The sequence below is a fragment of the Pseudonaja textilis genome, chromosome 1 (assembly GCF_049901715.1).
Source record: "Pseudonaja textilis isolate UNSWEBS1 chromosome 1, rPseTex1.2, whole genome shotgun sequence".
Lineage (NCBI taxonomy): Eukaryota > Metazoa > Chordata > Lepidosauria > Squamata > Elapidae > Pseudonaja > Pseudonaja textilis.
This window is the reverse complement of record NC_141990.1, coordinates 124080636-124224814: the sequence shown is the minus strand read 5'-3', so window position 1 is coordinate 124224814 and position 144179 is coordinate 124080636. Positions and strand designations below refer to the sequence as shown.

The following is a 144179-nucleotide window of genomic DNA, read 5'->3' as shown; positions in this document are numbered from 1 at the left end:
CTAAAATGTGTAGACTTCAACTCCCAAAATTCCCCAACCAGGTTGCTGGCTGGGAAATTCCAGGAATTGAAGTCTACACATCTTATGAGTTGCAAAAGATGAGAAAGGCTGGTAATCTATGACTGATTAAGTGTATCCTGGATTAAATTGAACCCCCTAGTGTTAGTAGACTAGTAGACTAAATCTATGCTGGTTTTATGGCATCTCAAGCCCACTTGTTGACACAGTTAAGAGGGTTACAGAAATAAGGCCTGTAAAGGAAGCAATATAAAATGAAGTCGATTTCTATACCATACCATTTGTGCTCCCAACCCTCTCACAGAGCTGACAATATGCAGAGAATATGCGGTCAGCAAGTGTTCTCTCTTTACCTCATCAGTATAAAAGTGGCAAAAAATGGCATCCAGTCAATGTCTACCCGCTGAGCCTCTCCTGATCCAAGAGCAACTAAAATCTCTAGACTTTCCTTTCCACATGCATGAGAAATAAAGGGCTAGTTTCCTGCCCCCTCTCCCCCCACCACTCCCCTCTAGGTTTTCAGTTCATTTTGTATGCATTTGTTTGGTGTTTTGCGCAAGGAAAGGGGGAAACAGAAATCTGGTCAATTGCTCTAAATGTAAGCAGACTACAAAGACCCTGCTGTTCTTCCTGCATTGACAAATATCTTGCAAGCTGTGCTGCTGAATGGATTGCAGAATAGCTGACATGCTACCAGCCACTTTTCCCAATAGCTGTAACCACGGTTGCATGTTTGGGCAGTAACTGGAGTGGGAGAAAGATGAACCTTAAAAATAATGTCTACCACAGGCATTAGGAACCGAGGGTGAGCTGAGCAGAGAAATCCATCTTTCTTCTGGTCTTTTTCTCATTAGCTTTCCTATTCTGCTCTTTCCTTGTTTTCTTCCTTCAGTTGCCCAGCAAATTTTCCCACTCCTGCAGAGAAACTCTCACAAAAGGACAGTAAAGTATGTCTAGTCTAACAAAGAAAGTGACAAGGGATGACATGACAGCAGTATTCCAATATATAGAGGGCTACCACGAAGAAGGACTCACTGGACAAGAGCATTATGCTGGGAAAGATTGAAGGCAAAAGAAGAACAGGACGTCAGAGAATAAGGTGGCTGCATGGAGTCCCTGAAGTAGTCGGAGTGAGCTTAAATGGACTCTAGGAAGATGGTAGAGGACAGGAAGGCCTGGAGGAACATGGTCCATGGGGTCGCAATGGGTCGGACATGACTTCACAACTAACAACAACATGAAGAAGAGGGAGTCAGCCTATTCTCCAAAGCACCTGAAGGCAGAGCAAGAAGCAACTGATGGAAACTAATCAAGGAGAGAACCAACCTAGAATTAAGGAGAAATTCCTTGACAATTAGATCAATGGATGGCTTGCCTTCAAAAGTTGTGCGTATTCCATTACTGATGGTTTTTAAAAAGAGATTGTCTGAAATGATATAGGATCACCTGCTTAAGCAGGGGGCTGCACTAGAAGACCTCCAAGGTTCCTTCCAACACTATTATTCCGAGGCCAGATTTGGCTCTCATTTTTGGCCATTTCCTTCCCTTCTTTGGCATTCCAAATCTGTCACCTAGCCCACCATTGCCTCCCTACTGTCCCCACCTGGACAGTGCCCTGGGGACCATGTTTGGCACGAAAAACCTTAGGTTATAAAGGGCCACTTTTTCCAGAAGAATTGCTGGGTTGGATTAATACAAATGGTGAGGTTTCTGCCACTGCCAGACTGCCTAGAACAGGGGTGTCAAACTCCCGTAGTCACAGCGGTGTCACGTGACATATCAGGACTTTTTCTCCCCTTTGCTAAACTGGGCGTGGGCGTGGCTAGCACATGATGCGTCCGGCCTGCGGACCACAAGTTTGACAGCCCTGGTCTAAAATATTGTCTGTTATCTAGGCCAGGGGTTCCCAATCTTGGCAACTTTAAGATATGGACTTCCAACTCCCAGAATTCCCCAGCCAGCGAGCCGGGTTTATGCTATGTGTCTGCACGACTATGTAGCATCCTGGCCTTCCTGAATAGTATATAAAGCACCTACAAAGTTTGTTGTCACTTGCAGAAAATTATTTTATTCCTGGCTGCAAGTTTGAGCTCACTATTGTTGTAGGCTCGGACAATGACTTGTGTTCATGAGTTTAAGAACCATGGTTTATGATTCTGCAGACTCTAGAAAATTTTGGCTTACCCAGTAATAAGGATGTTCATAACTATATAAAGTAGTTTAAACTTTTCAGAATAGGCTCTGATCTCCCTTGACCTTAGTTAAGACCAGTTTTTAAAAGTCATCAAACGATCACAGAGTAGCTCAGCCAAATGAAGATTTCACATCATCCCCTGTTCTGCTCCTTTTGCTCCATTTAGCTTTTACTTTTTTCAACTGCAGAAACATGGATTGAAAGACACCGTGGAATTAACACCCAGCCCCAGCCCATTCCTCATTGTATAACAATAGACATTAGTGCTTGTGTGTCACTCAATATTGGAAGAATCTGTCATAAATAAAATATTGATCCTTTAGCCATGCAACCCTGAAATTAAATACTTCATTTTAGGCAACGGCCTAATCAGATGAAAATCTAAGGCCATGATAATTGCGTTTTGACATTAAACAACATGAAACAGCTCTTCCCCGTTTAATAAATTGCTAGTCATTGCACTCTAAATGCAAATTAAGCAACATGAAACGTTGCTGCTCTTTGTTTCATGGTCTGTGTCAGCAAAGACAAGGCACCCCACTCCACCAATAACCACTGCTGGACAAATACTGATTAGCAACTTGGTCCTACTGGATCACATTTTGGGTTCGTGAAGCAGAACAACTAGTGTACAGCCAGCAGGCTCACAAATACTGAAGTCTTCAAGCTTGAGGTGAAAGCATTGGTTGAATACTCCAATAGTACCACTCAATTTCCTCTCTCTGTCCTTTATAAATATATACACTCAAATCCCATGTTTAGAGGCTAAAACTGCTGTTACAGTACTTGAAATTGGCTTGTTACACAAACTTCATCCATCCCCTTTCATGAAACAGAGAGGAATCCAAGGGGAGCTGTAGAGCTATATAAAGCCTAGCCCCATATTTTGTAATGCAGCCCCCATAATTTCCTACAGGATTGAGATGGGTGTGTGTGGGAATGTTAACATGTACCAGTATCAGTGCTTGGATTCTTCTATATGAAGTTTAAAAGAACATGCACATGAAATGCAAACGTGTGTGTATGTAAAATATCTTGACTGCTTTAGTATATAAATGTCCTTTAATTTCCCCAAAAGTAGATTCCATGATCATTTGCATTACAAATCCAATAAATCCCAACTAGAATTAGTTAGGAAAACTGTGATTTATTGTCCAACACAGATGCAGGACACCTATTTATAGAAGCTTACAATTTATAAACATAGCAAAAATAATTCATAGGCGATAAACTGTCACTCTTTGGTCTGGTTACAAGATGCTTAGCCCAATTAAACGTCCTCATCAGCCGCGCTAACTATAAATAAACATACTAAGAGAGATTAAAAATCACTATTCTGGAAATACCAAATTTTAAGCTATTTTCCTATTTTCATGATGTTATTTGTCCTTCTCGTTGGCCAGAAAGACAGCAATCAATTTGTGTTTGGAAAGTATGGTCTGTGCTATCAAGTGTTTGCAGTGATTCTATAAGAGTCTTGCTTTTGGGTATTCCAGTGGCTTGGAAGGAGAGGTAGAAATGATCAGATGGATCGCACGGCCTGAGAAAATGGACCAGAGTTGATGAGGAAGGTTAAGGTTGTGGAGAAGATATCAGGTATAACCATCAGAATAGGGATGATTTGAGGGAGATATAGTAGAAACCTGGGGGTGGGCTGTTCCTGGAATCATAGATTGAATTGTTAAGACCCATCCCTACCACCTCACCCTCAGTAGTCACCTCCAAGGCTTGGTCATCCCCTCCTTGGTGGCTGTCTTAAGCTGCTACAATTAAATGCCAGATCCATATGGAACAAATCTCAGGATGTGGATCTTCTTTGTTCTTCTTTGCATGTGACCTTTGGGACAGAATCCCCTCAAAGGTTCGTATAGCCTCCACTTTCAAACATTCTGTAAAAACCTAGCTCTTAGGTTAGAATGATTGGGTTGGCCCCTTCAAACTGGGAGAAGGTAGGGAAGGATAATTCTGTTCTTTTGGACAATTATTTGTATATGTGTTTATGTAATTATACCTTTACCTTTGTGAAACTACTCAAAATCATTTGGATTTGGGTAGTCTAGAAAGGTAATAAAAATAAATACAAGTAGTCCTCAACTTACAACCAATCATTTAGTGACCATTTGAAATTACAACAGCACTGAACGAAGTTTTTCACACTTACAACTGTTGCAGCATCTTCATGGTCACATAATCAAACTTCAGACCCTTGGCATATATTTAATGATGGTTCATGTCATCTTTTGCGACCTTATGACAAGCAAAGTCAATGGAGAAGCCAGATTCACTTTATAACTGTGTTAGTTACTTAACAGCTGCAGTGATTCCCTTAACGACTGTGGGAGAAAAGGTCGCAAAATGGGACTAAACTCATTTGACAACTATCTTGCTTAGCAACAGAAATTTTGAGCTCAGCTGTGCTCTTAAATCAAGGATTTATGTAAAATGCTAACCCCACCAATGACACATTAAGAATATTGAGGAAACAGGACCTCTGGATCGTGTAGGTTCTCTTCAATGTCTTCTAGATATTATCACCAGTGGATAGCACTTACAGCATTATTCACCTGTTAGGAGCATCTGAATCTAGTTTTTCCTTGTTTTCAAAGAACTAATGAACAGTGTAGAAATTAGCAGCAGCAATTGCCACTTTAGGAGGATACCTTGCAGAATGGAAACTACCCAGGTTGGTGTGTTTGTAATGACTTCAGTAACTAAGATTCTAGCCAACATTATTTGTTCAAAAAAGCTGACTTACTTTTTTTGTTGCTGTTAATTGTTTTTAAGCAATAATTGTTAGGCGGGCCTTCAAAACAAATATATTTGGAATTTAATCTCTATGATATTTGGGCAAAAAGGCAAATACATATTGCTTTCCATAGAGAGTGAATTGATGAGTTGCAGAAATACTGATGGCCACTTATGAATATTTTCTTCTGCGTATTTATTTTATTTATTTATATCCCTCCTTTATTATTTTTGTAAATAACTCAAAATGGGGAACATATATAATACTTCTTCCTCCTATTTTCCACACAACAACCCTGTGAAGTGAACTGGGCTGAGAGAGAGTAACTGGGCCAAAGTCAGCTAGCTGGCATTCATGACTGTGGTGGGACTAGAACTCACACTCTCTCAGTTTCTAGCCTGGTACCTTAACCACTAGATCAAACTGGTTCTCTATAATTCTTCTGAAGAAAGCCAAGATATAGTGTTCCTCACCCCAACCTCTTCCCATTGCAGAAGGAGGCTTGAAGAAGAGTTCTGCTTGCATTCATTTGAGTGCAAATAGGTTGCAGATAAAGCCGCACAGCACTGGCTTTCTGGGTTGGTTGTTTTCGACTAGTGTAGTGACAGGAAGGAGACAGTCATTAGTCCCCTATGCATTAACAACAGTGGTTAGAGCTCTGAAAGACATTTACACCAACGGAGCAATTAATAAAGAAACTGTGTCAGGAATTAGGGACAGCCAGCCAAATTGCCTATTAGCAGGCAGCCCTACCATTGCTTTATCATTGCTGTGTGCCCACAACTGGCTTTAAGAGACATAAGGATGTTATACTTCCCTAGTTAAACACAAGGATTTTTCCCCCTAGGAAACCAAATTGAAACTTGGGAACAAAAGTGTAAAAAGGAACAACTGTTGAAAACATGACTAGGAAGTTGGCAACTATATTAATAGTTAGTACAGTTCATATATTAACTGTGAGGGCACATCTGGAATACTAAGTTCAAATCCAGTCACCACAATACAAAAAAGATGCCGAGGCCTTAGAAAGAGTGCAAAGAAGAGCAGCAAGGATGATAAGGGGTCTGAAGGTTAAATCATATGATGAATGGTTAAGGGAACTATATATGCTTAGCTTCAGGAAGAAAAGACTGAGGGGATTCGTGATGGCTATCTTCCAATACTTGAAGGACTGTCACAGGGAAGATGAAGTTGATTTTCTATAACACCTAAGGGTAGAAGTAGCAGCAATGGATTGAACCTCGGCAGAAGGGTAGGTAGTAGTGTGGCAGTTCAGAGCCTGCATGGTGATGATAGGCTTGTCACAAATACTCCCTGTGTCACATATAAGCAAGTATAAGTCACAAGTTCTTTTTTTTTCTTCTCATTTTTAAGCAAAAGATTTATAAGCAACCAGCAGCTCATCTAGACAATGTATTTTCTCCAATGAAAGAAGTTAATCTACCCATTTCAGCAAAACCTTCACCTACCCTTCCCCTGTGGTGGTGGATAGTGCTGCTATGATTATATATTAAAATAATCTTCTATGGCTTTTTTTCTAACCGCCTGTCTATTAATCCTAACTGATTAGTTAAGTTGTACAATATTTTGCTTTCTTTGTAAATGCACTATTATTTGCAGAGCTTTTATAGATGGCTGCAGAGCCTGAAGTATTAAAAATGTAAATTTATGTAAGCATCATAAAGAATAAAATGGCTTCATATAATGTTATCTCATTGATCATGCTAATAGCTTGAAAATTATATACCCAATACAGAAAGGATGAATGGGGGGAGGGGGGTAGGACTTAAGATACTAACTCCAGTCACTTATTTTTCAAAATGCAGATTGTGAATATAGAGCTACATTAGGGGAAATATATAAAATAATTAGCAAGCAAATGTCTAAAATAAAACAGAACACACAAAGGAGGTGAGACAGTTCTGAGAAAGCAGAGTTAAAATAGATCATAAAATTCTGCCACCCTACATAATCAAACTTTCACCCACTGTTGCTTTACCTCTTTCTATTCAGGAATGAAAGCATCTCATTTTATGAGTCTCTCACTTTGGTTACCCTTGTATTCACTAAATAAGATCTTTATCTCTATTGGCCAGATAACCTACTTTAGGCAAAAGCAATATGCCTACACGGTAAGAAAAGGCGACTGGAAGATTGCTAGCTACGTTTCTTTTTAAGTTTCTAGTGACTTCCCAAATTCAATCTAGGCCAAGGGTGACATGATAGCGGTCTTCCAATATTCGAGGGGCTGCCACAGGGAGGAAGGGGTCAAGCTATTTTCTAAAGCACCTGTAGGCCAGACAAGGAATAATGGATGGAAACTGAACAAGGAGAGATTTAACCTGGAAACAAGGAGAAACTTTCTGACAGTGAGAACTATCAACCAATGGAACAGCTTGCCCTCGGAAGTTGTGGGAGCGCCATCACTTGAGACTTTCAAGAAGAGATTAGACCGCCATTTGTCAGAAATGGTGTAGGGTCTCCCGCTTGGGCGGGGGGTTAGACTAGATGAACTACAAGGTCCCTTCCAACTCTGATTATCTGTATCTGTATCTATCTGTACCTTGGCAACATTATGACTTGTGGACTTCAACTCTCATAATTCCCTGGCCCACATGAGTTGAAGTCCAGTTGCCAAGGTTGGACACTCTTGGTCTCGACCACTGGTTTCCAAAGTGGGCAGTACCGCCCCCTGGGGGGCGGTGGGATGCCTTAGGGGGGCACTGAGATGCAAGGGGGCCGGCAGGGGGGCTCTAAGAGGCAGCAGGGGGACACTGGAGGTGAGCGGCAGGGCACAATTCAGGGGTGAGAAAAAATGCCACTGCTGCCACGTTCATGGCAAGGCCCTGCAGGATCATCCCATTGACTTGCACACTCTGGTGCAAGAAGCTCCGCCCACAAATGCAGCATTGGGAAAAGAGAGCAAAGCCAGAGTGGCTTTGCTCTCCTTTTCAAATATCCCGCCGCCGTGTTCAGGAACGCAGCATTGGGAATAGGAGAGCAAAGCCAGAGTGGCTTTGCTCTCCTTTTCAATCATCCTCCAACCATCGTGTTCCACCCCATTGAGCCCCTTGCACCAGAGGCACCTGCCCAAGCAAGTCTGAACGGAGCGGTGCACGAAGTCAATGGGGTGAGCCTGAGAGAGGGAAACAGAGAGAAAAAAGAGAGAGAGAGAGAGAAAGAGAGAAGGAAGAAGAGAGAGAGAAAAGGGAAATAATGAAAAAGGGACAAAGAAAGAAGGGGGAAGGAAGGGACAGAAAGAAAAAGAAATAAAGAAAAGGGGACAAAGAAAGAAGGGGGATGGAAGGGACAGAAAGAAAAAGAAATAAAGAAATTTCCGGTTTGAGCTTCTTCAGCAACAGACCGAAACCTCGTCTCTACGAGGCTTCGATCCGTGCTCACCGCTGGAGCGCCCCGAGCCGGCTGGTTTCCGGGCTAAGCCACCCCGTAGAGGTGGTGAAGAGGGGGGAGGCTGCCTGCAGGGTTGAGGAGAGCCGCATCTCTCCTCCCCAGCTGGCCATTACTCCCTTTCCCGAAGGCAGTTGCAGTGGTGGTCAGAAATGGCCACCACAAAGAAGAACTCGACTGGAAAAGAATGTGCAGGAGGAAGATAAGAAAAGAAAGTTTTGGTTGACCAGGTCAAACAGCAAAAGCAACAAATAAGGTACCCTGGAATTGAAATTGTTAAAAAACAATAACATTGTTCCCTAAGAAGATTCTTAAGCTGAGAAGGAGAGAGAAAAGGGAAAAGGTTTGGTTTTCTCCTTTTCCTATACTGACAGCTAAGAGACTTAAGCAAGAAATTGGAAAAAAATCCACTTTGACATCAATAGGCATTTAATGCTGAAAATAAAAAGTCAAAGGGATAATAAAGATTTCTGGATAATTAAAAGCTTTTGAAAACAGGAAAGGAGAGAAAAAGAATAAAAGGGCAGGATCTGGAAGGGAGGATACTGCCTGGAATTAAAAAAAAAAACTTACAGCAAAATCGCAATAAGACTTCCAAAAGATACATTCTAACTGAAATATCGCAACAAAAACCCCAGGAAGAGAAAATCGAAAAAGAAATAAGAAGATATAACTTGGGACTATCTGGATTACTTGGTGATCTCTGGATTCTTGGCATTTGAATGACTAAAATCAATTGGGTGGGGGTTGTTTAAAATGGCTCCACTTTTAGAAGAACTGAAAATGGAACTTAAAAAGTACAAAGAAGATGCACAAGAAGGGAGAGGTTCTTTTGGCTTCATATTTCAGTTTTTAGAAATTGAGATTTGGAACTATGAGAAAGAACAAGAAATGCCTGCAGAACAAGAAGATTGCGACAAAGAAGAAGCCATCTTTAATGAACAAATAATCTTAGGGGGGGCAAGGAAAGGAGGAAAAGAGAATGGAAAGATTAAGATTGGGAAAAACAACTCCCCCCCCAAAAATAGAGTGAAAAATAAGTATAAAATCAGAAAACAACAGAAGAGGGAAATGCAGAAGAGAGAATTAGAACTAGAGAGACAAGGGGGTAAAAAGGGGAGGGAGAAGATGAGAGGGAAGAAAGAAAGGAAAAGAAGTTATAAAGGACAGAAGCAAAATATAGAGAAACAGGGCCTATTTAGAGACAATGGGTGAAAACTTAATGGAAAAAGGGATTCTGCAAAGGTACATAAGATAGTATGGTTATATTAGAAACAGAAATAATTTTAGAAAATATGAAACAATGTATGATTAAAATGTCTGACAAAATAGCTATCGTAATTCAGTGGAATGCTTGTCAATAAATAAATGTAAGAAAAGGTATATTTAATGATTTATAAAACATATGTGAAGAGAAATAAGGGAAAAATTAATTATGGAGATTATATGTGTTTTTAAGGAAGTATGATATTTAATTGAAAAGAAGTGTTAAAGATGTTAAGATTTGAATGATTATTAATGATAGAACTGAACTGGAATGGAATGAGGGTTTATAATTACATATATTTACAATCTTTCTTTTTTTTTTTAAGAATAGTGTGTATTATAAGAATGTACCAAGCAGAATTCGATTGGAAGTTATGTATTATGTATTATATTGAAGGTCATAAACTTAAGGTATATATTGAAGTTTAAATAAGAGTTGAATGGATATAGTTGAAAGATATAAAGGTGTCATACTCCAATTAGTAACTACAGGAGAAAATTTGTTTAATGAGAAAAGATCATATGAAATTGAAACAGAACAGACAAAAGTATAAATATAATGATTTGAATTGAGATGCGATAATCAAAATAAAATTGAGAAAATTAAAAGAGGGGAAAAACTATATAGAAAATGTAGAATAGTATAAGATATGGAATAGAATACAAAAAGGAGCATGAAATTGAGTTTTGTGTCTATATAAAGAACTTCAACCCAGGACCATGATATTTTCAAAAAAGATGTTTTACTTGTATTTTGTATGTGTGAAAACCCAAATAAAACTTTATTTTTTAAAAAAAGAAATAAAGAAAAGGGGACAAAGAAAGAGGGGGAATGGAAGGGACAGAAAGAAAAAGAAATAAAGAAAAGGGACAAAGAAAGAAAGGGGGATGGAAGGGACAGAAAGAAAAAGAAATAAAGAAAAAGGGACAAAGAAAGAAAGGGGGATGGAAGGGACAGAAAGAAAAAGAAATAAAGAAAAGGGGACAAGGAAAGAGGAGGGGGGGTGGAAGAAAGGGACAGAAAGAAAAAGAAATAAAGAAGGAGGGAGGGAGGAGAAAGATAATGAGATATCTATTCTAGTCCAATCACCTGCAGGATTAGAAGGGTGTGTGTGTGTGTGTGTGTGTGTGTGTGTGTGTGTGTGTGTGTTCTCCTTGTAATTTACCAGTACATTTTGATTTTGCCTTCTTCAGAATTGGCACTGTAATACATTGGGGAAAAGTAATTTTTAGGGTGGAGATCTGGTCTAATGGATCCTGTTTAAAGCCTCAACAAAATGTGAGTGCTTCCTGATAATCTTGGCCATGTTTCGTCCACAAAACCTTTAATTAATAGAAGCCAAAGATGTTTCAATGTGCTGGCAAAGATGTTTCAATGTGGAAAAGGGCCTATAAACTAGGCTTCATTTCAATCTGATGCATCAGGTCTCTCTCTCTCTCTCTGCCCCACCCCCCACCATCCCTTCATGCCTCCCTTTCTTTGACCCTTTTACTTTCTTTCCCTTTTCTCTTTCTTTTCTTCCTTCTCTCTTTTCTCTCTCTCTCTCTTTCCCTCTCCCAGGCTCACCCCATTGATTTGGTGCACCGCTCCGCTCAGACTTGCTTGGGCAGATCCCTCTAGTGCAGCGGGCTCAATGGGGTGGACCTGCGGGACTGGCACCTAGAACACGGCAGTGCTGGCACATTTGAAAAGTAGAGCAAAGCCAGAGGTCAGTAATTTTTGCTGCAAAGAATCACAAAAGCTTCTGGGTTGTGCACAAGAAAGGACACACATGTCAATACAATTCAGCAACATAAAATAAAGAAATACAAATAAAACAAATCAACAAGAATCAGCAAAGCATCTCTGATTAAGTTTTATTCACTACTAGAATCTAATGAGAGATGCTTTGCTGATTCTAGTCCAATGACCTGCTCCAGCAGGGTTGGAAGGGAGTAGTATGCGTATATGTATGTGCATGGCTGTCAAAACTCCAAAAACAGGTCAAGTAGTTCTGGGGAGCCCAGTCATAAATTAGAACACTTGCTAAGCAACCGGCCATTAAGCGAGGACCAGTTGTATTTGGTTTGCCAGTCACCAAACCACACTCACCCAGTCACGTGACCAGCAAGCCACACCACCAGTCACGTGACCAGCAAGCCACACTCACCCAATCACGTGACCAGTAAACCACACCCTCAAATTAGTCTATGCCCACAGAAATTTGAATCCCGCCCCTGGGTGGGGGGCATTGAGGATGAGTTTGTAGCACCAAGGGGGTGGTGGACTGAAGAAGTTTGGGAACCACTGGTCTAGACCCAAAAGCTATGGGAAAAAAAGTTGGGGTGAAAAATATAAGCAAAGGAAAAAAACTGTAGTTTCAAAAATTAAAAACAGTGCTCAGTTTTTGATGTACACATTGTTTGTGGGAAATTAGGGAGTAATTTCCTATTCAAATATGGCTACAAGGTATGCCTTGTGATTCAGATGATCTTCCCTTTACTTCTAGATGTTTAGATTCTGGCTTGATCAGAGCAATATATTCAAGGGGGAATTCATATGCCTCAGGCTGACCCCTGGTACTAATAATACTCTGACATACAGCTATTTAATGGGATCCAGATGAAGCTTTGAGCAAAAACCAAGAGAAGATCAGCTTATCAAGAGAAATCCCCAACTCATGCCAATTGGTTTGTCAACAATGGAGGCTGAATTCTCATGTTTGTCTTTATTATGTACAGATTTAGTTTTGTATAAGCAATTATTAATTGATATGGGAATTGATGTAACAGATCCTATTGTTGTTTAGGAAGATAACCAATTGGCAGTACAGATGGCTTCAAATATTGCTGTTAAAACAAGAACAAAACACCCAGATTTAAGATATTTAAATGTGAGACAATGTGTGCAAAGTAAGACGATTAAGCTAGAATACTGTATGTCAGAAAACAATATAGCAGATCATTTTACAAAGCATGAAGCATAAGGCATGCTGTGAAGATTATGGACTTAGAATGTAAGGTTGTATATATTGTCTTACCCAAAAGGGGAGAATGTTAGGAATATGAGTCACCTAACAGCTATTTGGGTTAGAAATATATAAACCAGGATAAACATTTTAAAACTGTATCTTTAAGAAAATGCAAAACTGTAATTAGGTGTGGTTTCTCAAACGGCCATAAGATGGAGCCAGAAACCTGGTTTGTCTTAGTCTGAGTCTCAGAAGAGAATGTATGTCTATTTCCTTCTGTTGGAAGTATTGCTGTTGCTCCATTTTTCCTAATTGACTGATATTACTGGATTGATGTAAGTCTGATACTGAACTGTTTTTTTGACACTGAACTTTACCTGTGAATGACTTTGGACTGCCTATTTTGGACTTTACTTAACGTCTCTGGAAGTAAAAACCGACATTTACTGTACAGTGTATTTGTGTTCTGTGTGTGTATTATTCAAACACTCCTCTCAGATACGTCTCCCTGTATGCACTCATTCTCCTAACGGGGAATTACCTCAACAGGTCTTCTCATTCTGCTCTGTGGATTCCGAACTATAGGGAACCTCACAAGCAGGGTTGGGTATCTATCCCAAAGGTGCTTTTTCAAAAGGCAACTGGACTTCTTCCTTGAAGACATTTCGCTTCTCATCCAAAAGAAGTCAAGTTGCCTTTTGAAAAAGCACCTTCAGGACAATCAAGACCTAGATGACTAAGAATCTCCATAGGCAGGGGTGAGCAACTAATTTTCCCAAGGGGCAACATTAAAAACTGGGATTGTTCTGGAGGGCCAAACCAATAGGGCTACGAAGGTGTGTAGGCATGCCCACACGTCTGTAAATTTTAAAAAGCAGTTATCTTCAAAATAAAAGCAATGCAGTTATAATGCATGCAATTTTGAGAAAAGATATGAACACATTAAGAAGCAACTGAGAAAAAATATAAGAACAGATTAGGGGCATTTAAACATGAGCATGAATTATGAAAGATAAAAAAGCATGCTTTATTCATGCTATATGATACTGCATGCACTTTTAACAAAATATGTCTCTGTGTTTCTTCAAATGTAGTCCTAGGACCTCCCCCACCCTCCATGGTCTCCCAAAACTGAATCAGGGATCCATTAGATCAAAAAATATTTTTCCCGATTGTGTTGAAAAATAATACAAAATTAAAACTGCCATCAAACAATTATGAGAAGTGAGAGCTGCAGCAAATACATCAATTTTAATTTTTAATATGGTAAATAATCTATAAATATCATCCAGGCAAAAAAAAAAAGCTCTTGTAAAGTCCTCCATAATTTTTAAAAGCAGGAAAGAGTCTTTGAGAGGAAAAAAGTTCAAGAAACACTGATCTATAAAATTAACTCTGCCTATGTCACTATAAGATCATCATAGCTAATGTTAAGATGATCAACTTTTTTACAATGTAAAGGAGGACACAAATAAATTGAATAAAAAAAATGAAGCCATTTGCGCGCAGCACACTCTTGCGCGTGGCACACTCTCTCAAAACAATTATCCTGTGTGTGGAGCGCATGCGTCTCATAATTGCGTCTCGCCGCACTGTACCAAGGCTTGATGAATCATCATGTCAAATACAAATACATCACATCACACACAACGGATCGGATTGGCATTGATCAAATATGGAGATTTACAGATTAGTCTTCAAATATCAAAAAGGAGGACATGTAAGAGGACACTTTTTGAGAGAGGACAGAACTTACAAAAGGAGGACTGTCCTGCCTAAAGGTCACCTTACTAATGTAAAACATCTCCAGACAGAAGATTTGCATCACTGGTATTTGTGGTGGATCCAATTGTTCTTACAATTTTGTGGAGCTGAAGCAATTTATTTCTGACTGATTTATTTCCAGTTTACTGGAAAATAAAGCAAAATCAGTTCTGAGCCTACGAAACTCAAATCAGCCAAGTTTCATCATATCCCCAACCCATGTTCCAACTTCCTGTTCCCTCTGCTTGTTTCTCAGCATAAGCATTATTTAGACTGGAGCTTTCTTCAGTCTCCCGCTCCCAAGATCTATTTCTCCTTCATCTATCCATAGGGATACTTTAAAAAAATCACACCTGTCAGTGCAAAATTGCTGACATATTCTTCTTCCATCTTTTCTTTTTCAATCCAATAGTGAATTGATGCCAAGAAAGCAAGATATTTTGGCAGATTTCAGTGGCTTTATCTATCTTTTTAAAATCTATCTTGCATAGCGTTTCCATTTAGCTATGTCTCAGGTTATTCTTTCACAAAATAGAAGAGAAATGTATACAAACATAAAAACATGAAGGGGGAAGCCTGGAGGGAAGGAAGTTGCATTAACTTACTGATCAGCCAAAGAGACACAAGATGTACGCTAACTGGCTATTCTCTGAAAACACTAGATTTGCAAGGTTACATACCTACAAAGACAACTCAAAGATGATTGCAGATACTGAGCAACTAAGAAATAGTAAGACCTCCTCCTGGTTGTAAAAAGTTTTGTTACAGCAGCAACATTAAAAATCTGAAGTCCTCTTTAATATTCATCATGTCATCATCAATCACAGTTCTACGTCCAATCTCTTTACTTACGAATAACCTCCATTAAATCTCAGTGACATCTCTGAGATGTGAAGGGACTGTTGCTTTATTTCTAAAATACAAGGTTTTTAAAAAGAAATGTGTATTTGCAGTTAATTATGAAATAAATATAAAATACTTATCTTGTTTTAGTATTTGATGGATATTCTCTAAAAAGTTTTTAAAAAATCTGTGAATGTTTTTACAGTGACTTTGGTAACAATCTGGCCCTTAAATTTGTTTATTGAAAGGTAGGAAATTCCATTAATTGGGTGAATAATGAAACTTAATCAAGTTGGGGCCTTTGGGGTATGTTGGGATACAATTGCTATCATTCCAATTGGTCATATTGAATGGGGTCAGCATAAGTTCAATGCATTCAGAAGGCAGTCCCATTCTCCACTGAGCTGCTCCAAGCATCCAGAGTGGGAAGTACTTAGTCTCTGTTTGCATAGGCTGGGCTTATTTGAATAGGACGCTGTTACTCCTCCCTGGCTCCTCCCTAGCGTCCCCCAGTTTTAGCTCAGCCTTTGATGTGATAGGCAGCTTATCTTTGGCCGGAGCAGGAACATTTCAGGTTTGATTAGTTAAACAGTATTCTAAATTCTTTGACCAACTTTCTCAATTCCGACCGCAAATTGGTAAAAAAAAAAGGCGGGGGGAAGCTGTTGAAACGAAGCAGATCGCTTTGGCGATCAGGCCAATTGCCGCCCACAGTGATTGTAATTTGCCGCTTGTTTTCAGCAGCCGCACTTTCCCCAGAGATCACGTTTGCCACTCTTTGAATGTTTTTCTGTCTTGCCATTGTGATTCGAAATTTAAGCCGCGTAATGCGCTCATTCAATTCCTAATTACTTTGTGCCAGCAGCGTTTCCTCCCCTACAATTTACAGGGGCAGGGGCAGTGGAGCCCTCCTGGTCCCCTCATCATTGTTTCAGTCATACAGTATTTGGTTTTTTTCGTGCCCTTTTTTAAATGACTGTACGACTAAGGTTGTAGCAGTGTTGGCACCAAAACAAAACAACCAGCCGGAGCCATTTAGAGTTGGGCAACAGTCATTTTGGCGCATAATTTACAGGACTTTGCCATCTTATCCACGTTGCATCATGTGGCCATATTCCTGAATTTTATTTTTCCTGCGAGAAGCTTTAATATCTTCAAAGCTTAACACACCTTATAAGGAGAATTAAAATTTGCAGCTCCCTTTACTCCGGTTTCGGGGAGGTATAAGTAAAGAATTGTTGGCTGCTCTCACAGTGAACAATCAAACGTGTGTGTGTGTGTGTGTGTGTGTGTGTATTTGTACTTAGCAGTACCAGGCCACATCAGCCTAATCAGTCAGCTGCTGAAGATCTGTGGTTGTTGTTTCTTTCTTGAATTGACCTGGCATTGAGAATTATCATATTAGACCATTTATAAATAATAATTTTTATTGACTTTTTTTGCAAAAAATAAAAACATTAAAAATTCATTAACATAAAATCAATTTTTTTAAAAAAGGGGGGGGGATTGAAAGTAGAGATAGGGTCTCATGCCCAAGTGGTGGTGCAGGACCCTGGACGTCCCAACCGTCCATATATAGATATACTCATATATATTTGTTTTCGTAGATTTTCATGGGTACAGGTATGTAGGTCTAGGTGTGTTTGGGTCTTTTCCCGTGTAAGATTAAGAGTATCTTAGCGATGTTTCAGCGACTCGCCATCCTCAGGCTGGTGCTTGGCTTCATGCCAGTGCAAGCAGCGCTGCTTGCACCAGCACGGGCAAAGCACCAGCCTGAGGATGGCGAGTGGGACCTCGCTGAAACGTCGTCAAGATACTCTTAATCTTACATGGGAAAACATATATATATATACATATACATATACATATACATATATATATATATATTTGTTTGTTTTCTGAGGTTCTCGTGGGTATTTGTATGTGGGTCTTTGGTTGTTTGGGTTTCTCCCGCGTAAGATTAGAAGTATCTAGGCAACGTTTGATGAAATCTCATTCATCATCTTCAGGCTTCTGTCTTCGGCTCTGTGCTTCTCAGAGTGCTTCTCTGAGAAGCACAGAGCAAGACAGAAGCCTGAAGATGATGAATGAGACTTCATCGAAACGTTGCCTAGATACTTCGAATCTACGCAGGAGAAACCCGAACAACCAAAGACCCATATATATATATATATATATAAACATTATACAGAAGCCTGATGATGGCAGATGAACATTATACAGAAGCCTGATGATGGCAGATGAGATTCTGCCGAAACGTTGCTACAACTTTAAAAGCACAACTACAATGACGTGGGAAAATACCAGAACAAAGCTGAATGCCATATATATATTCACATACACACCCACACACACATATATTTCAATATATTGTTATTATATATTGCAAGAGTAACCACAGAATTGCAATGGCAAACAGGCGGCGCTAAGACATGGGCCCTAGATAAGTCCAAGAAATCTAAGGGTCCTTCAAAGGCCGCAGAGAAAGATGCTATCCGACGCCAGAAGGCATGGGAAAAGCAAATTGAGAAACACTCTTAGGAGGCTGAAAGAACTTCCCAGCCTCCTCCCCCAGCTCCAATATTCCAGGCTCAACAGCCACCAGTAGCCTTAGATCTGTCCATGCCATACAGGCCGGCTAGCACCTTACAGACCTCACCAAACGTAAATATCCCGAGGCAAGCCCCCGAGGTGACCTTCACTCCAACAGCGGTGGCCTATGACAGGAGGAGTTCCTGTCAGATGAGGTACCAGAAACTATGAAGGCATGGATGGAGCTTGCAATCCGCAGAATTGCAGCCAGGGTCCAACAATCCTTGATGACCAGACAAATACCAATATTGGAATGTGACTCTCAGTCAGTAAGATAGCTATGCAGAACTGGCCTACATTATCCTCAGGTACCTCCTCAAGGGGCGTCTTCTTTCATTTCACATATGCATCCAGACATACAGGAGGACAGAGAAGGTGAGCCCCAAATGGAGCAATTAGATGCAGAATCAGTTCCAGATAGTGAAATCCCCTTGGAGGAGGAACCCCTAGAAAGAGGCATGTCCCAGGACAAGGATCTCAAGCCAGACCAACCCACCTTTATGGGTCTATTTCGTCCACAGCTTTTCAAATCTCTTCTTCTCAAGGCCAAAACCACAGCTCGCCTTGAAAAGTCTCCTTCCATTCTTCAACCAGAACCTCAGGAAGAATCGGCGGATTTGATTTTCTCACAACCCATTAACGAGGTTGAGGTTATTCTGGTTCTGCAAATACTTTCAGACCTGATCCAGAAACAGTGGACTTCAGCAGTGGTGTATCCAGCCCCTACTAGCTTTGATAAGAAATTCTTTAATTTAGCTTCTGGATTTTCCAATTCCATGAATACCTCTGAAGTAGATGAGCCAGTGGTGGCCTTAACATCCTCCTCCGCCATTCCCATAGAAGCAGAGGAGGCCCTCAAACTGGAGGAGAAGAAAGCCGAGATAGCACTATGAAAGGTGCATCAGTCTGATGCATGGGCCATAAGGGGAGCAACAGCCGCGTCCTTCTTCACCAGAACCTCACTCAGATGGCTACGTCACCTGTGGGACACCATACCAAATTCTAATGTTAGGGCACACCAGGACATCGCCAAATTAATTGCGGCTGCAGAGTTTTCTGCAGATGCTACATTCAATTCAGTCAAGTTTTCAGCTTGAGCCATGGCATCGCAGGTTACAGCCCGCCAATTGCTATGGCTTAGACATTGGTCTGATATCAAACACAAATGGAAACTCGCGTCTTCCCCAGTTTCAGGAGATAAATTTTTGGGCACTGTCCTGGATCTGCTTCTAATTGAAACCAGGAGCAAGAAGAAAATTCTTCCCTCCATTCTTCATCGTTCTGACAGCGGAGTTTTTTAGCCCTTTTGGAGAGGCTCCTTTCGTCCCTATTATCAAGGCCCATTCTCCCCCAGATTCCAGAGACCTCCGACATATAGGGGAGCCCAACAGTCAGATAGATCAGAATTCTCTGACAGACCTCACGGGGTAGACAAGCGAAGCGATTTTTCAGGGGAATTGGAAACAGAGGTTTTTGCCATTCAAGATAAATACAGGGATCTCGCTCCCATTGGAGGACGTTTAAGGCTCTTTGCAGACCGATGGGACTCTTCCACATTGGATTCCTGGGTTCGTGACACCATCAGATTTGGCCTGGCTCTAGAGTTCTCCTCCACACCCCCAAACTTTTTCATGAATAGTCCTATCTCCCAAGATCCAGTTAAAAGGAAACTGATGGAGATCAATCACTTACTAGAAATTAAGGCCATCCAACCAGTAACCCAGGATCAACATGGACAAGGATTCTATTCCCTTCTTTTTGTAATTCCCAAAAGTTCGGGGGGTGGATGGCAATCCTAGATTTAAAATGTCTCAACCATACTCTAGTCTACCGCAAATTCAAGATGACTACATTGCAATCCATTCTCCTTAGCATAAGAAAGGGTGATTTTTTAACTTCCATCAGTTTAACAGAGGCTTATCTTCACATACCAATTAGACCTTCTCATTCCAAATTTCTCAGATTCTGCTACAACAACCAACATTTCGAATACGTTGCCCTGCCCTTTGGGTTGTCATTGGCCCCTAGGACTTTTACATAGGTTCTGGCAGCTCTGGCCACACACCTTAGGAGCATTCCAGTTAGACTCCAGTGCTACTTGGATGACATTTTGATTTTGTCATCCTCATCTAAGCAAGCAGAATTGGATACCCAAATTACATTGTGAACTCTTCAACAACATGGGTTTTCCATTAATTGGGCAAAGAGCCATTTGTTTCCCTCAACCTGTTTATCTCACCTGGGCTCGATAATAGACACAGTAGAAGAAAGATTGTTTCTATCCCCTGAGAGACAGGAGAACATAAAAACCTTAGCTCAGTCTATCAGAACCCTCAAAGGGTTCCTCTAGCTGATTTGTCTGAACTACTGGGAAAAATGATCTCCTGTATTTCTATTGTTGCTTGGGCTTGATTCCACACTAGATCGCTCCTATGGTATCTGCTTCCATTCCAAAGATCGGGACTAAGCAATTCCAGGACCAGAGTGTTAGTTCCTACAAAAGTCCGGCTATCTGTACACTGGTGGACGGCTCCAGCCTTCAACAAGGGTTGCCCACTGAAAGAGTCCCAAAGACTCACCATAACCATGGATGCCAGCCTGTTCGGATGAGGGGGGTCATTTCCAGTCCCTCTCGGCTCAAGGACATTGGTCAGCTGCAGAGCAATTGAACAGCATAAATTGGTTGGAGCTCAGGGCAGTCTACCTGGCCCTTCACGGTTTCCTCCTACATATTCAAATGAGACACATAGTTATACTGACAGACATCACGACAAAAGCACATATCAACAGACAAGGGGGGACCCACTTAAAACATCTCATGTGGGAAGCAGAGAGACTGTGCCATTGGGAACTTAGCCTCTATCAGAGCGGAGCATATTTCCGGTCTGACAAACACACAGGCCGACTGGCTAAGCAGGGCCACAATCGACCAATCAGAGTGGCATCTGCATCCGGACCTGTTTCAAGAGGCGGTCTGCCAGTTATAGATCTGAATTCACAGCTCCTGAGATTCTTTTCAAGATACCCATCCCAGGGGGTGGAGAACGTCAATGCCCTCCGGAGGCAGTGGCCCCGAGGTCTCCTATATGCCTTCCCCCCTCTCCCATTAATACCCAAAGTAGTACAAAAACTACTGGACAAGAAAGTGGACCTGATTTTGGTGGCACCCTATTGGCCCAGGAGACCGTGGTTTGCGGATCTCAGGGGCCTACCACAGAAGAACAATGGAAAATTCCACCACACAAAATTCAGCTCACCCAAGGACCGATCCAGCACCTGGACCCTCAATGGATCCACCTAGCCATTTGGAGGTTGAGTGGTGACATCTAAGAAAGGAGAATTTTTCAACCAGAGTGATTAATACCATTCAAGCGGCTCGGCGCCCTTCTACAAGTCGCATATATAATGCCACATGGACTATCTTCTTCAAATGGTACACCAAATCCAGGGTGGACCCATTTCCCCGTCAATTGCACAAGTTTCTCCAAGATGGTCTCAACAGGGGCCTCTCTCTAAACACTTTAAGATGACAAGTGGCAGACATTACCTCAGTGGTGACTTGGGAAGTTCTACCATCCATCTCCCATCACCCACGGATAAAGAGTTTTCTTAGGGGCACCACAAATTTATGCCCGCCAGTGCTGCATCGTTACCTGACCTGGGACCTTAACAAGGTACTCATAGCACTCACGAAGGGTCCATTTGAACCTCTGAAAACCGTTAGCCTCCATTTTCTCACAAACAAGGTTGTTTTTCTTGTGGCTATAACATCAGCATGTCATGTATCAGAAATCGCAGTCCTATCTGCCCGAAAGGAACTCTGTATATTCCATGCTGCCAGAGTAGTGCTTCAACCAGACCCCACGTTCACACCTAAAGTCAATTCTGCCTTCCACAGGTCACAAGAACTAGTTCTCCCTAATTTTTGTCCCAGACCTTCTCAGGGCCTAGAGCATCAATGGCACCAACTGGATGTCCACAGAGCTCTCCGTACTTACTTACATAGAACGGCTCCTTTCAGAAAGACTGAAGCTCTTTTAATATCCTTTCAGCCAACCTCCCAGGGGCAGAAAGTTTCTCCTTCTAGGCGCATCACAGCCCATTCAACAAGGAGTGCAGCAACTTCAGCGGCCTGGGCCACACAAGCTCCTATTGCAGAAATATGTAGAGCAGCAACATGGGTCTCCCCATTGCCTTTCATTAGACATTACAAAATTGATGTATTTGCTTCTGCTGAAGCCTCCTTTGGTAGGAGGGTGTTATAACAAGTCCACTCAGACACTGGGGGAGCTCCAACCCAGGTGGAGTCCCTCCTGTAGGACAAGCCAAGCTTTGGTATGTCCCACTCTCTGGATGCTCAGAGCAGGTCAATGGAGAAGCGGCATTGGTACTTACCTGATACATCTGTTCTCAGTGAACTGCGACAAGCATCCAGCCCCACCCAATATCCATCTGGTGGGGTCCTGTTCCGGCCAACGACTAATCTGGATATAAGTTTTAAAAAAACATGCAAACAGACCAATATAGAGATGGGGGTTGCATCACCTCATCTTCGCCAAAACTGGGGGACACTAGGGAGGAGCCAGGGAGGAGTAACAGCATCCTATTCAAATAAGCCCAGCCTATCCAAGCAGAGACTAAGTACCTCCCACTCTCTGGATGCTCGTCGCAGCTCACCGAGAACGGGGATATCAGGTACCAACGCCCCATCTATTCCTGGAAAATGGTCTAGAATTATATTTTTCACTGCTAGAAAAGAGAACTGTAAATCATTAAATAATAATGTGAAGTCCAAGACAGCATTTGATTACATGTACAAGAGGCAGCTGTTGGACTATTACATTGAGTTCTTCTCTCAGTAAAAGCAGTGAAGAAAGGCAACCATTTTCATAGGGCAGGAGGAACTAAGTGGGAGGAAGTGTAAGAGGTAGCCAGGCTAAGCCCGAGGGAAGGGTCAAACATGCCATCAGTCTTGAGTCTCTTCGCACCCACAAGAGGTCTAAGTCCAGCCCACCTTGAATTCCACCTTGAATTTACTTATTGCCAATTTGCTTTGATGATTAGTAATTCAGATTCTTGTAGAGAACTTAAGCTTGCAATAACCCTTTTTATATTCATTTGAACTGCCTGGATTTCCTGATTTACCTGAGCAAGCAATTCTTGTACAGTTTGATTGGACCAAAGATGACATAAACATAATCCCTTAATTCACTCTGTAACAACAGTACACTTTTTCATGTTAAATATAGGTAGTCCTCGACTTGCAATTAACAACCATTCCAAATATGAAGCGTGATCTCCCAACAATCCTTGCACTTACAACTATCACATATCCCCACAGTAATTTGATCAGTAATTTGATCTTTGGCATCCAGCATGTATTTACAGCATTTACAGCATCCTGGGATAATGTGATCATCATTTGCAACTTTCCCAGGTGGCTTCCAGCAAACAGTCACTGAGGGAAGCCAATTTATCTTAATGACTGTATGATTCACTTAACAACCACAGCAAAAAGGGACATAAAATCAGATGTGACTCATTTAATAACCACTTCACTTAGCAATGGAAGTTTTGGTTTCAATTGTGGCCACAAATTGAGGACTACCTATATACATTTACTGACACAGAAAAGTGGCTGTTGTGTAATTAGTTTCTATTACACCTGGAATAGTGAAAAATTGTTTTAGCAAAATAGTTTCACTAGAGACTTAACTGCATCTTAACAAGATCACCGTGTGAAACAATTTGGATTAATTTGCAGCCTAGCAACACACACAAATGTCTCATACGTTAATCTGGTACATAGTCCTGCTTTTAACATTTATTGTGACATCCATTTCAGAAATATCAGAGCTCTCATAATGTTTTCCTCCCACTCCTCAACAACTGATCATTTTGACTCTTTACCCAATGCAGTGCCAAATGGGTGTATTTTTACAGTGTGACCTAATGGTGAAAATGCTATGACATGATCCTATTATCAGACTTCCAAATACTCAAAAATAAACCTGCAGCTGAGTCAAATGAAGAAGGGGCAATTTTTTAAATTATAGGACAGCAAGAGAGAACAGGAGGCTCTGAATCAGGAGAAGTATAAATATCATGTGTCCTGCTTTTTTCTGCAGCTACTGCCATAAAAAAAAAAAATCTGATTGTATAAGCACAGTCCAGCTGCAGTTTTACAAGTTAGAAATGCCCTAATTTAAAGTCCTTTTTATCTTTCCTTATTCCTTTAGGGTTCATTACATACTCTTCTGTAAAATTGTATTGGAATGATCAGGATGCAAAATATGTAACTGGCACAACTGAAGCAAGAGCATTCAAGCAGATTTATTTATCTTGTATAAAACTTATTTATAAAATTTATAGGCCGGCCTATAAAAGTAACTCTGGGCCGCTTGGAAGTTCTCTGGGAATAAAACTGTTTCCAGCTTTTTAAGATGAACTGTGCCCATTTGGGAAGGGCACATGCACTTCAAAAGTTCTTGTAATATCTTTTTGAGAACTCACTAAAATTGTGAAGTATTCTTTTACAACCTGTCTGTCCAACTGTATAGGAAAGGAAAGGCAAATGTCAGTCTTATATCTCAATTTTATTGCTTTACATGTTAAGACTTTAAAGGGAAGGAAATACTGCATTTATGGATATGTTACACATACATTCAGCTGCAAACTTGAAGGAAAAAAATATCTTTGAAAATGGATCTTACAGCCTTTTTAAGCTCAGAGTAAAATGTTCGTAAATAGATTGTGCCATAGTGCCATCTACTGTTACGGATACACATTTTAAAGTGACCAGAAATTATTCCTGCAATAAAGAAAAGCATTCCAAGAAGGAAAGGAAAGCAAGTGATGATGACACATTTTGCCAAGTCCCAGCATAAATAAAAAGAAAAATAATAGCTGCAAAATTCCATGCAATAGTTCACAATAACCAAGATAAACTACTACTGTATTTGTAACCAAAACAAGTCTAACACAACAACCATATGTGTAACTTTCAAAGAACGTCCTCTCATCCTGAAGAGTGTACACATCCCCATGAATTAATATACCGGATGCTAGCAATTTTGATGTCAGATTCAAATACTCAGGCTCCACATGAACCCACTAGTGAAATTAAAAGTTCCTTAGATCCCATTTAAAGACTCTCAGTTTTTCACAGAGGTGAAGGGAAGGAGGCAGCTGAATTCAGAATCCCAGAGCCAAGTCCCTGAAATCACAAAGCTAACTTTAGACTATTTTCCTGGATCAGGGAAAGAAAAATAAGAAATACAGAACAACCCAGATTGTATGGCAAAATAAGGGAAAACTGATATTGGGGGACTGTGATCAGAGAGCTGCAAACTTTAGCAGCAAGAGTTTGCATTGGGCTCCCATAGCTCAGAATGGGAACCAGTGCTCGGCAACATTATAAAACATGGGAATTGTTGTCCAGCAACTAAGTCATGTCCAACTTTGCAACCCCATGGACCATAGCACGCCAGCCCGCCCCCCCACCCCCCCAATTTGTCCAAATTCATGTTCATTGCATTGATAACACTATCTAAGCATCTCATCCTCTGCCATCCCCTTCTCCTTTTGCCTTCCATCTTTCCCAACATTAGGATTTTTTCCTCTTCTCATTTAGTGGCCAAAGTATTTGAGCTTCAGTTTCAAGTATCTGTCCTTCCAGTCAGGATTGATTTCCTTTAGGATTGACCAATTTGACCTCCTTGCAGTTCAAGGGACTTTGGAAAGTCTTCTCCAATACTTAACCCAGTAATTCTCCAATAATTAATCCAGGTAATTCAAATGAAACTATAAATGGGCACTCAAAACTTTGGTATAAAAGAATAAGCCACAATTAGAGGATCAGTTCAGGTTAGTCTGAAGGAATAGACTTGCAGCCTTCAAACACCTGTTTGTGTACTTGCAGGTGTGAAAAGTGTGTATGTATGTACACGTACACAGCTACTTCCATAGCTAAAATGAATGTAACTTTCACACCCAGATACATGAATGCATTGCTTTATTCGAACATGTATGAGGAAAATTACAGGTAGTCCTTGAGTTACAACCACAACTGAGCCCCATATTTATGTTGCTAAGTGAAACATGTTAATAGAGTTTTGCTCCATTTTACAAGTTTTCTAGCCACAGCTAAGTGAATTTTTGCATTTGTTGTTACGTTAGCAACATGGTTGTTAAGTGAATCTGGCTTCTCCATAGACATTTTGTCAGAAGGTTGCTAAAGGGAATCACATGACCCTAGGACACTGCAACCATTACAAACATGAACCAGTTGCCAAGCATCTTAATTTTGATTATATGACCATGGGGATGGCCTAACAAACTAAAAAATAACTTAAAAAAAACTTTAAAAACCATGTCACATTTTGCAGTGCTGCTGTAACTTTGAACGGTCACTAAATGAAGCGCTGCAAATCGAGGAGTAGCTGTATATGCCCCAAAGCAAACGATCCCATAATCAATTTGTAATAAAGGTACCAGGTAATCAGGCGTACCCTATCTGGATTGCAAAAACTGCGCCAAATCGGGACACCTGCTGGGGGGGGGGGAAATCTGCCACTCCAACTGTTTACAGCGCGCGCATGTGACTCCAACCACGAGAATTTGTAACTTATGCTTTAGCAGAATTAAACTCAATGGTGACGACCACGCCTCTTTCCACGCGCGGGATCACTTAGGCGGCCAATCCAGCAGAGGCGGCTGCGTTTCACCTCCCCCGCCCCCGCCCCCGCCGCCCGAACTCAATTCTTAAACGGAGCGCATGCGTATTGGGTGGAGCAACGTATCTCTCACTATAGAGCTAGGAAAAGTCTACATTTTGGGGTGGGGGTGGGGTTATTTCTATGGGTATTACCAAGCCATTGCAGAACCGGATTTGGGGGGGGAGCTTGGCTTTGCATTGCGCATGCGGTTATAGCGGAGGGACGTTTAAACGGTAGCGTGGAGTTCGTTTAAAACTGTTCGGTTAGAATGGACGTTAGCAACGGCCGGCCTGTTTTAGCAGGTACGGGCGCGGTCTCTGCAATTTTTCGGGGGGAGGAAAAGAAAGCGAGAAGGTGGGGGGATGGCGGGATATGGGAAGGAAAGACTATTTCTTTACACGTTAGCTGTGCGTGGTTGTAAAAATCATTGGGGGGCGGTATTGAAAAGGTAAAGGGGGGAGCCTAAAGTATGAAGAGAGTTTATGGGAAGTAGCGGTGCATATCTTCATCTTGCCTCAATCTCCCGGCACGGCTGTGGGCCACGTTGACTAGGAAGTCGCAGTTACAGAGGGGGGAAAAACTAATATGCAGGGTAAGGTCGAGCTTCTTAACCGCCCATCTCCCTCATAGAGGGGCTCTCTAGGCGTTGTACAATTTAATCAGTACAATAAAACATTAAAACCCGAATAATTTAGGATTAATTTTTTTTAACGTACATAAAAATGTACGATATACATACACAAAATTGCAACAAAAAAAATTCTCCTTCCTCTCCCCTGACCTAAAGTGGGTATGAAATAAGCTAGTGTGGTGCTAAGTAGGTTCTTTTTTACTGTCCCAACGGTGCTTTTTCAAGAGGCAACGACTTTCTGGTGTTTCTTCACATCCAAGAAGCTTCTTCAGAGTTCTCGAAACCTCTTCGAAGAAAAAACCAAAGTCCAGTTTCCTCTTGGAAAAGCACCCTTGGGATAACTCTTTATGTGCATGACTGCATTCCCACTCATGCTTAGTAATACTATTACTAAATTTGCAGATGGTACAGCAGTGGTGGGACTCATCTGGGAGTGGGGGGATGAATCTGCCTACCGGGATGAGGTGTAGCGATTGCTTTCATGGTGTGGAGACAATAACTTGGTCCTCAACACCAATAAGACCAAGGAGCTTATAGTGGATTATAGAAGGAACAGATCAGACATCCAGCCCTTGCTTATCAATGGAGACTGGGTGGAGCAAGTGGTCAGTTTTAAGTTTCTGGGTGTTACCCTAAAAGAGGACCTGACCTGTGGTGCCCACATTGCAGCCCTGGTCAAAAGGGCCCAGCAGAGATTATACTACCTGAGACTTCTCAGAAAACAATAACTGAATGAAAAACTGCTGGTGACCTTCTACCACTGCACCATAGAGAGTATTTAATCTTACTGCACCTCTGGTATGGTTTGCCAATTGTGCAGTGGCAGATAGGACAGCACTCTAGAGCAGGGGTGGGAAAACTTTTTGGCTCGGGGGCCGCATTGACTTTTAAAATTTGACAGACGGGCTGGGTCAGCACAAGATTTTTTGGGAAGCGTCCCCCCTTTCCCCCCCCTTCTTCTCCTCCTTCCCCTCCCCTTGGAGGCCCCCTGAGTCAGGAGTTGCTACCGCTGGCACGGATCCGCACGGCTCCAGTCCCGCGTTGCCTCGGGAAGGGAAAGGCAAAAAGGAAGAGCCGCGGCAGTGCTTTGCAACGGCAGAGCGGCACCGGAGGCTCAGGCTCGGTGGCTCCTGGTTTTGCCTTTCCCTTCCCAAGGCAACGCGGGACTGGAGCCGCACGGAGCTGCGCCGGCGGTAGCAACTCCTGACAGCCCCAGCCGGACACCTGAGTGGAGCCCAGGCAGAACTGCCTGTTGCTGCTGTGGGCGCTGCTGCAGGCGTCTGGCTGCCCAAGTAAAGAACTGCACCAGCTCAGGGCAACTGTGAGGAACAAGAGAGGAAGCCAAGGTGCTCATTTCATAGTAGTCAACTTCGCTCTCTTTTGCTCCAGTTAGGTGTTCCCGGCATGCACAAGGAGCATGAAGGAAGGCAAAAACCGCACGGATGCGTTTTAAAAGTCAGAGAACTTTGCCCAAAACTTCTCATGTATTCAGGGGATACACCTCTCCCAACGATGAGTTGGTGGCGATCTAACAAAACGTCTTCCCAGCTCTTAAAGATTGATTTTAAGAGCGCCCCAAGAAGCCAAGAACGAGAACAGACATAGAGGCGGGTCCCCTCCCAGGTGACAGCCAGGGCTTTGGCACCTACTTTTTTCCTGAGAGGTGCGGTGTCTGCCTCACTTCATACTCCTTGTGGAGGGACACACATGCCCCGTCACCCCTGCCGCCACTACGTTTGCTCGGCTTCTTCCATGGGGACACTCTTAAAGTTGACCTTTAAGTGGTCCCGGAACATCTGCCCACCTGCCCGGCACCCACCCTCCCGGAGCACGCTTTCTTCCTTCTGAAGAACGTGCTTCTTCCAGCCCGGCCTGCCCCGGCCAGCCAGCAGGTGACCACATGTACTGGGGCTTGTCGCGAGATGCCTGCAGCATGCTCTGTTCTATGTGTTAGGCCGAGCAAGTCCGAGCAGCCGGCGCATAGAACAACGTGGTGCCGGACCATTGGAGAAGCAGAGCAAAGCCGGAGATTAGTAGCTTCCCCTTTCGGCACAGAAAGTTTCCCCCAACCAGCCGGCTGGTCTCTTCCTCCTCGGCCATACAGAACAAACAGGCAGAGAAGGAGGAGAGCAACTGGCCAATTGGGAGGGGCTTCTTGTGCTGCGAAAGAGGTGGCTAATGATCTCCAGCTCCGCTCTGCTTCTCCAACATCCGGCGCCGCCCTGTTCTATGTGTCAGGCCCAGCAAGTCCGAGCAGCCGGCACATAGAACAGGGTGGTGCCGGACCATTGGAGAAGCGGAGCAAAGCTGGAGATTAGTAGCTGCCTCTTTCGGCGCAGAAAGCTTCCCCCAACCAGCTGGCTGGTCTCCTCCTTCTCTGCCTGTTTGTTCTGTATGGCCGAGGAGGAGGAGACCAGCCGAGAAGCGCGCTGCCAAGCGGGGGCCACGCGGCGCAGGGCAACATGCCACCGCCCAGCCCTGGCAAGGGAAAGCAGTGGGCGTTCCCCAGGCGGTGGCCTCAGCCCCGCCACCAGGGAAGCAGCTGCCCAGCTCCGTGTTGTGTGTGCAATTTTTTGGCGCGCAGCGCGGGGTCTCTTGGCCGGCCCTGATTTTTTTTTTTTTCAGAGTTGGGCCATATTAAAATGACCAACAGGCCGGATGTGGCCCCTGGGCCGTAGTTTGCCCACCCCTGCTCTAGAGGGTTAATGTCATTGCCCAGAAGATCATTGGTTGCCCTCTCCCCTCTTTGGAAGAGCTTTATAGCTTCTGCTGCCTTAAGAAATTTCAAAATATTCTCAAAGATCCATCTCATCCTGGGCACCCTTTTTTTTTTTTTTTTTTGAACTATTACCATCTGCAGATGGTACAGAATAATAAAAACAAGGACAGATAGGCTGAAAAATAGGCAGTAGCTCTGTTGAATTCTACTGTATAGTGCAGTGTTGGTGTGTTGTCGGGGGTTTTCGGTTCAATGTGTGGATTGTGAAGGATGTGTTTGTGTTTATTTTCATGGTCATGATGTACACTGAAAATCGTGTTTGATTTTGTTATATGAGGTACAATGACAATAAACTAACTATAGTAAAGTAAACTAACAAACCATGACCTGGATGACTGAGAATCCCCATAAACATTCTTTTTTACTGCTTTCCTAAATGCATGAGAGATCTTCCCCCTGAATAAGAAATGTACAATTGTAGACCTGCGCTATTATCTGAGATGCCTCCTTGCTTCTCTAGGGCCACAGATTAGTGAGGTTTCCTCTCTGGAGGAAAAATGTGTTTAGATTTTCTATAGGAGAAAAAAAAAGTGCACATACAGGTAAATGCATTTTTTAAAAATGTTCTTTATCCCTCAACTATTAATCATTTTAAAATTCTATGTGTTGTAAAATTACAAATTGGTGTGTAAATTATAGGCATTGTGTTTAAAAAATATGACAGCTTGTGTCCTTGGCTGCTATTAAAGCAATAATAATCTTTGATATTGGAGTTGGAGCAATGCTAATGTCCGCCAAATTCTATTATTTTTTCTTAACTTTAGGGCAGAATGACACTCCATGCCACCCAGACAGCCTCATCTGCAGGCAATCAATTTAAAATCCAAATACATGAGACCCTTCACCATTTGGATGTCAAAAATTTGCAGGCTGTTTCTTAAACATGATTTCAACAAATAAAAATGGGGTGCTTAACGAAAACTTCGAAAACAGTACATTATCATCGATCCAATTTAGTCTTTATAAAAACGATTTTGGAATAGCTGCATAATGTATAACAGAAGATAGGTCTGTAATCTATGTATTTGGGATAAAATTGCATTGACTTTAACAAGCCTCACCTTTGGCTTTGATGCTGATGAGAAAATGAAGTATGCCATTCAAATAATTAAAGATTTGATCCAAAAAATAGTAGTCCCAAGAAAATATTGATCTGTTAACATTTCCCTCATAATTGCTGTGTAGGTGTTGTAGCATATGTTGAAGTATGGTCATCCAGCAGAACGGAAAACTACTCAAAAGCCTTTACTCAACAGCTCCTTGATATGGGAGCAAAAGTAAGTAACTAAGCCAGTTGGTATACATCATATTAGTCCATAGTTTTGTTTAACCTTTTTTTAATAAAGCGCAACATGCATAAATATAAGGCATGATTCAGAAATCATTAGAGATTGAATTGAATACTCTAAACTTAATCCAATCAAATTATGTTGTAACTAAATGTGTGAGTGAATATGTCATTTCAATTCTATTGATATGAAGGATATAAATAGGCAGATACCAAAATGATTTCAGAATTCACCAGTGCCATCTCCAGTCTGTTGAGATGAAGGAGCCAAAATAGTTGCTAACCATCAGGCAAAATCTTTCAGTGGCTTTAGAGAAAATAGGCAATTTCTACATTAACAGAAATGGAGGTTGTTGTTTTTTAATGGAACCCAAATCAGGTAACTTTAAAAGTTGTAAAAAGTTTAAAAATGATGTTTCACTTCAGTAAACTTCAGGTAAACCTGCCTTTCAAAACTCCTTTGCAAAGCAACTCCATCACTTGTTTTACCTGCTTGCTTTTGTGGTGTTCCAACTCCTCCTAGATACTGGAGATACAAGAAAGCAAATAGTTTGCTTATTTTTGTTGTTGCTGATGTATAATATCTTGCTTGATAAAGAATTCTTAAAATTCTAAAGTTGCACACTATTCAAAGATTTGGCATAGCTTAATCTTTAATTTGATTTCACAATGTCTCCATGAAATCTTTTTCTCCAAACACCAGACTACAACTAAGGCTAAGTAATTTCACATTCCTTTTTTATGTATTGTCTGTTTCTTTTTAATTTCAACTGCTTTTTATATACTTTGCATAAGATATACTGTACATCCACCATGGCTATTTTTATTAGGTAAACTACAGCATGCGGATCTCAAAGGAATAAGTAGTAGTTAAAAAAAGTAGGAGATAATAGAAAATAAAAGCTAATTAAATTTAGCTCATATGACACCACTCATTACATCTGGAGTCCCCAACCACCTGGCTGCGACCTACTACAAAGGCAACTTTTTTCTCTTTATTAAATAGAGTACTGATGGAATTAATGTTACTTTTAAAATCTGCAAATTCCCTGTTTACCTACTAAAAGCATGAAATAATGTGTGACTTTTCAGTAGAAATGAAGAATCTTAACTATTTTCAGAAACCATTTATATAGATAACATTTTAAAATGCTTTATTCTTTTATGTTTTGTAGATTTCTAAGACTTTGAATAAACAAGTTACTCATGTGATCTTTAAAGATGGATTCCTGTCTACGTGGAATAGAGCTCAAAAAGCTGGAATTAAACTAGTGTCAGTACTTTGGGTAGAAAAGTAAGTTTTGATGCTTAGAAATATACCAGAGGAGAAAATATTACAAGAATAATACTAGTGCAATTGATGTGGATTTCAAATGTCCCCAGTTGCTGGCAGGGAATAAATAGGAAATGCTAATAATAATGCATGAAATAAAGCAATGGTCTGAATTAGTGTAGGAGCTTTGATAAATATATCTTGCTGTCAATTGAGAAGTTATAATAGAATTGAAGTTAACTACAAATATGTTTTAATATAACATTTAAACTTCTAATCTTCCAAGGAAATATTGGCTATTATAAGCATAGTTAAAAAGATGAATTTCTATAATATTTTATTAAAGTTCTTAAATTGCATTACAGTGATCCAGAAATTAGCTTAACTTTCCATCTTTGTTTGATTGATTAGAGCTCCTATACTAGTTATACAGTGCAGTGATTGCTTTTTTTGTGCATCACATACCTTATTGATGACGACATAATACCTAAACCAAGCTTAAGACAAAATACAAAGAAAAACCAATTCAGTTTAAAATTACCTCAAATGCTGTTTAGAATTATAATTTGAACCTTTATTATGCCTAAAATCCCGAGACTCATTTTTTGGCATGTAAGTTTCCACCTTAACTAGTAAAGTATGTCAAATTTCTTGTGTGGTATGGCATATTCTGTTTGCATCTGTAAGATCACTAGATGTCACTAAAATCCCATTGCTAGTTCTTTGAAAGTTTTCATTGAAGTTCATATTTTCATAGCCTTACAGGTAAGTCCTTACTTGCACGTAGTAATTGGGGCTGGAAACTCTGTTACTAAGCCACATGGTTGTAAGGCGTAGACACATGATTGCAGTCCCAGTTGCCATTATTAGGTGAATCCCACATGGTCACAGTGTCTTTGTAGTTGCGTGATCACCATATCCTGCTGGCTCCTGCCATATGATTTTGTTTATGAAGCCTAGAAGTGAAAATTGCAAATGGCAATCACAGGCTTGTCCCCATTGTGTTCGTAAGTTGAGAATTAACTATATTTTCTGTGAAAGAAAGAAGTCTACACCAGATCAAGAAATCACATATCAAAAATAGAAAAGAATATTACGACAGTAGACAAGACTTTGAATTTACATTCTGAGCCCTTTTTCATTTTTTAATTAGTGGTTTCAATCTCTTCTTGTTATAGCAGAGAATAACATTGTACATTTCTTTCTTTTACTGATGATTTTCTCTATTTCCAGTATTCACTCTTTGCCTCTCTGCTTCTCTTAAGTAGACAAAATGAGTGTTGCAATATTCATTAGAGTTGAGCAGCTTGTGGTAAATATTACAAACAAAACTAACAATTATTAATTAAAAATAAAAATGAGAAATACTGTAAAAGAAATTTATCTTTATAAATAACACTGAATCACTCAGTAGCACTCACACCAGCAGATTGGAGAGAGAGACTGGAGAAAAAGAGATTTAAAGAGAACAAACTGTTTCCTCTTCTGCACGTTGGAAGCAATGTAATCAGGTCAAAAGCAAAACACATTGAGAAAATGCATTTAATAAATAAATAAAAGCCTTACTTTCAAATATCTGTTCTTTATGGGGAGAAAAAAAAACAGGTCAAGGACAGGACTATGCATGCTTAATGGCATTCATATGACTGAGGGACATTGCAAAGGTTGTAAATGGTCCATAAAGTTATTTTTCAGCACTGTCATAGCTTCAAACAGTCACTGAAGGAATAGTCAGCAAGTGAGGAGTTGTATTGTTACAGATTTCTGGAATTGAGACATACAATTTTCTTGAAAAATACTGTTCTACAGTAAAAATACTTCAGCAAATATTCAGATGATATGTATATCCAGATGTGTCCTATAGAATTATTTTTAAGTGTCACTTTATGTTTGGAAGTTTTACACTTATATACTACATAGTCTGATTAGATGACCTATAAGTCACCCATCCATTATATTAAGTGCTATAAGCAGGCTATGGATCCTTGGGAAAGCAAAAAACAAAGGAAAGCATGGAAAGCAAAAAACAAACAAACATCTCTTTGGCAGTTATTTTGCCATGTTCTCTCTTACTGACTACAATGTTCAGATTTCAGATTTGTCCTAGCTGATTCTATTAGATCAAGCATGATTGGATTGGAACTTCTTGGCATGCTTACATATAAGAATTTACAGTTATGCCTGGTAGCAAGTGGTTGCTGTAGGTGACTGGTGATTTTCTGAATTAAGGTACTGAGCCAGAAAATTGTCAACTCAAGGAATGGTTTATTCTATGTTATCTGCAACTGAAATTTTGATACTTTCATGGGTGGGATCATAGAGAAGCAAAGGCTTTCATTTCTCAGAATGTAGAATCACTGACCTGATTGACATTTTAAGTCCTGCTATAAAGCCTTGGTCTTGGACTCCGTCTGCCAGCAAAACAGGAATGTGACCTCTGCATTTACATTTTCCCCCTATCTAGTGTGTAGCCTGCTAGCTCTTTTACAGTCATGTGCTCTATCTTCACCCATCTCAAAATGAATATAACATGGCATTTGTAATGTGATTTTTACAAGCAAACAAGTGGTCTATTTGTTGACCTGGATTTTCTGGGCAAGCTTTGCTTCTCTGGGATCTTGGTAAGATAAAAGTAAGGTTAAAAAAATAAATAGACGTATGAAATTGAGCATGATTTGTTAGAAATATAAAGGTTTCAATTACCTAGAAATAATAATAGTAAATCTGTCTAATACTAAATCAAATGTGTATTCTTAATGCTTTCTCAGATGCAGAGAAGTTGGAATGCATATTGATGAGTCATTATATCCTGCAATAAATACTAATGAAGGGTTACCTCAGTTTATTAAAAAGGTCTGTATATGCATAGTGAGTTCCTATTAGTTTAAGTGCCATCTTTAATTTTGTTTTACATTGCTCTTAATTAAAAGCCTTCGATGACTGAAGGATTAAAACTGGTTAAGTATGATCTCAGTTCCCAATGTATTGATGTAAAACATAAAGTTCAAAAAAGACTAAAATAATTTGTTGTATTAACCTGAGATGATTTTCTAGTAAACATTTAATTTGATAAAATATGCAAGGAGCTATTGCTTGCCATAATCCCACTCAACCTTTGTTTTAGCCCCAGATTTTTATTTGAAAATGTATTGCATCATGTGAACATATTTCAATACAAATATTGCAGTGATGCGTGAAAAGTACTTTTTATTTTTGTAGAATTGGTGTAGTAAGGATAAGTCTAGTGTTTCATATTAAAGTATTATTTCAAAACTTACATATCAGTATAATGACTCTTTTTATTTTGTAGCACAAATGCATGCAGCCCAAAGATTTATTTGGGAAAACTCCAGAGACAGATCGTAGATTACAAAAAAGAATGGAAACTATGGTTAAAGAATTAGAAATGCAAAGAGCAGCAACAGGCAAGTATATGATCCATTTGCACTGTTAAACCTCTTAGCCTTTGCACTGAAAAATAATGCTAATATATCATGACACTTGAGATAATTTTTATAATAGCTCTTTGAATTAATGTTAAAATGTTGAAGATCACTGTAAAATACGTAGAGAAATATAAAACATGGAAGGGGGTTGATATTTTGAGCATTCTTACCTCCATCTACTGAAATATTTTACAGGAAAGGCAAGAAAGATTGACACAAAGAAAGAGCACACTTCACCTTCTTTTCTCACCAGTTCTCAAGTCTCTCTTCTCATGAAAGATAGTCCTTGGCTTACAACTGCAGTTGGGGTTAGATTTATGGTTGTAAGGTGAGGTATCTATGTGACTGCCTGACTTTACAACATTATTTGCAGCAATTCACTGTGATCATTAAGCAAATTCACAGTCATTAATGCTGTGGTTGTAAGTACAAATCCATTCTTCTAAATAGGCATTGTTTGCCAGAAGCAAAAACTGTTGCAAATTATAGTGGAGAGATCAAGGGTCAGACCATGTGCGGACTCTTTCCATATTCCTTTGGGTAAGAAGCTGTTCAGTTGTACTTCGATACGGTAACAGCATTAATCTTTTATACTTTTTACAGACAGAAGAAAGGTTATACATAACTATCTAGATCATTAGCTTTGAATGGAGAAAGTGATGTTTAATACCATGTTTCTCATATAATAAGGCCGGGTCTTATTTTTTTTTGAGCCCCGAAAAAATGGCTAGGCCGTCTTTTCAGGGGTGACTTAATTCCCCCCCCCCTTTGCATCTTCGGGTGGGCGGGCGGCGATGGATGTTGACCTCGGCGTTGGTGGGGCACTTCGTATTGGGGTCAACACAGGCAGCACCATATCCGGGTATGCAACAAAAGTACTTCCTAACGGCAAGCCCCCCCCCCCCACCATTCTCCCCATTTCGCATGTTTTAAAATTAAGGCCTCTTAATTTGGGGGGAGGGGCTTAATTTTATTTCATGCCTATAAAACATGCTGGGACTTCCGACTGGGGGAGGCCATATTATTGGAGAAACAGGGTATATTCTCTAAATTTGCCCTGTGTGGTGGTCTCTCATGGAAAAAAGACACAACGCAAAGTTGTCCCGGGATGAGAGCCCAGAGCAAACTCCGAAACCCTCTTTTATTAGAAGCAATCTTTGTTAACGTAGCAATTTTTGTTAACGTCCTATCACAAACGCATTACATCACACAACATGCACTGATCATTCGCATAAAGCATACAAGGCTGCAAAGTTTAAGTTTGCTACAGTTCTGATTAAGAAATGGCAACAATTTGTCCTTACTCCGGCTCCGATGTGTTAGCACGTACACAAAGAACAAAGAATCATAGATCCCACAGCCCTGCAAATTTAAGAGGAACATACAGAGCCCACAATTTAGACACGAAACCTTTTCAACACATGGATTGCTGTAGTGCAGGGCTGTCAAACTCCTGGCCTGCAGGCCAGATACATCAAGCGCTGGCTATGCCCATGCCCGGTTTAGTAAAGGGGAGAAAAACCCCATATGTCGCTGTGATGATAGGAGTTTAACACCCTTGCTGTAGGGTATTGCAAATCAAATAACATATTTGAAATAATTTTTTCATTTCTTAGTTTTTTAAAGTTTTTTTAAGTGTTACGCTAATCTGAAAGCAGTCTACATATAAAGTAAGTTTCTATTCTGCAGGTAATGTGAATCAAATTAATATTTCCTCTGATTCCAAATGTTGGGCAATTGATGCCAATAATTAATATAATACACTTGCTTACTATGAAAAATAAAAAATAAGACTATGTTTGCAGAAGTACTAACCAGTTTTTTTAAATAACATTAGAACAATACTTTTGAAAAAAGAAGAGCATCTGGTTGTAGACTATTGTACTACAATAAATTAGATTTTTCCCTGTCCATGACAGGGAAAAAATAGATTATTCTGTCTAATGGTTAGAATTGACTAAAAACTTTCTTATTGGATGATCCCAATATGTTGCAGCATTTTAATATAGATCTCTTTTTTAGACTATTTTAAAATTTTCAGAATGTTACAATAATGTCCAAGTTCCAAATGTTACCCTTTCAAAATATTGTATATATTCTTTCTTCTTAAATGTAAAATTCTATTGATCATTTGCCATTTTTTAGAAACAGACATACCTGTTTTATTATTTGAAGATGATGGTTCACTGGTATACAGCCCGGCAAGTAAAATAAAGTATCAGCGCAGTGTAATGGAGAGAAGAATAAAGGACATGAAGGAGAAAAGAGAAAATGTTTCCCCTACTGGTATGATGATAAATGTTGCTTTCATTTGTAGGATGCAGAATTACATTTTCTTTTTATTGCTGGATTTTTATCAGTTATTGGTTCCATTTTGCCAATATGCCTCCTCCCCATTCTCACATCCTTGTTAGAGAATTGGCTGTTAAAATGAAATTTAATCTATATATATTTTAATGAAGAAATGCATTTCTTCCCCGCCCCCCCTTTATTTTGGTCACTTTTGCTTCCATCATTATTTGAACAATTATGAATAAAATCTCTGAAACAATAAAATAACCATATGCTGGAATGTGTTTTTTTCTTTAGACCTAAAAAATTAATGTTACTGATTTTTATAATCAAACATATATTTTAGACATAGGGTGGATGTAATTGTTTTATTGTTCACTGTCCAGAGTCATTGTTGAACTGCCTATATAGATTGATTAAATAAAGGTTCCTTCAGTTATGGCTGCCACTGCTCTAATGAAATGAAAAAAAGAACCAACAAATTCTCAACAGAAGAAATAAAAATTAGAAATAAAATTGTTGAAAAGCTCTGATATAAAACTAGTGGGGGAATGCTGGAATTCTATAAATTTTAGACAGTTAAATGGGAAGATACTGATATTTTGAAAAATGGAATTTAAAGGAATACTATAAATGTATTCAAGCAGGCATGAGAAAAAAAGTCATAAGTAATGCAAAAACATTAGAAAAGTGTAATGCTGTAGAAGAAAATAGGAAAATAGAGAAGTATAGATGTGATTTGTTCTTGGAGTAATTGTATTTTTTTAAAAAAAAACAGAAAGGCTAAATTTGGTATCTGACAATTAGAAGAATGTTGTTACTGCTCATTTATATAAGGCATGTAAGATTACTATAAATTGGGGAAAGTGGCTACACTTTTCATCTGTGAAAATGTCTGCAAAGGAAATGCAGTATATTGTGTTACATTAAAATACGTTCATATTGTTAATCTTAAGATTTTTGAAATAGGTTTGAAAATAGAAATGCTTTATTTCTGAGAAAGAATTTTTGTTTATTTCTGTGGTAATACAATACAATCTTTGGAATGAAAAAGCTTTTTTCAAGATTTTGAACATATTTAAATTTATTGGCCTGAAATTGGAATTTATCAAGCTAACAAATGAATGTAGCCATAAATAAATATTTTTAAAACCCTGACTTTGATTAGAGGAGACGTATCATTCAGAAGACATATTAAGTTGAAGACTTATTGTTTTATTTGTGTGGTAGTTTCCTAGCTATAGCATGCTGAGCTCTTACATGGCTTAGTATGATGGCTTAATACAACCCTCAGAATCTGTAGATTTTTAATACCAAAGAATCCAAAATATTAAAAGCACTGTAATGAAATATTGTCAGGAAATACATCTATTGAATATGCAACTACATATTAATATTGGCCTTAAAAGTCTTTAGGAATTGCTTACTCAACATAAATCTAATAACTAACATTTTAGCTTCACAGTTATCTCAGATGTCTGACATTGACCCTGCTGTTGTGTCTGCAACCTCAACTTCAGCATTGACTTCAGGTAAAAAGAAAAAAAAACTTTGGAAATAAAATTTAAATATTTGCATTCAAAAATACCCAGCAGTTATGTCTAATTGATAATACTGTAAATAAATATTTTGAATTACCCTGTAGTGCTCTCTTAACAGATAAGGAATCTGTGGAATATTTTATTGAAGAAAGATGCTACTGTAAACAGTTAGTGCTCCTAGTATGTTTTACTGTTTGTTATTAAAAAGAGCACTACTAATACAGTAATTATTAGAACATGGACATGTATTTTTAATTCTGTGTTTGAACTCTTGAGATCACCTTTTTATTGCTGATCTAGAATTGATGTCTTGACAATCACTTCCTGACTTAAATCTTGATATCATTTCGACATATAGGACAGAACACTCCTTATTTCTCTTCATGGTGCAGAATGATTGCACTCACATTATTCAGTGAACTAAAGCTTCCTGTTTTATCCAAACATGGAAACTGATTGCCCAGTTTGGAGGAACACCAAAAAAAGATGGACGACATTGACTGCAGGATTAGACAAAAGAGAGCAGTTCTCATGAACTGTCAAGGAGATTTATATGATATATATCTTATTTCTGCCCAATGAGTTTTGGAACTATGTTCCTTTCCTAGGGCAATCTGCAAATATATAAAAACATTTAAATATGCTATTTACAAACATTTAAAGATATTTTAAAACAGAATGATTTTAAAATATCAAAATACCAAGGAAAAAATCCAAATTTAATGAAAGAACAATTTGCAGCAGTGTAATAACTAAGCTGATATTCTTTTCTATACAATATGCATAGTTTAGTGATTGGCAAATACTTATTAGGTTTTTCAGGTTCCTTTTTTTCCTGTCTTCAAGGTTAAAGGAAGGAAAATTGAAGTTTCTGTTCTGAAGTCACCACTATTTGTATGCATGAACCTAAACAAATTAGTTATGGTATATGCATGAGCCAATTTCAAAGCCCTTAATAATTCTTTGTCTCATTAATACATTAACATGTAATCAGAGGCAATCACAACCCAAGATTACTTGAAAATGGAACTTTACTCTGATCCAGATAATGAATCTTAGTATTAGTAAATTTAGTATGGGGTCATGTAAACAAGAAAACAATTGGTGGAACTGTCCCATTTTTTATTTATAATTTGTTGTGGTTCTATTTTTATTTTATTCAAAAAAAATTAAATACAAAACTCCCCCCAAAATTAAAAAAAAACAAAGAAAAACACAAAGGACAGCATTTAGAAACTGTATAAAAAAACCTAACACATATACACATATTATCCCCTCTAATTGAATACTGATTAATATATTACAACATTAGTTTCCCACCTCTTGTGAAACAGACCACTTTTTTAAAACTGCTAAATCTATTTGCAGTTTATTAACCTATGATCTATATACTCTATTAATGACAAAATAGCTAACAAGAACAATAATAGAAAAGGGCAAGATTAAAGTTTCAAAACTTGTTAACAAACTGTTGTTGTAATCAACTTGTAGAAAATGAAATTGTTTTCCAGTGAAATGTGTCTCCAAACTCCAACTTCATAGGGAAAACCAATTTATCACTTCTCCACTCGGTCAAGTTTCTGCTAAAAATGCAGGCTTGAACTTCAGGGAGGCATGTGCAATTGACTCAATTGTTCTACCATGTTTCTCCAACAATACGGCCTCCCCCAATAGGAAGTCCCAGCATGTTTTATAGGCATAAAATGAAATTAAGCCCCTCCCCCCCCAAATTAAGGCCTATTTTAAAACATGCGAAATGGGAAGGGTGGGTGGCTTGCCGTTAGGAGCACCCCACGGGTAGCCATGCCTTGCCACCAACCTCCCTAACTGTTGCCAAGTACTTTTGCTGCACACCTGGGTATGGTGCTGCCTGCATTGACCTTGGCATTGGTAGGGCACTTTGTATCAGTAGACCTTCCGCCACTGTTGCTTTTCCTTCCACTGGGAGAGGCCGCCCAAGGCAGCGATAGTGCCCACCTGTCCATGGACAGGCGAGGTGACAGCCCGTGCCGTGTCCTCTGAGCTGAGCCCCGCTGAGTGAGCGACTATGCCTGTGCTGCTGCAGCGTTTGGAGCTGCCGGCGCGTTTGGACCTGCGTGGGGACGGGCTGGGCGAGGGGTGAAAAGGACGGGTGGCTTTGGGCTCTTTCCACCAGACCCGCCGGCCAGGGAAGCAGCGCTGCCGTCGCCTCGCCTCCCCGTCTGCAGACGGGTGAGTGCTATCACTACCTCAGGCGGCCTCTCCCAGTGGCCCCTTTGGGGTCGGGCTGGAGGGACTTGGGAAGCCAAGCTCAGGTCGGCCCGGTTCTTTCACTTGGCAGGCGGGCACACAGGTGCGGTTTGCTTTCTCGGCTCTTCCAGCCCGCCCAGCTCTGGCGCGGCCCTGGCAGGATGAGCGGAGGGCCTGGTGGGGAGGCGCTCGCTGCCTTGGCCAGAGCTCCGCCGCCGGGCAGGAGGGCTCGCCTGTCAGCTGCACTGGGCGCCCCAGGCGAAGCTCTTCATGCTCTGCCTGGCGCCAGGCAGGGATGGCAGCTGGGCACCTCTCCCAGGGTGGGCCAATCCTGCGCTGCGGCCCCAGGAGATTCGCCTCCCCACGTGGGGTTGGGCTTCCCTATTGAGCAGGGGAGGCTTTGTCATAGTAGGGCATCGTTTTTAAAAGAATGGGCTTTGCCTTTGAACGATGCCCGGGAAGGCGGCGACAGGAGCTCCTGAAGCCAAGTGTCTCCGCCAGGCTCCAGTTGCAGGGAGGAGCCCTGGCTGGCCCCACGTGGCTGCGCCAGATGCCACGGCGATGCTCCAAATGCCGCAGCGGCACAGGGAGAAGGGAAAGCAACGGTGGCGGAAGGTCTCCCGATACGAAGTGCCCCACCAACGCCAAGGTCAACATCCAAGCCGTCGCCACCCGCCCACCCGAAGATGCAAGGGGGGGAATTGTCACCCCCGAAAAGGCAGCCTAGCCGTTTTTTCGGTACTCAAAAAAAAAAAAAAGACCCGGCCTTATTATATGAGAAACACAGTAAGTCTGTAAAAACCATATTTCTTTCCACCAAAACAGCTGCTTTCAGATCACATTCCTTTTGTGAGTAATTTATCTAGAGCTACATGTATCTGAATATTTTTCACAGTCATTATCATTTCATCAAACTTTAAAAAAAAAATCAAATAGGGATTGCATGTTACCAAATGGTCTTTTTTCAGATGTTAGCCACATTTACTTATCTATAATCTGATACATTGTTGCTCTCTAATTTAACAACCATAGATAAGAGAGCACAAGCATTGAGTAATATTTCTTCAAAGTGAATAAATAGAAAAAGAAACAAAGAAGAAACCATGTAGTGAGAATCCAATGTAGATGTAAATCAAATAAAAGCAGTTTCACTACTCAGGAACACACCATGTTTTCCTTATGGAAACGCAAAAGCTATTCAACAACAAAGAGAAAAGGGAAGCAAAAGAACAAATGAAGTCCAACGGGATGAAAATGATTTGGCATTCAACCAGCTGGTCAAGTTTTTTTTTAAAAAGAAAGCAAAATTGAAACAAAAACTTCATAAAGTGGAGTTAAAACCCATCGAATCCAGGGAGCAGCACTGCCAAAGAACCGGCTTTGATAGTAAAATCAACAAATCGTTGGATGGAAAAAGAAAAGTTCCTACCATTCAGCAGGCATTTTGGGGAGGAGTTACAGCTGTCCCATTTTAAAAAAAAACAATTGCATAAATTATTGTAATATTGATACAATTACATAAATTGTTCAATTCATTATGCCTGAACTCCCTGGTATCATCCCTTGTCATTATCCCTTGTCTTTAGTTAAATATATATACATTTGATTTTCAAACAAAAATAATTCAAGCCTAATTAGGCTTATTTCAAAGAAAAATACACTGCTTTGGTTACATAGATATCTTATTTTTTTGTAGAAAAACAATGAACAATGAACATACAATAATGTAACATTCACCCACTAATGCTCCACAGAAATGAGTCCCTTAATTTCCACTTGAGATTATCCAAAGTATTATGGAAGAACAAATTTGGTGTTTGGACAAATAGCATCAAATGTGACATATTTTTACTGACAAAATATTTGCAAAAGGCATTCACAAAGTATGCTAGAGTGATTAAAGAATCCCTCTTTAAACCAGTGAAGCAATGGTATCTTTGGAAGCTGTAGAGGTGTTTCAGGGGATGTTCTGTCCACATGTACCTGTATGTAGGCATAGCCATTTCCCTTCTCTTTGCTGGTAATCCATTTCAAATGTTTTATCTTACTCTGTTTTATTTTTTTTAATTCATATTAACTTTCTTTAAAAATAAGATGTGCTTTTCAATAACAAACTGTTTCTGATTATAGATCTTGAGAGTAATCACCTTTTAAATTCAAGTTTTGCCAATTTGGTTGGAAGTCCCGAAACCAAGAACCTTGGAAAGAAATCAAGCAACTGTTTAGCTAGTACTGAAACTGTGATGGATGTTTCCAGAGCTGAATTATATACCTCTTCTGGTTCCCCAAGTGACTCGCAATACAAAGGCCTAAAGCAATTGAGTGGTAAAGATTTATACACTAATTCAATCCTACCTAACAAAGGATGTGATTTCGTTGTCAAAAAGTCACTAATTGATATGTCTACTACTCCAGAATGCAGAGATGGTATTGACTGGTTTTTAGGCATTGCTGATAATCCCCTTCCTCAAGTGAAAAATGTGGACCATACAGTTTCTGTTGAAAATATAGTCCATTGTGAACTTACTGAAAATAACAGTAGTTCTGGCAATGACTTTCCTTCAGTTGATCTAATCAATACTCCAGTAACAACTAAAGATTCTTCTCTTTGCAAACAACGAAAATATAGAAGGAAATCAAGCCTTAGACTGAAGGCATCTATATCACATGATAAAGAACCTCAGAATGATTTCTTACTTGCATTGCTTACTCCAATTAAGTCTACTAAAGATCAAGATTCTTCTTTTGAAGATTGTTTTTCATCTAACCTTATTAAAAATAAAATAAGAGCTAGCCTTACATGTCAGCAAAAGTTACAGAATGACAAGGAAATTAAGTATAATTCTCCCAGAAGCAAACTAGAAGGTATGTTGCAAAGTTCTAGTCCAGTAAGTACAAGTTACAACAGAAAGAGGAAAAGAGTGACTGAGATTACTGAGGATGCAGTAAATGAGCCCAGGCTATCTACATTTCTTCAAAGGAGAAACACAGGTGTAAATTGTACATCAAATACTGAAAATGGAAACGTAGAAACTTCAGACTGTTTTTTAAATTCCAACATTCAGGAACAGATCACAACCAGTTCTACAGCTGGTAAGTTGTTATTGAAAGATAATTGTCCAGCAAAATAACATCCAGAATTATTTTAAATGTCTGAAAACCTTCACTCTAAAATATAATTGAGCGCAGAGGTATTTTTAGAATCTCATTTAGAAAAAGGAAATAGTCTATGCATAAAAATATTTAAAGAAATATTCTATGTAAAGAATATTTTTCTAAATATGTTTTTAAAAAAATAAAGATAAAATTCAAATATACAGAAGGAAAAAGTAATGAAAAATTGTTATATGTGTCTGATGATAGAATATTATTGAATACTTCGTATTCCATCCATATAATTTCATGTTGGTTCCCTGTGTAGCCACAGTTTTTAGCAGTGTTAAGAATTTTGAATTGCCTATTCAAAATCAGTATAGCAAAATCATTTTACTGTAACCAGGAAGTTATTAAGCAGAAATTCCAAAAAATTATACAGTTTGAAAATTTACAGCTCTAAAGGAAGGACACTTTATATAAAGACTATATTTAAGTTTTGTGGACATTTTGCTGAACAAATAAAACTTAGAAATTCTAATTTTAAATCCTTAAAATCTTACCTAAGAATGTCTAAAAAGACTACACTGGACGTTTATGAAGATTGTTATTTCATTCCTGAAAATAATTGAAACAAAGACAGTATAGACTTAATATATCTATAGACTCTGAGGTTTTCATTACTGGAAAGCATATCTGATGATGTGATTTTGTACAATATTAATGCTGCTGTCTAGAAAACATACATTGTTCTCTAAAATACATATTTAAAAGGTTCATTGTATAAAATCTACTTATAAAATGCTAGAAAGAGGTTACGTACGAGAATTACAGATTTAATGTTTGAGTTTTTTTAACAGATGTTAAATGAATTATGAAAATAACTAATATTTGGCTTCCTAAATATAACTGAATGTCCTTTTGCTGATGCATCTGAAATAATGGTCTGTGAATACAGTGCCTTAATTTCAAGAAAGATGTGTATGTATAGATGTATAAAGCACAAAACATGGAGAAGCCTAATTTGATCTTCAGAAAGTGAAATAACTACGTTTTATATAGTTTTCAATAAAAAATATATGAAGGCTTTGTCTACTGAAAAGAATTACTGTATTCTTTTGATTCAGTTTTAAAATATAATTACATTTTGAGTGTTCTTGTTTTTCTGCAGGAATTAACTGGTAAAGTAGGTTCTCTGTTATAAAATGATAGCTTTATTCTATAGCATTCTGTTTTTTGAGAATTCATTACAGATACAACCTTTAAGAGATATGAAGCTTTTAATAATTAAATTTGCAACGTCAGCTTTCAGGCGGATTTTTGGAGTCTGGTGAAAATTCTGCTGAAATTGATATCATATACATCTACTTGGTAATATTCCTTTAAAAGAGAAAGCTCTTCACTGTGCATATGCACTTGATTGCTCAGTGTTCCATGGACTGTAAAATTTAGTGTACTATAATGTGTTTCCACATAACTAAACCAGGACAGTTTGTAATGTTATAGTCTAATTCTGTGCATGTTTATTCAATCAAAATTAAACTCAGGATCTTGACTTAGATCCAATAAGTACAGATTGGATTATATGAGTCTTCAGTTAGCTAGGTTGTAATTACATCTAAAATCAAGGGTCAGTCTGAATTAAAATCTGGTTTACATGTGGAAATTAAAACTTGGTTGTTTCATCTATTAACGGCAATCTAGTGCTATAAGGTACATTGACTGTAAGCTTCAGTTATGAAATTAATATGTTAATTCTGGTCAGCATACGAACCAATAATCATTGAAGATTGTAGTGTTTGTTTTAGGTGCATTTTCTTAGTTTAATGTAATAAACACTGACCTCAGGCTCTCCTCACATATCATTCTAGAAGAATTGTGGGCACCTAACATTTTATATTGGACTGTATACACAGAACCAGGAGTGGCAGGAGCTCCATTCTTTACATTTAATACTTGATCTAATATACAGATTATGACTGTACTGAATCTCTTTCGTATGTAAGATAGATTACTTCTGCTTATGTTTCAAACAAAATTAGGAAATTCAGACCTCTCACAAGTATAGTATATGTTTTCAGTTGTTAAAACAGCCACATCTTTTAGGCTACATGGAAATCGGAGCGGGGGAGATACTGTAGCTCTGTTATAAGTAGCGGACAGGTGCTGTCTTGTGCAAACTGTAAAACAATTCTTCTGAACTATTTTTTGCATAATGGTTAATACATGGGTTAATATTCAGCCTGACACAAAATATAAATTCTTTCCTTACCAGGAGCACCAATAACTCATTTATAAATTTCTTACAAATATTTATCTACTTGGATATAAAATGTGATTTATTTTCTATATAGTGTATTGCTACCTAGATATTTTGAATTAATAAAAGTATAGATGGGAAATGTCTTTATCTGAACTGTGCATTATTGTACTATAAGAGTATATACATGGTGTCTTTTCTACCAAATCCAGGGCAATGAGTGATATAATCTTTGAAGCCAAACTTTCAGTTCCAATTATGTTATAGATTTGTTTTCCTGGACAGCTCTCGATATTTTAAAAAAATGTTTCAGGTATTGGGAAAGAAGTGTTGCTGTTTTTATGATATGCCATTTTAATTACTCTACAAGCAGCATTATTTGCTGAGCATGTACTTTTTTAGTCAATGCAATATCAAATTCAAACTAGAACTGAATATGTACATCTGTACATGATTTGTGGGCCTGCTGGAATCTAGGTTTTTCATTTCTAATCTACTCGTCTTTTTGAATGGCAATAGTAAGACTTTAAATCACTTCACTTATTTGTCATCATTGCCCTAGTATCAGTTCACAAGATTATGTGAGAATTAAATGTCCTCATTAGCTATAGTTACCATTACTAGGGTTGATTGTAAGAGACTTACCTGCAAATTTTATAGTGATGAGTGTTGGAGACATGCTTTTCCATGTTTTCTTATATTATAAACGCCTAAGTCCCATAGAAGGATTAATAATGCATTTCCTTTTTGGCATAATGTTATATGTCAAATACTGGCTAGAATTTGAAGAACGCCAATTCCCAGATGCAGCTTAGTCTTTATGAACAACTATGTTTTTATATAAAAGATTTCTTGTAAAGGTGAAGTATATCTCAGCGTTTGAAGCTTGCTTATATTTGTATTAAAAGTCAGCATGCATTGAAGTTTGGGAAAACAATTCCAAAATAGACCCTTAAAAGTTAACATGGCCAAATCATGCCTAGAAAATGCCATACTACTGATACTGTTTTCACTGGCTGTGATCCCTTCATTTATACCATCCTAATCTTAGAATATCCATGTACAATATAACTTTTTCCCCCTGCTATTTTTTTTTCCTCTCCTATTTGCCTGCAAACCTAAAAAGATAGTTACAGAAGTACTTAATAGATTTTGGGCAAAAGAAAAGTTGTTCAGAGAATGGCATGAATAGGTATTTACAATTGTACAGATATGTTCATAAAATATCTACAGTATGGCTAGAATAGTGACGTTTCTTACTTCATGGTATATTAGAGCACATACCTCCTGTTTTTGTGCCAAGAGATCTTATATCAGGAAATTTGATGTTCACAGCAGTTTTTCCCATCCAGCCAAAGACTTCGTTATATATTCCATAAAGCTCAGGCTTCTGTTATGTTACATGTTGTATTAATTATATTTCATCTGTTAGTTGGTGGAAATAATGGCCTGAAGATAGTGAGCAACCAGGTATGAATGCAGTTATAACTAAAGCTGAATTTAAGAGCAGACATCTTAGAATTCAAATAATACATGCGAAGTATACGAAATTAGATTTATTTATTTTTTTTTAGGTATATAGCCGTTTCAGTTTTGGGTTGTGAAGCTGTTCCAACAATTTGGAAATATTCTGAACTATAAGAGGTTGATTTGAACTGATTTAGTTTGAACTGAACAGAAACATTTCGAGAAAGATCTAAATAATGGTTTTGAACTTAAACATTTCAACTTTAAAATATTTTTTCCTTCACTGCTGTTTTCATTTTAAAGGGAGTTTGCTTCTAGTAATAATAAAGTTGCAGAATGAAAATCTAATAAAGTTCTGCCATGAAAAGTTATGAAGATGCAATAGGCTGTAAGAGAAATCTTGGTGTAATCTGGGAAACTGCTGGTTTGCCTGGCATAAAGATAAATAAAAGGAAATATTCATTTTTAAAATTCAAATTAGGACCTGCAAAAAATCAATATGAAAGGTGAGTTTTTGAAAGATATTACATACCTAAAATGATTTTTAAAATGTTTACTTAGAACTGCAATTACTCTTAGAGAAGCCATACAATGTAGAAAAAAACACAAAAATCAAAGAACTGTACCTGATCATGAAAAGTATACAGGAACAATGCAAGGCTACAATTGTGCTAATACATTAACAGCATTTACATTTTTCATAGTATGGATTAGGATTAACTCTGAATGGATCTGGTTTTTAGATAATGCCAAATTTTCAACGAGTGATGCTAAAAACACTGCTTGTAAATCTTTGGGGAACCATACGAATGAGCCTGATAGGAAATTAAAGATTACTAGGAGAATTGAAAAGGTGAGTTGGTATATCATGGCTGTAAGACCAGTAGAACAAACTGTTTCTTCTTTTTCCCATGTTCAGTGATGTTTTGTGTGTCAGGTCTGGGGAACCTTACAATCTGCAGAACTAAGGGGAGACCACAAAATCTAATCTTTAGTGGACACAAAATCATAACAAGCCACTGAATAGCTAATCTACCCAGAGGGAAAACAGGATTGACTGGACAAGCTAACTGAACTCTACAGCATTTTATTACATATTTTTAGAATTGAAGTTTTCTGAATATATTCGTAAAACCAACATTTGATTTGACAGAACAGAGTGCCATATGTATCCTTTACTTTATAATCATTTTATTTTTCTTTTAACTCAAGTATTGGAATGTTCAGAGCCATCATCAGCCACCTGATTTAATAGCAGGAGGATTTTCAACTAAATTGTCTTTTCACCCATCCACTCACTCCTCTTTCTAATTCATGGAAACAAAAATTCATTAAACTCCGATGAGCAGCAACAAGTTTTTAAGAAGTGTCACAAGACATTTCATCTTCTAGTATTTGGATTTATTTTCAACCTCAACCAATTGGTCTGTTTATTTACCATACAGACCATTCCACATGGTCAAAATCTAAGCAATGTTTTTAGGTAGAACATTATATTGTTTATGAGTAATTGGAAGAATTGCTGTTATCATTGAAGATATGTCATGTCTATAGTTTGCATGTGCTGAATTGTTCTGTATAGCTTTTCAGCAGTCTAGATACTGAAGATGCAGCACATCATTTTACAATAAAATAAATGAGCTTCACGTACAGGGAAAGATCTTTACAAATTTCAGAAAGCCAATTCTATTTGATGCATTTAGAATATTCAATTAGAATGGGTAAATCATGAAGACAAATATTTGCAGTTAAAGTACAATACTGGCAACCTCATGTTGAATTATCTGAAGTAGCTATAGATGAAAAGTACTAAACCATCAAAGCTGTTTTCTAGGAATAGTCTTTTGCTCAAGTGACCCTACCATCTTCATTGTTTTCACAGCATTCTTTTTTCCACACTAAATGTTTAAAAATATTGAAAAAATATGTTCAAGGATCATAGAAGTGTGCTAGTTTCTCATGTTTAGCACTGAGATGTACAGTGGTACCCTCTCTAACTTTGCAGCAGGGAACTGAGAATTACTCAGGAATTCCATACATGAAGATACCCTACATATGTACAGGGCTCCTTCATGTGGGTGTGTTTATGACAAACTACAGTTTTCTTCCTAAATATTGAGATCTATGAAAAAGCTTTAATCTTTCTATGATTTAGATATTAATCAGAATTGGACATCGTTAAGGAAAAACAAATATGTTGATTTATTTTTCCTTCTTTAAATCTTTAGCCTTTGAGAACATTAGTCATGACAAGCATGTCTCCTGAGTAAGTACCAGGTATTGTGATTATGCTTCTATGTACATGTATTTCATATCTTTCTCGTTCATAAAACTGCCTTTGTCTAGTATCCCCCAATGTTTGGATTTCAACTTCCTAAAATCTGAGCCAATCTGGCCTCTAATGCAGGCCTATGGCAACATTTGGGAAATAACACTTCCATTAATAGCTCATATTTATATGCTACAATCAGGAAAAATATAGACATACAAAGACTTCAATCCCTAGGATTCAAATTAGCTTTGGATATATAGTATAAATTTTCTAAGTGTCTTAAAACACATATTTTAATTGCTTAAAATCATTTTTATGTAAGAGAAATGAGTAAAACTACTTTAGATGGGACTATAGCAAAAGTATACTTCTATGGATTTTGTTAGGATAGAGATAGGAAACAAGTTTTTTACAATCTTGTTTGCTTGTATGATGAAAGAATTCATGCTTATAACAGTACTCACTGTGCTGTTCCTTATTAACTTCTTCAAATTGTAGTATGGAATAAGACAGCTTATTTATATAAATGAAATTCAGAGATTTTTTAAACTAATTCAAATATCAAATTAATAACAGCACAACAGATCCTGCTGTCCTCTCCCAGTAGTCACCATCAAATCCACATGTTCTCTCAATACAATTTTATGGGTTTCCCATGGGAGCAAAATGGAAGCCAACTGAACCAGTGGAGAGTACTATTCCCTCCAGAGAAAAATATTTATCACGAGCACCACTACCACAATATACTTCATGAAAATTGGCTTCTTAAACATTCTTTCCTGGGATGAATAGATAAGAACTGTGTACTTCTTATAATGGATAAGATGCTTCTACTTGGAGATACATGGGAGTCAAGCCATCTGGTTTAAAAGTAGGACTTTGAATTTGATCCAGAATTTTATCAAAAAACAGTGTAGCATTCAGAAGATTAGTGTCTTCTAATTCTTATCTGATAATAGATAGGCTGCTAGATTCTGTACCAATTTCAGATTTGATTCATTTTCAAAGGGATATAAGTTTAGCTTGAAGGTGATAAATTACCATGAACCCCTAAATATGTGCATAACATTCAACGATAGGAACATTCTGACTCCTGAAACATCTGTTCCAACCTCATTGGAAATATCTCAACATCAAATAGGGCTGTCCCAAACTCCATTTTACAGCTAGAAATAGCTCGTTGCTGAAGTCAGACTACTTTCAATAAAGTAGGTCCAAAATAAACATCTTTTGGTCATTTTTATGTTTTAGATATACCTCTTATAATAATGCTTATATTGTAACTATAAATCGTTTCTGTAGAAGTATAAGTTATTAAGGCCTGCTTTCTGTTTTTTCTTAAAGAATGCAGAAAATAACTCTGCAGGTGCTGAAAAAGCTGGGTGGTTTTCTGACTTCTGATGAAGTATGCAAAAATACAAGTCATGTAATTGCAGGGAGCCCCCGTCGGACTTTAAATATACTTATGGGAATTGCTCGAGGCTGCTGGATTGTCTGTTATGATTGGGTAAGTAAGACAGATGACTACTAATAGACTTTTTTCATTAAAATATCATTATCTGGTGACATTTATGGTAAATGAATACATAAGATACACAGTGTGAACTATTAAAGTTCGTGTTAAGGTTGCTTAAATTTATTAAGTATTAATTTTTACAGCAAAATAATAAGCATATAAATGTGCACAATATCATTCCTACCTTTTTAAAAAACAGAAATGTGTAATAGTTTGGTCATGTTTTACATTCTGTGGATGGTGGAGGCTTACAAAGAGAATTTGGCCATATGAATACTTGTAGGTGGGACCAAGACATCCAAATTCATATTCATGGACTCACAAGAATGAAAAACTATGCTATAATTGTCATCAGTCATGGAGAGAAGAGGCCCCAAATATCTAAAAAGTTCCTGGTGTCAGCTCTAAACTTGAGACTGCAGGTTGCCCAGTGTAGTTTATATATAAAATTCTGAATGTTGGTAATTTATAAATCATGTTAGAGAAAACTCTACACTAAAATAATTTTGCAGTTAAAATGCTAAAATCCAGATTTTTTTCTAAACAGATCCTTCAAGCTCTTCTGTTCTCCCCCTCTCAGACCAAAGTATACTGGAGGTACAAGAAATATGAGGAAATAAGAAAACCTCTCTGACAAAAATAAAAGGCTGGCTTACATTTTCCTGGATCTTACCTGTTCCTTGGATTATTAATGTACAGATAAATTGGAGGCTATTAAAATGTACAACTGGATGCCTTCTTTGTTTATACTTTCAACTTTGTGTATGATCATTGAAAATCCCTCTTCTGACTGTAAAGAAATGTATTTATGAGATTTAGCCTTCCTGCTACAAAATATCTACTGAAACAAGACAATAACACAGGCATTCAAATGAATGATAACCTTGCATTCAAAGTATACATATTGATTTTCAAAGAATGCTGTAATATCCCACTTTCCCAGACTGGAGAGAAATCAAGTGCAGCTGCAGAAACAGGAAGGCCTTTAATACCAAGGGATTTGTGTCACAGATGGATTGTATTTTCTATAACCATATTCAAAGAAATTATCTCCATTCAGATGCTTCTGAACCAGGATTGTAAATACAACTTATTACACTATTATTGTATATTAACATAATTTTTAAACTGCAACTTTTCTGTTGCTGTTTTTTTTTTTTTTTTTGAAGAGGTGGACTATATAGGTGTTTAACCTATTCAATGCTGCCTTACCGATTTGATTTGTATTACCTGTAAACTGAATAACTGGTTTCTTATTATTGATATCCATACTGACTTGAATGCCTAGAGGCACATGATCCAAAGTCAAGATACAGACCTGACAACTTCTGAAATAAAAATGTGTAGTATTTGGAGAAGTCATGCTATAAGATATTAGAGATGTAAGGATGAACCTTAATTTCAGGTAGAATGGAGAGGTCCCAGAGATGTTGTGTTAAAGCTGGGGGGGGGGGTGTCTATCTATTCCAATAAGTTATATAATGTCTATTAGAGCTAAGGTGAGAGGGAAACTATTGCCTTGATTTTTCCTGGCAGCTAGCCCCAAAACACGATGGAGGAAAGAACTTAAGAGTGTTTTTTAAAGTTATCTCTTAGAATTCTGTTTAGATGTTATAAACACCTTTTCATCTGATGTACTGCAATTAAGGAATATGTTTATATCTCTAAATAAACAGATAGTTCACCATACCAAGTTTATATGCAGAATATTTCAGTTTCTTATCCAATATTTAATGCTTCTGGGCCATTCATTCCAGCATGATTTGATGCAAAATATAAGGAGATTCAGCAAGTGTTTGACAATGTTTTGCTTCAGATAATAAGAGTATTAAATATTTTTACAGGTGAAAACTATGAAAGAGGACACTCACCCTTTATATTTTTTTAAAGAGGGGCTGGTAGAGGAAATGGCACATTTAAGTAGATAACCACAGAGGATGTCATTTTGTTCCTGTGGAAAAAGTCATTGACTGATTTTAAACTGCATTTGTTTTGATCTTTTGTTATAGTCTCTTTGTAATGTTCCTTCCGGCACTGGGCACATTAAATCACTGTTTTGAACATACCAGCTGTTCACCACTGATCAAATGATGAACAGATTAATTGTTTCTCTTATTTTGCATATGTACCGTTTAGCACTGAGGAATGGATTTGGGAGTGGAGAATCTGGAACTTATTAACAAAGACTCACACAAGAAATACTGTTCTTGAGACATATATATTTCAACTGTGCTTTGTGAAGGAACTATTTTGTAGCATATTAGCAATTTCCGGAACTAATTAATCTTATGCCAAGCAGTTATAAATGTTGGCAACCGTCTAAAGAAATTGTGAGAAAAGTGGGCGGCACTTAAACCTATGCACTGAGAATTTTCTGGTTTCCATCAGATCTCCCTAGATGTATCCACTTTGATTAAAGACTTGGAAAGTCCTCTAATTCACTCATAAGGAATACTTTGGGGCAGATAGAGTAGGCTATGTAAGAAAAACATTTGTATTCACAGTCTTGCCATTGAGTACATGATTGTGGTTTTAATCAATTTCTCCGATGGCACAGGAACAGTGGTTTAATGCATGTTGATTTACCAACTAACAAGTTAAGATTTTCAGTTTCCTCAAGAATTTTCTGTTCATCTAGTCAAAACTGTCAAATAAGCTTGATGTTCTGTTGTACGACCCTCTGGAGCCAAGTTCATGACCTGATCCTATATATATTCTAAAAGCTGTTTTATTGATTGAATCCTGCTCTGAGACTAATGAATTTGCTACTGCAGGAAATTTTAATAAAGAAGAAAAAAATTTACAACTTCTTCACATAGTTCACTTGTGCACTTCCTTGAACAGACATTTCCTTGTTTCTTTCATGCAGCAAATTTGCTTCCAAAAAGCTGTGTGATTAAGGTCTGTTGACTGAACCAAGCATACAAATATATTCAAATTCCATGCACTATTATTATGTCCTTAAACATGTTTTAAAGCTGAGCATAGTCCACAAACTTGGAAGCCTGTTTCTATTATGGGCTAAACTTCGGATGAGGTTTCAGTAAAGTAAAATATGCTGTACACAGTGTATAGCTAAAGCATAGTTATCTCGGCTGTGTGAAACAAAGCTTGAATATACTAACTATTCTGCTGTTAATAATCATCTTACTACTGGCTGCTTTAAACATTTTGAATAGAGCTATTAATTCTCAGTGGTTCCATCACTGTTTAGGTTTTGTGGTCTCTGGAACATGGCTATTGGATTTCTGAAGAGCCATTTGAATTGTCAGTGGATTTCCCTGCAGCTCCTGTAAGTATTTTGCTTTTTAATTTACCATACAATATGATAATGATTTGATTGTCATATAACAAAGTGTAAGCAATGGAAAATGTTCACAGGGAACGTATGTCAACTAATCCCAAATCAATGTTCCTCAAGAGATGTTCAAACTTTTAATTAGCAGCTTCCCTTTAAGCTAGAGTAAATAGAAGCAGATCTTTTAAACTGTCCAAAATACTGAGAAATTATTATTAGGATGTATTATTTTAACAGAAGAACAAGAACAGTCCAATATTCTTATACATTATACTCACATGTAGAGTTCTATAACTTGCAAAGGTATTACAAATATCTGATATGCAACATACAAAAATAGTGGTCTGTTATATACTCTGTACTGGATTTTAAAGAAAAGACATGTAAAATATAGAAATATTTTTATACAGTCTTATTAAATATACTATGTGCTACCAAATATCCTTGAATATGTGACTACTAAAGGCAATAATCTGGATATAGGCATTAATTACAAAATATTTACATAATTACAAGGAACAGCATGAATAATAAGATACAATATAGTTTACAAAGCAGTGCTCTTTTTAAAATAGCAATTAAGAGTTCAATTGTAAGATATAAAGTAATGTTTAAGACTGAAGAAATTTTAGATAATCTAGATATATTTCACAGTTCCAGTTACGCACAAACTTCATAAATGTTCATGAAAATGAAGTTCTTAAAGGTCCTGCAGAATCCTTCTAACATTCTTCTTTTAAAATCATTATTGCTTTGGTTATTTCTTCTTACATGACTGAACTGTGATGAAATTCAGCAATACTGAAATCAGGAGTAGAAATATTGATTCCTATAGGATGCATATGCATGTTGTTCAGGCAGAAAAAATGGTCATAGTGTATCCATATTGTCAAAGTATATTAAAATTATGTCAACATAATTTTCCAACATAAAAGTGCAGACCTTTTTTAGAAATCTGTTGGGCGAATCATCATAGTTGTGGCCTTTAGAGAATAGCCTGCTCCTTTCCAATAGTACCATTTAATCCCTTTAAATTTGTTTGTGTTCTGTCGCAGTGGATAATATAGACCATTTAGATTAGAGGGTCCACATGCATCAAACCACCATCCTGTGTAAAAAATAAAAGGAAACATGAAAGAGAAACAGATTCCCATATTTATATTTTGTAAACTAGACACACAACTTCATTTTTAAAACAATTAATTAGAATATTCACACATAATTGACATCTTTTCGGTATTTCCATCTCATCTTCACCTTCCAAGTGCTAATTCAGAGCCCCCTTCTGACAGTAACCATTTTAAAGGGCTAAATATGAAAAGCCTCATAAAAGAGGCAACTCAGTGTTTGTTATTATAGAAGCCATCTTGATCCTTGCTTATCACTTATGCCTCAAATGAGCTACATTGTATAGTGATTGAGTGTAAGCACTGAGTTGATTAAGCACAGTGAATTTTTACAGGCCTCCAAAATTGACCATTCTTTAATATTTCCTGGGGACTTCCAGGGAAGCAATGGCAGACTAAAAACACTCTGTGAGAGCGAAGCCAATAACTGCAATAGAACGAAGAGTCAGTGAATGGATCTCTCCCTGAAATTCCTCTCCAGAGCATGAAGAGAACCAGGATTGCCTATAAGGACTCCATACAATGGCTCTTCACGAGGAAACAAGATAGCAATCTTTGATCAGTTTTAGAGCTTTGGGAGCTGAAGGAAAGTCATCTCTGTCCTAGCAGCAGGCTCTGTTGGAGCCTTCAAAAAGACACTAGGTTTGCATATTTTCTTTCCCAAACATTTTTCAGAATTGCTTGTTAATGCATTATTTTGATATTAAGAATTCTCAGAAAGGCAAGCAAGTGAGTTTTCTCCTAAACTTGATGAAAAAAGTTTCATGCAAGGACTTTAAAATTCTTATTTTTGAATAAACAAGGGTGATTAAATCATTGATTTTGGAAAGTTCTAAATGAATTAAGGGGCAAGATTTTGAAATTTATAGTAAGAAACCCTCCCATGGGAAATTGTTGCTTAGAACCAGATTGGTCTACTGGTTAAGGCACCAGGCTAGGAGACTCGTGAGTTCTTGTCCCACCTTAGTGTTGAAAGCCAGCTGGGTAACTTTCGGCCAGTGACTCTCTCAGCCCAGCTCACTTCACACAGTTATTGTTATGAAGAAAAGAGAAGAATAAAGGAGTGTTATGTTCTGTATATTTACTGTTTTGAATTACTTGTAAAGTAATGAAGGTAGGATAAAATATAATAAATAATAAATTAAGAGAAAAATTATAAGAGGGACTTTGAAGGTGGGACACTAGAGGGAGCCAGAAAGAACTAAAACTATAATTAAAGGAAAAGTGACACATTAACATAGAATGGAACAAAAAAATAATCTGATCTTAAAATAATTCAAGGATATTTGGGAACAATGTAGTCACAAACCACAAACACAAACCACAAACTACTATAATTCTTAAAATTGTCTGCCATTATAAAAATGGATTCAGAAATAATATAGAAGAGAAACAGATTTTACTGGAGAAAACAAACTAGGGCTAATTCAAATGTTCTGAAAGTGGATTTTAAAATGTTAGGCTGCAAGAATGATATGGAAAAATGTTACATTGGATTTACAAATGAAACTGGCTGATATCTTAATTAAAGGGGACAGAACATTAATAATCAAAATGGTGTGTATAAGTTTCTTACCTTGGATTTACAAAAGAGATGTGTTAAACCTATGAAGAAGTTTCTAACAAGAGGCAAAATGCTACGAAATTGACTTTTGGGACACTAAAGGGACTAAAGATCAAGATTAAAAGGAAATGAAATGAATATAAAGTTGATTTATTTGATTAAGGTTAAAAATATGTTGCTTCTGATAGTTGTTGATGGACTTCTCTTGACTATAACTAAATGATAAGGCTTTAAAGATTTCTATATATAGAAGAGGTAAGATTATGGGAAGAAGAGACTTTTTATTGTATTGATAACTTACAAATAAAATAAAGGAACATAAAACTACTTTGTCCCAAAGATTCTTTTTCAAGAGGCAACTGGACTTTCTGGTTTTTCTTTGAAGACATTTTACTTCTCATCCAAGAATAACTTCAAAGAAAAACCAGAAAGTCCAGTTGCATCTTTGGGACAACTATGACCTGCATGACTGAGAATCTCCATATATATAAAACTACTTTATTTGATTAAGATTAAAATATATGTGTTGTATTCCTGGTAACTCTTAATGGACTTTTACTGATTTGGATTGAATAGCAAAACTTTATAATGTATTTATAGATAGGAGATGAAAAAGATATACACTGCTCAAAAAAATAAAGGGAACACTTAACACAATGTAACTCCAAGTCAATCACACTTCTGTGAAATCAAACTGTCCACTTAGGTAGCAACACTGATTGACAATCAATTTCACATGCTGTTGTGCAAATGGAATAGACAACAGGTGGAAAGCATGGGCAGTTAGGAAGATTTCCCCAATAAAGGAGTGGTTCTGCAGCTGGTGACCACAGACCACTTCTCAGTTCCTATGCTTTCTGGCTGATGGTTTGGTCACTTTTGAATGCTGGCGGTGCTTTCACTCTAGTGGTAGCATGAGACGGAGTCTCCAACCCACACAAGTGGCTCAGGTAGTGCAGCTCATCCAGGATGGCACATCAATGCGAGCTGTGGCAAGAAGGTTTGCTGTGTCAGCATAGTGTCCAGAGCATGGAGGCGCTACCAGGAGACAGGCCAGTACATCAGGAAACGTGGAGGAGGCCGTAGGAGGGCAACAACCCAGCATCAGGACCGCTACCTCCGCCTTTGTACAAGGAGGGACAGGAGGAACACTGTCAGAGCCCTGCAAAATGACCTCCAGTGGGCCACAAATGTGCATGTGGCTGCTCAAATGGTCAGAAACAGACTCCATGAGGGTGGTATGAGGGCCCAACATCCACAAGTTGGGGTTGTGCTTACAGCCCAACATCGTGCAGGACATTTGGCATTTGTCAGAAAACACCAAGATTGGCAAATTCACCACTGATGCCCTGTGCTCTTCACATATGAAAGCAGGTTCGCACTGAGCACATGTGACAGACGTGACAGGGTCTGGAGATGCCGTGGAGAACGTTCTGCTGCCTGCAACATCCTCCAGCATGACTGGTTTGGCAGTGGGTCAGTAATGGTGTGGGGTGGCATTTCTTTAGGAGGCCGCACAGCCCTCCATGTGCTCGCCAGAGGTAGCCTGACTGCCATTAGGTACCGAGATAAGATCCTCAGACCCCTTGTGAGACCATATGCTGGTGCAGTTGGCCCTGAGTTCATCCTAATGCATGACAATGCTAGACCTCATGTGGCTGGAGTGTGTCAGCAGTTCCTGCAAGACAAAGGCATTGATGCTATGGACTGGCCCGCCCGTTCCCCAGACCTGAATCCAATTGAGCAATCTGGGATATGTCTCGCTCCATCCACCAATGCCACGTTGCACCACAGACTGTCCAGGAGTTGAGGGATGCTTTAGTCCAGATGTGGGAGGAGATCCCTAAGGAGACCATCTGTTACCTCATCAGGAGCATTCCCAGGCGTTGTAGGGAGGTCATACAGGCATGTGAAGGCCACACATACTACTGAGCCTCATTTTGACTTGTTTTAAGGACATTACATCAAAGTTGGATCAGCCGGTAGTGTTTTTTTCCACTTTAATTTTGAGTGTAACTCCAAATCCAGACTTCCATGGGTTGCTAAATTTGATTTCCATTGATAATTTTTGTGTGATTTTGTTGTCAGCATGTTCAACTATGTAATGAACAAAGTATTTAATAAGAATATTTCATTCATTCAGATCTAGGATGTCTTATTTTTGTGTTCCCTTTATTTTTTTGATCAGTGTATTTTGTGGAATTATTGGAACAGGTAATAACTTACAGAAATTGATTGTACTTGCCTTGATGAAAAGGGGAAATCATTTTTTATATGATTTTTTTCTTTTTGTTTTTTCTATATACTTATAATTTTTTATTTTTATATTTTTCTTTGTATTGTTTTTTTCTCTTTGTAAACTTTGATAAAAATTATTATTAAAAATAATGTCTATGGCTTGTATGGATCCAAATTAAATCTGCAGTGATTCCATCTTGTCTGAATCTCAGAGAGTTCTATGAAAGTCCACAAGATAAATTATCACTAGTTTCTTTCTCTCATGAAGATACATATTCATATATATGATATTTTTTCAAAGACATTTACATTATAATAAAATGTAAAAAAAAAAAAAAGACAGCTCTGTGAAAGTTAGTAGGACAAATCAATTGTCCTAAATCTGAGAGAAAGTGACTAGTCCAAGGTCACTCGGCTGGCTTTGTGCCTAAGGCAGGACTAGAACTCATTGATCTCCCCCCCCCCCAGGTTCTAATCTAGTACCTTAATTACTATAACATAGTTGATTTTCATGTAATAGTACTAACATCATACAAAAAAACTGCATTAACAATTATCAAAAGAAAAAAAAATACTCTGTCATATTAGAATTACAGTCTGTTTATTATTGCTATCCATAATAGCACCCTCTCCAGTTTTATAAATATAGCTTAGTTCAGAAGTTCCCAATCTTGGCAACTTTAAGATGTGTGGACTTTGACTCCCAGAATTTGCCAGCCAGCAGGGAAATTGTAGATATTGAAGTTAATGCATCTTAAAGTTGCTACGATAGTGAACCCCTGGCTTAGTTCCTTGGAAAAAATATATAAAATGCAACCTTCTTGATTAGATTTAGCCTAGCACCCATTTCCCATTGCAATCACCCAAACTGCTATGGAAAATACAGCAGCCTATTTGTTCTTTATTTTAGTTTTGATCAAGTTATATGCTACCTACTTACAAATTATTCTGTAAGCTCACAGCATGAAATGTACAAACATTAAAAATTGTGTGTAATTTTTTAAAAGAAAAAACAAAACACCCAAACTAAAAACTTTGAATGCATAGGTAGCTCTTCAGTATCCTTGTAAACTAATAATAAGAGGGCTTCCCTCAATTCCAGCAGAACCTGTTCCAAAATGAACTGCAATTCTCCAGCAACAATTACACAGAGATATGCTTGTACTCATCTTAGAAGTACTAGATACCCATCAGTTAAATACGTTTGGCTCTAACTCTTTAATAGAAATACTGTGAAATAAATATGAGTAGATAGCACCATAAAAATTACGTACTTTTCCCAGATTATATTGTTGTCCTCACTTTTTCCAAGCAAATCAGTTTAATTTTTCATTGCATTTCATTCAGTAACTGATGTTGATATGAAACCTTTCTGGGATTTCATGGATCTCATTAAAGACAATCATGTGGAAGTTAACTCAAGAGATCCCGAGCCAGTGTGCTAATTCTGAGATCTTCTGGATCTCATTAAATTCTCACTAATTTCCTGAGCCATTTCTCAGTATCTTAGAAGATGGCATTCTCATGGTATCGTGCTGTGATTATAGCCTTGCATTGGTACAAAAGAGTTAAAACAGCACTGATTGAGCTATGCTTGCGTCCTCCTCTATCCTCCATTCAGATTCTCTCTGCTGCTCCAGGGTGGATATTCAAAAATGACTTTCACAGTTATAATGTTTTGAGCTGACCTAAACATAAAGTCTCCTGGTGGAGTTCAACCCCTGGTATCTTCACAGCCACATCTGTGTAGTTTTCTTTTCATAGTATAGAAGATTTTTGCCACTGCATCTGGGAAGTCTTTCAGCTTCCCAACCTAGACTGAAGTGCTTATAGTACCCCATCTAAGTTACTAACCAGGCCTGATCCTGCAACTTGCTAATATAGCATGCTTGTAGATTTGCCTTTGTTTATTTACCCAAGTCATTCTGATCTTTCCACTTTATTACAACAGCTGGTACAACCAAATGTATCTGCTTTTTACTTTATGGATAGATAAAGTGCCAACAGAAATAGAAAAGTGTGAGAATAGGAAGACAAGAGAAGAGAAAATGCCGCTCTTACCTCCTGTTAACATTTGTGAACATTTGCAGATGCATTTGTCGTTGTCTACATCCTTTGTGCTAAACCCATTTCCTGGTTGACTGATGCTGCTTATTTTGCCGGCTGTACCAGTAAGCCCTTTAAGGTTGATTCTGTAGACAAGCAAAATGGGAAACAAATTATTGCAGGCTAAAGTGGTTGCGCTGGCTTTTCTGTAGAGAGGAAATATTTTCCAAGAAATATCCTGTTCCCTTCTCTGGTTAACAATCTACGATTTGCCTTTTGGAGAGTATGCCAGGGACTTTTTGTCAACATCATATGTTGTTGTGAAAAAAAGATTAATATATTTTCTCCTGCGTTGTTGAACTAGCTTTAAAATAGCAACAATAATAACTAGAGGCAGTAAATCTTAATCAGTTGTTTATGGAAGTCTGGATTTAAAAGGTAGTATGTACTGTACAGGAAAACACTTCAAAATCTATACATAAGAAATTACTGATAAAGACTTTTATGATTGATTTTACTTTGTTCCTCTCATATATATATTGTATCAATCCATCATTTGGAATTCATACAAAAGTAACAGCAGAAAATAGTAGATCGACTCAGTGACATATATTTCTTTGGTTATTTATTTTTTATTTATTACATTATTTGCCATCCACTTTGCTAGTGGGCCAATTAGAACCACTGAGGTTCACTATATGTGGGAGAAGGGGGAGGATTGTACATATTAATCAAGTGGAGTGAAGAGGTTAAGGCGGTGGATGAGGAGCAGGGAGATTTGGTTACATTTCAGAAGGAAGTATATTTGCATGTGCATGTGTAGAAATTATTGTTAATATAAAGGATTGAGATAATCTCTTTTGTGAAGGTTGTCTTCATTAACATAAGCTCTGTTATACAACTCAGCTATTTCCAGATAAGGAAATAGTTAGGTTGCAATAAAAATGATTTTTAATTTTGCTTTTTAGTAATAAAGTTCATCTAGGGATGTCTGGTAGCTATATTCCTGTTTTCAGTCGGCTCTTCCTGAGAGTGTGTTAATTTAATATAAAACATACAAGAATTGTGGATATAATTATTTTGTGCAATGGGATTCATAGCACACTTACTAACATCATAATATTCTAAATCCCTTATTGATACAAGTACAAAAGTAAGTTTCTTAAAGCACTTTTCAAAATAGTAATCACTGGATGGTATTGTTTGAAAAATTCTGTAGCAGTGACCAAGACAGTTAAAATGAAAACTGTCTTCTTCAACTCTTCTTAAAACAAATAATCATGCCAAGCTCTGAATAGCGGACTGATATATGGGATAGGTATGTTTACACATTTTTCTCAAAACAGATCACACTCATTCCCACTTCTATGTATAACATAAGTTTAGCATGCAAATGGCATTAATGTAATTATAAGTAATGTAATAGAAGAACAACTCTGCAACTGTTTGTGTTGACTTACTTGTATTTTAGTTCTTCACCTGCTAAGGAGAAATGCTCATATAAAGAATATGCCTCATTTCCTTCCCAGTCTTTCAACTGTATCCTCAGAACATACTGCTTCTGGTTGGTTAGCTGAGAAACCAATTCATTTCCTAGCCAGTATTCTCCAGAAGGGTTCCCAAATCCCTGTAATCCAAATTAGATATTTAAATATATTGTTTTGTTTTGTTTTATTTTGCACTTCACACCTTTAAAAAAAAAAGTCATCTGAATTGGGTCAAACCCTCTGAATTTCTCCACTTGGGAAAATAAAGTTTAAACACAGATTTAAAGATGGGAAAACCAAGTGGAACCATCGTTTAGCTCAAGAAAATGGCCATAAAAATGATCATACATATTTTTAAAACACAATTGTAAATTAAACATTACTGTGTTAATAGACAATCTATATACAACAGATGAAATCTATATTTCATTTTACAGCAGAATTGCCTCATGTATTTTCCTCCATTGACAGAAAATAGTATTCAAGTTTTAATGACATATAATAGTAAGTAGGAAGGAGATGGTTGAGATGATTCTTGGAATACTTCCGATTTTGTTACTGCAAAGTTTTAAGCTATGTCATCAGATGGCATTGCTTGAGACAATATGTCTTGACAAAAGATTATGAGTAGTTAGTAACAATCAGGTGATAGTACTCAAGTCCAGTAACAAAGAAAACCCAGGGTATGGGTATATACAATTCAGCTATATTCAAGTAGGCAGAAGCAAGATGGAAAATTAGGCCTTTATTCAAGTTTCTTTTAATAAAACAGTTCAGTGGAGACAGCAGTGGAAGAGAAAGAAGAAATACTAAAGATATTAGTGTATGAATCTTTTAGCATGAATGGATCTTCTACAAATCTGAGCAATATCTGTTGTGTATTGGCACTGTAGTCTTTTATTTACATATTTCTAAAACATATCACATATTTGCAAATAAATGCAGATACTGTAAATGGCTGCTAGCTTTCCTTTGAATGCATTCAAGAAAACCCATCCCAGAGTAAATGCTAGAATTTTGAGATGCCCAGCCCAAAATATTTCAACACAGCATTTATCTGCATGGCCTAACAAGCAAAAGGCTATACACTTAATTTTTTGGCTTCTTCAGTAAAAAGTTATTGGATGTTAATGCTGGGAAGAAAAAAAATACAACTTGATCAGAATGAGACTATGTCATTTAGAGAACCAAGGAAATCTATATTCAGAGTCTAATCAAAAGCTTATAACATTGTTCTGCTTACCATTTTATATTCCGCCCATGTTCGGTCAAAATCTACATTGCCATCTAAGCGTCGCTGAATAATTGTCCAGCCTCCTCCTGCTGTCTCCATATCACAATATGTCTGTCAAGACACACAGATATAGAAATTGTTACTCATTTAATTGATTTTTGTCCAAGTTAAAGAGTTAACAAAATTATGACTATTTATGGGAGGCAAAATTTGCTTGCTCATATTTTTTTTACTTCCCATGTGATATAAAAATACTGTTCTCATAATCATGTTATACTTGAGTATTATGCCTTGTGCGGGGAAACAGAACTCACAGTAGAAGTATGGCAATGTACTCCACCAGTGCTTACATGCAAACAAGCAATCAGCTTTCTCTCTGTTCAATTTGAACAGTACTAGGAAACTGCATCAGGGCTTGCGGTATTATGTCTGTTTATATGAGCACATATAATGAAAACATGTTCCTGAAGTGACTGTGAATGCTGTCTAGCTCTCCATCAAGCAGATCCTGTATTTTGCTGCCAGTTTTGATTTTCCAAACACTTCTGTTTTTGTTTTTGAAACTTTTTGTTGTTGTTCCTTTGGGAGAAATATCTACCAGGCAAAATCTGTAGAATTAAGGTTTCCATTAGAAAAATAACGGCATATAAAGCATGCTATATTAAGAAATCCATTTCTCGCTTCTGGATGTTGTGTTTGAGGTGGAGGAAAAATTAAAAATTTGATTTGGGGTTTTGTTGATGTGATATATTTGTTGTTAGAGAAATGGCTAGTATATATTAGGTAAAAGTAGAAAAAACTTTGAGGTTGTATGTTATTACTTATTCTCTCTCTGTGCCAAAGAGTCGGAAGTCAATGCTTTTCTTTTTCTTTCCCCCTCTTCCCTCTACTTTTTCCTCTTCCCCTTTTCGTCCTTTGTTTTCCTATTTTCATTTTTCTTTGTATTTTTGTATTTTATATTTTGATAAACTAATAAAAATTTGTGAAATAAATAAATAAATACGTGACTAGTTCTAACACTTATTTAAGGAATTACATTTAATAAGGCTCTTTGGTTAGGGTTGAATTGTTTGATTATTAAAAGGGCCGATTAACAGTTGAAAAGTGCAAGAGGATCTCCTCTTTTTATACAAGATTCACATACCAAGCGTTGCAGGTGTGCAAAGCTTGTCACAACATACCCAAAAAGACTCGAGAGTGTACGGCTGCCAAAGGTGTTTCAACAAAGTACTGAGTGAAGGGGTCTGAATATTTATGCCAATGTGATATTTCTTTTTTTTCTTTTTAATAAATTTACAGGCATTGCTAACCTTCTGTTTTCATTTTGTCATTATGGGGTACTGAGTGTAGACTGACAGAAAAAAATGAGTTTCAACACCTATAGAATCAGGCTGCAACATAATAAATTGATAAAAGTAAAGGGGGTCTAAATACTTTCTGAATGCGCTGTAAATGTGGTCCATTATATCAGAACTGGCAGGGGGTGTCCAATTAGATTTTGAGTTGCACCTCTCAACAGTAATCCCTCCATCCCACAGAGCTAACAGCTTCTGTATCTTGAGGTATTTATGAAAAGAAGGCGGGCCAACCATTTCAAGAACAAACTCAAGTTACACCATTTATACGTCTTCCTGAGTTTCATACAAAAAGACAGGGGATTTAGCCATTAGTTTGTAATGCAAAAAGTAGGGAAAGCAAGATGATGTTAACAGTATCACAGTAGTATATCTTCAACAAGAAAGCATGCATGTCAGCTTTGCATTGCGCTTCCTAATGAAAGCTTTCAGGGGGAAGAAAACAAGATTAGCAACGTACATTGTGCTGCGATGTTTATAAGTCCCTCGAGAGGCCAAAGTGAGCTTTGACAGGAAAAGATCAAAACATAAACAGCTGAAGTCTGGCAAATAAAAGGCAATTTTGTTTCTCCGCCCAAAATAAAATGTAAAGCAACATCGGTAGCACCGTAAATCGTGCTCTTGCAAAAAGGCCATCAATATTTTCCCTAAAAAGTTAATGACAGTAATTCTGGTGTTACCATGGGCAAAATGAAATCCACTAGGACTGTTTCTGCAGAACTTAAGTTTTCCAGGAGTAGTATGTGGGACTCCAAGCAAGTTGCATCAAAATTAATGAAGGCTAAGCGGTAATAGTGTTTGATGGATTACACTCCTAAGGCTGGGATAATCCATTAAACTGCTGCACTAAACACTAATCATTCTACTCCATGTAGCAGGTCTGGGAATAAAATTGTCCCATCAATCATCCTGCCTAATTGTTGGCCTAACGTTGACCTCACTTTGAAACAGTTTTATAAAAAAAATCTATAGGAGCATAGTGCTAATATAAAAACCCAGTCATACTTTGAAATGCATATGGTTGGTGTATTCTACTATATGCTAAATACATCTCTAATCAGAACTGGACTTAAGATAACATTTTCAATATCTTTTGTTAACCTGAAAGTAAGATTCTCCTTTTTCTAACCTTGAAAACTGAGCAAGTAAGCTTTTTAACTTATACAACTTATAACTTGTACAAAAATATTTCTGATATGAAAGAGTTTTCCATTCTGATTAATGTAACCAAGAGAGCGTAATACCTTTTTTTCTTCTCCTGTGTTAGATATAAGTAATGTGTAAATACCACTTGATGTAAACCCCATTTTGAATGCTTCTGAGCAGTCTTTGAAACTGATCTGTTCTTTTCCAGGGACCAAAGCATTCTTGGAGGCTAAAAAGCAAAATACAAAAACATATTAAGAAAGCTGTTATAAAAATCTCTTAAATTCAGTTGCAATGCAAATCAGATCTATATATTGTTTTCTCCACCTGCTCTGTCTCTACCATTTTTCCAGCCTTTTCAATCTGTTTACTGTTTAAGTAAGGTCTATAAATCTAGTTTCCTTACAATACAAGTTTGTTTCCATTCATTTAATTGTTTTTCCACACTTCTTTGATAATTAGAACTTAGCCCTCTTGACACTGGCAAAAGTTCAGGATATTTTTTCCACATCATGCTAAAGTCAGTATGGTTTGTTTACTTGTTTGTGCGCTACTTAAGAGATAACATCAGCAAAAACATTAGCAGTTTTAGAAGTTCTCAAAGAAACTATTTTTAAACTGTAAGACTAATTGGACAGAATCAACTTCCTTAAACAAAACAAATATCTTATGAATTGATTGTGGAATGCTTATAAAGACCAGCCAGATCCTCAACAATGTGGTAACCGGTGGAAAGTTCTTGTTCAGATTGTAATTTAATCAGATCTACCTTCCTTCAGAATATTTTGTTATATTGTGCGCCATTGTATCCCTGCTCTCCTGCCCCAAATCATTTGCCCACCATTCCTTGCCCACTGAGCAAAAGTGTCCACAGGATGGAATTTAAAAAGTCAAGATGTGGTAGCCATGGCAATGCACCAAAGCTATGCCTCCTTGTTATGCATGTCAAAATCAGACAAACTTTGATCACACTTTTCTGTCTGTTTTTTACTATATTTTTATTATATTTTGAGGATGCCCTGCCACTGACGAACTTACTTAGTTTCAGCTGACTACTTTGGTTTTCATTTAAGATTTCTGTAATGGATCAGACGTTACAGTATCTATTCGACTTAAATATCTAGTAATGTTGGCAAAAAAAAAAATAGCATATCTTTTGGATGAGGAAATATTTTATTTCGAAGGAGTGCTGAAAAAGCAAAACACTCACACAAAGTTAGAAAGAATTAGCTTTGACTCTTCAAACAATTGTTTTAATTCTGATACTGGAGAACAGAGAGAATTATATTTGGCAGAATTCAGCCCTCCGTGGTTACATTCTCACAGTGTTAGAGCTTGTTCTGTCCCTCTGAATGATCCACTGGTTTACTATTTTCCATATTAATATGGTATGAGGTTTAACACCCACACATAGAAGCGGACTCCCAAGATTTAACATTGGTGCCAAACTCAGGGTGGTTTGGCCACTCTTAATCCTTTCTTTATTCCCAATATGCGGCTAGGGAATAGGTAGGGAATAAAACTTTCCCAAATCAATACAAACATGATATAATTAGGCTTTATATTAAGAAAGAAATTAGGGTGACTGTGGGAAGGGAGGATTTTGAAGCTAAGGGAAATTGCAGGGAACAAAAAATGCTAACCAAAAGCAATTAAGGAAGATATTTGTAGCTCAGAATTGAAATGAGGGGTTTCATGATGTTTCAATTCTGATGTTTCATTACCCCAAACTAGGTAACATCTTCAGTTCACTGATGATGTTACCTAGTTTGGGTAATGAAATGTCTTCAATTGTCTAGCATTCCAAGAATGGAGTCTGTGTATTCTATATCATCAGGATAAAAATGATTGTCTTATTATTATTTTTTACTTACGTTGTGGCACAGTAATCATAGCAAACAAGTTTTGCACTGTTTCTCTCAGGTCATGTTGCTGCTTTTGCAGGAATGAGTTATTAGCACTAGCGTTGACTAACTGTTTCTCTAATTCTTCTATTACGGAGTTCTGTCTAGAAACAAATGACTGAAGCTTATCCTTCTCTTCTTTCATTGATTGTAGTTGGGATATGTGCTTGCTTTCCATTTCAAGGACCTTTTTTTCCAAAAGGCTAGCAAAAAGAAAAATCAGCTTTGATTATTACAATATTTTATGCAAATTAAATTAAATAAATGAATGAATCTGAGCTAGTGAAAGTGCCCATGGTGGTCTAATATGCAGTCTGATCAAAACTTTAAAAAACGACGTGCTGCTCCGCCCCATATATAACATCTCTTTATTAGCAGGAGCAAAATAATCTCAGATCCTAGTTACTAAGATTATTTGAATTCATCATTTCTTTGATTTTCTATTCTTTCCTGTTCTCACCAGATAAAGAAGGATACAACAACAGTGTGATCCCAAGTGCTTTGTGTGTTTTATTCAGGAGAAAAATAAAATGCTATGTCCAAACTTTATAACCTGTGTAAAATAAAGGCAATATGCATTATTTTATTTAATATGCAGTAAATCTACAACAGACCTTGGTTTGCATAATTTATGCTGATCTTGATAGATGTGAAAAAAGAGTTGGAATATATATTGATGCTAAATTCCTGTCTCTAAAGACGGCTTCATTGGCTACTTTAGAAAATGAATAGTAAAGTTTTTAGGACACTGAATTTTGCATTCAGTTCCAAGTTTTGTATTCCTCCAAGACACATAAGCTTGCTTAAATGAGAAAGCTTTAGAGCAGTGATTCTCAACCTGTGGTCTGTGGACCCCTGGGAGGGGGGGGGGCACAGTGTTTTCATAGGGGGTCCATGAAGGTTTGAAGAAATTTTATGATTTAAATCTTGTTAAGTCTTGGGGTCCATGGCCATGGTGCATGCCCACAAAAGGTATTTAAAGGATATCTGTGGTGAAGAAAAGGTTGAGAACCACTGTTTTAGAGTACTAAATGTACAAGACTATTGAATATAGACTGCAATCAGTAGTCAAAATGATCTCTTTTGGTTGGGCAACTTTAGAACTGTGAATATGTCCATACTTCTGTATATGCCACTTCCAGATAACTACAACTGAACTTGGGTCAATATTGATACCTATTAAGAATCTTTTCAGTGACCTCTGACCTCTGTTTTAGCATTATGGGCACCTCTAAAATATTCACAGGAGGCCACATGCCATACTGATCTCTATCTCTCTCCCCCCGCCGCCCTTCTCTCTTTTTGCAATTTACAAAACACGTTGAATCAGCATGATCCAGTTCGATTTTTTAAGGTGCTAGATTGAACACAATCCAACAGAATTTAAAACCTTCCACCACCATCCAACTGCTACATCATACTAAAATCCAAGCCTTGCCCAGTTATATGATATATGCCTTTGCTGCCCTGCCTACTATAGCCTTGGTTGCCAAAAATATGCCTACCCAAAAGGTTCTGTGTACAGGTGCCAAATGGTTATCCCTATCTATTTAGAACACTACCTACACAATTGCTGTCATAATATCCAAGTGTTATGGTCTTCAAGCCTTCTAGCCCCAGTGAAAAATGCACAAGTTAGTGCCACCTTTGAAAGGATTCAAGTTCTGAGTTAACTATATAGAAATTATTTTGTTCTTGCCCCAGTATATGTGGAAACCGATTTTATAGTATCTGTTCCAAAATATTCTTGGTCTACAAATATTTGTGACTTGTTAACAAGTAGTGAATGACATTTGTTGTGATCCAAATCTATTCCTTCCCTTATCCCAATAAATGACATATGAATAATGAATTAGCTCCTCCAGGAGCAAATCTTGTTTGCATAAAACATGCTTAGCAGGAGCATACACAAACATAGCAAGAAAGTGAAGACAAATGTGAAAATATGCCCTTTCCCCTCAACATTAATGTTTACCAGAAGTGAGAAGTTCTTTACACATCTGAATTTCTACCGAATAATAGTTGGGCTCATTGTAAATTCAAGCCTACCTTATGCTATTCTTAAGTACAGTATAAGCCTCTATTGTTTTTAATTTTGGAAAGCAGCTTGTTAATCTCCACTATCTTTCCACCAAGATGTCAACAACTCACTATAAAGGCAAGAACTATGCAGCTGAATGAATGTACTTGCTGTCCAATTTAACAAACAGTAAGGTTGGCTCCTCAACACATGGATCTAGCCAACTGCATCACCAGCCAACAGCAGGTCACACACAAGGTTCATGGAATAAGTGAAGGTCACAATTCCCTGAACTTCTCCAGCTGGTCTAATGTGATCCCAGCTCAGCAAGAAATGTTAATAGTTGTGTTGACTAGCTGCCATTCAAATATTTTGACTAAATAACAACAGATTCGATATTCTTTGACATTGTACACCAAATATTGATACAGGCAAAAATCGATATGTGTCATTTGTACTGGATTTAAAAAGAAGCATTCCCCAAAATTGGTTTCATTTTTATAACGAGTGATTTAAAATTGTTATGAATCTGGGAGTTTACATATTAAGATGGATGACTTGCTATATCTGGACGAAAGATAAATGGGAGGAAGGATTGCAAATCCCTAGTTGGTTAAACTCCATCAAATTTGGATAAGAGTTCATAATGTAGCTGTTTGTTTTTAGGGCGTTAAAGTCAGTACTACCCCCCAGTGACTGCCTGGAATATTCCCTGTAGTTATCTTGGCAAGTGTGGTAAAATCTCCTGCTAGGCTGTAGGGAGGTGTTAAGAGGGGCCCAAGTTTGGAGTCATTGCACTGCAGGAAGTGGCCTGACCTCACTCAGAATCCCTGAAGCCTTATCTTGCTGTTTGCAATGGAATACAGTCAGTCTAGCGAGATTCTTGTAACATACTGGACCATGTCCACTATAGACATAAAACTCTTGTTGAGACTCTCCATGAGTGTTCTATTTGCTTTTGCCAGATTGCCTGCTTCCTAGAGCTCAAAGAATATCTGGCTTATGGTCACCCAGCTAGCTTTGGGCCAAAGGCAGGACCACATGGCCACCAGATTTCTAGCTTGATGCCTTCACCACTACACCAGATGGGTCTCTAAAAGTCTTTAGTAGAAAACATTCAACCTTGAATTCTTAGTTACTTTTAGACTAAACTCTCATTATTGCTGCCCTCAGGTCTTGTGGTTGATAATCTGGTATTGTTGTTTAATATCAGGGGATCTAAAACCAGGAAAGACAACTGTAAAGGAATACATGAAAAAGAGATGGAGCTATTTGGTCTCGGGAAGCAACTCCTTTGCAATTATGGCTTTCACTACTCACTATTCACAAAGTATATAATAAATCTCGCACCTCCAAAATATTATTGTTGCGGTGGTGGTGGTGGTGGTTGGACACATAGTCAACCATGTATTTAGACTGGATTTGGTCTTTTTGTCCACCTATCAAGTCCTTCCCAAGGATCTAGGATAAAAGCAGGTGTTGTTCTTTGATGGTGTGATGCTGTATTCAATAAGCCATATGGTGTACTAACTTGTTGCATCTTCTTCACTGTCCTTCAGATTTTCTTCCAATGCTCTTTTTTCTTTTTTAACTGTCCAGTGTACTTGTAAAATTCCACAATCATCTATGCTCCTTGATAAATTGACTATATGGATGAAGGGCATGATTCATTGTCATTATTTTTCTGAACTTTCTATTCAGGACTTCTACTTCAGCTTGAGTTCATTCCACCATTCTAATGCCTGCAATTGCCTGTTGTTTATTGCCTTTATGGTATTTTCACCACTCACTGTGATCTTTTAAGATCATCTTCACTTTCTTGATATATTCAGTACAAATCTTATTGACTTCATTGTGCTTGATGTTGTTAGTCTGAAGGATGTCCAGGTATTTGTAGTGATCTTCTTCATCCAGACTCTTGATGTTATTTCTACAGAGTATCATGATAACTTCAATTTCTGATTCAGTTAAAATAGGAGATTCTGCTTATAGTATACAACTCAAACTTCCTATCTGCTGACATTTGCTACTTGTTATTTGCTGCTTTATTACATCTAGGGTTTCCTTAATCTTTTTTGTTTCTGGGTGATATTTCTTGATCAGATATTCTTTAGCTTCTTTTCCTTCATCTGTTCTAGTTTGCTTGCAACGGATCATCACATGCTGATTTTATTTTCCAGTCTGACCTTCCATTTTAGTGATGCACTCTTTGCCTTTTTTTCTTTGTTGGTTTGCATCCTAGATATTCAGTTATAACTGCAACCATGCTGTATATTAGTTGGTTTGTTGCTTGCAGTGAGCTGGTGCTTATGTTTGATATTACAGTATTGGTGTTTTGTGCTAGCTGTTTCTTTGGAACAAGCTTCAATGTAGGCAACTTTATTCTGTTGTTTTTTGTGCTCTTTTAGATGCTAGTTAGTCTTTGTTTCAATGTTTTTTCTGTGTGAGAGCTTAGTTCTTTCTGAGAAGGCAGTGGTAAGGGTACCTAGTTTGGAAATACAGTAGAATCTCTGGTCATGACAATAACTCGTTCTATAGCTTTGGCAATTTCTTCATCTTCTAATGTTTCATCTTCAGGAATTGCTGGCTCAGGGGTCATGTTTGATCGCCACCCAAGTATGTGTTCGTGACCAGATTCAAATTTTTTGTGAATTATTTGGTTGTGGTCAGAAGCGTTCATGACCAGACGTTCTACTGTAAAAACTATTCAATAGCTACAATATGCTGGCTACCTTTACTGCTGACTTCCCCTGGTTTGTCTGTGCAGTCTGAGCTACTTTTGGCAAGGCTTCATTTTATTTGCCCTGGGTAGACCTTTGCAGTTCTTCCAATTCTGCTTTTGTGAATACTTTATTTTGTTTTATAAATTGACGTCGATCTGCTAGCCTCTGTCCTGTTATTTCTGACTCTGGATGTTGTTCTTTCCAGAACTGGTGCATTTTTTTCCAGATATCCTTTTCTTGTTGATTTGTAACAACAGATTGGAGGGGGTTTTTTTTTTGTTTTCAATCTTTGTATATTTGCAATAGGTAAGCACCTTTTCTTCCCTAGCCCTGCAGCAGCTGGCCCTGGTTGCTCAGCCAACAGTCTTCAGTCCTGTAGCCCATTTTTCACCAGATGTCCAGGAATTCCAACACTTAGGAGGGTTCTTGTTAACCTGGGCAATGGCCAATCTGTTATAGGTTTATGTAAATTACATTTTACCATCTTGTTTATGGGAGAGACATTCTTCATTCTGCTTCTTTGAAAAGATATATCCAATAGGGATTAATGTTCTTCTGTTCCTCAGAGCAGATAGGCCCACAGCTAGGTCAAAGTAGTATCTCACTCAAGGAGGTTTTACTATTATTGTTTTCTAAGTTAACAATGAAATCACTCTACTAATTTCACAGAACTGGGCGGAAAAAATGTCCCCTAGTACAGTCTTTGACTTACGACCACAACTGAGCCCAAAATTTCAGTTGCTAAACAAAGCACATGTTAAATGACTTTTGCCCCATTTTACTTTTTTTTTTGCTACAGTTGTTAAGCAAACCACTGCAGTTGTTAACTGAATTGTGCAATCATTAAATGAATTTGACTTCCCCCATTGACTTTGCTTGTCACAAGCCTGCTAGAAAGATTATAAATGGTGATCACATGATCCCAGCACAGTGCCCAAATATAGGTCATGTGACAATGGCGATGCTGCAAGAGTCATAAGTGTGAAAAACAATAAGTCACTTTTTTCAGTGCCATTGGTACTCTGGGCTCTAAATGAACGGATGTAAGTCAAGGATTACTTATAACTGAAAATATGTTGTAAAATAAATTGAACTCCATTTATCCTTACACTGTTTAAGCAACCATGAAAAATCCTAGGGACATGTGAATTGTTTTCCATAGAATAGTTTGCTTGGTAATAAAGAAAAAGTCCCTCAAGTTTTGGCATTGATGCAAATTCAGTGAATACAAATAATTTTTTTTTAATCATCAAATATGAGCCAGCAGTGTGTAGCAGCCACCAAAAAAGCTAATGTAATCCTAAATTGCATTAACAGAGGGATACAATCGAGATCAAGTGAAGTACTGATACTACTCTATAAAGCCTTAGTAAGACCAAACCTAGAGTACTGCATCTAGTTTTGTTCACCACATTATAAAAAAGATGTTGAGACTCTAGAAAAAGTACAGAGAAGAGCAACCAGGATGTTTAGGGGACTGGAGACTAAAACATATGAAAAACGGTTACAGGAACTGGACATGGCTAATCTAGAGAAGAGAAGGAACAGGGGAGACATGATAGCAGTCTTCCAATATTTGAGAGGCTGCCACAGAGAGGAAGGGGACAAGCTATTTTCTAAAGCGCCTGTAGGCCAGACAAGGAATAATGGATGGAAACTGAACAAGGGGAGATTTAACCGGGAAATAAGGAGAAACTTTCTGACAGTGAGAACAATCAACCAATGGAACAGCTTGCTCTCGGAAGTTGTGGGAGCGCCATCACTTGAGACTTTCAAGAAGAGATTGGACTGCCATTTTTCAGCAATAGTGAAAGGTCTCCCACTTGGGCGTGGGAGGTGGACTAGATGACCTATAAGGTCCCTTCCAACTCTTGATTATCTGTTATTTGTTATCAATTTTAGTTTTTGCCTAATTTTTATGCATTGACCTAAAGTCATTTTTGTTTTTAATTTCAATTTCTTTTTGGAAGTATATTAGAGGATACTATAACTATACACTTCCTAAAGGAAAACTGACAATCAATTTCTATATTCATGAGTCAATTAAAAAAACTGTTACCTGTTTTTTTCTTGCAGTTTACCTATCTCGTTGGTCTGATCTGAAATCTGCATTTCTAGTTTGTTAGTTGAGATAGAATGGGCCAGCAGTTGAAGCTCCAGTCGTGTTGTCTGATTTAACACCTACATTTGGAGGAGGGAAAAATGAAGCATATCTGATCATTTGAAATAAATGACTATCATTGTTGTAAAAATAATTACCTTACAATCCCCAATGTACCTAAATGAGCAGAAAATAAACACTTTCTGAAATGTATGTTGCTGTACAGTCATAAAGCTACATGAACTTTATGCAGTCAACCTATGTTCCACTTGTAATAACTTTTGTTTTAGGAAGGGTCTCATACACAACCAAAAGCATCTGTAGAAGTGACAACATAATTCTGATATGAATTAATTAAGGTCACTTAGTCTGTACATAAGTATGCTTACACTGGGCCTTGACAGCCAAGCAACGTGGTGTGTTTTAAATATTTTTCACTATTTCTGCATGTCCACAAGTGCCAGTTAGCATCACCCATGATCAGTGATTTTGGCAGTGGCAGTCTCAAATATCTAGAAGGCATCAAGTTGTCTTTTCATAGCAAGAGGAGGTCAAATCCCCATTCAATTAAACAGCACACTGAGTGATTTGGGGATTTAATCTTTCTATTCAATCAACCTCACTGGTGACAAAATGAATGGAAACTCTTCCATATCATATCTTTCATTGTTGAAAAGTGAAAAGCAGTGGGATATACTGTAAAAGCAACAACCGACCATATGACTGTGTTGCCGAAACAATACCATTTCTGAGTTGATTGTGAAATAGTAGACTAGAGTAGAATAGAATGCTTTTGTAATTTATTTTCACTTGTTTCTATGATTGATTAAGATGAGTTCCAAATTATAGAATGAGATAAAGCACTTGCCCAAATGTAGCTGAACTCAGCTGTGCTTGCAATATTCTGTCAATAAAAGGTCAGTGCTATCCTGATGATGATATCAAACCTCTTTCCTCTGCAGAGTAATTCTTATTTTAAATGCTTTAAATGAAATAAATGTTTTAAATGAGATAAAAATGGGAATGTTGGGAATCAGCAACTGAAATTCAGCCTGTCTACTTCATCAAGTATTTCATTGTTCAAGTCATTCCTCTTTATTATTTAAAAACAATATTGAGAAATGTCTTTTTTCTATGTAATCACATAGAACTTTTTATGGGTGTGTGTAGTGAGGATCGATGTTCCTTTTTGCCAACATGACACCATGGTTTCGGTTTTAATACGCTACTTTAATGACTGCTTCTTATCCCTTTTTTAAGTCTCAAGAATGACATCTGTTTTTAAGAATGAGGAAACAGAACTGTCATGTGGAGCTTTGTTTTCCGTTCTATTCTGCTACATGTTCTGCAGGTCCTTATTGTGTTTCTCACTGTATTTTTTTAAAGTTTTAATTCATCAAGATTTGGCTTCAGTCGGCAGGATGAATTTATTACTCACTTCCTTCATGTTGAACAATCATTCAGGACATGATTTCACACTTAAGTGTATTTCCAAATTGTTGGCAAAGATTTACTTATTTCCTTATTTATTTATTTTAAAGATTTTTAGGGTTGCCTCTTCTGGTATCAGATTTTGGGTGTTCTATGGCATAAGGCAAATGTAAGCAAAAAATAGGCTAAGCTTTTAACGTAAAACTTTACGATATACTAAATCATGTAATGCACTTAATTGATAAGGTAGTATAGTATGCAGCAATCATCTCTGGTGAGGGCATTTCATAAAGGTGTAAAACTCTCTCCAATGAGAGAAAGAGCATCTTCTTTGCAAAAACCCACTGAGAGATTGATATGAAGTCTCTCTCTTTTTTTTTAGGATCTTATACCAGAGCCAAGATAATGGAAACAAACAATTTTTCAAGTATTTGTAGACCAGACCCTTTTATCTAGAATCAATAGATTAAATTAAATCTATTATGAAAGAATAGAAAACAGACAACTAATGAAACACTTTAAGAATTGGTCTTTATTGAAGTTTCTGAACTATCTTTAAAGTTAGTCATGTCAGAAGGATATTGAAGTAATTTATAAAATCACTCCAATGCAGCCAATTTTCTATCACTAGAGCTTTGCGTTTTGAACTAAGATTTTGGGGGTTTTATTTTTTTAACAAACAGGATTGAAGACTCCTGGTTAGTTAACCAATTTACTATGTTTATTAAATCCTGTTCAAAATTGGTTTTAGTTAATGAGAATCTTCTGTTTCTATGGAGAATTTGGTCTGTAAAAGGACCTATAAACATTTGAAAATCCTATTTGTGATTTAATTTTTTTGTCATTTCCTTTTGCATCATGTTTAGAATTCTTTGTATTTTATGCTTTGTAAATTACGCAAAAATGTCCAAAGCGTTCAAAAGTTTTGCTTTTTTACAACAGTCAGCAAAACAGTTTGGTTCACTGTTCAACATAAATGCTTCAGAAACAGTTGTAGCTGGATGCAAATACTTTTCATTTATTGTGAGGTATGTAAGAAGTTTCAAATGAATTTATTATTTCAAGAATTCTATATTGTTTGTTCTGTAAATGCAATCATTTGTGGTTATTCCATAATAACCACAATTCTGGATGAAATTTGACAAGATCTCTAATGAAGGGATACAAAGAGAGAGAAAACAAGTTTTGAGTATGGGAATTTTAAGGAACCACAATTGATTTGGGACTTGGACATCAACTTGAAAAAATGTGACCATTTATTTTTCCTTGGCACTTCCTGTTGTCCCCTAACCTTTCTCCCACTCAGTTTACTCTTTTCATTTATCCTTCAGCTAAGTCATAACTGTTGAAATACTAATGCTTATCCAATTTCCTCACATATTATGTCTTACATAAAGGCACATAATTTGTGCCCTTCTAAGATCTGCTTCTGCATTGTTTGATGGGCTGAAGCAGATTTCTTAAAAATCTGGATTTGGATCTGGGTTCCAGTCAATGTCTCTTTGGTTTCTGTTTCTATTCCTTTCTATGTTAAGAAAAATGAGAATCAAAAGTTCTCTATAAACAGAGAGACTAATTTTCCAGAGCTAAAATATTAAAAACCACTGTTGTAAAGACTGGAATACAGTCATCTTTTCCAATAATGTACAATACTTTTATTAGACATTAAATCCAGTCCTTCTTGCTCACTTCCATTTTTCTTTGCTCATAATCCAGCCACTGCTAATGCTGCAGCTATCAAAGACAATCCCTAATTTTCTGTGGCCCATGCACTGCCCAAGTCTTTCTCACATAAGATTTGTTTCTTTGTCCAACTAAATTGCAAATAGATCAAGGCAAGAGCATATGCTCATATGCACCCAGCTGATGCTGTTCTCTCATAACAAGGGAATGAGTGATTTTAGAAAGAAGTTTAGTAATATAGTATTAGTATAGTATTACCGTACATACATTCTATATGTATATGGAATTAGATGGAAAGAAAAAAATGGTTTATCCATGCATCACTGAGCAAATGCTCAGTCTAATATTTCCAATGCTGGAATGTATACAGAACTAGAGAGGTGGTCATTTTCCTCACAGATGCATTTTGAAAGATTATTTAATTACAGTCTTCTCAAATACATTAGTTTTATTTTTCCAAGGTTGAGTATTTTCCTTTTTATTAGCCAAATGTATCTCATGAAACTGCAGATTAAATGCTTTTTCAGGGCAAAAATATTACTGTAGCCGGCAAAACATAGTGCTTGTTACTTACATGTGCTTCGACATCTGTTAATTTGCGGGTCTGTTCTGCTGTTTGATTTAATAGGTTTGTGCCTAATTCAATCATCACTGCTGTCTGATTCTGAACCGCATTCTGCTGAATCTCAACCATTTCTTTTTTCATATTATCTTGGATATAATTCTCAATCTGCATACAGAAGAAAGAAAAGATTTGTTACCTTACAGTCCAGACACAGTTTTATCTTCTTTTGTTTTTGTTTAAAAAGGTAAAACCAAATGGGGAAGTCTGTTGTAAGCCCCACAGGCTGACTTTCATCCTTAGTCTTCCTGAGCCAAATCTAGTACATCTTGTTTTCCAGTAGCCAATATAAAAAAAGAGAAGAAATAAAATACTGTTGGCTCTAATGTAATATAGACTATTGAACATTAATTATTATTTTTGGTCTTCTTTTAGGGAAACACTTTATCATCATCTCTTTCCTAAGAAAAATGTAGAAAGATAGCCTAAAGAAATTAAAGTAGATGATGAAGAGAGTTTAGATATGAAGTATGATGTGACTAAACATTGTGATACAAGTGTGTCCCTTTTTTATTTTATTTTTATTTATTTATTTATTTTTGTCAATTGCTTTCAAGATAATAGGTATAAGTAAAAACATAGTTATGAATACATGGATACATATAAGAAAAATAAAAAATAAAACAAACAATAGGACAGGGACGGTAGGCACGTTGGTGCACTTATGTACGCCCCCTACAGATCTCTTAGGAAAGGGGTGAAGTCAACAGTAGAAAGTCTAAGGTTAACGTTTTTGAGGTTTGGGGAAGAAACCACAGACTCAGGTAGAATATTCCAGACATTGACCACTCTGTTGCTGAAGTCGTATTTCCTGCAATCAAGTTTGGTGCGATTAACCTTGAGTTTGTATCTATTGTGTGCTCTTGTGTTGTTATGGTTGAAGCTGAAGTATTCATTGACAGGTAGGACATTGCAATGTATGATTTTATATACTAAGATTGGACCGAAGTTGGCATAGTTCTAGGTTTTCTAGGTCTAGAATTTCAAGTCTGGTGGCATAAGTTATTCTACAACGAGTAGAGGAGTGGAGAACTCTTCTTGTGAAATATTTCTGGACTTTCTCAACTGTGTTAGTATCAGATGAGCTGTATTCGAGTATTGGTCTAGCAAATGTTTTGTATGCTCTAGTTATTAGTGTAATATTACCAGAGAAAAAGTTACGTAAGATTAGGTTAACAACTCTTAATGCCTTTTTGGCTATGTAGTTACAGTGGGCTCTAGCACTTAGATCATTAGAGATGAGTACTCCAAGATTCTTGACAGAGTTTGGATCACCAACAAGGTCTTGGCTGTTCAGCTTGTACTTTATTTTCTGATATATTTTTTTGCCAATATGTAGGACAGAGCATTTATTTGTTGAGATTTGAAGTTGCCATTTGTTTGACCATTCTGATACATAATCAAGGTCTTTTTGAAGGGTAGCAGTATTGTTGGTGGTGTTGAATAGCTTTACATCATCAGCGAAGAGAACACAGTTGCTCTTAATATGATCACAGAGGTCATTTATGTAGAGTATGAAAAGAGTTGGTCCTAGAACACTGCCTTGGGGGACACCACTGTTGACAGGTACAGAATTTGATAGGACGCTCCCAATTTTGACCATTTTTTGTCTGTTTGACAGGAATGCTTCTATCCAGTTATGTAGATGTCCAGAGATACCGTAAGATTTTAGTTTTAGGAGTAGTTTGTCGTGTACCACTGAATCAAAGGCTTTACACAAGTCTATGTAGATTGCATCTATTGCTTTGCCCTGATTGAGTTGTATAGTCCATATGTTTTTGCAGTGTAAGAGTTGCATAGTTTTTTTTTCTAAAACCAAATTGTTTATTAGAGAGTAGGTTGTTTGTTTCCAAGTGGAAGATGATAGATTGGTTAATAATTGATTCCATGACTTTACAGGTGACGCAGTATAAAGAAATTGGTCTGTAGTTTTCAATTAGGCCATGTAATGTCCATGTAATGTTGGAGAATATATGATTCTAGATCTCTCTGGATGTGCTATTATGCATAAGAACCTTGAGTGGTTATTCATGTTGAGTGGTTATTCAAGTTGAGTGGTTATTCAAACTTGTCTACACTGATGCTTCCAACTATTGGCACTTCTGGTGGCATTGCATCATTGCACACTTTGTTTAAGATGAGAGTAGTTTAGACAAAGGCTCAACAGTTTAGTCATTTTCCTGAATCAGAAGTTCAAATATGTAATAATATCTCAAACCCATGTTGCTGAGATTAGACAAGAAGTCTGGTATGTTATTTGTACATTGTTCCTCAACTTTCAGACAAACAAAAAATAAAAAAAGTATGAAACAATATCTTTCTTCAAGGAATGCCAAAATAACAACTGTTTCAAAATTATCTTGGGTCACGTTCTCCTAAGTGTTTCAGTATGTGTGGCCAACATCATATTCCAAGATTTAATCTTTTTTTAAAGGTGCTGTTTATATTAAAAATTGCTTGGTGGGGTGTTTTCTCATAGATCCTAAATTCTTTGAAAATTAATTTTCTCACAGTCCCTTTTTTTATTTATAATACAGACTGTAAAACTTTATTGTCCTCAGCCAGCCTTTCAGTTGTTGGATGTCTTACCACCTTTCATCATTAAATTCCCTTCAACTAAAAAAGTAGTTAAAATCTAATTTGTAATAGGAAATAATTTTTGAATATTTGTGGATTATGTCCCTGTTTCTTTCATGCAATGTTCAACTCATACAATTTTAAATTCTTCCAATATAGAACATTCTCTAAGTTTATTTCCTCAAATCAATCTTCCTAACTTAGTGCCCTCCAGATGTGTTCCAAGTCTCTAGCCTCAATAATTGTCAATAAAGATTCTCAGTCATCCAACTAGAGTTGCCTGGAAGTTGAGTCAACTCAACTTCCGAATTCAATTGCTTTCAAAAATAAGAGTTGTATTTATTCCCAATAATAACACATATGTATTTTAATTTTATCAATACATATACAAATTATTTTTCTTTTAACATTCCTATGTGCCAAATTTATTTCTATTTACATCTCATCTTCTGGAAGTTCAAGATTGCATACCACCTATTTCCTCTAATTTTTTTTTCCCCTGTCAGGAGTCTGGGATGATTTGGCATGTGAAAGAATGATTGATAGGCCCAAATCTATACTGTGAGCTTCAGTATCTGAGCCTGAATTTTCTTCATCCTAGCCCAAAAGCTAATGTTTTAAGGGGCTGAGAATTTTCTTATATTGTTAAAACCAAGACCTTAACTAATTAACGTTATCTAGAATCTGCTTGATTCCATTAATTCCATTGCTTGCTATGACTTACTTTCATCACCATTGAAGATTCATCAATTCTTCCTTTGGACTTCGCCTGACAGAATAAACTCAGACTGTCTGAACTGATTGTTTCTCTTTGACAGAATGTTAGTGGGACATTTATTCTTAATTTAAGGAGAGAACAACGTGTAATAGATTAGGCTCACAACAATCACACCAATGACACTTAATGACAAGTGGCAAAAATGCAATGCATTTTTTTAAATTCAAAAGGTGTCCACTAAATTTAAAACATCAGTGTTGTGTTAACCACCAACCCCAACCTGCTTCTCCCAAGCTTAACATCTTACCACATCTTATCCTCTTACAATAGCATTCTCCTGCCCCCTCATTTTCAAAGGTTGTATGTATGTATGTTTGTAAAATGAAGCTCTGAATCAGGTGTTTTCTGCCTATGCTTTAAATGTTGTGGGAAAAGAGCACATATAATTAGTAAAGATATAAAAATTTACTTTTTACTTAAATACAATACCATTCCTTGAGCAAGTTTCAATGACATTATCCATCATTTGAAAAGGATTTGCCAGTTCCTCTTTAAAATAAGATGTTCCTGAATTTTGTGTATATCTATTTCACAGAAAAAATGAAACGCTAGACAAATTGGCTGTGCTTTCTCAGATATTTTTATTCATTCTTCATCTATGTGATTTATTATTCCACTTCAGTGCAAAATAACTAAACCTCCTTAACAAGACTTAGTGTTCCTTTTATTAATGTCGCCAGGCATTTTTGTTCTTGGCAGAAATAACGATACATGGTTCTCTCCATTTTTGCCTGCTAAATGCTACCCTTTATGAAGAACATGTGTAAATGTTACAATACATGATGCAAATCATTTTGTAGAAGAAACATCTAGCCAGAACACTAATATATAGTAACACCGAAAATAGGTTGTGGCCTGAAGGCAATGAACTAGAGAAAATCCAAAGAGTTTGAAATTGGAAAGCTTGCATTTTCTTTGAACAGTAGATCTCCTGCTGTCATATGGCTTTTCAAAGTCATGTTTGAAATTTCACTCCTTCACATGGAATCAGTTGTTCAATCTCCAGCCCGAGGCCAAGACTAAGAAATCTACTTTGAAGAATTAGGATTCCTGTTTGTTTTGGATAGCAAATTTGGAAAGGTATGTACATGTATTCAAACAACATGTGTGTGCTTTTCCATAGAGACTATATAGAGGTTGAATGAATGAATGTAGAAAGAAGAAATCTGAATATATGACAAGACATGAGGAAATAATGCAAAAAGGAAAAACAACATTGAAAAATGATGGCAGAAAAAGACCTAGTGGTCCATCAAGTCTGCCCTTTAAGTTTTTGTTTGCTTTTGTTATATTTATTATTATTATTGTTGTTATTATTTTGTTAGATGATAAACATGTTTATCCCAAGCATGTTTGAACTAAGCATTTGCTAATTGCCAATGTATTTGACTAATACAAATACACATATTAATAAATACAGATAGTCCCTGCTTAACAACATTAATTGCGACCACTGAATGAAGTGGTCTTTAAGCAAAACATCACATGACAATGTGACTTATAACAGCAGTTCTGGTTTTGATTGTTAAGCAAATTATTATGGGTGTTGAGCAAAATGTCACATGACTGACTTGAGGCCTCCTACAGCTTCTCCGTTGTCTTTGTCAGAAGCCAACGGAGAAAGTGGCAAATGGCAATCACATGACCATGGGATGCTGCTATTACCATAAATGCATGATAGCAATCATGATCATGGAACCTCAGAGATATTGCAATGGTCATAAGTGGGAGGACTGGTAATAAGTCACTTTTTTCAGAACTGTCATATAACTTCAAACAATTACTAAATGAATGGTTGTTAAAGCAAGGACTACCTGTAAATGCAGACTCTAGGTGCAATGAAATTTTCCACTTTGAATGGCCACTGCTGATAGTGACATGATCAGGTCTATTGGTGGATTTGTTGCTGGATTTGTATAGATCAATATTTAATTTTTAGGCCTGAACATATTTTATAAATTAATATCAATATCATATTGTATTTTTGTCAATTTTAGTCCTTTACATCGTAATATGGGCAACTATATAAATTATTTAGCTAAATAAATAGACTTGCTTCAGAAGTCTTAGGAATTTTAAAATATCTGCTATATGCCAGAAAAGGCTGTTTGTCACAGCAGAATTAGAAGGGTGTTTCTTTGGATGAAGGTTTTTTTAATCAGAAATAATTAATCATCAGAGCAGTTTTCTGCCCCTAGTACCTTGCCAATCAGGTTTATCTAAGAAGCTAAAAAAACTTTTTAAAAAGAATAGAGCATATGTTTTGGTCTCTCCTTGGATAGACTTTTAGAAAACTTGAACAAAGGTTATAGCAAAAATATGAATGTGTTAACACTGTTCTATATATTATTATGATGAGTTGCATGTTGTGAGAGTGTGCTACAGCAATAGATTTGATACAGTAAGCTGAGCATGGATTTACTGGATATAACTAAGTTGCCTGCCTTATGAAATTTTGATTTAGAAAATAGGAATATAAAAAATGTCCTGTTGCTGATTTACAGTCCCTTGAGGTTTTGATCTGTTTTCAGTTTTGGGGTGGCTGGGGGGAAGCATAATACTGAATACTCAAAATAAGCTCAAAGCCTTCTCTGCTGCCTTCCTTTTTTTCATGCAAAGCTAGGTTTTAGGTGCCCGATAGATAACAAAAAGTTAACTACAAAAATTTAAAAAATCTCACTCTGGGAATTACATTTTTAAACAAGATTGTGCATCTATAGTGTCATAGCAAAACTTATTTCAGAGTAAGAACGGCTGTGAATAGTCTGCCAAAATGGCGTATGTTTCTCAGAAATATTTTTAAAAGAATTGTATCATTTTTCCAGATGATTCTTTTCAACTAGAACTGTCTAGGCCCAAACTGATGGATGCTTACAATTTAGCTTTTCTGTGAACATTTCATAATCTCCCATGCATCTATATTTGATTGTCCTTCCTCTCTCTCTCTCTTTTTTTTTTTTAGCTTTCATCTGCAAAATTATTTGTTGGTCATGGTGTTCTTAGCAAAGCCAGCGAACTATTTGCAACTTGTTCTGACATTGGGATGTTTGGCTATTTGTAGTGATAGCCTATAATTAATGCGCTTTAAATAAGGACACTTGTATAATTTAGTAGTTTTATGAATTGGTTCTGCTCCCTATATTCTCACAAAAACCATATGTGATTGTGGTAGAAAAGAGAACAAACTATCTTTCATATTCAGGTTATGATTTTCATAAATAGTCGACAACAAATGAAGGCCCTTGGCATCTGCCACCCTCCTCTAACAAATAGAGGTTTCCTACTTCCCAAGAAATGTTTTTATTGGACTTAGCTATCCCATAAATGAGAAAATCTGAGAGTTCCCACATTTCCAGCCACATCTTCAAGTTAGAATATACAAACCCTTAACAGGATTATTTTATCATGATAAAGTTGTCAGTAAGCAGTCATTAATATTTGCAATCCCTTCTAGTTAGAATTTAAAACTTTGTTGGTCTTCTTTCAAAGTTTGCTTTTATTTTATGTATTCATTTATTTATTTTTTTAAAATGCAAATCCCAGAGAAAGAAGCTGTAAATGTAAGCATATGCAACTGATTCAGAAATCAAAATTAGGAAAGTTTACAGAATGGAGAGTTTTTACCATCCTTTTCCCATTTTCCCTGATCTGTCCCTACCCATACCCTCTCCCATGCTTTTTGATTTGTGAGTCTGTTCCTTGGTCTCACTCCAGAAGTAGCATGATTGTTTTCCACATGCCCTCTTGTCCAGTTAAGAACTGGAACAGTCATTTTACAACTGACAAATTAGGTGCAACATTCCCAATGTCCCATTGGGTAGAGCAATTAATCTGTTGGATTAGGAATAGGAAAATCTACATTCAAATCCCCAGTTACCTGCAAAGTCTCTGAGTGATCTGATCTCTCAGCCTAATTTACCTTCTAAGATTCTTACAGAGCAGTAGCAGATTCTTAGTTTACACATAACATTTTGTTCTTTTATACTGGTGTTAATCTTCCAAAGGAAAATCTATGATCTGGACTCTATTTTGTAGGCTTCTAATATCAAAGACAATGTGGGAATTAGCAGCAGTGCTCTTAGAAATGTAAAAAGAGGATTGGAAAGCATTGCCATCCTGAATAAATTCACATGGGCAAGAAGTCTTTTTAAAAACCAGAGACTTAGTATGCAACCTGCTTTAAAGAAATGTATTGGCTAGAGAAGTTTTGAAATGAGATAATGAAAAGTGAATCAGCTTCTATTGTGAGAGATTGACAAATAAAAGAGAAGACAGGGAAAATTGTGTCAGATGCCCATGGCTTTAGATCATGGCTATTTCTGTCTTTCTCACTTGTTCTATGGCACTAATTCCAGCATGTCTGCACTATTCTGACAGATCTAAAATATCAACCATTTTATCTCAATGTGTTCTTAGGCTGTCAAAAGTTCTTGCTTCAGTATTTTTTAGTTACCTGTTTTAGATGGAAACTCAAATTTTAGAAATAACTTTTCTAACTACAGCCGCAGCAAACAAATTTTTGCTATGAAAAAAGAAGTCCAGGTAGCACATATTATACCACAATAATAATTACCCTCAATATATTTTCTTGACATCTTTCTTCAACATATCCTCTTGATTATTTTCTAATCACTGAAGATCAAAATGTATTTCTAAATTATGAAAGGTCCATATTTGATTCCAGTCATAAGGAGAAGTTTATGATAGTCCCTTTAGCTATGCTGTTTCAGAAAAATAATAGAATTCTTTATTGGACAAGTGTGATTGGATATACAAGGAATTTGTCTTGGTGCAAATGCTCTCAGTGTAGATAAAAGAAAAGATACATTCGTCAAGAGTCAAAAATCATAAGGTACAACAATTATAGCCAAAGGGTACAATAAGTTACAATAAGCAATCAAATCAAAAACTGGACACATCACTGAGTTAAAATTAATTTAAGCCAGGGCGCAGAATTCGTGAACATCATTGTGTCTTACATTATTTTTTTCCAGTAATTGAACACTGGATAAAAAAAAAATCAATGTAACATACAACAATTACTAAATTCAACAGTATTCGTCCAGATTCTCTTCTCTATAAAATTAACTTCCAAAGGATTATACATTCAAACCACTTTGATTGGGAAAGCTAACATTATTTTCCACTTTTGTTTTATGCTCTGTTAGAATTTATTCCCATCTACAACTTCTTTTAAAACATGATTCCAGTAAAAAAGATTTAAATATTTTGAATATGCAGGAAAATGAAAAGGCATTATACTAAGTACATAATTAGAGTCTGGAAAAGAGTCAAAAGTGGTTTGCAGCCTTTTATATTTCAAGCAGGAAGTCCCCGTAGATTTCTGTTGTTTGTCAAGAAAAAACAATCCTCTTGAGAATGCAGATGGGAATGCTTGGGAAGCCTACAGTATTAGTTTTATATACGGCCTGCTGTGAGCAGCTCTGTCAGTCCAGACCTCCAGCTAAGCTTGCTTCTCTTATCTCTTTTTTCTGTCAACAATTTTTTTTAAGGTGAAAGTGGTTAAATGAAACCCAGCTAAATTGAGAAAGATTACAGAATGGTCAGAACAAGAAGCCTAGCACATAAATCCTCCTGAAAGTAGAGGTGGGAACCAATATTGCAGGATAAGAAATCACGTTTAATGAAAACCATTTGTGTGCGCAATGAAAAGGAATGTCACTGCCTTTGAAGTCAAACATAGCAATTTATTTCTCACTGTCTTTTTAAAAATTAGCCTGGTTTTCCTGATTCTAGATCATTGGTACAACTCCATCCTGGGGCTTATGGATAAGGATACTGGGTGAATCCCAAAACTATTAGGTTTTGTAATGCCACTAGCAATATTTTGCCTGAATCAGAAAATGATGGTTGCATTCAAAACAATTATCGTCAATATAGATCAAAAGCTACCATGAGAGTTGCTTAAGCTTTTATACTTAGGGATAGATCTGTTCGTTCTGTTTATACTTGTCTTTCAACACAGTCACTTTCAACAAGTGCCACTGGGCAGTTTACAATCAAAATGCAATAAATGTCAGAATACAAAACAGTTTAAAGGACTTAAAAGATTTTAAAGATATGTGTATTCCCTATAAGATGCTAGACAACTAAATAAGAATAGGGGTGGATTAAATGGGCTTTTTTCTTGATCCACTATGAATCTTCTTCACCAATATTTACTATAATCTATTATGATAAATGCAACTTCTGTCCATTTTTCATATTTTATCCCTGCTATGCTGAGAAAGTGTATATGCACTGCCATTATTGCACTGCTGGTTTTTTTTTCAAGAAATGAGAACAGTGTCATTGCTTTCACTGGTTAAATTTAGAATTATGATCATTCTCTAATTTTCTTCGTTATCGGGATCATAATCTCCAGCAATTGTTAAAAAAACAGAAGTTACCATAAACTGAATGCTAATCTCAGCATTTCCCAAACTGAGAAAGTAACTGAAGCAAGCTAGTATCCAACGAATTTAAAAGACCACTTGTATTTTACTGAACTCCCCACCAGCTGTACATTTCTTCGGAATAAACAGATATATCTTCCTAGAGGTGAACCCTGAAATCAAAAGAATGTTCACACAGAAGGGGCAATAATATCAATCCGAATCAGTATTTGAAATAAAAGGAAATTAATAAAAACATGAGCCGAGTTAAAGCAAAAATTACCTTGAGCACCAAGCCAAAATAATTTTAACAGCCCATGGGAAATAATTCAATAATGTAGCCTCCATAGATTTTAATAGAAAGCAATTTTATACAGGAACGCTCTCTTATGGTTCGGAATCCAATATTGTACTAGTGATAAAATGATTCCCTATTTTTTTTCTGTGGCAGGCAGCAGTTTCCCAATCCATTTTCAGCCTGGAGGATTAACCAGCACTTTAGAGCAGATTTTCCACAACCACCAGGAAAGAAAAAGGACTGTCTCCCCACCATTCCCCCCCCCTCCGCCTCCCATTTCAATTCTGCTGACAGCTTTTACCCACTCAGATTTGTCAGGCAGAAAGAACTGGAAAGAAAATGCCTTCTAATTCAGGACCCATAAGGGAAATCATGATCTTACACTATTTTCACAGCATTCCACACATTTAGAATGTTTAATTTATATTCTACCTTCAACAAAATACTGTGAGATTGAGTTCCTAACAGGCAGTATGTCATCTTCACTGCATTTTTTACATGCCATGTATTGAAAGCCAAATGACCTTTCCTTAAATAAGATTTGGATTTCATTAAGCAAATGTTTGTACAATTATGCTATCTCCAATATTGCAAATCATTAGCCGCACAGCTTTCTCTATACAGCATGTACCAATGATTCCTGGATTTGGTACTAGGCATGTTGTATATTTTTGGCAGAATGCATCTTTTAACAGGGAATGCTGATTATGTGGTGGTCCCTATTATACAAAGATCCTTCCTCCCTGCTTCACATAAAGAGATATTGAAGCTACAGTCTTTCTCTTTGAAGTGTGTGTTAGTTATTTGATTAACTTTTATACACACACATGTAATATACACACCTGTTCAATAGTGGCATCTTTCACTGTACTCTAAGAGACCACAACTTGTGGTTTTACTGCCAGCTTCTCTATTGACTCGGCTTGTCAGAAGCTGATTGAAGCACACAATGTTGATCACATGACTGCAGGGACATTGCAATAGTCATAAGTGTGAGGATTGGTCTAAGAGTACTTTTTCAGTTCCATTGTAACTTTGAACAATTGCTTAACAGGCAGTCAATAAGCAAGGACTGTCTGTAACTGCATTAGTGTGCAGAATATATACAAATAAACATATTGAATATTTATTCAAATAGATGGTGGTGGTTGTTTTTCTCAAGTAAAATGAATGAGTTAATTCAATAACAATAAAGGACTGGCTTGAATGAAATTTGAGAGACCATCAAAATTCAAACAAAAAAGAATGAAAACCCATATATTAATAATAGTACAAAGTCCATATTTTCTTATGCTTTAACGTTATCTCAATTGCTACTTCTTGCACAGTTATCAGATCTTACAATCTGCATAGATGTTTCCTATTTAGTGGTTTTAAATGTCTTTAATGCCTTTGTGCTATTCCTTCCATATACAATTTCTGGGCTGTTTCTAAAGGGTTGCTTAGATTCAAGATAGATTTCAGTGTCCATAAAACTGCCCTTTTTATTTATATTAGTCCCCTGCACAGTTCCAATATTTAAAACGATTAAAACCTGGTTCATATTTAGTCCTCCAAAGGTGCTTTACAAATAAAAAATAAAATATTACCAAGAAAAATGGCAGGATTCTATGTATTTGATTAAAAAAGAAAAAAGAAAGCTCATGCTCCAGTGCATTCTTAAGGAAAAGCGTAGGCAAACAAAGACAATTAAAATGTGCAGCAATTAAATATAAAGGTGGTATATGGATATTTTATTTAGATTTACGTTCTGCTATTCAGAGGCAAGAGGCCCTGCCAGCCTTTGCAGGCTTTTGGGAGAAGTCTCACCTGACCTCCTCCCTTTCTTTTTAGTGATTTCTTCCAGTGAAGTGCAAATGTTGGAAATGCCCCCTTCTGTACAATGGAGGGAATCCAATTGATCATTCCTTCCTCAACTCTCCCTACCCCAAGTCATTCTGTTATTCCTTTCTTGCTGCCTCCCATGACATCCTCCTCTTCTTCTCTATCCTACAGGTTGCCCTGTACTTTCCCTTGTTTTCCCATCTACCATCCTTCACTTATTTCAGTTTTCCCATGCCTCTTCACGGCTGGCCTTTTTCTCTTGATCTCTTGCTTGCCTACTTTCCATTATACCTTTCGCTTTCTCTTCATTGACACTACCAAGTGTTCCTGCCGGGGTACAGTTCGGAATAAATAGTGTGTTCTTTATTATATTTGTTGTCCCATCGGCTTTAATTCTACATTCAGTCAGAGCCCAGTCTGCCTAATAGTTCACGCCTTCTGGCCTCATTTACTTCTGTTTGATTGAGAAGAAACAAATCAAAGACTGTTCCTTGTTTGTTTGTTTGATCATAAGACTTATTTGCATATTGCTAAGTAGACTGATGCAGCTTATGGGACAGACTTTGTTTGTAGCACCTGGTCCCTGTCTTCACAGAGAATCATGACATGTACAAATCTTCTTTAGTTTTTTGACTGTCTTTTAATTCAGTGGAAAGTTTCTCTCTTTTGCCTCAGCGTTTTGTTTTTGGTTTAATTTTTTTAAAAAGCCAAGGAAAGAGAATTCAATGCAAACAATAGTTGTATGGAACTGCAAAAAAAGAAAAAAGAAAGAATCCCAATCCCATAATTCAAGCATTTTAGAAATCTGTAATAATTTATCTCTGTGCATTCTATCATGAAAACTGTGTTATAGTAATTCAATATGTCCTCCTAATTCCTTTCAAATATAGCTTGGCATAAGGATTTGGATTGCATTTTTGAATTGGCAGTTTCTTCCCTTGGATTGTTGCAGAATATTATATTATTTACATTATAATATTCCAACATATAATCTGTGGGATACATTTTCTTGACAATTCTCTGACTTTTGGAGTAGCTTTGTGGGAACACAGGTGGTTGCAGCTAAGTAGAAACTGACCAAAATTCTCACGCTTAGAAGCATTGTATACAAGCTCTATTGTCTAATTGGAAGCCCTGATATAGGTAGGTATTTGGGGTTATATGTTGCCTTCAGAGAACATTTATATCCTTCAGGTCTCAACTGATGAGTCTTTCTAGTATTGAAAGCAGCAGAATTGTGTCTTCATTTCTACATAACAATTAAAACTAGGATTTGTGATTTTGCAAGCTCACTGCTTGTCTTATAATTTTCAAAGAGTGACCCTTCTGCTAATTGCCATAGCCAGAAAAAATAAAATAGTACTTTGAATAAAATTGATTTCAGAAATAATGTATTTTGAAAGAATATCCCAGCTTGCAGCCCATGAAAACACATCAGAAGCTGCTAAGCTCCTGATTGAAACGGTTCAAAACTATTCATAATAGCATGACACAGTTCCACATGAGCTAATGAGAAATATCTCTATGTACAGGGGTTTCTGCTAAGGATAAACATCTGTTTTCAAATATGAAGGAGGCTTTTATGCTAGAGCAATTTGGAGCAATTTGCTTGCACTAAGTGTATCTGTCCTTCTATTTGGTTTGTGTCTTGAGTTTAATCCATCAACCATTTGAACAGACTAAGAAAAGTATAATTGGAATCCTTTGGTTTACTTCAGAATATAAACACCCTATCCGGGATCCAGTGGGAGACAAAAAATGCTTTAGATAAAGCTGCTTGTTCATTGTTGTAAAGACAGAGGCTGATGCATTGAAATATGTGGGACTATATTTACTGCCCAAAGAATTAAGATTGAAAACTAGATAAATCTTCATTCATGACTATTATGCAAACTTTAGTTATAAGCTACTAGCACTTATACAATAAGGTAAATAGCAGGGTTAACACATTGTGTTTCATTAATATGAAATGTGTAGGTAAATATATCTGATCATCCCACTCTTAAGAGAGTGCTAAATCTTTGCTATTGGTTTCATATTGGCTAATCAACATCTTCAAAAGATTATTGATAAAATATATTACCAAAGAGGAAAACATATTGCTATCAAGGCAAGACATATTAATATCATGAGAACTAAATGTTACCATAGATTAGTAAGAAAAGAATCAAACGGGGCCTCCCTACACCCACCCACCCACCAATTCCAATCAACTCTTGGCTAATATCTTCCATTCCCTATGCTTCCCACGTCTCTTCTCCTTGTAATTTCATCAGGTAATGATACGTTTGAATAAAATAAGTCAGTCTGGGTTGCTTTTAGTTTCAACATAGAGCTCCACACAAAAAGGTCTACAGTTTCTGTTAAGCATTACAGTAACAGCTTTAATAACTGTATCATATGTATAACACATTAATTACAATAGTAAAGGATTTGAAAAACGCAATGTTTTTTTCCTTTGCTTGATTTACATCAATTTACCAACCACAGGGAAAAAAATAAGCATATTCCAAAATAACTTTTGGTAATGGGCCAGTGTTTTAAATAAAAAAACGAACATTCTGTCTATACCTTTTCTTTTTTAAAAAAAACCCACATGCTGTATACTTTATTTAACATTTCTGTCTATTAAATTAAATTTAACAAATCCTTTTACAAGGCAAAATGTTTATTAATAGTACTGTTTCATTTACTTCTGACTCTATTGATTATTATTGCTCTTTAATACCAATGAGAGAGATTCATTCATTCATCTGAGCAATTTTACTCAGATATTACATATATTATAAAATGTACTACATTAAAGATATTAAAATAACTGTAAAATGTATTAGTTAAATCACTGAAGCTAAAATAGCTTTATCAATATAAATGTTATATTTTTATATAAATTTTAGCAAATTTATAGATACCTGTGATTCCTCAGACTTTAAGGGCTCTTAAAGGCTTTGAAAAAAGCTAGAATTTTATCAGCCTCTGAAAGGCAATTAGAAATATGATGTTCTACTTTTCTAGGCAAGTAGGCAGAATCCATGGAGTTGCTGGCATAGCACATATGCTTTTAGAGTGCCAGAAGTATGGTCTTTTTGCTGCAACAGGCAAACATAGCTATCCCTCCGGAATTGTGATAAAATCATTTTGTGATTTATTAGAAGAGAAGCACATCGTTCCTGGTTATTTATTCATATTTTTGAAAGGGAAAAGCAACATTTAAATCTTCTCATCTTGAAGAAAAATGTATGCCATTCTGAACACAGATTAATATCCTGGGTGAGGCAAACCAATGATTCATTAAGCACAGTAATGCTTGCTTTGATTTGCAGTGGCTTTCCAAGTTCTTGCCTACTTCCTAGCTCCTTTAGAAAGAAAGCTGAGATTTAACATGCAACAAAGTGTGGATGAGGCATGTCTTCTACCTCTATGCTGAATTCCTCTAAATTTGTTACATAATACTTGCCTGTTACCTGTCCTTGGCAATATATTTTCTGACGCTATGTGTAATAATAATGCTAAGGTTTGGTGTCTTCTGACACCTGTTCTAGGAGTAGAGTCTTCTATACTCCGAAGTCATATAACTCCTGGTTTAAGAGTAGTCATTAATATCCAGTAAAATAATATGGCAGAGCTTCCAACTACCATTCTTGACCACTGAATCAATGTGGCCAACAAGAGTGTGTGTGTTTAACTCTTCTACTGGCAGGAAGGAATGGCCAAGACAAACATTTGCTGCTCTCAGGAGAAAACGCCTTCACTCTTGTCTCTGCCTTCTAAAGAAATGCAGCAGCATCCTGAAAATTCCATATTCCAAAGGTGATTAGAAGCTCCTTTAAAAAGGGAGACTAGGTTTATGCCAGCTGCAGCCAATGAGGAAACGGAGGCAATACCAAATGACTCCTCGACTTGGAGGACAAATGAACAGATGACTTTGTAGCACCATCCTCCATAAATATAATGCCAAAAAAAAAGAATCATTCTTCATAGACCAGAGTGAGAGGATAGGCAAGAGCTAACAAAGATTCAGATCCAACATAGTATATCTAATATAATTAGGGCAGCAACAAATGCTTCAGTTGTGGGAAAAGCTTCAAAGATACAGATACAGTGTCTGCCTTCCAGTCAAAAAAAGGCCAGGTACATAAGAGAAGGACTTAAAAAAAAAACCATTAGTGAGTCAGCTCATGGCTGTCTCACTCATGGGTATCATTTATATATTTGCTTGTTAAATTTATTTGCTGCCTAACTCGCCCTGGGTCTACTCTAGATTACAATAATTAAAAAGGAAGAAAAATGAAAGGAGAAGTAAAATAATAGAATAATAATGACAAAGGAACAATGTGAGAATAATATATCAATTTGATAACCCCAAAAATGGATGGGTGGGGAACAGAGCATAAGGCAGGGGAGTCTGCCATCAATCTAGCAATCTATATATCATTCACTTCTCATGGCATCTGGTGTGGCTGTCTATCAGGAATTGTGGCACAAACAAGAAGAAGTAGACCATGTCCAAAGCTGAGTTTCTACTGAAACCCTTCCTGTGAAGGGGGTGCTCACTATTGAGTGAGGTACCAGATTCAGTGCTAATAGAGAACAACAAAAAGAAGGTCTTGCCTATGGCATATATGAAAGAGGAGTTCAGAACCACAAAGTAGCCCTTTACCTCCTTTTGGAGCTGAAACAGGGTTACGCTATAGATACCACTGGGCCAAACCAGCCCTCAAGACTACCACTCCCAAACTAAGTAGAGGGAGTAAAAGACAAGGGAGGCACTCATTGGCATGGCATTAAAATGTTTCAAGTAGATGGCTACCTGCAAAAAAAATTTCAAAGCTGGAAAGCACATTCCTCATAAAGACAGGCAATTGAGATTTGCATATGTCTGGAATTTCCAAAAGAAAGCAGAGGACAGTTTTCCCCCCTCAGCATTCTGTATGAATTAAACATGAAAGAATTAAGCAATCATTCACTAATCATAGACTGTACACTTTCTAGGCAGTTTTTTTCAGGAGTGTCCTCCATTTTTTTAGTCATTCCCACAAAGAGCTGGAACTAGAAATAAATTCTGAATATCCAGCATCTCATCAAACAGAATTTTCAGAATGAGACTAAGAGCAATAGTAGACCAATTTTGTGGCACAGGTAGACTATGGTGGAAACATACCTCCATATTTCTATAATTTTCTTCTGTATCATTTATAATAGCAATCAATTTTAATTCAGACCCCTTCACATTGTTCTGGTATTAATCTCTATAGAGTGTATACCAAAGTGACGGCTACATTCATAAGTAATCTGAGGATATGCACATCTCTTCATGCCTTGATGAGCTACCAAATCCAGCCCCTAGATGCCTGGAAAATCACAGCTTTATACTGAATAAACATGTCCTAATAAATACACAAAAGAAAAACAGAATATGCAAACCAAAATTCAGATGGTAATAAAAATGACCTTCAGATCATTTATGTTCAACAGTTATAAAGCTAGCATGCTTGTAGGAAATAATGATAGCTTGCATAGATTAAATTCATGGGCATGCATCTATTCCCAATGCCGACAATGTGTCTCGCTGTTTTCCTAGATTACAATTGCCACCATAGCATATTTCCTGTCTTCCCATTGGTGGTTGAGTCCAGTTAATCAGTTTCTGTCAGAGGACCAACCAGGTGTAGGTCATGATCAGTTCCAGCTTGTTGATCTGAGCCCCTCACCTAGGGAATTATTTCAGAGCCAGTGGTCAAATCACCTTTTTCCATCAACTGGTTATACTCAAAACAGTATGCTGCATCTGGACTGCTTGAGATCCAAGAAGTTACGGTTCAGTGACAAGCAACTTGGCTCAAAACATCTTCAGAAATCTCCCAACAATAGTTGCAGAATGCACAAAGGGACCACAAGTGTCATAGTCAACTAATAAGCCAAATTTGTTTTGGGGACAGTGGAAACTATATCCAAATGTATTGCTGCAGATTGCAGAGAAGTGAAGAACACCAGTTATTAACTTGTTTGTAAACACACACAGCATAGGCAACTGCAGGAGAACATCTCAGTGGTAAGCCCAATCATCACATTTCCTCTAGTTCTGACAGGGTCAAAATGACATGCAAGGATCAGTAGGTGAAGGCTTAATTCATCCTTGTCTCCTATTATTGAACTCTGGTTTTGGAATGAAGTCAGCAAAGCAGACACCTGCACATTTGTCAACAAGCCCCATCTGCCCTCCAGATAGCAGTCAACATATTTCAATTTAACTCTCATTTCTAAATACCCAACCGATGACCGATTAGAACTTCCAAGGATATTGGAAGGAAATGCACGAAGTGCAGAACACCAGGCGTTCCATTCTTTTAGAGAATACTGTGGTATTCATTTAGATATATCCAAATAAGTTGGATAAATTGGTTTTACTTGTATTACGTATTTTCTAAGCAGTAACCGTGAAAATAACACACAAATCTTGCAGCTGAAGGGGAGGTTACCTAAAGGACAGGAAGGAAATTCTGCTTTGGCCCTACCTTCTGTCCTGGCAGGTTCATTGTCTAGTGACCCGAAGGCCACTTTGCAGTAAATCCAACTACCATTTAACTGAAAACACCTCTAAATCAAGTACAATATTTTAGAATTCTGGAGTCCACAAGAAAAGAAAACACATGCTATGAAACTATTGACAGACATCTAGATAATATTGCCAATTAGCCCTAGCAAGAATATTGCATGTATGGCTCCATACAGTTGCATCCCAACTGTATGAGTTAGGCAACAAGCCAGTTGTTCAGCCTCTTTTCTGAAGTATGTGTTGATCTCCCAGAATGCTCATCTTGGTAATCAAATGAACGCCACATGCCTATTATTCTTCATATATGAACTATGAGTGAAAGTTAAAGCAGATCTTATGGTTTCTATCGCGTATGTTTCCTTAGATGTTGTTTCTCTGTGAGAACGATCTTTAGAACATTCTTGCAAATACTTTAGTGCAATTGGCAGAATAATCATAAAAAAAAACTGGTATAGCTCACAAGTTGCTAGGAATACTGCCTGGTCAATTGTGTTTATTATGGAGATAAAGTGAACTTTAAAAACAACTGGAATCTACTACAAATCAGCAGAATTCTGATCATTCACTAACTATTAATGCTCTTAATCTATGCTTAAATGCTAGCTAAACTGAATCTCCAGTATCATACCTGTTGCTAGTCCTATCTACCAATATCCGTACATTCAGAATAGACATTTGCAGTGTAGAAAACTAGGTATTTGAAGTACCTATATACCTGTGGGTGACCCAGAACCCTGCACGATCAAGTGGCTGGTTCACTGATATACAGACATCAGAGATAAGGCAAGTTAGCACAGGTGAAATCAGCAATGGAGATAAGCAGTATGAAAAGTTTCCATATATTTCATTACTATATCAGTCTAATGAATGGGTTAAATATCTGACTAACTTATCAGTTAGCCAATTAATCATTTCATAAATAAAATGCTAGCCAGTTCAATCAGGATAGGTACAGCATAGAATCTGTAGGTTTCATCTATGTGAGAGATCAAATGTTGTTCTGCCTCCCTGTAACTATAGAAGAATAAAATATAAGGTGGTTCTTATGCAGATTCATTGCTGCTGCATCATCAGCAGATAGATAGATAGATAGATAGATAGATAGATAGATAGATAGATAGATAGATAGATAGATAGATAGATAGATAGATAGATAGATAGATAGTCTTATGCCTAGGCATAATCTCGGTTTTTCATGATTTTTGAAAGTATAACTTAATTCCACTCATGACAACCCTAAAATCCTACCATTTTTGCTACACTTTGCTACAAAGTCATTGGAGCTGTCTACTCCCCCATCTACAAGATTAAACTGTTTCTGCAAAATTGGATCTGGTACCTGCTTGCAATCTGATAGAATATTTATTAAATATAAAAGATTCCCTAGTCTTCTATTGCCAGTACATAATATAGCTTGCAACTGAGTTCAGAAATAGAATTATGTTATCTGGTTAACTGTTTTAGAAATTCATTAATTGTTATTATTTACGCCATAGATTCTCAAACTTTGCAGTACTATGGACCCTAAAATGAACAATGAATTTTAATTTTAAAATTTTTTAAATTAAATTTTAAGCTAGATACAGTTAAGTATAAACATCAATTAATATTCTTTGGCAAAATTCGTGAGGCTAATACAGAAATTCCACGATTTGTGTTTTTTAAAAAAACAATATGGTACAGAGGATTAGAAGCCTCCTATATTTTATCTTTCTCCCAAAATCCTGATTTGTTGGATTTGTTGAAATATATTGCTGTATATCGTGAGCTAGTTTTTAGTTTTAATAAGATATCAGAAATATTAGTACTTTTTGGCATGAGCTTAAAAGAGATTACACACATTTATGCTAATAATACTAATCTCATTTTAACTGTAAGAACATGAGTGCCCAATTGTAGTTTTCCAGGAACTTGTGAAATGTTAATTTTCTGTTAATTTCCAGGATGTAGCTTTGACATTGTCCAGCTTTCTATTGTAATGCAAGCATAGTCAATTCAGTCTCTTCCATTCAGACAGTTCACTGTCCATTCAGAAACATAACACTTCCTTTTGATGATTGATTCAAGATGGGAAATGTAATACCGCTTGATGATGTAGACATTAGGAGCAAAACCATTATAGATAATTGATGTTAGAAAGAATTGAATGTAGACAGTAATAAAAAGTGTTTGCTCTCCCAACACAAAACTAATATTTATAAAAGCAGGAAGAAATCTACATTAATCAGATTTTCCAGAATAGAAGTGTTGATTTTAAATGTATGTGCTAGAGATCAGAAGGTTGCAAAAAGCTAAGTTAAACAAATTGTAAGCTAAAAAAAATGTGAGAACTGAATGTCAGAAATGGAAAGGTGGCTCTTCAAATGTAGGACTGTAGTTCTCATGGCTTTGCTAAGTTTACTGTCTATAAATAATTTCAGAGAGATTTACAAGCAAAAAGTAAAAATAATGGAAGCTAAATCCAAATAGTTTTAATCCAGTTTTTTTGTTCAACTGACAAATGCACCATGAGAATGTTGAACATAATCCAGAATTTCCTTGGGTTTTTTGGGGGGGAGTTACGTTGTTAGAGCACATTTTATTTTTGAAATTAACGTTAGCATTTAAAAACAAAGCATAAAAAATAATGTAAATTAGCTCGCTTTCTTAAACAAACATGCTGATCTCTGTGATTTCCACTGAATGCCTACAGCTTATGGTACCATCAAAATGCTCAGTTGTTTAGAAATATATCTCATTCATTTCAACGGGATTCCTCCTAATAAACATATATAGAATGACACTATTAGATAAACACCCCACAACAATTCAATGCTTAATTATTACACAATATTAAATATCAGTGTTGCCATTCAGTTGTTTTTTCCAAATCATATAGTAAAGTAGTCAGCTGATTTGACAAGACATGAAGAATCCAATTCTTGTATGCATGTTGACTATAGCAGCTATCAATTGCCATTCACAGTGCAAGAACAGTTCAAACAGACACTGTTAAACATTAAATTAAATGATGTGCAATGCTTTTACAGTATTGTATGATGTACCGTAGCTACAGATTTCTATATATATATAGAATATATGTAGAATGTTTGAACATATAAAGAGCATATCTTTATATGTTATACGTTATATAACATATAAAGAAACATACTGTAGCAAAACAGCAAACTAGAATTCTTACTAAACTTCCTGAGGATGAGTGTCACCTATCTAACTAGGGTCTAGTTTTGGAAAAAAAAAATCTGACTTTTCATTAAAGCACATGGAATATCATGTGACCATATGTTTTAATTTAGGTTGACATCAGTGCCTACCTGGAAGTAAAGCTCACTGTAAAATATAGCCATCTTCAGTGTTAGTCATGTAATCATTAGGTTTCTTTTGTGAAGGAACTTTGTTCTTACATTTATTTCATTATGCATACTTCACATTTCCCTGCATTCAACCAGATGAGTTACTAGCATAAAAATATAGTCTGAGAAAACATAAACTTTCACTATGCAATGTTATTTTACCAAGAAGAAGAATATAGTTCAATGTTCAGTAAGCATCCCTTGAAAATGGACCTTCTTTTGCTCTTGACTTGTTACTTGTCAGTCATAGACAATAATTAAAACTTTACTCTCAGATTATGTAGTTCATAGATTTGCTACTCCACAAGATGGTCAATGATATTCATATTTTTGGGATTATGTCCCAAATGCTTTGAACCTCACATAGGGAAGTTACATGTCTTGCTTTTTAGCCATATATACCCAGTTGGTTTTCATTCCTTACGACTGGTGCACAGGCAGAAGTACTGTGCTTTCAGTTCGTATCGTTTGCAGAGTGGGAGTCACTTACTGATTTTTCAGTGCACGAGGTAGCTTTTAATAGGTAACCTGCATATAATCCAAATCTAATTTAAACTGGGACTAAATTCTGATGGAACTGACTATCTGAAAATGCGATGCCAGATATAACTCAGGAGCATGGAGGTATGCAGTCACCCACACGTGCAGCATGGCTGATATCAGAACTTTTTTCAAAAAGCAAAGTATAACATTTTAAAAGATATTATTTGATGAATGACTCTGCAGGAAATAAGCTTCCTCACTCTACATTCTTTTTTCTTATGGCTGGGACAACATGCAATTTTATTAACTCTTGGCAAAGTTGTTTACTAAGAATATCCGAATACTTTGCCCTGAAAAATAGCCTACTCAACTATCAAAAGAAGAGCACGTTAATGCTATTCAACATGAGCTGCTTACACAGGGCAGAAAAGAGATTCTTTGTTACCTTCATTAGCCACTGAGTGTTGTTTTCCAGCATATTTTCCAGCAGCTGAAGCCTCTGTATGGAATCATCGTACTCTAACGGGGCATCTCTTTGTACAGCATTAGAGACATACGAGGTAGTGGAGGAAGACCGGCAATTGTCCATCTCAGGCAGAAGGAAAGTATAGCTGCACAATCCGTGCTGGACTTGGTATTGTTTCTTGCCTAGCGTCTCGAGGCTTCTCCGAAAGGAGTTGTAGCCTGCTATTAGAACAAGATTGCAGCTCAGGAGAAAACAAAGAGGCAGTTTCATCTTCTCCTTGTTTTTTTTTTTAAATCAGCCGGCTGAACTCTGTCAAAGATTCAGATGGATCCTGAGAGTCTCTTTGAACAGTCAATCAGCACCCCAGTGACATGTGCAAAGACAGACGAAGGACTTTTCTTCCTGCGTCCCCCTTGAGGGTGACTGAAAGCAAACTGTCACAGGCAGGTTTTTTTCCCCTCAGCGGCTGCTTGATCTGTGCTCCATTTTCAGGTGTTGTGTTTTCTTTTTTTTTCACGCAGAGATATAGATTACAGAGAAACTGTCGGTACACTAGCCGCCCACTGTTCTCGTCTTCAGAAGTGCTCCTCAGACAGCTCAGGAAGCATGTGCAGCTCCAAACACTCCTCTCTCTGCGGGTCTCTGTTATCTTTCTGGTGAGGACTGCTTTGCAAGGCAGCATGACGGTTCAGAGCATGCTGTTTTATTCCTGTCCTGAGTGGCAGGAAATCTGTCTAGGGGGAACAGGGGATCAGCTGCGAGGGCAGTGTAAACTTCCTCAGTCAAGGGTCTGCGACATCTTTTATAGACCCTGAGACGTAATGCATCCCTTCTGTTAATGTAGGGTTGTGTTTTACAGCAAGAAGGCAACCATACTTTTCAATACTTTAGAAGCAGTCACATAACATTCCTTTCTGTCTTGTTGGGAAGATGGGGGGAAAAAAATCCCCTTGAGTTTCATCCTGTCAACACTGTGGGATTTCCTTAACATTTTGTGTACATGGAATATTTCTTTCCGACAAAAGCAGACTTCCCTTTAGCTGTGGAAGAGAATTCAATGAATATTTGACCTAACATATTAAGAAACCATTTACTGCTTTTAAGAGGTCAGTATATAGAATGCTGAGAGTTAATTTTAGGAGAAAGATGAAGATGCACTTTTAAAATATCCCTTGTTTCCTCCAATCCCCCCTTCCCCATCTCTTATGAAGGCAACTCATAAAAGCCTATTTATGTAGAGATCCTATACTTCAAAGATTGATTGATCGGTTGATTCAATTACTTTAGCCATCCATCTCAATCAAAAACTCTGGGCAGCTTACAATTCCAAAAACAGATTACAATTAAAACACCAAAAAAGTTTTAAAACCCTAAAAACATCCAGGTTAAATATACATAGCAGCCAAGACACTTGACCACTTAGCTATACAACCGGGAAAAGGGGCCCTTAGCACATTCAGCAATCCAGGTGTGGGAATATAGCCAGGTTTTTAGAGCCTTCCTTACAAAAGGACCATTCCAATCTCTGAAGGGAGGATGTTCCATAGAGCAAGGGGCACTGCCAAAAAGCCTGTCTTCTCACCCCCACCAGCCAACACTCTTGGGCTGATGGGATCTGCAATATGCCCAATCTGTTAGATCAAGTTGGATGGGTAGTGACTCTTCAGAAAGGTGATTCCCAAGGTACCCTCGTCACAAACCATGTGGGCATAACAGATACTAGCAGATGCTTTAGGATTTCTTTCCTCACCCCCTTCCAAATCTACTGTGCCCGTTTCCCCCTTTCTTTCTCCTTTCTTTGCCCTAAATTTAAAAAAAGTGAAAGATTAATATGCTTCTGTTTCTGTTGTACAGCATTCACAAACACAGGGATTTTTTTTCTTCTAAACCTTTCCCTAAAATTAATATGATGTAGAAATTGTTAGCGTTGATTGGCTTCCTCCTCAACCATTCTTGCAAATTTTAAGTTAAAAAACGTTTTAGAAGAAATATAGAAAAAAGTCATTCTTTCTTTACCATCTTGCCCACTTCAATATCCGCCATAGTATTGAGGCTATAATTTCCAGAATTCTTAAGCCAGCATTAGCCTAGCCAGATGTATTGCCTTCAGTGACCTCTGATTCTTTCCAAATTTCAATCACTTTCCAAATCTCAATCACTCTTCAGATGTATAGACTTTAACTTCCGGAACTCCTTTGGCAGCATGATCATTGCTAAAAATTCTGGTAGTTCAAAACAATATATTTGGAAAAATACCAAGGTCAGGGAAGGCTTTTATTTATTTATTTATTTGATTTGATTTGATTTGATTTGATTTGATTTGATTTGATTTGTCAAACGCTTATAAGATAATAGGTATAAGGATAAACATAGTTATGAATACAAGGAATTAGTACATATAAGAAAAATAAAAGAAACAATAGGACAGGGATGGTAGGCACTTTGGTGCGCTTATGCAGGCCCCTTACAGACCTCTTAGGAAAGGGGTGAGGTCAATAGTAGACAGTCAAAGGTTAAAGTTTTTGGGGTTTGGGGAAGAAACCACAGAGTCAGGTAGAGTATTCCAGACATTGACCACTCTGTTGCTGAAGTCATATTTCCTACAATCAAGTTTGGTGCGGTTAACCTTGAGTTTGTATCTATTGTTTGCTCTTGTATTGTTATGGTTGAAACTGAAGTATTCGTTGACCGGTAGGACATTGCAATGTATGTTTTTATATACTGTACTTAGATTGGACCAAAGATGGCATAGTTCTAGGTTTTCTAGCTATAGAAAGAAAATATTCTTTCTCAGAATATTTTGGAATTCCACCTCAGACATCAATATCTCTTGACTTCATTATATCATATTACTCAGAATAAAGTTTGAGCCATAAAACTTATTTAAAAAATTATAAAAGTATCTTTCGTCCTTAACAAAAATAACAAAAATCTGGAATGGGGAGAGGGAAAGACTTATATAGTCTCTTGACATGCTTTCAGAAATATTCAAAACTTCCTAGTTTGTAATGTTGATAAAATGGGATTGTAGCATATATATATATATACACTGCTAAAAAAATAAAGGGAACACTTAAACAACACAATGTAACTCCCAAGTCAATCACACGCCTGTGAAATCAAACTGTCCACTTATGTAGCAACACTGATTGACCATCAATTTCACATGCTGTTGTGCAAATGGAATAGACAACAGGTGGAAAGCAGAGGCAGTTAGCAAGATATCCCCAATAAAGGAATGGTTCTGCAGGTTGTGACCACAGACCACTTCTCAGTTCCTATGCTTTCTGGCTGATAGTTTGGTCACTTTTGAATGCTGGCAGTGCTTTCACTCTAGTGGTAGCATGAGACGGAGTCTCCAACCCACACAAGTGGCTCAGGTAGTGCAGCTCATCCAGGGTGGCACATCAATGCGAGCTGTGGCAAGAAGGTTTGCTGTGTCTGTCAGCATAGTGTCCAGAGCATGGAGGCGCTACCAGGAGACAGGCCAATACATCAGGAGACATGGAGGAGGCCGTAGGAGGGCAACAACTCAGCATCAGGACCGCTACCTCCGCCTTTGTGCAAGGAGGGACAGGAGGAACACTGCCAGAACCCTGCAAAATGACCTCCAGCAGGCCACAAATGTGCATATGGTTGCTCAAACGGTCAGAAACAGACTCCATGAGGGTGGTATGAGGACCCGACACCCACAGGTGGGGGTTGTGCTTACAGCCCAACACCATGCAGGATGTTTGGCATTTGCCAGAGAACACCAAGATTGGCAAATTCTCCACTGGTGCCCTGTGCTCTTCACAGATGAAAACAAATTCACACTAAGCACATGTGACAGATGTGACAGGGTCTGGAAATGCCATGGAGAACGTTCTGCTGCCTGCAACATCCTCCAGCATGACCGGTTTGGCAGTGGGTCAGTAATGGTGTGGGGTGGCATTTCTTTAGGGGGCCGCACAGCCCTCCATGTGCTCGCCAGAGGTAGCCTGACTGCCATTAGGTACCGAGATGAGATCCTCAGACCCCTTTCGAGACCATATGCTGGTGTGGTTGGCCCTGGGTTCCTCCTAATGCAAGACAATGCTAGACTTCATGTGGCTGGAGTGTGTCAGCAGTTCCTGCAAAATGAAGGCATTGATGCTATGGACTGGCCCGCCCGTTCCCCAGACCTGAATCCAATTGAGCACATCTGGGACATCATGTCTTGCTCCATCCACCAATGCCACGTTGCACCACAGACTGTCCAGGAGTTGGGGGATGCTTTAGTCCAGGTATGGGAGGAGATCCCTCAGGAGACCATCCACCACCTCATCAGGAGCATGCCCAGGCATTGTAGGGAGGTCCTACAGGCACGTGGAGGCCACACATACTACTGAGCCTCATTTTGACTTGTTTTAAGGACATTACATCAAAGTTGGATCAGCCTGTAGTGTTTTTTTCCACTTTAATTTTGTGTGTAACTCCAAATCCAGATCTCCATGGGTTGTTAAATTTGATTTCCATTGATAATGTTTGTGTGATTTTGTTGTCAGCATGTTCAACTATGTAGTGAACAAAGTATTTAATAAGAATATTTCATTCATTCAGATCTAGGATGTCTTATTTTTGTGTTCCCTTTATTTTTTTTTGAGCAGTGTGTGTGTGTGTGTGTGTGTGTGTGTGTGTATACATATTTGTTTTCTGAGGTTCTCGCGGGTATTTGTATGTGGATCTTTGGTTGTTCGGGTTTTCTCCCGCGTAAGATTCGAAGTATCTAGGCAACGTTTCGATGAAACGTTGCCTAGATACTTCGAATCTTACGCGGGAGAAAACCCGAACAACCAAAGATCCACATATATACATATATACATATATACATATAAACATATATACATATATATATATATATATGAATGTGATAGGATTAGCACACCAAACCTTCTCCCAGAATCCTTGTGTGTGATGCCTATTTCTGCATTGCAGAATTTCTAATCAGAGATACTAAGTATGTTCAGTTGAATTCATTTCAACTTCTTCTGCAGATCTTCCCATTGAGCTCTAGAGGCATGCTGGGAGGGAGGGAAGGGAATGAGAGAAGCAGTAGGTCCATGCCTTTGAACCTGAAGAGATGCAGACATCTCCTCTGCATATATTTATCCAAATCCTTTTTTAGCGATGCCCATTGCTGAACATATTCCTGGGCAAGCTTGTAAATAAGTAATTCCTATCTTTGTGAGCAACCTAAGAAAATTGTACAATTTGATAAAGGATAGTTCGAAGCTAACTTCTCTTTTAGCTAATAGTTAGGTTGCAGTGAAAGATTACAGGGAGGTGAATTTTAAAAACATTGTTAGACTAGTCATTAATTTAACTCTATTAATTGTTGTTCAGTTATTCAATCGCTTCTACTTTTCATGACATGACAGATACCATGATCTGTGGTGGCGCAGTGGTTAGAATGCAGTACTGCAGGCAGTTCAAGACTCACCATCTCAAGGTGTTAACTCAGCCTTCCATCCTTCTGAGGTCATTAAAATGAGGACTCAGATTGCTGGGGGCAATAGGCTGACTCTGTAAACTGCTTAGAGAGGGCTGTAAAGTCCTGTGAAGCGGTATATAAGTCTAAGTGCTATTTGCAAGTTGTCAGCAATTGTTGCTTTATAAGCCCTGCAAACTCAGGCTTGTGACATTAGTGATAGTCTCTAGGTCTCTGTTTCTATTGCCTTTGATTTTTCTAGGCATCAGGCTTTTCTGCACTGAATCTTGTGCATTGTGTCATATTTTTCCAGTAAATTGATTCTCCCTCACTTCCCCCCAGACACCTTCCTCTGCAGTCCTTTCTAGAGAGTAGAAGCCTTGTTTAACCTCTCACAATTCAACCCAAGGGCAGCCCTAACAAGAGAATTGGAACCTAGAAGAACCTCAATGCTTCATCCTCAATCAATCTGATGACCTTAACATCTCCTTAATAACCCAGTTCTTTCCCTAACAATAGAAATAACTCCAGATATACTTATGAGGACCTGCCTAACTTCCCCAAAATTGACCAACAAATAGGATTGCCAAGTAGCATACAATTAGGTTGATTGAAGGGGGTACTTCTGAAGTATGTGATAAAACAAGAGAGGATTGGTAATGAAGGAATGCTGAATGAATGTGGATTAAATTTACAATTGGATGAGTAGTAGGAAAAAATATGTTGGGGTGGTGTATCATATAGAAAGAATTAATGAAGGCTGAATCACAAAGCAAATATATAATGAGGAAAGGAAATGGTATGAGGGGATAAGAAAGGCCAAAAGACATGGTTGGAGGAATTGATGAGATTGCTATTAGAAGAAAGGTGAAAAGTTTAAAGAACAAAGAGGCAAAGTATGAATGTGATGGAAGCAAGAATGATTTCCAAGGTAGAAAGGTATGGTGCTCACCTGACCTAGGTTTGACTATATTACTTTTTTTCCTATTTAATTTCTTCAGTTAAATATTCTGGACACCTTTTCTGTACTTTGCATATTCTCTCTGTCTCTCTTTTTCTCTCACAGCAACCAAAAATGTTTCAGAAAAGAATAATGCTAGTTTAGACAACATACTACATTAAGCATACTTAAGCATATAGTTCGCCAACTATGTTGACTTTTCTGCTAATAACTATACTCTCTGAATTTGCTACACTAATTGGACCTTGGCCTCCAGAATAGTTTCTTTCTCACTGGTGTCATTGTTGAATGATTGAAAGAAGGAGAATAGTTGAAATCTCCCACATAACCCTAGAGTACAGTTTAACCACAGGACCTGATGTGGCGAAACTGGTACGATCAGAAGATGAATTCTTTGCTACAGTCTCCAAGATCTAAAATGTACTTCTTCGCCCACACTGCTAGAAAGTCTCATGATTGCATCTCCCAAATTATTATGAGTCAGTATGCCACTGATAAACCCACATAATGATCCTTGTATCGTGGAAATAAGTTTAATTTCTGCAGTGTTTGCATAATCGCTAAATAATTGACCCTGGTGTTTTGCTTGGCATCCAAAATAAGCTTGATTACTTATTATTACAGTAAAAGTACAAATAGTCCTTGTTATCCATCGGTTGCTATAAAGACCCTGCTCCTAAAAATATAAAATAACAGTTTTTGCCATTTATCGTAGTTTCTAACATTGGTTTTTTGTTTTTTTAACCATGGATAAAATTGAGGAAGGGCTTCTGTCCATAAAGTAGTTGGTTTTTTTAATATCATTATGCATAGTTTCATTGTGAAACACCTTCCCCCTGAGGTCTGGCAGTCCTCTGGTCTCTTAGCTTTATGAAAACCTACATAAACAGCCCCTGCTCTTATTTCTCTGTGAAGAAACCTCATCAATAGAAATCATCATCCAAGAAATGTTCATTATGTACCTTAATGAATTAAATAAAATAACCTTTATTTGTATGGAAGTTTTCTTACTCATCTACAGAAATACTATACTTGCCCCTTTTAAAAAATATATCTTATCTCTGAAAGCTCATACAATAAATGAGTAGCTGTTTTCAGGAATGCTGATGGTATCTTCCAGCATTTAGAATTTATCTTTATAAAAATACTAGGGCTTTGCACATTTTTCAAAGATTTTGAAAAGAAGAGACTTAGACCTCACACGAGCACAGCACAGCACTTCTCCACTCTTTATTAAAATAATATGACATTTTAGAGCTGAAGTTAACTCCTATTTGAAGGAATCAACTCATTAAAGTTAATGTAACTTTTGAGGAACAGGAGAATTACTGCAGCACTTCATCCAAATTCTTTTTGAAGCAGACCTAACCTAATAAAGAGGTTACCACTTTTTTTGTTTCCCTCAGTTCACGAGACTGAGAGGTATGAATGGCTAGTATTTTGGACATTCAAATAGAGTATACTCTTTGTAGAATATCTGAAGTAGATACAGGATTCTGGTTTTTTTCTTTCTCATGATTGTGTTCAGATCCCATGAATTGGGATGCAGATGGACAAATGCAAGAACAACATTTATCTATGAATGCTTATGGAAGATTACTGCACAGAAACTGATTCGAAGAGAAGATTTGTTGTTCAGGGTTGAACTGTGGAGACCTTGGTGCTTTCTGATTTTGATTGTTTTCTTGCAGACATTCCTTCTTCAGTGCTAGCACTGGCTTTTTTCTTGCAGATGTTTCGCTATTCAACTAAGTAAAATTTTCAGTGCTAGCATTGTAGCTAGGTAGCGCTGAAGATGCTATCTATTTTGGTAATGAAATGTCTGCAAGAAAACAACTAAGTTCAGAGAGCACCAAGTACAGGTAGTCTCTGAGTTACGATCACAATTGAGCCCAAAATTTATGTTGCTAAGTGAAAAATTTGTTAAGTGAGTTTGGCCCATTTTATGACTTTTCTTGCCACAGTTGTTAAGTGAAGCACTGCAGTTGTTGAGTTGGTAACATGGTTGTTAAATGAATCTGGATTGCCCATTGACTTTGCTTCTCTGAAGATCGCGAAACCTGATCACATGACCGCCAAGTCACTGCAACCATCACAAATATGAACCACTTGCCAAGCATATCAATTTTGATCATGTGACGACTATGGGGATGCTGCAATGGACATACATGTGAAAAACAGTAATAGGTCACTTTTTCCAGTGCCATTGTAACTTCAAATGGTCACTAAATGAACTGCCACTATCCTCACATTACAAAGTGATAATTAAAATACTGGGGCTTGATTAAAGCTATCCTTATTTAAAAGATAAACTGATCCCCAGAAATAAGAGCAATTACAAGCCACACAGACATTCTGAATAAAACATTTAAATCATGGAAAGAATCTTCTGAAAGGCCACTGATTGTAAAGTGTTGAAACAAAATAGTTTTTTTTCTCTCTAAAGTCTGGAATTTCTTTACTAATTTTAAAATAAGCTAGCACATAACATTGGTAGCAGCAGAAGTAACATCTTACATCAGAGGACTAGTCTGTCAATATCATTTCCCTGTTATTTTAGCCAGACACCCCTGCCACAGGAAAGAGCCAGGACCTACAGACAGTTTATTCTGTGTACTAAAAGATGAAATCTTCTCCCCAGGGACCAATTTAAGATAGCCCATTTTGTATTTAAAGTACAGATTAGAATTTATTCCTTTTTCGGAAGAAGACAAGTATTTACTCAACATGCCTGTCTTACAAAATTCGGAAAAGCCATGAAAAACTGGCTCTTCCCCCCAGCACTAGGTCAGCCTGGTATGTGACCTGATTTTACTGTGTAGGATATGAGTTGCTTCTTGCACAGTGTGTGTTACTTATAGTTTGAAGCTTATGTTGGCATCTGCAGTGATAGTCACTAGCTTTAAGAGGCAAGTGTAATCAAGTAAGCAAATTTCTATTCCTTTTTAAGTGTGTGCCCCTGCCATTTTGAAGCCAGTCACCATCACTGTAGAGGCCCTTAGGAGGTCCATGATGAGTGGGGAGCCATATCAACTGAATAAGGAACTAAGATGAGAAGTACATTTTTCCAGGTGCATTGCAAGCAATTCATTTTCTTTCCTTGGAGTATTGATGATGTTATCCATTCAGTTGTGTATGACTCTTAGTGATTTTGTGGGCCGGGTCTCTCCACATCTTCCAATCTTGCACTACTTCTTTGAGTTGTTCTATGCTCTGGCTAGCGTTAGCTTGAATGAAGTCCGGTCACTCTGTTCTTCAGTGGCTTCATTTCCTTTTACCACTAACTCTTCCAAATATAATTGCTTTCTCCAGTGAATTCCCCTTCATGACTTGGCCAAAATAAGTGAGACCCAGTTTTGTGATAATCTTATAATTACACACCCCATTCAGACAATCTGTTAAAACATAGGGAAAAGGAATATGAAAAGATCTCAGGCCTAATTAGACAATCATAGTGAAATATTGAATGAAATATAAGTATCCAAAGTTGTTCCTTCAGATATTGTACAACAATAAACATACAATGAAAGTAAAGTGGGAGAAAAAGTAATTATTTAGGTAGTTAGGCTTAAGATAATGTTAAACAATAAAATAAAAGCTTTGCAGTCTCTTAGCCCTTATAATTTCCTGCTCTTTGGTCTATTTGATGGGCAGGTAGAAAAACATTTTTGCAAAAATTTCTGGCTTCAGAGGAGGAAGCATGAGCCTAGTGAAAAAATATAGAACAATATGGCATGACTAGTTGTCAGGGTTTCCTGAAATTAAGGTCTAACATATTTCACAATCCTGGGTTGACGCTACATATTTCACAATCCTGGGTTGAATCCTACAGCATAGGTCTTTGCAGCTGGTATGCAGACCAATTTCTTCTCCAAGGGTTGTTGTTTGTTTGTTGTTGCTTTTTCTTTCCATCTCTCAGTGATAAGCCTGAATGAAAGTTTTTAACAATACCTGAATTTATACTTATGCTCCACTTCTTTGGTCATTTGTTTATAACTGCCTGAATAACAACAGTGTTTTCTGATTGTGGAATATTATAATCTGATTTTTAGACCATTAAAACAAAATAGACCGCTCTCCTATACACTGAATGATTTATTTCCAAGTAAAGATGCAAAAGAAAAGAGAAATAGAAAAGCAATAGTTGTAATCTCGGCTCACTCTTTATTTTTAGTTGCTTCCTTCTCTCAGCAGCGTCGCATTCCTTTGCCACAGCAAAGCAATTGCTTATTTCCCTTTCATGTCCCTTTATTGGTGGTCTTTGAACCAGGATTTTGACAGTTAAAATATAAGCCTGAGGTTTGCCAGTCAAGGTTCATTTATTCTGCAAATTGTTCAGACGGACTAAATTAGACCTTCTTTTGCTCTGATCGCCTTAGAAATCTTCTTCAAAAAAAATATTTGCAAAGAAATCCTTTCAAGCTTTATAGCAATCATTTTTCCTGTTATATATTGATTTGAGGTATTTGGAATTTAATTTAAAATTTAAACTCTGTCTCATACAGGAATCTCAAGATAGCTTGCTATACATTCCGAATACAATATTTTATCCCATTTTTTGTTGTCTAGATTTTTCTTGCTCTTTTCATTCTCTTTCCTTACCTCTACATCTTCAAGATTAATGGACTCGTGGTTAATTATTTTTTACTAACGACATATTTATATTTTCACTCAATCAATCTTAATGGATTCTGTCTGTCAAAAAAGAAATTATAACATTAGCAAATAGATTAGTGAGGAGATATATCTATTTCAGTATTTAAGTTAAGTCAAAACATATGAAACCAAAACAGAAAATCTCAAGCAACTTTTTTGAACTTCCTCCTACGACCTTTTCGTCCTGCTAGATCAGCATTGGGATTTTATTGCTAAGTTAAAGAAAAGATAATTTAAGACCACAAATAGCACAGGAAGAAAAACACACTTAAAGCTCCATTTTTAGGGCATACTTGATATTTAAAACAAGACCAAAGAATGTGCGTGTACATAATATCTATTCCAATATTAAATTGGACAATTATCCATCCAACATTGTGTTCCTTTGGGGATCTCATTAGGTTCACATGAAGTCAAACCTTGTCCAGTTGAAAGCCATGAGATTTTGGGGGATTTTGATTGGTTGCAATTACTGTACCACAAATAAAGTAGAAAGAGTACAATGAAAGTGCTTATTTCTTTGTATTTGCCTAAAATAGTTTTTATAGTTTTTGAAATACTATGTGTTTGAAACAGTTTTCCTATCTTTAACTTTTATTTTTGATAATGGAACATCTTCAGCTATATTCAGTTAATATAATTGTTGATTTCAACATATTACACTTTTACCTTTTGCTATTGAGGTAAAATTAGGGCTATTAGATCCTGCCTGGCAAAAATCCAGATGATCATTGGATGGCAGAAAAGAGTCATAATTTCTACTGAGATATAGGAAGTATTGTTATTATGAAATTATTTACTTTACTCTAGTAAGTGCACAAATCTTTGCAGGCCAGATCTAACAACCTAGTTAAGGCCATGTCACAGCTTGGGAATATTTTTGATATATCCATGTTACATATTCAAAGGGCTTCATGTATAATAATTTTAAATTGCTGAGATAATGATTACTGCTATTCATATTATTATTGTAATTTTGTCCAGAATTGTGTCTGATGTGCATCTTACAGAGACATTTTAGTCATGTTAATATGCTTTAATTTACAGATATTATATACCATGTTTTCTCTACTAACTTTTACATTGATTTATAGAGGAAAAAGTATGCATTTTTTCACAGACATATACAGTATATTTTTTTAAAAAAAACCTCTTAAGCCTTTACTCTTACTTTTGACTTTGAAGTCTCCCACCCTCCCTCCCACACATAATACATACTTCATACATAAGAGCTCTCCACCTGTTTTAAGCTGATGTTCATTCATCAGTGGATATAAATACACGTTACCTCAACTTTGGAGTCATGCAGCTCATTAAAAAGTGATGTCACAAAAAAATGAAAAGGAAGTGAGAACTTGCATGACAGGAATAAACAACCGTTCTAGAGCAAAAGGATGCTTATGGCAAGAGTAAAGTAATTAGTTCCTGACATCTGTTTCCCTCACACACAAAAAGGGCAGTCATACGTTAACCCCTTTTAAAATGAAAGCTGAATGTTTGTAGGGAATGTTGATGTAGATTATGATGTCTATTAGTGTATTGTTCACAATGAATGCATTTCCTATAACCTAGATCCATCATCCCAGCTGGTTGGCCAAACTGAATTGTTGAATGACTACAAACATGTTAAATAGCACTGAATGAGAAGATGATTGCAAAGGGATATCTTAGAATCTCATTAGTAATGATAGTGGGGATTTTTCCCACAATCAGTTGTAGCTAAAAGAAATATGTGGATCTAGAATCACATAAGAGTGGAGATTCCAAAGAGGTAGTGTGCCTCATCTCAACTTGATGGAAGTCTTTTTTTTTAAGTATATATTTATTAATCAAATGTATATGCCACTCATCTCAGTATCCTAAGTGGGCAGCTTACAATTAGCATTAAAGCAGAAATATAAAAATATTAAAAGTAACATTAACAACAGTTAAATAATTGGTCCCTTTCCATCTCCAGATATTTGTTTCTTCTTCAAAATTATATCTGACCTTTATTGAATAGCTAGCCACAAGCACTGATCAAAAGAATTGACTAATTTGTAAATAACCTCTAAAATAATATCAGTGGTGCTCTTGTTTGTAAAACAGTAATTTAAAAAAAAATCTGATAAAATCAAATTCGGTAGCGCTGAGTTGCTGGGAAAAAAGAACTTGCAATTAAAAAGACCTTGACACTTGAAATTCCTTAAATTAGAGAAGCAGTTTTCTTATGTGAGTTTAGAAAATAAACGTTGATATTCAGACAAAGACTATAAATATTAATTGATTACTAAGGTGTTGAATACAGATAACTGGTACACTATTTGTCTAATTAGAGTAATAAACATGAGGTTAACCATAACTATTCCATAACAAGATTGGCTTGTTGAGGAAATCAAAAAATACACGTAATATGTCAACTGTCTACTTATGTGCTTTATTGACATTATCTTTTATCATATGGATTATTATACTTTTATCACTAAAGTCCTGAGGGGCAGAGGAAGGTATGCTGGGAATCTAACAGCAGGCTGGACATGGTACTGGTGGGGCAAGATAGTTGCAAACTCTTCCCACTTCTAACTTTTACTACAGGTAATCCTCAACTTACCACCACAACTGAGTCCAAAATTTGTGTTGCCAAATGAGACATTGATTAAGTGAGTTTTGCCCCATTTTACAACCCTTTCTTGCCACAGTTGTTAAGTGAATCACAGTAGTTGTTACGTTAGTGACACAGTTATTAAGTGACTGGTTTCCCCATTGACTTTGCTTGTCAAAATGTTGCAAAATCCCGGGGCACTGCAACTGTCATAAATGTGAGTCAGTTTCCTGAATTTTGATCAGGTGACCATGGAGATACTGCAACAGTCGTAAGCGTGAAAAATGATTTTAAGTCATCATTTTTCAATGATATTGTATCTTTGGATGGTCATTAAATGAATTGTTGTAAGACAAGGACTCTCTATATCCAACCCTAGATCATCAGATCCTACGTACCTGTTGGCCACAGTTGCTGCTATTGAACATCAGGCTGATACATAATAAATCCATCTGTGTGAGGCTACTGGGTGAGGTCATCCATAGATTGAGGATTATCAGTTTGATCCTGGACTAACCAAATAATATTCTCAAAGTTCTGTTCCTGATTCAAGATCAACCCCAGCAGGATCAAGTGATTGTGAATATTTGATTCACAAGGTCCTGGAAAGTTGTCATCTTTGGCCCTAAATGACCATTTGTCCCTGCTATTTTCAGCCCATCATACTGGTAGAGTTGGCAAAAAACGGACCTTCTTTGTTGCAGTATCTGTCTCTGCAACGGGATCTCCACAGAGACTTTATGGTTTCTACTCAGTTCTTGTTCCATCAAACCTTAAATACATGGCTTTTTCTACAGGGCTTGAGCTAAGGTAGATGGCTGGCCTCTTAAGGGGATATGCATGCTAGATTGCATGTTTTATTGCACTGTCCAGACATCACTGTTTGTTCCTCACTGTTTCAATGTTTGTGCTGTTTTGGTATCATGTGTCACCCTAGACTCTGTGGAATCCAACAGCCTTATTAATTTGACAAATAAGCAATAACATAAATAACACAGCGTTCATTATATGAAAGCAGTTCCACGCTTGTCTAGTTTATGCACATTATTTACAGAGAAGTTATTACTTTATTTCCTAAGATTAGTATAAATGAAATTAAATTAGCTACCAATGTTAACATGATTATGTTTAAGAGATTCTGACTCAAAAGATATGAAGATTGGGCCTTTTTAAATTTTATGTCAAATGCTGATTTCTTTTTAGTCCTGTTAATAGTGTTTTCCACACAATCTACTGTAGCTGTGACAGAAACACTTAGAGAAACAAATCTGTAGAATGTACTATATATAGTTGTCCTGTATCACAGAAGAGAAAAATCATATTTTGTCAGTGTTAGACCCTGGCTGCTTTTTAGGAATCTTTATTGGCTCCTGCTTATCACTCATTTGGCTTGCTATTTTCAGCAATAAAAATGATAATATTTCAGCTTTTTGGAAAAAAAAAGAAGGATTTTGGAGATCTTAAACTAGCTGTCAGATTTAATCCTAAGAAGCCAAAATAGTAAAGGCTTAATTGATTTTATTTGCTATGCTGAATCCAGTGAGAGCTGAAGCTGGCAAAGGCAGAAATAAAGGAGTCTGAGACCAAATAAACCAGTATCCATATTTTGCAAGTGTTTTCAACATCTAAGGCCAAGAAATGGGTGGCAGAAAGTCTGTAATCACATAGGAGTTGGAAAAGAGATGTAGGATGAAACCCAAGGCCAACATAGTGTAAATATGGCTGGATTTCAGTGGTTACATTGATGTCTGTTATCCTAAGAGCTTCTTTTGCATCTACAGGACAAGGAGTTGTTCTGTCTGAGACCCACCCTTGAATCTTCCACCACTAAACTAGAGCCAGCTTGGTCTAGTTGTTAAGGCATCAGGCTATAAAGCAGGACACTATGAGTTCAAGTCCTTCCTTACCCATGAAAGCCAGCTGGATGACTTTGGCCAGTCAGTCACTGTCTCTTAGCCCGGCTGCCCAGAGTTTCTTTGATAGATAGGTAGATGCAATGGTAGGATTCGAATTTTTTTACTACAAGTTCTGTGGGCATGGCTTGGTGGGAGTGGCAGGGGAAGAATACTGTAAAATCTCCAGAGAGGTGGTATTTGCCAGTTCTCCAAACTACTCAAAATTTCCGCTGCCAGTTCTCCAGAACTGGTCAGAACCTGCTGAATACCACCTCTGGGTAGATGTATACATTTGTTAAATAAATAAAACAAAATAATGAGGAAGTTTCTGCCAGTCTGCCAGCCAGCCAAGGATTTCTACCATATTTCCCAGAAAATAAGACATCACCTGAAAATAAGCTCTAATGAATCTTTTGAAGCAAAAATTAATATAAGACCTGGTCTTATTTTCAAGAAAACACAACTAGTTGCACATCAAGTAGTGGAACTTGGTGCAGATAATAAAATTAGGTAAAAATACATTAGTGTCAGTCCTTACAAGTTGGCAAGATCAGGAAATAGTGCAAGGAATATAGAAATGCTATGTTCTTATGTATGGTGTAAGAGAAAATATCTTGACCGTCTCTGCTCCATCTTAGGGGGTGGAGTAGGGGAAGCCATACTGAAATATCTTGTTCAAGCTTCCACTTTTCCCACAACTGAGTTTTGGGGTTTGAGATTATTTTGGGTTTTTTTGCCTTAACTGTTTTTGCAAAGCTTCTTCAGGGTTATCTATGTATTCTACTGTGATTGGCACTCACCAGGTGTTGAATCTAGCATTAATACATCCTCTCCATATGTCTTTGAAAATCAACCTGCTTCCAAATAAACATGCAGAATGAGCACCCCAGTAATTATTTGTGTAGCCATTTATCATTGGAGTTTGTTTTTCAGCTTTATCATTTTGATCCAGAAAAACTCTGCTACTTAAACTAACAGTGTGGTTCCCCAGTATAATAGATGGTTATAGTTTTATACATTTCCAAACAAAGAAGATATTTGCCTGTGAATCCTGCTTTTATGTTTCCAGGTGCAGCTGTTCAAAACATTAGATAGGAAAAGGACTTGCTATTACATCTGTATACTATTGGATGTTATAAACAGTGTGATAAAGTTTTTACTTAAGACAAAAATGTATGTTCCCTAAATTTTCTAGCTTGTTATCACTAAAGAATGTCCCAAAAAAGAATTGTATTCTGCACATGCTAAACTAGTGGAATTAAAGGTTATGTCTGTTGTTTATTTGCATTTTAATCCTAAAAAGAAATCTCTACAGATCTGGAGGAATGTTGAAACTTTTTTCTTTATATTTTCCAACATACTTTCTCTTAGCATATTAAATATAATGTTAGCACTAACATTTGGTTAAAATTATTAGGAACATGCAAAACATTTTGCTCTTCAGATGCCTCAGCCTCAAAATGGCTATTTTGAATACAATTTAGACCATAAAGCAAAATGTGTATTTTTCCTTTTGGGTACAGTTATCCCTCAAGTTATGATCAATCACTTAGCAACCATTCAAGTTACAATAGACTTTAAAAAATGGTAAGTAGCCTGCATTTATAGCCATTTGCAGCATCTCACAATCAGGTAATTGCAATGTTGTTTTTGCCAAAAACTAGCATTTACTTCTAGTTTTTGGCAAAAATTGTAGACTTAACCCATTGTTAACTTAACAATCATGCCAGATTAACTTAACAATCATGGTGATTCCCTAAAAAATGTCATAAAATCAAGTTGCTCACATGACAACCTATTTAATGACCAGTACAACATATGGCCATAACTCTAGACTCAATCACAGTCATAAATCAAGGACTACCTATATGCAATAGAACACATTGCTTTATTCCAAATATGAAACAAGTCTTGTGTTTGAATGGCATCATCTCTGTGTTAGGGCATGGCACCAAATTTGAACTGTAGTTCCGTGACTTGCAATTTGAATTTTTTTCCCAAACTTTTTCCAGTTCCCTTAGTACTATAGTAGGGTCCAATTAAGTCCAAGCTGCTACTGGTTTAGATTAGATGAGGGGATGTTGAGGGAATGGAGTATTAAGGGAAAGGAAGCACATTCCTATAGAGAAAATGGTTTGCAGCTGTTTGTTTGTCAGCTAGTCAGTAAATTGCTGTATTTTGAAAAACCTCGCTATGAGTACATACAAATGGATGAGTAAGTGGGTGCTGTTTTATAAATTCAAAAGAATGTGTGCGTGCTAGTTTGCATCACCTCCAGGCTATGGTAAAAATGACTGCTCGGGAAGTCTTGGAATGGTTGGCTGTAGTTTGAAGTGAATGTTCTTGTGTCTTGTTGCAGTGTTGACATTATTCATGCAATGAAGAAATGTCAACAGTCTCTCTCCAATTTGACAGCCAGCAGCCACCTCATCTAAATGCAGAAATGTCTTGAAAGAAAGAAAACTGTGTTGCTTTTGCTGTGTTTGCACCTGGCAAGCAGACTGCAGAAAGGAAGAAAAATTTCCACAAATACCAAGCTGAAAATGCAAAACCATAAGGAAAGTTGTCAAGAGGAGAGATGTATGGAAAGAAATATTTTTAAAATTCCTTGCTTTCCTTTTCTGTAATCTCTTGATTGGTGACTTAAAGAAACTGAAAAGACCTTTGTCCTTTCTGTTATAGAGGGATTTTTGATAACAGATACTAACAAAAATAGGTATCTGATTTGGTAAGAGTAGAGTTGTGTATTTCCATAGTTTTCTATGTGGAATTTTAAAAAATGCTTTTAGTCAAATGTATGCAATTTGGTTGGCAGGCATCTTTAGTATGGGCTACAAATCTATTTCTTTAAAAATAGTATTAGTAACTTAACTTTAACTTAGTGCGCAATACGGGCAATGCAAATACCACAATATAATATAAATGAAAGTGTACAATGATCAATTACAGTAATCATTACCTATTCACAATCACCCATACTTTAAGCAATGTTATTTTTCTACTGTCATAAAGCTAATGAGAAAAAGAGTTATTTTGTGCTTTTTAAAAAAATTTCAGGGGTTCAAACTCCAGTTACAATTCTAAGTAGAATCTATTCCAAATTACAGGTGCTAGATTAAAAAAAGCCAAACATGAAGTGATCATTCTAAGGTAAAAAAAATTAACCAACCCAGATTACACAGTCAAACCGAATGGACAGAACATGAGGCATGATTAAAGTATTCAGATTACTAGGTTTTCCTATACAAGGTATCCAGGAAGTCACCAGTTGTAGTTTAAAATTATATTCTCAAAGATCCAACCAATTTAAAGATCGGAGAAGAAAAAGCATAGGGATCAGTTGGAAGAGGCCCTGAACCACAGAAAGTGGGCAGTTCGGATCCTGAATCAAAGTAGGGAATGTAAGCCCAGGAAACTACCAGTAAACTGCTGTAATAATCCAGGCAAGACGATACCAATCTAAGATTAAAGTATGATTATACTAAGTAAAATCTGTATCACCGATTATATTGTTGTGGCTATTGTGCCACTTTTTATTATGACAGGAGCACAATATACCTGGATAGTGTTGCCATAAATAAGATAGTTAAACTGGGGAAAAAAGGCATATAATTCAAAGGCAATTATTGAATAAATAGTGGTGAACCTAAAACTAAACACTGAAGTACACTTACAAATAATTGGAAGGAAGGAGAACAAGAATCATTCCACGTGGCCAAAAAAATACAACAAGATAGATAGGGGAGAAACTAATGGAAAAAAGCAATCGGCAACAGTTAAAGAGTTTGAGAAGGGCAGTAGAATTTGAGTGTTGAGGGTGTCGAAAGCTAGAGAATCGTCCAACAGTGCCAATCCTGATGAACAACTGTTCACCTTAATGCTTAGCAAATCATGAGCAACTTCCAACCATTGCCATCTCTATTAAATAGACCATATTCAGCTTGTCTCAATGCCTTAAAGGTTTTGAGGTTTTTTTCCTGAAGAAAACACATAAGAGATTTTGAATTTTGTTGTGACAGTACTCAGTCACCTTGAAAGTTCTTGACCATTTCAAAGATTATTTTGTTCCAAGTTTAAAACAAAACACTTTTTTGTGCTTTGTGTCCATTCCTAAAACTATTCAAGATGGGTTGCTAGCGTTGGTCCCTTTTTGCCTTTTGCATCTCTCCCCCTTTGTTTATTATCTTCAACCACAAGACAAAATGGAAAGCCTGCTTAGAAAATAAATTGTATAGATCCCATTACATTTTTTAAAAAAAATGTTGTCCTCTAGGAAATAATATTCAGTCCCAGTCTCTCCTGAAACTGGTAGAAGTCTATTTGCTATTGCCATCACTTAAGTTTCATAACAAAACTGAATCAAATCTGCATATTCAAGTAGTGAACTGCTGGGAACAATGATCCCATGTAGGGAAGATCCTTAAGGATCTTTCCCTTACCAAGTAAAGACCCTCTAAAAGAACCTCTGACTTTGGATTGAATTTCTATTTACTAGCCATCACCCAGCCTATTTCTGAGTCCATCTATATCTTAAGAATGCTATTTCTCCACAAGCACACGATATAACCAAGACAGGATTTTTTTATTTTAATCACACACAAAATATGGTTTTGGACAAAAAATGGCAGAAGACCATGTTGAAAACTTTTGAGGGAAAGATACAGCCTACATAATAGTGTAGATGGCATCATCTCTAGGGATTGCAACACAATACAATAAAGAGCTTTGCCTCGTGACCCAATTCTTTTTGCCTTCTTTTTTCCCTCTCTTTATTATTTCCTATTCTAGAACAGAGGCCTGTCAATGGCCTCTCATTCAGCTCTATAAATTAAGATAGCAGTGAAAAATTAATCACATTGCAAATAATTTGCTCTTGGGGCAAGCCTATCCCTCCAGAGCAGAGGCATAACAATAGTCTTGTCATTCTCTTGATATCCAGTAAAAGAATCGGGCAGTACAATGTTCTTCAGATGTTTGCTATGTCTGCGATGAATGATGCTTGTTTTTGTAAGCACTTTAATTAGAACGTTTTTACATTTGCCAAAGAAAATGTTGGACTCCAGACAAAACTGAAATGGTAGGAACAGGGCTTGATGTAATAGCTGCTTTGTAGAGGAAAGCCAACATGTTTGGTATTTTGCTGAAACAGGAAGTTCAGCAATCCATTAATAACAGTCACACAAAAAATTCTCAGGTGCTAGTTGAGTCATCCGCTCTTGAATATAATCATATTCTCTCTATTTTTTAAAAAAAGAAAAAGTTTTAGCTTAGTTTGGGGAGAAAGGAGGAAGAAATTATGCACCTCTTTACATTTTAAGTAGGAAGTAACCTGATGCAGTCATTCAGCACTGTAAGCCTTGTTATGTGGAATTTAGGCACACTTTTGTGTTCTAAAATGTGCCAGCATTCTACAGATTCTAGAATCGTCTGAATGTCTGCAATGCATGCAGGGTTAGCTTAGAGACAGAATTTGAAGTTCTTCTTTGAAGGTATTCTTATAGCCTTCAGTATCTTTAAAGGAACAAGATGATCATGAAGATTCTTCTCATCAGTCACAGACCTTTAAGAAGAACATCTTTATTTGAGGGAGAACCCGAACTGCTTCAGAAATAAAACTTAAATCCAAAATGTGAAGATAGATAAGCGTGGTGTACTTTATCTTAAATATGTTGAACAAAACTGCACAGTATGAAAAGAATTTTGAGTGCTTTTCCAAAACGTTATTGTAGAGCCTGTCAATTATTCTGGTAGCTGGAACACAAATGATGCTTGGCACATTTTGAGGTGCTGCTGGATATCTTAACAGCAACTCATCTAAACTTTAGGAAAAAAAGAATGTGGTCTGTGCTTTTAATAATTGTAGATTGTTTTAGATAGAACAGATCTAATGCACATTTTGGTTAATAAAACAAAAAAAAAAAGACCCTTAACATTATATTCCATATATGATGCACTAGCAGCATTGTTTAGAAAAGAAATCTGAGAACCTGCTTGCCAGGCTTTGCCAGGCGATTTGCTCCCTTTTTTCCCCTGATCTAAAGTAGGAGCTCTGTCTGCTACAACCAACCTACCTACCTATAAAACAAAGGAGAAGGATTTTTACTTGAATGGGAAAGCATGTATTTTGTACACAGGCAATTTCTAAGAGCTGTTATCAGTCAAAATATACAATACAGGTTATGTGTAATAAGATGTATTTCTGTGCTGGAAGAAGAGTTTTAGTAATATTCATCACTGAAAGAAAAAGGAGCTAAATAGCTCCATAAAAGGATCTTTAGGAGCTTTTGGGGATTCACTAAAAATTGCTACAAGCTCTATTATTTACAATCAGATTTTATTATTATATCATTCACCTTATTAATGAAGTTGGTAGGTTAGAAGTGAGGACCTAAACAAGAGAAGGGGGAAAATAATAATTGGGCTGAGGGTCCTTGGTGTTCTGTGAGCTTGGTTGTTTTCTTACAGATGTTTCGTAACTCAAATTGGGTAACATTTATCAGCACTAATAATTGGGCTTCTAGAAAATCACAAAATATAATGACCTGCAAATAGAAGTAGAATGATTGTGGCAGAAGTAAGTGATTATGGTACTAATCGTGGTTAAGGCCCCAGGCTATGGTAATAATCATGGTTAAAGCCCCAGGCTAGAAAGCAGGAGATAGTGAATTGAAGTCCCACCTTAGGATGAAAGCCAACTGGATGACTTTGGGCCAGTCACTCTCTCTCAGTGCTATTCGCCTCTTAAGATTGATGTTGTGGGGAAAATAGGAGAAAAGTGTTAGATATGTTCGCCGCTTTGAGTTATACAAATAAGTAAGTAAAAATAATAAAAGAAACAAGTGCCTTGGGTACAACAGCAAAATATTTGGAGCACCACTTGAACATCATTGGCATTGACAAAATCATCATCAGTCTATTGCAAAAGGTGGCTTTATTTGGGACAGCTCATGTCTTGCAAAATAACATCTGCCTATCCCAGGTCCTTGGGAAGACCTGGTGGACAAAGATGTCAAATCTAGTCTAAATATCTGACTGACTATGCAACCAACCATTATAATCAAAACAACAATTTTCATCTTGGATAAAATAGTTAACTATTAATTGATAATGCATTTTTGCATCTTTAATATAAAGCTCATATCTGCTCTCTCTCTGTCTTAATCATGCTTTGAATAGAGGTGCACAGTGTTATTCCTGGTGGACACCATGTTTGTATTGCAGAAAAAAGTGGTTCTCAAGTATAAATTTGAACATCTGCCAGAAAACAGAAAACCTTTTAACAAAATTCCCACGGAACATTGCTTTTCAGACAATTGCAGAAATTAACTTTTCTTATCAGTGTGTGAGAGAAGTAGGGTTTATCTGTAAAGCTGTGTTTACGTCACATTGTCAGTATTTTACTCCCCCCCCCCGTTTTAGGGCATGGTACTTACATGCATTAATATAACATAAAAAAGATTTTTTTTAAGATACTTGTAGTAACCCATGACAAATTGGCTGAACTGTGACTCATAGGGTATTAACATTTGTTAGAGGCAACAGTATGTCAGGATAATATATGCAGTCCTCGACTTACAACCACAATTGAGCTGAAAATTTCCATTGCTAAGCAAGACAGTTGTTAATTGAATTTTTGTCCCACTTTACAACATTTCTTGCCACAGTTGTTAAGTGAATCACTGCAATTGTTAAGTTTGTAACATGGTGTAAAGTGAGTCTGGCTTCTCCATTGACTTTGCTTGTCAGAAGTTTTCAAAAAGTGATAACATAACCTTGGGACATTGCAACCATCATAAATACATACCAGTTGATAAGCATCCAAATTTTAATCATGTGACCATGGGGTTGCTAAAATGGTCGTAAGTATGGAAACCAATTATAAGTCACTTCAATGCGATTGTAATTTCAAACAGTTACTAAATGTTGTTAGTTGAGGACTATCTCTTTAGTGGTCAAAGTATTAGTTTAGGAGTGGGGAGACGAGGTTCAAGTCCATCCTCAGCCTTGGAAGGTTACTATGACTTTGGTCCATCTCTGCTCCAATCCAACTTACACCACAAGGTGGTGATGAGGAAATTGGAAGAAATAAAATGTTCTGTATGCCACTTATACTCCTGAATGAAAAATGGAATAAAAAACTGACTAATAAATACAGTACATAAATAATCAGTTTAGGGAGCAAGAAAAATACATTAAGAAACCAGGCAATGGATTGATTATAAAGGATAATTTTTTTTCCTATGTGATAGCTACTGTCAAACATGACTTGATGGCACATACGTAATCATCAGTCAGATCCTATATATATCTACTAAGATGTAAATCCCAATGTGTCCATTAAGGCTTAATCTAAACTCTTTGAGATTAAAACATTTAGCCTCTTTAAAATATGGTTCATGGAAAAGGGGCGTTGGTAGACTTACCAGTGAACGCCCTTTCTAGACACGCTGCAAGAGAGTCAAGCACTGGGGTATGACTCTACCCTCTGATGTCATCGAGCTGAGCCTGCCACTGAGAGTCCCAGCTTTTCTGACAAAGAACTTGACAGACTTAGACTGTCTCTGGAATACAAAACCAAAGAGTGAGAAGAACAACCCCCCCCAAACAAGACCAGGCAGCCACAGGGTGGGGCTTGACTCTCTAGAGAGGACCTTCACTGGTAAGTCTACCAACGCCCCTTTTCCACCACACTTGCTTTGAGAGTCCAGCACTGGGACATATCAAAGCCTGCATGCCCCAGGGAGAGCCCTCGTCTGGTCCAATCAATATGACACTGGAATCAATCTCTGGAGTACCCTTCATCCAAATGCTACTTCTGCAGATGCAAAGGTGTCCAGCAGATAGTGCCGGATAAATGGAGAAGGCAAAGTCCAGGTTGCTGCCTTACAAATCTCCTCGATAGGTGCTTGGGTGAACCAGGCTGCCGAAGTCACTGCACTCCAAGTAGAGTGTGCTGTCAGTTTCTTGGGAACTGGCAGGCCCAAGGTTTCATATGCGGTAGAAATGCACACCCTGATCCATCTGCTCAACATGGGAGATGAAGCCTTAGTCCCCAAGGAGACAGGTTGAAAGGACACAAATATTGCTTCAGTTTTGTGTAAGGGAACAGTATGTTTTATATAAATATGAAGCACCCTTCTCACATCCAATGTGTGCCACTTATGTTCCAACACATGTTGAGGCTTGGGACAAAAGTTGGGTAGTATTAAGTTATGTCTTGTGCCCTATGGAACCAAGAATTAATTTTTGGCACAAAGGAAGGATCCAAACGCAACACTACCCGGTTATCGTGGAAAATACAGAGATCGTGCCTCACAGAAAGTGCCGCCAGCTCCAAAGCCCTCCTGGCTGACATGATCGCCACCAAGAAGGAAACCTTGAGGGTGAAGGGACGAAGGCCCACCATCTGTAAGGGTTCAAATAGTGGACCCATCAGGTTCTGAAGCACTTTAGGGAAATCCCAAGTGGGATACCTATGGACAACAGGAGGATGCAGAATAGCTGCTCCCTTCAAAAATCTATGGACTGAGGGGTGATATGAAAGGGACGAATACCTATCCCATGACAGGACCAATACTAAGGCCACCACCTGTTGGCGGAGGGTGTTTGGTGCGAGCCCCTTGTCCAACCTGACCTGGAGAAACTGCAACACCTCTGAGACCGATATCGAGGTAGGGTCCTGGGACCTCCCAAAGCACCACCCACAAAACTTCCTCCAGGTGACATCATAAAGTTGGTTGGTTGATGGTTTGCAAGATGCCTGGATGGTCTCAATAAACCTGTCAGAAAGATTGGATGTTCTCAACCATTGCCACTTAAATGCCATACAGCCAGTTGGAACTTCTGGAGTTCCACATGTAGCAGGGCCCCTTGGCTGAGTGAAATCCTGTTGGCCGGGATTCTCCACGGACTCTGAGTCAACAGATTCACCAGGTCAGTGAACCAGGACCTCCTGGGCCAATGTACTAACTCCACCTTCTCCTCCAACATCTTCCAAATGACAGCTGGAATGATTGGAAGGGTGGGGAAGGCGTAGAGGAAACCTGGAAGTCACTTGCTCCGAAGTACATTGGTCTCCTCTGCTCACTGGGTTTGGAAACCTGGAGAAGAACCTGCCTACTTGTGCATTCTGGGGAGTAACGAATAGGACCACCACTGGGGGTCCGAATATGTGGGACAACTTTTGGAATAGGGATGGGTGGAGACTCCACTCCAAGTGGTCGACTTGAGTTCGACTCAACCAGTCTGCCTGAGAGTTGTCGACCCCGGAGATGTGGTCTGCTCTGAGGGGCAGAAGGTTCCTCTCTACCCACTCCCCAGATGTTCCACTTCCTGCATCAGGGTCTTGGACCTGGTCCCCCCCCCACCTGTTGACATGGGCTTTGGTGGCCATATTGTCTGTCATAGCCAGCACGTGAGACCCTGATACTCTGTCTTGGAAGCATCTCAAGGCCAAGAAGATAGCCCTGAGCTCTAAGAGGTTGATGGGGCGAGACCTGTCTGTATGAGGCTAGTGACCCCGAGCCATCTGGCCCTGCAAATGAACCCCCCAGCCGTAAAGGCTGGCATCTGTAGTGACTACCATCCTTTCTAGTTCCTTGAAAAGGTGCCCCTTCAATATGACTTGGGATTGCCACCATTGAAAGCAAAAACCTGTGGAGGAAGCAGGACCCTACTGGCTGAATGGCTGGTCCCCACCCATTGAAAGGGGAGGAGGAACCATTGCAGGGTTTGGGCATGTAGGCATGCCCACGGCATGACATCAGTGCAGGAGATCATCTTCCCAAGCAGCTGTGACAGGAGACACAGAGGAATGGTGTGTAGCAGTCAAACTTGGTTGATCAACTCGTTGAGGCTCTCCTGTCACTCCAGGAAAAGGAAGACTTCACAGAGAGTCATGTCGATGATCACCCCAAGGTGTAGCAGGCGGGTCATTGGTAAAAGATGGCTCTTGACGAGGTTTATGAAGAATCCATGCTCCTGCAATAATTTGGTCTGAAGGTCATGGTCGGCTGCCTGGACAGAGGTAGACAGGATCAGAATGTCATCCAGGTAGCAATGGATCCTCACAGGCAAGGCTTGAAGGTATGCTGCCAATGCTGCCAAGACCTTGGTAAAGATTCTTGGGGTCAATTAAAGGCCAAATGGAAGGGCCCGGTATTGATAGTGCTTACTGTTATACAGAAACAGAGGAACTGGCGATGAGGGCACCAGATTGGAATATGGAGGTAAGCCTCAGTGAGGTCTATGGATGAGAGGAGATTGCCCTACCAGACACTCTAAAGGATAGAGTGTAACATCTGCATTTTGAAGTGCCTGTAGGGAATGAATTTGTTCAGGGACTTGAGATCGAGGATTGCTCTCCACCCTCCTAGGGCCTTTGGGATTACAAAGAGGCAGGAGTAGAAACCGAACCTCCACTGGTCCACAGGAATCATCTCTATGGCTCTGATGTCCACCAGGTGTTGGATGGCTGATTCCATAAGAGCCCATTTGGATCTGTCCCGAAAAATTGGACAGCAAACAAAAAACATTGGACAAGGGGAGAGAAACTCAAGGCAAAGGCCAGATGACACAGTACGGAGAAACCAGGCATCCATTGTTGACTCCTCCCATCTTGAAGCAAAAAAGGTCAGACCTCCGATAGAAGGGAAGTGGATGCAGTTACTTAGAGCATCAGAATGAATGACCTCCTCCCCCTCAAAAGGACCACTTACCAGAGAACTGCTGTTGCCTGGCTGAGTGATCAGGGTGTTATTCCTGGCATGGAGGAAATGGTCTTTGGCCCCGAGGGAACAAGGGTTGGCTTCAGGATGGAAGGTGGGAGGCCCGGAGTATGGCATCTGACGGAATTCCGATCTTTTGTTGGTAGATGATAGCACCTTTCTTTTATCCCTGGTCTCCAACAGGTATGGTTCCAAGGCTGTCCCAAAGAGGTTCTCTCCGCAGCATGGAGCAGCTGCCAGCTTCCAGTTGCGCTGTGAGTCGGTCTGCCTGTTGCATATCCAGAGAAGGCACCTTGCAGACACAGGGGAAGCCATTGCCTTAGACATGAATCTGGCGGAGCTTAGTATAGCGTCAGCCGTGAACTCTGCTGTGGCTATGATTTTGTTGAGGTCTTGGTGGGACCTGGCATCGTTGCTTGGTTCCGGTCTTGGATTTGGTGTAACCAACATATTGCTGACCTCATAAAAAAAGAGGCCGCAGTGGAGGCCTTCACCACCCAAGCTGTGTCCTTGTGCATGCATTTCAGAGTTTGCTCCGATCTTTTGTCATCAGGCCTCAAGACATCCTCCAGTTCTGTGGGGGTTCCAGAGGATGCAAAGGTAGCTATCACCGGAGCATCTGCTGCTGGTACTGATAGGGCATTGGCCAGGGAGGGTCCCACATTAAAATATCTCTTGTCCTGGGTTGATGGGCGGGGCCCAGACAAAGGAGTAGCACATTGATCCCTCACCAAGTCCAGGAATAATAATGGGGAGGGGAGCACCTCATTTTGGACCACAGGTTTAGAAAATAACAAGTCCGCATGGGCTGTAATATCTACCTGCGGTTCCGGTGCCACCTCCTCAGGACTTATTTGTGCAGTAGCTAAAGCCTTATGGAGTAGGGGCCTGAATAATGAAGGTTTGAAGACAGCCGCTGACATGGGCTGCTCCGGCCTAGCCTCTTCTTCATCTGAGAGGTAGGAATCTCTGAGCTTCCCCTCCTCCTCTTCTGACATAGAGGATCTGCTATGCTGTGAGGGATATAAGGAACCTCTGTCCTCATGCTCTCCCCAGCCAGGGAGAGTGGACGAGTACATAACATCTGGAGGCTTGGAGATCTCTCTCTGCATAGGGAGATTTCCCTGATAGAAAGAGGAGAGAATTCTAGGGGGCCCACCTGCTGGGCGGAGGAGATGCTGGAATCCCTCAGCGATGCCCTAGCCTAACTGCCACAGAGACCATAGATTGGATATCTTGGGGCCTATTGTCTGAGGGGGAGACTATTGGGCAAAAGTCAGCCTCAGGAGGGGAAAGAGGCCTCCACCATAGGTCTATGTCCCTCTTGGGGCAAAAATCCTTGAGGATTGTAAATTCCAATATCCCAATTAGCTGGCCTGAAACAAGGCCCAGACTTGCTCAAGTCTTGGGGAAGGGAGGCCTCCTCAGGCCTCTCCAGGAAACATGCTTGAAGGTGGCTTGCTAAACTAACTTCTTTTCCTCCTGTTCTGGGGGCCTGATCTGGGTAGGCCTGAGACTCCCTTGACTGAGAAAGGCCTTGTTCCTTTAGGTGTTGGAAATTCTTGGCAAACTGTTTTTCTAATGCAGCATGCCTCCTTTCAGCTCTCAGTTCTGACTTAAAAGTCTTTTGGGGGGCCAAGGCCTTCACCCTAATCTTTGCTGCTGCCTCTCTGTTGGCTGAAAGAACTCTTTGTCACCTTCTCTTGAAAGGCCTTCATGATACTTCAGAGCCTTGTGTGGCCTCCGTATGCGATGTTCCTGGTTAGGCCCAGTTGCTCTCTATCTCACGGCGGGGGGGTGGGGGGCACTAGAGGTGCTGTTAGCTCCTCAAAGGTCGTGTCTCCCAAAATTTAGGTCAGTTGGCTGGGATCACTGCTTTGAGGCCCTATTAAAATGGTACCCGAAAGAACACAATCCCAAAATGGCCACCTGCATGAGGCCTTAGGTAGTGGTTGAGGACAACCTACAGCCCAGTCACCTTTCTCTCTCAAATCCTGCTTCTGGGAGTGCCTCTTGGAGATAAATGACTGTAAGGCTATATATTAAAAATGCCTGTGACTGAGGAAGGCATTACGTGAGGTCCCGACTCATAGCTGATGAGTGCAATCATAATCATGGCCTAGCGCCACTGAGTTACCTTGGGGGAGCCAACTGATTTGTTGTTGTGGTTCCACTCCTGCAGCTTGGAAATTGCACTCCGGGAGACGCACACCACAGAAGACCTGCGTGGGAGGTCTCCCGGCGAAAAAGCCCTTAATGAGCTGCACTTTTTGAGGGAAAGGCGTGGGAGGCTCTTCACTGCTCTCTCCCAGACCGCACTTACAGTTGAGTTATCAGTGCCCAGGTCGGATGCTGATCGGCGAAGGAGAGCGGATCGCTGCTCTCCTTGCAGGCGCAGCTATACCAGAGCCCAGTAGCTGCGCTGATGGTATTGAGGCTTTTTTTGTAGAGATCTGTTGATTTGGTCCATTGACTGCTTTTTAACTAGCCTAGAGTCCAGAGACACTAGCTCTTAATGTCAAAGAGCTGAGTCAAAAAGCTGGGGCTCTCAGCAGAGTCTGGCTTTTTATAGTGGCAGACTCAGCTCGATGACATCAGAGGGTGGAGTCATATCCCACTGCTGGACTCTTGAAGCAGCATGGTGGAGAATGCCTACAAAGGGATGAGGCAAGCAACAAGATGAAGTGGGTTGGGATGCTAGTCATCAAATGTTGGAAGTGCCGCCATGTTCTTTATCTTTTTCATAAATGAGAGAGCCGAACAGCTTAAATGAAGCTAGAAAGAGGATCCAAGCACCTGACAGGTAGTTGGTTTACTGCCTTAAAGATAGAGCTGGTTGGGATTTTCAACTCCTTCAGTTATTGGGCAACAGGTAAGACAAGAAATCTATAGAAAACAGCAGATGTTTGTGGATGTTTTTTCTGTTTGTGGATGGAGCCTGTTGGATTTCACTATACTATTGTACTGTTTATTTCTAAAACAAAACTATATGTGCAAGAAAGTATTGATTCTCTATTTGTTGTGGTTCGCCGGCAGCAGGTGCAGACTGTTGAGGTCTCAGAGAGCGAGGTCTCAGATGAGGGGCCTGTGTGTAATGCAGGGATGGGGAGTAAAATGCTGCCTTAGGAGATTGTGGAAGATGGCAGCAGTGATGAAGAGGTTCCTGAGGAGTCTGTGCATGTGTGCGCAGGGCTGCTCAAAGGAAAGAGCAGCTGCAGCAGCGCGATGACTCGGGAGTAAGGCCCTCCCTCGAGAGATAAAAGCCAGCTGAGAAACCGGAGTTCTTTGCAGGAAACAAATAAGTTTTTGCACTCAAGCCTTGTGGACATTTGGAATATCTTGGTTGGTGTTTGGAGACTCTTTGTGTTTGAAATATTTCTTAGTAACTTTATCTAGTGTTCTTGGCAGCCTTGCACCACCTTTGCAATGCTTGTTCTTATCAGAGATAATTAATTTGAAACAGCCTTTTAATCATGAAGAACCAGAATTCATAAAGATTCATTAAAAGGTTTTTCTGTTATCTCTTTCGTGTTTGTTTCCTTGGAACAAGATTTGGGTCAGAACACTATTTTGGACTGGATGTTGTAGTGCAATCAGTTCTGAGAGCTCTAGTTTCTTGTTCAAGTTGCTTGTCAGTATGTATGTCTGAAATAATCCTGAGTCAGTATGTATGTCTGAAATCCCAAATTATATGAACTTTTATGAAAAAATGGGGTGCAATGGCTCAGCAGTTAAAGACCCTGAGTTTGTCAACTGGAAAGCTGACCGCTAGGGTTTAAGACCTGAGTGCTGCATGATGGAGGGAACTCCCATTACTTGCTCCAGCTCCTGCCCACCTAGCAGTTCAAAAGCATGGAAATTGTGTAGATCAATAGATCCCACTTCGGTAGGAAAATAACAGCACTCCATGCACCTTGGCATATAGTTATGCTGGACACATGACCACAGATGTTCTTTGGACAACACTAGCCCCCTGAGCTAAGAAACGGAGATAAGCACCCTAGAGTCAGACACGACTGGACAGAGGAAACTTTTATCTTTCCTTTTATGGAAACAGGACATATTAATAACATTGGATACTACCTTCCATTATTTATATCAGGGATCCCCAACTCCCGGTCTGTGGATTGGCACCAGTCCACAGCATGCCAGAAACTGGGCCATGCAAACAAGTAAAGGCTCATCTGCGGGATGCAGGTAGCACATGAAACCACATCACCTCCGGTCCATGGAAAAACCTCTCTCCAATAGAACCAGTTCTGGGTTCCCAAAAAGTTGGGGGCCACTGAACTAATATCAATGAATTTATCAGTGTATTTGAATAGATGGTGGTAGTACCTCTGAGAAAACACCTGTGGATTTCATAAATATCTTTGGAGGTACAAAGTAAGCACAATGAAGGATATGGAAAGCCCCAAAAATAGCTTCCTTTCCAGCTGCAGATTTTCATGAAAATGTAGAGTTCTCTACATATATTCCCAATGGAACAATTGCTGCTAATATAATAGCCAGTCCTAAATTCAAATATATTATTCAGATCTCATTCCATTGATTTTACAATATGATCTTTTGTAAAATCAAGTACATATTATATGTTTACATTTGAATGATTTCTGTACAAACTGAAAAAAAATACAAAAATAGCCCTTATCTACACTGCATTTGGAAAGAAGTTCAACAACCTCAGATTTTCTATTCATAATCCAAGTTTTATTTGTTATAGTAAGATAAAATAACACATTTCAAAGTATAACACATAACTTGGCCTCCACAGTTTGAACGTTTCAGTTTTTGGCTGATTTTGATTGTTGTAAACCTATAAAATAGCAGCCTTTTTTCCATATAGTTCTCTTGTCAATTTAGACTCATTTCTAATATAATAGAAACCACAGTGAGCACAGAATGGCTTTTCTTTATGGCCTCAGCAATTATAAGCTTTAAGGAACAATGCTGAACAAACAGGAGTACAATAAATTCTTTAAATCATGTCTCTCAAAAATATGTAAAACAGCAGGATTACAATCAAGTTAAAGCTTAACGTAGGCTCTTTCTAACAAATGCAGACTCTGATGGATCTGACATAAACAGAGTTTGTCAGTTCTAATCAGCTTCAGATTAGAAACTTTAGAACTCCACACTATCAACCACGACAGGACAATTTTAGCACAAGGTCTTTTAAAACTGGGTTTGATTATTAATTTTAGATATGGTAAGGCTAGATTTATGTCCCATGGAGATTGTTTTTCTTCATTTGGACTTTACTTGTTAACCTAAATGGGTGGCATGAGAGATTAGTAAAAATAAAATAAAATAAATAAGCTATTTGGGGTTATATGAGAAGTTTGTCTCATATATATCCTGAGGTACTTCTAACATTAAAAAACAGTACATGTGAGCTAGAATATTTGGCTCAGCATGGGGAAGAAATAGCTTGTGGGCCTAATTGGCCACAGAAGTTTCTCTTTTGACTTGCAAGACTTCGACAGAGGCCAGCCACCTTTTTCCCAAGGCCCTAATTTTTTTCCACACTCAGAGACTTTTCTTTTTCCCTTTCCCATCCACAGCTGTCTTGGAGGGGAAGGAAACTCTGATGTCCAAACAACAGCTGCAAATTTAAAATGGCAATCTGTTCACTATACAGGTAGTTCTCGATTTATGACCAGAGTTGAGGCCCAAATTGATGCTTCAAGGATCATAAGTGTGAAAAATTGTCATATAAGCCACTTTTTTCAGTGCCTTCAAGCAGTCACTAAATTCTTCAACAAGCCAACAGTCATTTTTATTTCAATGTTGCTTTTATATCTTGCTTCTTTTCCAAAAGCACAGATTAGTGCACTTGGTGAGAGATACTTCATTTTATCTGAACAACCAACACCACAACCCTGTGTTGGTTTAAAAGACAGTGACAAAGCCAAAATCATCTACTGTTCAACAGTCAAATGTTGATGTGAACTCGATGTTTCTCCTCTCTCAGATACAGTACATTAACTGATATGCTAGATGGATAGAATGCCAAGATAAAGCTATAAAGATTTATGAGTTGCCTTTTTGGAAAAGAAGTACAGCATATCTTATGTTATTATTCACAGTTTATATCAAATTCCAACTTCTTTTACTTTGCTGCACAATAACTGAATGTAAACAAGTCTTGTGACTCCTGAAAAAGTTGACTCACTTCCTGTTTTGTGAATTCTGATGGCATTTTGCTGGTTCATATCCTGTCTTTCTTCCATCCAAGAGCATGTCACATAGGCCATGTCACATAAGGCTTCCATATGTCACCCAACTAGAGGCCAGACCTGCTTAGCTTCTGGAAGGCTACTCCATCCTGGTCACTAGACCCCTTCAGTATTAGTGCCATTATCTTCCCTCTCCCCACCCCCCCGAAATATGAAGAGACAAATTTGTGGGCCATGTTCTGTAAAGTACAGCCATTTTTAGAAACCTAAAAATGGCTGTACTTAGGCAATATGCTTAACTACCTATTTCAAGACTTAGTGATTATGAAACTTGGTTGTTTTAAATCTGGGTTATTTGTGATTTAATGCTCTGTGTAAACCCATCCTCCTGCTCTAGTTTGTGATTCAATATATTTTTCAACCACAGAAAATGGTTTGATGCAGTAAGTGTATGTTTCAGATTTAAGGCTATTGAGTCTGCAATGTTTCATTATGCAACTAGATGTTTTCTTTCCATATAGTTGTGTTGATAAAAAAAATAAAGGCATAACAATTTAAAAAATAAACTTAATTTAAACTCTCATTGCAGTGGAAATCACATCTGGCTTTATTATCAATATAATAGATAAATAATAAAACAAATATAGAAGTAATAATTTATAAACATCCAGAACATTCTGATATTATTTTAACATTAAAGTCTATAACATTGATCTTTTTTGGTGTCATGTTTGAGAGTTTATTATAACTGTACACTAAATTTTAAGCAGCAGGTATTCTAATAGAAAAATTGTTTGCAAGCAAATTGTGAAACATAGCAATATGTTTCCAAAACTAAATGCTTCATCCTGTAGTGACATTATATTTATTCATTTACTTATTTATTTTCCCTTTTTCAAACAGATTTCCCGCTTTCAGCACAATATTCTAAAACAAAACGTGTATCAAAAACTCTTTGCCAATCAACCTATAATGTTCATATCTCGCACAAGTCAGCCCCCCTATCAGAAGCTCTGTGAGCTGGTACAGCTTTGTGGAGGAAAAATATGTAAAACTCTCCGTCAAGCTAAAATTTGTATTGGACAGTGCAAAGTTGGAAAGTATGTGGATATGCAATGTTTATCAGAAAAATGGATTATAGGTAAGAGATCACATTTTTACTTTCTAAAATGTAACTTGTATGTGTTCTAAAATATAACTTTTACACTCTTACATTTTTTCTCTGAAAGGAAGACTATTTTTCTCCAAAATAATTAATCTTTAAAATGGGTCATCTTAGGTTTCCTAAGATTAATGACATACAGGAAAAGAGATTTTGGGGGTGAGGAGTATGTTTGAGGGTTTTCTTTTCTTTTGCCTAGGGGTGGGAATTATCTTAATCTCAGGATTATGTTTCCAAAAATCAATGTATGGGCCCCTACAGCCTTAACCAACATTAACATTAGCATGTAAAACCTGTTGCTATTCTCAACCCTGTTTCTCCCATGCACAAGAAATTTCATGGCTTCCAATGTTGCAGAAGTAAATCTGTCACTGTGCAGTGTAGCTTTCCCTTCTTTTTTTCTTGAACTTCACATTCCCTTTCCTTTACACCTTTTCCCATATATCCCTACAGCAGATTTCAAGCCTGTATTGTCAGATAAAGAAGGGAAGTGTTAGGTGGACCCTACTGAGCATATGTCTGTGGCCAATTATTCTATGTGTGTACAATTAAGTTGTATATAGATATATAGGTAATAAATTTTTTTATTATATTATTCTCTGCTCCCATAATCAGGCAAATTACAGTCTGTTTCCTTGTGCAATTTAAACTTACTCTAGAATTTCCCATGTCACCCATAGATTTTAAGTCTAAACAAGTAGGGTCGTTCCAGATGTTCCCAAGCTTCAAATCTTGACGCATTGCCTTGACTTGAAAATTGGTCCACCTCAATGCCCTGGAGCAAAGTGTCCAAGTGAAGCAAAGCTGGTTTGAGTGGCCACTACGCTGAGATAGAAAAGGACTTCTGTCTCAAGGTTGCGTTAGTGCAGGAGATTCCCAGAGAGATTCTCAGTGCAGGAATGTAGAGAATGTAAACATGTAACTGCCTTCAACTTATGGTTCAAGGAAGCATGAGAAACAGATGGCAAAAGCCTCTCTATGCAGGGAAAGAGAAAGAAAGAGAGTACAAAGGATCTGAAGCAGAAATAAGATATAAGTTCTGTGCCACCTCTTCCACTGTCACTGACTGACAAGTGATTGCAATGGCTTCTTTCCCTGAGATAGTGAAGATTTGATTTCTAGTTACATTTGTCCAAATCACCAAGGAGTTACGTCACTAGGAAAGTATGATGTTCTGCATCAGCACAGAAGTTCTGTTTAGCAATCTAGCGGTATGGCTGCTGTGAAACCACACTTGAAAAGAGAGTGTTGCTCCAGAGGGGCATTTTGATTAAACTTGTCACGGTGAAATGCCCCACTGAAGTTCTGCACTGCTTATACACATGGCCAAGAAGAGCCTGGAATTGCTTTTACAGGAAACTGATTACATGACTGAATTATTGTGTCTGAATTGGGAGTGTCTTCCCCTGTGGCTACTTACTCTGCCCACCTCCATTTTTTGTGTACATGGAGTTCATGAATGGATTGCGATTTTTTGCACTTTCTCCTCTCAGTGGAGAAAAAGGAATGTTCAAATTGGGATAATTGCAGCTATTTGAATCTGGATCTCCTTTGACATGCAAGCCAAATTCATTAGCACGCAAAAAGAACCAAACCGTACTTTCAGTTAACCGTTAGTCTTGTGTCTTGATTTTAAACGGAGGCAAAAAGGCAGTGTCCATGCCAAAATTTGCCTTATCCACAAATGAAAGACAAAACTATGTGTGAAGTGGTATTATTTACTAAGAATGTTCAGATCTTTGTGGGTGGGAAGGAGTATCACTTTTGTGAGTGCTAAAAAAGGTTAAGAGAAGTCTGTGAGCTAACATAAAATGCCTCAGTGAAGTAAATGTCTTGTCTCTTATCCTTAACAAGATAAATTACAACACCTTCTGAATGGAAAGATCTCCAGATAAAGCTGCTTTGAACTGGTGACATTCCTGTGTTAACTGTTTGGAGCATGATTTTTTTTTTCTCAACTTATTGCTAAAATTGAAACGTCTAGACATTTAAAATCTGTTTGTTTTCTGTTCTGTTGAAAACTCAACCAGCGGGTTTAACAGCAGGAAGACTTTAAAAGGCAATCCACCTTTTTCTGGATTGAATAAAGCAGAAATCAATGCTTCAAATAAAATATTATTGAGCAGTAATACTTTAAGTATTAGTGCAACTGCTATCTTGTAAAAGTTGTGAATCTATTGATTCAGTGCCCATTCTAAATCGCATTCTTCCTTTCTCTCCCAAGATTCAATCACCCAGTACAGGATCTGCCCTCTGGAAAACTACTTGTTTCAGAACAAGGTTTAGTCTGCCTCAAGGATCAATTAATGCCATAAAATGTGTGCTTCATCTAAGAAATGGAACAATTAATACTACTATGTTTCAGGTTTGTGAGTGTTGAACAGGTTGAAAGCTAAATGTATGTATTGTAAAAACAAAACAAGCAAACAAACAAAACAGGGTAATATTGAAACAGGGAAGGAACAGCAGCTCTAAAATCTATACACAATCCTACCCAGAACATGATCTCGGCAAAAAATACCATGTCAACAGGTGCTGAGTAGCAGATTTAATATAAATCTGTCAGCAGAGCTAGAACTTGAGACAATTCCAATTCCTCCTGTGATCCCTTAACCTGCAGAACAGAAACTATGTCACCTGGATAGATATCTGCTAATGTAATGTTTGATTTCATCCACTGTACTTAACCTAAAGAACTATTTTATCTCACTGGATGTTACACTAAGCTATTTACACTAAGTAAATAGATCCATCTGATATATATTAAGTCAAAGCCAATACTATGAAGACAAAATAGATGAAGCAGACTATTTTTTTTTAATTATGTATGAACACATGGTTCCCAGTAAACAGCAAAATAGAGTTTTTTAAACTTAAGTTTAAATGTTTTTCTATCATGGTCTTTTAGCTCTCATAAATGTTTTACATACAAAAACCTGTCATCATTAATTTATGTAACCGAACATTCCAAAACAGTTTTCTCATAAATTCTCTAGAAATGAAATTTTAAATTGTGTATAGGGGAATCTCTAGGGAATGCTATTCATTTTTATAAAGCACATATGTAACACATTTTACAGTGAGATGCCAATAAAGATATTTACAACAAGGTATTTTGAAGGCTAATGTCTGTTCATTGTTGCTTTCAGCTGAGGAAACTTGTGCAAATTTAGGTTTTATGCATAAAACCGCCTCTGATTTTAGCTTCCCACAAGATCCTTTTCTCCAGGTGTTCATGAGCGATCAGAAGGTACCAACAGAGTGGATTTCTTGTGTATCTTTCTATAATAGTAATTCATAAAAGAAAGACTCCATACACAAAACAGGGAGTTGTATTTTGTACAAACTAGGGATGTACAGATAGCCCTGGACTTATGAACACAATTGAGCCCAAAATTTCCATTGCTAAGCAAGACAGTTGTTTTACCCCATTTGTATGACATTTCTTGCCACCTTTGTTAAATGAATCACTATAGTGATTGAGTTAGTAATACAGCTGTTGAGTGAATCTGGCTTCCCCCATTGACTTTGCTTCTCAGAAGATTGCAGAAGATAATCATGTGACCCTGGGACACCACAGCTTTCATAAGTACATGCCAGTTGCCAAGCATCTGAATTTTGATCATGTGACCATGGGGATTAATTAAACCACTTATTTTCAGTGTAACTTTGAATGGCCACTATGGTTGTAAATCGAGGATTTCCTGTAATCCATCTGAATGTTGTTAAACTGCTCCATACGAAAAACCATTCTCTACCATAGAGAAACCTATGATGGCTCTGAGCCCTGACATTGTTCATCTACGGCTCAAATGTTTGGCTTCACTGGAAAACAGTGGGATCTGATTGCAGAGTCAGTAGATCTCGGGAAAGGGATGCAGAGCTACTGGCCGAGAAAAAGGAAGCTCTCATGTCCCGGTGATTCCAGGCAGATTGTAGTTTTTCTAAGTGACTCCAGGCATGCTATAATTTTCCTGACTCCATGCAAGAAAGGTTTAATCCTGCCTTCTTTTAGGATATTTTGCTGAATTCTGAGAACACCCACCAGTATTCCTTAAATGTCTCAAGTGCAAGGACTCCATGGACCTAATTCTGTTTATAATCCTATCCGGATTAACCAATTTAAAAATAGCTTCTACCCATGAGCTGACAGGCTCTTAAATACAATCACAATTACTCCACATAGAAACGTATGACTAGTTCTTTTTCCTTTCCCAATTACTTGTATAAGGATTATTTTCTGTACTAATCATGTTGTCTTGTATTTTCTGTTATGGATTGCACTAGTAGAAGCTAAACCAATTTCATTGTATACATGTACAATGTACAATGACAATAAAGGCATTATTATTGATTGATTGATTGAGATTCACAGCCTTTGGGGCTAGTTGGTAGCTCACCAGCTCGAGTCCTAACCAAGGACTTAGGAACTGTTCAGGTAGCATCAGAGGATATAAGCTGTTCCAAGTAGGGTGGTTTTTTGTAGAATCAGGGTATTCAAGTCTGATAAATTCAGGATTTCCAAATACCAAGGCAGCCCTTTAGGTATTGCTCCAAGGGCTCCAATTACAATTGGGATAACACATGCTTTCTTTTTCCAAAGTCGCTCAACTTCAATTTATAAGTCCCGATACTTTGTATATATTTTGATTAAATACTTGATAATTTTTCTTGCTGCATGTCTACAGTTCGTGCATCACCAGGTATTGCAATGTCAATGAACCAAACCCTTTTCTTCTCAACTATTGTTATGTCAAGTGTGTTGTGGGCCAAATGCCTGTCCGTCTGAATTCTGAAGTCCCACAAGATCTTGACTTTTTCATTCTCCAGAACCTTATTGTTGTTGTTGTTGTTGTTGTTGTTATTATTATTATTATTATTATTATTATTATTATTATTATTATTATTAACATTTTTGCTTAAATAAAATAGAAATGTCCCCCAACCTTCTGGTTGTACACGAAGTATAGCATTATGACCATAGTAGATATTTCAGTGCTTCCTAATAATTTGCCACAAAGAATCATAAAAGTTGAAGGCAGACTTCCAGTTTGAGCTTCTTCGGTGACGGACTGAAATCCGTGATTGTGCACGGTTTTGATCCGTGCTTGCTGCTGGAGCACCCCAAGCTGGCTGGATTCGGGGCAAAGCACCCTGTAGAAGTGGTGAAGAGGGAGGAGACCACCATCATGGTCAAGGAGAGCTGCATCTCTCCTCCTCAGCTGGCCATTACTCCCTTTCCCAAAGGCAGTTGCAGCAGTGGTCAGAAATGACTACCTCAAAAAAGAAACCAACCAGAAAAGATTGTGCAGGAGGAAGATAAGTAGAGAAAGTTTTGACTGACCAGGTTGAACTGAAAAAGCAACAACATAAGGTACCCTAGAACTCGAACTACAAAGAATAACTTGTTCCCAAAGAAGATTTTTGAAACGACAAAGGAGAGAGGAAAAGGGAAAGATTTGGGGTTTTTTTCCTTCCCCATATTGATAACTAAGAGACTTAAGTAAGAAATTGATAATAGGCATTTAAGCTGAAAATAAAATGTCAAAGGGATAATAAAGATTCTTGGATATTTAAAAACTTAAAAGAAGGAAAGGAGAGAAAAGGAAAAAATAAAAGGGTGGGATCTGGAAAACTGGAGGAGGCCACCTGGAAGTAAAAGGAAATAACAGTGAAACTTTCACAAGATTCCTAAAAGATATGAACTGAAAGATATTAACTGAAACTTTGTAACAAGATAAATAGAACCCCAGGAAGAGAAAGTGGAAAAAAGAAGCAAGAAGAAACAGTTTTGGATTATTTGGTGATTTTTTATTTTTGGTTATTGGATTTAAATGACTAAAATCAATCGGGTGGTTGTTTAAAGGTGTTTAAAATGGCATCACTCTTGGAAGAACTGAAAATGGAACTTAAAAAACAGAAAGAAGATGCACAAGAAGGAAGAGGTTTTTTTGGCTTCGTATTTCAATTCTTAGAAATGGAGATCTTGAACTATGAGAAACAACAAGAAATGCTTCCAGAACAAGAAGGGCGGGGCACTGAAGAAGCCATCTTTAATGACCAAGTAATTCTATGTGGGGGGGGGAAGGAAAGGGGGGAAAGAGAGTGAAAAATTTAAGATCTGAAAAAACAACCAAAAAAAGAACAGTTTGAAAAGCAATTAGGAGAGAGGATTACAGAAGAGAGAATTAGAAATAGAGAGACAAGGGGTCAAAAGGGGGAGGGAGAAGAAGAGGGGAAAGAAGGAAAAGAAAAGAAGTTATAAAGGACAGAAA

General features: G+C 37.6%; 2 protein-coding genes across 5 annotated transcripts; one reads left to right on the top strand and one right to left on the bottom strand.

Annotated features, from left to right (window-relative positions):
- The first annotated feature begins 26631 nt into the window (after window positions 1-26631).
- MCPH1 (microcephalin 1) lies at window positions 26632-141010 on the top strand. 3 transcript variants are annotated; one of them, XM_026695212.2, is made up of 14 exons: window positions 26632-26801; window positions 31095-31186; window positions 32373-32491; window positions 35239-35323; window positions 35781-35895; window positions 38062-38202; window positions 39666-39740; window positions 44109-45071; window positions 49542-49651; window positions 51027-51064; window positions 52415-52577; window positions 55801-55878; window positions 137646-137883; window positions 140129-141010. In XM_026695212.2, exons 1-14 carry the CDS (start codon window positions 26768-26770, stop codon window positions 140188-140190), a joined length of 2313 nt encoding a protein of 770 aa, XP_026550997.1. In that variant the 5' UTR covers window positions 26632-26767; the 3' UTR covers window positions 140191-141010. The 3 variants fall into 3 exon arrangements, with proteins under 3 accessions (XP_026550997.1, XP_087772497.1, XP_087772501.1); XM_087916371.1 differs by lacking the exon at window positions 31095-31186; XM_087916375.1 differs by lacking the exons at window positions 55801-55878; window positions 137646-137883; window positions 140129-141010 and adding an exon at window positions 53134-54021.
- ANGPT2 (angiopoietin 2) lies at window positions 52679-104152 on the bottom strand. 2 transcript variants are annotated; one of them, XM_026695213.2, is made up of 9 exons: window positions 103275-104152; window positions 80518-80673; window positions 76788-76909; window positions 69956-70188; window positions 68180-68310; window positions 65590-65691; window positions 64320-64486; window positions 62875-63005; window positions 52679-56992 (listed from the first exon to the last, which is right to left on the bottom strand). In XM_026695213.2, the coding sequence occupies exons 1-9, from the start codon at window positions 103563-103565 to the stop codon at window positions 56832-56834; spliced, it is 1494 nt and encodes a 497-aa protein (XP_026550998.1). In that variant the 5' UTR covers window positions 103566-104152; the 3' UTR covers window positions 52679-56831. The 2 variants fall into 2 exon arrangements, with proteins under 2 accessions (XP_026550998.1, XP_087772514.1); XM_087916388.1 differs by lacking the exons at window positions 76788-76909; window positions 80518-80673 and having other exon boundaries at window positions 103275-103355.
- Window positions 141011-144179: the final 3169 nt, after the last annotated feature.

Excerpts from the sequence above, each read along its gene's own strand:
- MCPH1 (XM_026695212.2), top strand. The coding sequence starts at position 26,768 with ATGGACGTTAGCAACGGCCGGCCTGTTTTAGCAG. Across the intron at positions 32,492-35,238 it reads TCAGTACTTTGGGTAGAAAA|ATGCAGAGAAGTTGGAATGC; the intron begins GTAAGTTTTGAT and ends ATGCTTTCTCAG. Across the intron at positions 137,884-140,128 it reads ATCAGAAAAATGGATTATAG|ATTCAATCACCCAGTACAGG; the intron begins GTAAGAGATCAC and ends TTCTCTCCCAAG.
- ANGPT2 (XM_026695213.2), bottom strand. The coding sequence starts at position 103,565 with ATGAAACTGCCTCTTTGTTTTCTCCTGAGCTGCAATCTTGTTCTAATA. Across the intron at positions 80,674-103,274 it reads ACACTCAGTGGCTAATGAAG|ATTGAGAATTATATCCAAGA; the intron begins GTAACAAAGAAT and ends TTCTGTATGCAG. Across the intron at positions 70,189-76,787 it reads AAACTGCAAGAAAAAAACAG|CCTTTTGGAAAAAAAGGTCC; the intron begins GTAACAGTTTTT and ends TCTTTTTGCTAG.